Raw genomic sequence first — 144179 nt, forward strand, 5'->3', positions numbered from 1 at the left:
TTTTCTGGTCCAGTCTATTTGGAGTTCTGTAGGCTTCTTGTATGATCATGGGCATCTCTTTTTTTATGTTTGGGAAGTTTTCTTCTATTATTTTGTTGAAGATATTAGCTGGCCCTTTAAGTTGAAAATCTTCATTCTCATCAATTCCTATTATCCGTAGGTTTGGTCTTCTCATTGTGTCCTGGATTACCTGGATGTTTTGAGTTAGGATCCTTTTGCATTTTGTATTTTCTTTGACTGTTGTGTCGATGTTCTCTATGGAATCTTCTGCACCTGAGATTCTCTCTTCCATTTCTTGTATTCTGTTGCTGATACTCGCATCTATGGTTCCAGATCTCTTTCCTAGGGTTTCTATCTCCAGCGTTGCCTCGCTTTGGGTTTTCTTTATTGTGTCTACTTCCCCTTTTAGTTCTAGTATGGTTTTGTTCATTTCCATCACCTGTTTGGATGTGTTTTCCTGTTTTTCTTTAATGATTTCTACCTGTTTGGCTGTGTTTTCCTGCTTTTCTTTAAGGGCCTGTAACTCTTTAGCAGTGCTCTCCTGTAATTCTTTAAGTGACTTATGAAAGTCCTTCTTGATGTCCTCTATCATCATCATGAGAAATGTTTTTAAATCTGGGTCTAGATTTTCGGTTGTGTTGGGGTGCCCAGGACTAGGTGGGGTGGGAGTGCTGCGTTCTGATGATGGTGAGTGGTCTTGATTTCTGTTAGTAGGATTCTTACGTTTGCCTTTCGCCATCTGGTAATCTCTGAAGCTAGCTGTTTTAGTTGTCACTGTTAAGAGCTTGTTCTTCAGGTGACTCTGTTAGCCTCTATGAGCAGACCTGGAGGGTAGCACTCTCCTTAGTTTCAGTGGGCAGAGTATTCTCTGCAGGCAAGCTCTCTTCTTGCAGGGCAGGTACCCATATATCTGGTGTTCGAACCAGACTCCTGGCAGAAGTTGTGTTCCACTCACTAGAGGTCTTAGGATCCCGTGGGGAGTCCCGTGTGGGCCCTTGCGGGTGTTGGGCAAGACTCTGCTGGCAAGGTAGCCCGGGGCTCAAGTCGAGCGGAAGGGACTTGTGCCCCAGATCAGGCCCGGGTAGCCTGCTTCCCTATGTACCGCAGTCTCAGGTTCCGCGAGATTGGATTGGGGCAGGCGCTTTGTTCCACTCAGCAGAGGTCTTAGGATCCCGTGGGGAGTCCCGTGTGGGCCCTTGCAGGTGTTGGGCAAGACTCTGCTGGCAAGGTAGCCCGGGCTCGAGTCGAGCGGAAGGGGTCATATTTCTTTTGAATTTTCTTTGACCATTTTTTCTTTAAAATCTCTTCCTCTTCTGGGTATATGCCCAGAAGTGGTATTTCTGGATCTTCCAGTACAACCATGTCCAATTTTCTGAGGAACCACCAAACTGATTTTCAGAGTGGTTGTATTGGACATAATTCTACCAGAAGATCCAGCAATATCACTCCTGGACATATACCCAGAAGATGCTCCAACATCTAATAAGGACACATGTTTCACTATGTTCATAGCAACCTTATTTATAATATCCAGAAGCTAGAAAGAACCCAGATGTCCCTCAGTGGAGGAATGGGTACAGAAAATGTGGTACATTTATGCAATGGAATACTACTCAGCTATTAAAAAACAATGAATTTATGAAATTCAGAGAGAGAGAGAGATTGAGAGAGAGAGAGAGAGAGAAAGAGAGAGAAGAGACAGAGACAGAGACAGAGATACAGAGAGAGGATTTAAAAACATTAGTGGGATTTAAAACTAAAAATAATGCCAGAAATATGTTTTCAGTTATTTGGTTCTTAATCTGAGTTGCACAACACATTAGAAAAAAGTCAACACTGATGCTTCAATGTGTTTCAACACAAACTGCTTGTGAACAATTTAAATATTACTAATATTCAAAACAAAATTCAGATGTGACAGGAAAAAGAACCTGATTTTTTTCCTCTTACCTGATAAAATATTAAAGATGGTAAAATTCAAGTAGTGATTACTGTCAATAGAACATTATTTAACTAGAAAGGATGTAGGGAAATTATGAATTTTTCTGAGAGGCATATATGATCTTTCAGTTCTTAAAGTGTGCTCTATTGGATGGGCTTGTGATAGAATTCACAACCTTAACAAGAATTCCATTTGTTATTATTAAATTCAGTATGAAGTTAATTAAAATTTGCAAGGGCATCCACATTCATTAATGAAACTTTAGTAAAGCTCAAGCACACATTGCACCTCACACAATAATAGTGGGAGCCTTCAACACACCATTTTCACCAATGGACATATCATGGAAACAGAAACTAAACAGGGACACAGTAAAACTAACAGAAGTTATGAAACAAATGGACCTAACAGATATCTACAGAACATTTTATCCTAAAACAAAAGGATATACCTTCTTCTCAGTACCTCATGGTACCTCCTCCAAAATCGACCATATAATTGGTCACAAAACAGGCCTCAACAGATACAAAAATATTGAAATTATCCCATGCATCCTATCAGATCACCACAGACTAAGGCTGATCTTCAATAACAGCATAAGTAATAAAAAGCAAACATTCACGTGAAAACTGAACAACACTCTACTCAATGATACCTTGGTCAAGGAAGAAATAAAGAAAGAAATTAAAGACTTTTTGGAGTTTAGTGAAAATGAAGCCACAACATACCCAAACTTATGGGACACAATGAAAGCATTTCTAAGAGGGAAACTCATAGCTCTGAGTGCCTCCAAGAAGAAAACACAGACAGCGTACACTAGCAGCCTGACAGCACACCTAGAAGCTCTAGAATTAAAGGAAGCAAATTCCCCCAAGAGGAATAGACGGCAGGAAATTATCAAACTCGGCTGAAATCAACCAATTGCAAAAAAAGAGAACTGTTCAAAGAATCAACCAAACCAGGAGCTGGTTCTTTGAGAAAATCAACAAGATAGATAATCCCTTAGTCAGAATAACTAGAGGGAACAGGGAAAGTATCCTAATTAACAAAATCAAAAATGAAAAAGGAGACATAATAATAGAACCTGAGGAAATCCAAATCATCATCATCAGATCCTTCTACAAAAGGATATACTCAACAAAACTAGAAAACCTGGATGAAATGGACAACTTCCTAGACAGATACCAGGTACCAAAGTAAAATCAGGATCATATTAATGATATGCTTTTTTGTATTTTTGTATTTATTTTATTTTACTTTATTAGGTATTTTCTTCATTTATGTTTCAAATGCTATCCCCAAAGTCCCCCATACCCTCCCCTCCATTCCCTACCCACCTACTCCTACTTCTTGGCCCTGGCATTCCCCTGTACTGGGGCATATAAAGTTTGCAATATGGAACATGTAGAGACTGCCCCACCCAGGGATCCATCCCATAATCAGCCTCCAAATGCAGACACCATTGCATACACCAGCAAGATTTTTCTGAAAGGATCCTGATATAGCTGTCTCTTGTGAGGCAATGCCAGTGCCTCTCAAACATAGAAGTGGATGCTCACAGTCAGCTATTGGATGGAACACAGGGCCCCCAATGGAGGAGCTAGAGAAAGTACTCAAGGAGCTAAAGAGGTCTGCAACCCTATAGGTAGAACAACAATATAAACTAACCAGTATCCCCAGAGCTCATGTCTCTAGCTGCAGATGTAGCAGAAGATGGCCTAGTCAGCCATCTTTGGGAAGGCAGATTAATGATCTTAACAGTCCCATTTCCCCTAAAGAAATAGAAGCAGTCAGCAATAGTCTCCCAACCAAAAACAGCCCAGGACCAGATGGGTTTAGTGTAGAGTTCTATCAAACCTTCAAAGAAAACCTAATTCCAACTCTCCTCAAACTAGTCCAGAAAATAGAAACAGAAGGTACTCTACCCAATTCATTTTTTGAAGCCACAGTTACTCTGATACCTAAAAAACAAAGATCCAACAAAGAAAGAGAACTTCAGACCAATTTTCCTTATGAACATTGATGCAAAAATACTCTATAAAATCCTTGCACTCCAAATCCAAGAACACATCAAAATGATCATCCATCATGACCAAGTAGGCTTCATCCCAGAGATGCAAGGATGGTTTAATATATGGAAATCCATCAATGTAATCACTTTATAAACAAACTCAAAGACAAAAATCACGTAATCATCTCCTTAGATGCTGAGAAAGCATTTGACTAAATCCAACACCCATTCATGATAAAAGTCATGGAAAGATCAGGAATTCAAGGCCCATACCTAAACACAATAAAAGCAATGTACAGGAAACCAGTAGCCAACATCAAAGTAAATGGTGAGAAGCTGGAAGCAATCCCACTAAAATCAGGGACTAGACAAGGCTGCCCACTTTCTCCCTACATATTCATTATAGTACTTGAAATCCTAGTCAGAGCAATTTGATAACAAAAGGAGATCAAGGGCATACAAATTGGAAAGGAAGAAGTGAAAATATAACTATTTGCAGATGATATGATAGTATATATAAGTGACCCTAAAAATTCCACCAGAGAACTCCAAAACCTGATAAACAGCTTCAGCGCAGTAGCTGGATATAAAATTAACTCAAACAAGTTAATGGCCTTTCTCTACACAAAGGATTAACAGGATGAGAAAGAAATTAGGGAAACAATACCCTTATCAATAGTCACAAATAATATAAAATACTCTGGTGTGATTCTAACTAAAGAAGTGAAAGATCAGTATGACAAGAACTTCAAGTCACTGAGTTAGAAAGGGCAATTTGCAAATTCATCTGGAATAACAAAAAACCTAGGATAGCAAAAACTATTCTCAACAATAAAAGAACCTCTGGGGGAATCACCATGCCTGACCTCAAGTTGTACTACAGAGCAGTTGTAATAAAAACTGCATGGTACTGGTACAGCAACAGACAGATAGATCAATGGGATAGAATTGAAGACCCAGAAATGAACCCAAATACCTATGCTCACTTGATCTTTGACAAGGGAGCTAAAACCATCCAGTGGAAAAAAGACAGCCTTTTCAACAAATGGTGCTTGCACAACTGGCAGTTGTCATGTAGAAGAATGCGAATTGATCCATTCTTATCTCCTTGTACAAAGCTCAAGTCTAAGTGGACCAAGGAACTCCACATAAAACCAGAGACACTGAAATTTATAGAAGAGAAAGTGTGGAAAACCCTAGAAGATATAGGCATAGGGGAAAAATTCCTAAACAGAACATCAATGGCCTGAGCTGTAAGATCAAGAATTGACAAATGGGACTTCATAAAATTGCAAAGATTCTGTAAGGCAAAAGATACTGTCAATAAGACAAAAAGGCCACCAACAGATTGGGAAATATTTTTTACCATTCCTAAATCTGACAGGGGACTAATATCCAATATATACAAAGAGCTCAAGAACCTGAACTCCAAAAATTCAAATAACCACATTAAAAAATGGGGTACAGAGCTAAACAAATAATTCTCAACTGAGGAATACTGAACGCCTGAGAAGCACCTGAAAAAATGTTCAACATCCTTAATCATCAGAGAAATGCTAATCAAAACCATCCTGAGATTCTACCTCACACCAGTCAGAATGACTAGGATTAAAAATTGAGATGACAGCAGATACTGGTGAGGATGTGGAGAAAGAGGAACACTCCTCCATTGCTGGTGGGATTGCAAGCTGGTACAACCAGTCTGGAAATCAACCTGGCAGTTCCTCAGAAAACTGGACATAGTACTACTAGTAGATCTAGCAATACCTCTCCTAGGCATATATCCAGAAGATGTCCCAACTGGTATTAAGAACACATGCTCCACTATGTTCATAACAGCCCTATTTATAATAGCCAGAAGATTGAAAGAACCAGATGTCCCTCAACAGAGGAATGGATACAGAAAATGTGGTACATTTACACAATGGAGTACTACTCAGCTATTAAAAACAATGAATTTATGAAATTTTTGGCAAATGGATGTATCTGCAGAATATCATCCTGAGTGAGGTAACCCAATCACAAATAAGTCACTTGATATGCACTAACTGATAAGTGAATATTAGCCCAGAAACCTAGAATACCCAAGATACAACTTCCAAAACACAAGAAAATCAAGAAGGAAGACCAACATATGGATACTTCATTCCTCTCTAGAATAGGGAATAAAATATCCATGGAAGGAGTTGCAGAGACAAAGTTTGGAGCTAAGACGATAGGATGGACCATCCTGAGACTGCCCCACCCAGTGGTCCATCCCATAATCAGCCACAAAATGCAGACACTATTGCATATGCCAGCAAGATTTTACTGAAAGGACCCTGATATAGCTGTCTTCTGTGAGGTTTTGCCAGTGCCTGGCAAATACAGAAGTGGTTGTTCACAGTCATCTATAGGATGGAACACAGGACACCCCATGTAGGAGTGAGAGAAAGTACCCAAGAGCTAAAGGGGTCTGTAACCCTATAGGTGGAACATCTATATGAACTAATCAGTACCCCCAGAGCTCGTGTCTCTAGCTGCATATGTAGCAGAAGATGGCCTAATTGGCCATCATTGGGAAGAGAGGCCCCTTGGTCTACCAAACTTTATATGCTCCAATCCAGGGGAATGCCATGGCCAAGAAGTTGGAGTGAGTGGGTAGGGGAGTAGGGCAGGGGGAGGGTATAGGGGAATTTTCGGATAGCATTTGAAATGTAAATAAAGAAAATATCTAATAAAAAAATTTAAAAAAGGCTTCAGCAAATAAATCATAGAACAGAACCAAAAACAACAACAACAACAACAAAGTCAATTCTAAGAACTAGAAACATGACTACAGTTGAAACACATCATTCTTGATCACGTTCAACCTCTCTTATCTTCGTTTCATCTCAACATTGAACCTTTCTGTGGTACATAATCTCTCTCTCTTCATCTCTCTCTCTCTCTTGTAGATGTAGCGATCTGTATTAATGGTATTAAAGAGAGTTGGGCTCCCTAGGCCCCTCCTGTTTTTATAAGGGTCTGCGATGGAAACAGTGAGGTAGATATTCAGTACCAGGATCTGAATAGGTCTAGGGACCTCTCTTGTTCTCATATTCTTGCTAGCGTGAGTGGTCCAGGGCTGCTTCTTCCTTGGAGGCCATATAGATCATGAGATACTCCACCCTGTTTCTGCATCTATCGTCATTGGCATACCAGGAAATGAGTTATACAAAGTTGTCATTGAGAGCAATGCCAGTCCCAGTGTCAAAGGTGGAGGACTGAAGTCACTGTTAAAGCCAAAGCAGACAACCTAGTCCTCAATATAGCCTACAATGCCCTTTAGTGGGTCATCTAATATCTACTTCTCTACCTTCTAGATGTCATCATACTTGGCAGGTTTCTCCATTCAGCATGTCAGATTCATGATCTTGAGGATAAGAATGCAGAAGACTGTTCAGGTGAACTTCCCTTTCAGCTGTGGGATGGCCTTGCCCATAGCCTTGGCAGCACCAGTGGATGTAGGGATGATGCTCTGGGCATTCCACAGCCATCATACAATAGCTTTCCAGAGAAAGCATCCACATCTGAGTGGCAATGATGGCATGAACTGTGGTCATAAGTCTTTCCATAATGGCAAAATTGTCATGGATGACCTTAGCTAGGGGTGTCTGAGCAGTTGGTGGTGCAGGAAGCATTGCTGAAAATCTTGAGCAAGTTGTCATACATCTTATGATCTACACCCATAACAAACATGAGGGCATCATCCAAAGGGCAGAGATGATAAACCTTTTGGCCCCACCCTTCGAATGGGGCCTGTGCTTCTTTATGTTGAGGAAAACACTAGTAGATTCCACAAGATACTCAGCACCAGCATCACCGTATTTGGTGTTAGCAGAATCTTACTCCTGGAAGATTCTGATGCCCTTCTTGTTTCTGAAAAGCTTCCTATTCTCATCCTTGACTGTGCCATGGACATTGCCATGGGTAGTCATACTGGAACATGTAGACCATATAGCTGTAGCCAATAAAGAGGTCATTGATGGCAACAATCTCTACTTTGCCGGATGCAGATGAGATGGCGGCCTTGGTAACAATGCCCTCAATACAGCCAAATCTGTTCACTTTGACCTTCACCATCCTGTTTGCTTTAAACTTTTGTGACAGGGTTTATATTGCTATGACAAATACCCCATAGAACTGCTCTAAGAAGTCATTTGGTTTATGGTTCTAGAACTTTTAAGTCTGACACTAGAAGACTGTTGGAGAATATGATGGAGTAGAGCAGCTTACTTTCCCATTATCAGGAAGGACAGAGAATCACTGTATTAGTAGCCTTTCTTCATTTCCCATTTCATCTCATTCAAGTTCATAATCTTGAGGATGTTGTGGCTCACTTTCAGTGCTGATCTTTTCCCTGTGGTATAATCTTTGCTAGAAAAACTCTCATAGACCAGCTCAATGTATGGTTAAAAACCTGTCAGATTTATTTCAATCTAAGTAGGATTAAGATCAAGAATAACCATCATTAACCTACACTTTGTTAACTTGGTACCCAAGTACATATATTGAATCCATAACATTCTAGCTATGATCATCCAAAGGCTCATATATGTTTCATATTCAACAATAAATTTAATCCATCTCTAGGAGTTACCATAGTCTCATATAATTTCAAGACACATGGGTGCATAGTGAACATTTACATTTATAAAAGGAAGAACGTGTATGTAGAAAGGATAAATGATTCTCATGAAGTTGGGGGGAGGAATTATGATATGTGGAATAGTCAGAGGGTGAATGGATGGGGAAGGGGATAAAATCTTGACTATAAAAATATTAAATAAAAAAAATGAAAAAAGAAAGGAATAGGGACTCATTAAAACAGAGCAATGTAATTTCCTAAAAAAAAAATTGATAAATTGTGAAATTGAAATACAAGTGGCATGATGGGCCTGCTAAAGTCTTGATAAGACCCAATTTCATATTCTGTCTGGTTGTAAAACATGGTTCCTTTAATGAGCTCTCTCTAGAGCCTGCTTCTTTTGTTAACATATATCACACATTCCTAGCAATTTCAAAGTTCTGGAGTTTCTCCTGTACCTCTAGAAGTTAATATCACCCTTTCAAGGGCTACCCATAGAAACTCTAACTCTGTTATATATAACTTAGTCTCTCAGTCTTTTTTTTTTTTATCTTTTGAAAAACAAAATAGTTGGAAGCCTCCTTATGCCCAAACTATTGCATTTATAACGTATAAAGCCAAGCACCCTATAGATGATGGCCAATGTCAAGATTCATCTCTCTTTACCTTAGTCCCTTAAGACAGGGTCTCTTTGTAAGCCTCGGTGCTATCATTGCCTCTTCATGTACTTGCTGTCCGTGCCTGCACATGCTCAGCTTTTTCCCTATATGGTAAGACCTTGGAATCGCTTTGTCTTGCTCGACAGCAAGTGTATTTATAAGTGAAGTGTCCCAGTCTTTCCAACCATTTCTTAACTGCATTATCATGCAAAGTCTCAGTGATGATCCTATTTTCCTAATGCTAATTTTCCATGCTCTGTTCATTTTCTGTCACTTTAGAAAAGAGATCACAGATTATCAGTTCAGGGAGGAAAGATTTATTTACTTTCTTTAATGGAATCTGAATTTTGGTGGATTCAGTCCACCGTGGTGGGAAGTTTGAGGACAACAAAGCAGTTCATCTTTGGTAGACAGGAAGCAGAGGAAACATTCCTATGCTAGTGGATTTTGTCCTTTAATCTTCTATAAAAACTTTCTTTTTTTCCATTTTTATTAGGTATTTTCTTCATTTACATTTCCAATGCTATCCCAAAAGTCCCCTATACCCCCTCCCTGCTCCCCTACCCACCCACTCCCACTTCTTGGCCCTGATATTCACCTGTACTGGGGCATATCAAGTTTGCAATACCAAGGGGACTCTCTTCCCAATAATGGCCGACTGGGCCATCTTCTGCTACATATGCAGCTAGAGACACAAGCTCTGGGGTACTGATTAGTTCATATTGTTGTTCCACCTATAGGGTTGCAGACCCCTTCAGCTCCTTGGGTGCTTTCTCTAGCTTCTCCATTGGGGGCCCTGTGTTCCATTCTATAGATGACTGTGAACATCCACTTCTGTGTTTGCCAGGCACTGACATCACCTCATAAGAGACAGCTATATTAGGGTCCTTTCAGTAAAATCTTGCTGGTGTATGCAATAGTGTCTGCGTTTGGAGGCTAATTATGGCATGGACCCCCGGGTGTGGCAGTCTCTGGATGGTCCATCCTTTTGTCTCAGCTCCAAACTTTATCTCACTCACCCATAAGTGGATATTAGTTTATAAGTGGATATTAACTTAGAATACCCAAGATACAATTTGCAAAACACATGAAACTCAAGAAGAACGAAGACCAAAGTGTGGACACTTAGCCCCTTTTTAGAATTGGAAACAAAATACCCATGGAAAGAGTTATAGAAAAACTTTCAAATCAAGAGTATAGTAGTGCTATCCTAGTCTCTGAAACATTTCTCCATCAGCCAAGAATTATCAGCATGTTTAGTCATTTAAGTATGATAGATTAGAGTAATGCATTGTTTCAACTCACTTAAAAGCAAAAGCCATTATAATCTTATTTGAAAATTGCACCTAAGAGCTAAAGGATTAACTTACTTTATTCTTTATAGAGAAAGTGAAACCATAATGTTAAAAGGTTCAGGGAATTATTTGTAGGATATCAAAGCTTTCTATATATCTCAGATGCATGCAGATATTTCCATAGTATAAAGAATAATAGACCTAGATTCCATAGGTAGGGAATATTTGAATGAATTTGCAAACCAACTTTACTCTCTTTAAGTTCTAAATTTTATCTTCAAATGTGGAGCATATACTGTAAACATTGAAGTTTTAAGAGCAGGATCCATACATAGGGCATTAAACTTTCTGGATTCTGTTTCACAAGCCTGGTTTCCATTAAGAATGCTCTCTAACCACCCTGGGACTCTTGCCTTACCCCTCTATTCTCTAAGCAGAAGCGTGGAAGAATGCTTAACTTAAGTTTGGCAAGGATATTATACAATCAACAAATGTGTTACCTGGTTGGAAGAGAAGGGCCACTGGGAATGAAGAAAGGGAGGCGGTTTTATGGGCAATAAAATGAACATAGCCATGTATTTAAAAGACTCTCTCACTTCAACTCTGCTGAATAGAGTGGTTTAAAATTTTCGTTAGTTTCTGAGAGACCAAGTACATAACCCTTGGATCAATAGAACAGGGGAAACACAAAGGAAGATCCACAGGTAGAACAGAAATGCAATTAGAATTTGGAACTTGAATTCCCACATTCTGGACTAATAAAAGAGTCCCTTTGTAAATGGAGTCTTGTTGGACAGATGTTCATAGATTAGGTATGTGGCCATTTTTATGTAGGTAAGTGTGCATGTGTCTAGATGGCCCTTAGCCGAAAGAAAAGCATGAGGCTTAGGGAATGAGAGAATTTTTATATGTACACCTTAATAGCCATATGGAGACAGAGTGATACTTGGCCTTGTTGTATAATTTTAGAAAGGTCTGAGCAAAGTTTTAGCTCTGTGCCTTAAAGAGCTTAAATAGGTGATGGTATCGCAGTTTGTTCATTCAGTGAACACATGAGGGAAGACATTAGTATTCTTTCGATGGGATACCTTTGTGAAGGTTATTTTAATGCTAAAATACTTTTCTCCTCATGATCGCATATACCTCATGGGAAAAAATAACGAGCTATATCGAGAGTATAAAATGACCTTGTGAACAATTTATTTCATGTGCAGTTCTTGTTTATTTTATAATCCACTGGGGCATGACAATGCTTGACCTAAAAAGATTAATATTTGGAAATTGTTTCTGAATGATAAGATAAAAATTGTGAGAAAAAAATGTGTATTCTCTTCCTATCATTGATTCATACTTTTGGTTGACCATCGATAAAACGGTCCACCTCAGGTAGTTAAAATAATAAAATGTTTGTAGAAATAACTGAGTTTTCACTTGTTCAAGTTTTTATAAAGGTATTTAATATACATCCTTTTCTTCATGCCATAACTTATTCTTCTTAGAGTAAATGTTGAGTATGTTGATATCATGGTTGACATTTCCTGATAGGTTATGATTATTCTTTTATAAATACCTATCTGTAAACAATTTGTTTCTCAGAATTCTTCCTTCCACCCTGAACAGTAAGAGTGTGCTGTTGAATTTTCTCTAGGCACAGATCCTTGTAAAGACAGCTCTAAATCATGACTGGAAGAGTCAAAAGTCCATTTACATTGTCCTAATATACCACATTCCCAAGTAATTATTTTAGCTATCACAGTGTCATTCTTTTAATATTTCTTCTTAATGATAACATTGAAAGTAAATAGAAAAGCAGTATGTGAAGCTTTTGTGTTCCTTATGTACTCTATAATTTAATGAATATCTGAATAGAGCTCATAAACCTGAATGAACTATAGAAACTCTTTGCATATAACATTTCTCTTCTTATTTAATATTTGCATTGTGTGAAACTGGAGATGTTTCTCAGTGACTCGTTTATATGGCATATTTCTACACTTGTATTATATGATTCTATCTCCAAATACATTTTTTTGATGACTCTGATGAAGCCTCTTCAATATGACCCTGTTATGAATGTTCCAGGTCACTAACATTCTTTTATTTGTTACTCCTCCTTATGATATCACTAACTACATGGCTTACTGGATCAATAAGATAGAATAAATTAGGACAAAATAAATTACAACTGATTTTATTTTCTCTAAGCTAAAACAGCAAGGGTTGTTTTTGTACGTCCCGTTTGTTCATCATGGGTAACCAGGGAGGTGGCATTCCTTCTAGATATTGAGGGACATAGACTGAAGAAGGTTCCATTACAGCAGAAGGTTGGAAAACTGCAAAGTCAATGCAAGGGAAATGTGCCAAATGACCTCTTGCCTTTCACAATTTTTAACAATGATGTGAGGCAACATATGTCACTATCAGTTACATTATATTCTTGTTTCTAATCAAAGAAAGTCATACTTTTCCCCAGCAGAATAAGATCATCAAAATCTTCCATGGGGAAGGAAACTCAATAGGTTGACAGTGAGGTGACATTTCTGAAATCTTCTAATCCTGAGATATTGGCCTCTTTTTTTTTTCCCCGACTACTTTTGAATTGGAGTGGTGATAATAACCTTATCTACTCATGTATTACACATTTTTTTCCAGAGACCGTGTATTTTTCTCTGAAACTTGATTACTAATTTTTTTTGGATTGGTTTGGTTTGCTTTTTGTTGGTTTTAACTGTGATGGTTTTCTTTTTAAGAATCTACTGAAGAGACTTGACATCCATGTTTGAAGTCTTCTATTGCACAGTATACTTAGACTCTACACACTCCTTGAAAGTGTGCATATATGGACAAAAAGCTGAGTGATTAAATACATGTCTGTTTTATCATCTTAAACAAAATCCTTATTTATTAAACTTTATATACAACTCAATTTATTACTTTTTTTGAACATCTCTCATAATATTATTTTGAAACCATTTTCTATCACTTACTCAAGCCAGTTCTATTCTGAGAGCAATTAGGATGTTTTTGAGTGACATTCATCATATATGAAATTCTCTTTGAAGACAGAAATTCATTTATATCACAACCATAATATATGCAAAAGTAGTGAAAACTACAGTTTTAATATTATTAATATGAGAGTCAGGAAAATAAAGTGAGGCTTTTTATTTTATCCAATCATATATATTTTAAAATAGCTTTGAAATATAACAGGGAGTCTACAGAAAAACTTCAAAATGTATTCTTACCATACAGAATGAGTAAATACAATGTGAGGCATATACTCAAAAATAAGTGATTGTTCAAGTGATTGAAGTGCATAGTGAAGGTCTTATTCTGAAGAAAATGTACAGATTCTTAGTGTGTTTTATACCATTTCCATGTACCTAACACACACCCACAAATGTCCTACCATGTCTGTAATGTGAATAAATGATCCCTTAATACTGAGCTGATTCCCATTTGAGCCAACGTTCCTGACACTGACATCCTAGTGCACTAACCTGCTACACTTGCTTCTTTCTTTTCTTGAAACATTTACAATGGTATTGAAAACTGGACATGTACCAGTATCTTCTGGAGAACATTTCTAAGTTTGCGCCTGTGTGTGAGGCAATACAAAATAGTGCATAAAAATAACCAAATGGGAAAAAAATCTGGGATGAAAATTTAGTGAGAGTGTAGCATTTTAAACCCCTTAAAATATAATCAAAAATTCTTGTAAATAATGAGAGTTATGATCTTTCAGATTTTCTCCTTTATACTTTTCCATGGTCTATGAGTAAGAAAAGACCTTTAGTTGTGCAAACTTGAAGACATTTTACAGATAATATGTAGTACATACATTTTAGCATCATGACTAAACAGTGTGAGAAAAGTCTCCATAGTGGCAATTTATACTACTGAATAAATAGTAAAACATTTAAATAGATTATTTTTTGTGAAAGCACTCAGATTGCAATAAAAAAATTTAATTTTTGTTATTGCTAAAGACACATGAGCTCCAACGGTTAAATTCAGATCTCCCAATTCTTTTGGGATAAAGGGTATCAAATCATTACCTTAGTTTTTCCTATGAGTATTTTTACCTTCATCTACTTCTCTATAAATACTTGCTGCATTTATTAGGCAAAGTATATCAAAATGAATGAAGCATGCTGGTTCCTGATACGATTTTGAAGTGAGGCTTCCAATTTAGGGAGTGTGATGATAAAATCAGTAAGAAAAGCGTTTATTTTGCTGTATGACTTTGGGTATCTCAGTGCATGATTAGTTGCATTGTTGCTTTTATTTGATGAAGCAGAAGGGTAGAATAGGGAGGACCTATGCAGGACAAAACTTATTATATAACAGGAGAAAGGAACCAGAGAGATAGGACTGAGCAAAGGTTCCAATATGGCCTTTAAAGTCATGACCTGGTGAATTAACTCTCTCTCATCATTTGTTAAAAGGCTTCACAATAATGTCAACCTGAGAATCAAACCTTTTGACACATGTACATTTATGGTGATTCCAGACGCAAAACACTGAATTTTATTATTCCCTGCTGCCAAATATTATATCCAAGAACAAATTATGTATCCATGATACAAGGACTCTGAGTAAACCTCATTTAAGTAAGAAAAAAGAAAAAAAGAAGAAAAGGAGAAAGAAAAAGAAAGAAAAAAAAGAAAGAAAGGAAGCAAGTGAAAACCGAATAAATCATGGAAAAGAAAGAATGAAACCCACCAGAGAAAATATCAAACACCAAAACACCAAAACCAAAACAAAACAAAAAGAAAAAAGGAAAACAAAACAAATAAACAAAAAACCCACCGCTACCACCATCACCACCAACAACAAAAACAATATCTGCAGGCTCAGCATTTGGGGAACACAGTGTGTAAACACCAAGGAGTTTAATAGTTATTTCTGTCCCAATGACACATTAACCTAGGGCCTATATTGCTTCTCTTTGGGTGGCTCTGTAACCTGCCTGCAGCTTCATATTTTGGAGGTTATGATACTTCTTGCTCAGTCTCTTGTTTTGACAGCCTATTACATTTTCCTGTCAGGGACTCAAATTCTGATATATACTTGTTTGATTTTCAGGATTTCTTTAAAAATCTTAAAGGTCCCATCATGACCTCACAAATTTGAATTCTGCATTTCTGTCAAAGCATCAAGAACTGGAAGGTGTCTTTGCCCAGGACCACTTAAACCAAGACCTCAAAGTGGCCTCTTACTCTCATGGTATCAGGATATAGAGAAATTAATCTTGGGACACAAATCTCTGGACATCTGTTTGCAAGAAGGTTACTTTAGACAGCTCTTCTCAAACAAGGGTCTGAAACAGTGTTCATTTTTTTTTAACCCTGTGGAGATATGTGGTATCTTAGAAATTTCTAAAAAGCACTCTTGACATATATCTTGTTTCCTGGTGAAAGATGCTCTTAGTTCCTTTTTAATGTCTCTATTCTTGTTAGCAACAACACTCTTACAGGCTCCTGTGAAAGAGAGAGTCTATTCCCCTTTGCTCCAGATTTTTATTTAAAAAAAAAATGTTGAAAGCAGTGAGTGTTTCCAACTCTTTGCTACCCTGAAGTGGAATCTTACAGACAAACTGCTTCTACCACTTATTTGTTGGTCATAATATACTCTAGTTATTCCCTAAATTATTTTTTTAAAAGTAGCTTTAGTCTAATCTCCCCAAAAAAAACTCCCTTATTTTTCCACATGAAACCTGGTAAACATAATCTGCTTCGCTCCCATTTCTTGCACTCTTATGGTCACCTATGCCCTCAGCAGAATCCAGGAAGCCACACCCATGACGTTATGAAATACTCTCTAGCCTGCGTCTATAAACTTTTGAAACTTATCCTACAAGCCGATTCCAAATTAGTCTGAATCATGCTATCTGGTACATTCAGATCAATGATCTCATTTCTTTGTATCCATATTCTGTTAGTGTATATTGAGTTTTTATGTTAAAATACCTAAGATAATCACATTTGAAGGTGGAACATTGTTATAAGCTCGTGGTTTCAGATACTGTGTTCCATGTTCTCATAGTCTCATTGCCTTGCAACCTGTATTAAATCATCACGTAATTAGGGAAGGATCTTGGGGCAGAAAAAGCCACTCTAGTCATGTAGACCCAGAAAGAAAAATGAAAATAAAAACAAAACAAAACCAAAAACACCCCCAAAACTAAAACAACAACAAAAACTCACACAATATCTCACTCTAGAACCTGCATGAATGATTGACTTTCTCATATGAGGTCCCATGCTCCACTTCTTCCCAAAAGCACAAGCTCGGGTCTTTGGCTAACACATGGGCCCCTGGAGAGGCGGAGGAGGTGTCCCAGGTACCAGAAGTTCATTTCTATGTTGAGTCAATGTATATTTTAATGGTGATATCACAGAATTACTCTATATTCAAAATAATCAATAATAATAATAATAAACTTATGTAACACATCTTAGTTCACCAGAAGCATGGTTTCACCCCATACCCTCAATGGCCTGCTTATCTTATAGACTTCCAGACATTCAGCCATCAATGTTATGTTATATTCTGTTTTAAAAATTGAGTCCATTTGGAAAAAAATAGTTGACATTCGAAATTAGACAAGCCTTTGATGACTGCAGAACACAATATGTTAATGTATTATATTTCTTTCCAAAGTAAATTTATAGATAAATAACTGTCATATTTTTTTAATTGTTAGATCTTCATCTTGATGTTTATGTTATTAAATTTGTGCCTTTCTAACTTCAAGGATTTTCTATATTTCTTAATGTTGGTTACAGCCAGGTGAGTTTATTAACTGATGTGTCAGCCTTATTATATTTATTAGCTGTTTTTCTTCAATAGAGAAGATTGAGTTTTTATTAACCAATTACTGTAATTAGGCATTAAGTTGGCCAAAAATATTAATGATAGTATAAATACAGGATTCGATTATTTTGCAATTTGCTATGGTCTTCCAAATAGAGTGATCTCTTTTCTTGGACCAAGTAAATGCTAAAATTTGCAGATATTGGGAGCGCAAATTTTAATATCAAAGAAAAGAGACATTAAGCAATAAAGCCTATGCTACATTACTGATGGAGAACAGACTGGAGATGGGGAACAGAAAGGATATCCAGAGCCCAGTTTGAACTAGATAATGCCATCCAAACCAAGAGCTGCCATGTGGATCAACTCCTCCAACTACTCAGGAGGAAATCATGGGAACAGGCTAGAGCCTCACCACTCCCGCTCAGTCTAGAAAGCTGTTCTCCAGATCCAAGAGAGATGTTTTACCTCTGATGAAGTGACAAGATTGGATTCAGAACAACAAACTAAAGTTCTAAATGGCTGGCCAGGGACCTTGTATGGCAAGAGTTTGCTCTTTTTCACAGTTGAAGACTTTTACGGAAGCATAAGCAAAGCCAAGGTATTTTTTTTCTGCCATTAAAATAAAGACTTATTTAACTTAAAGATAGTTTTGATTTTCTCAAGATCCTATTTCAAATGTTCTTTTTTGACCTATATATGCTGGTGAGAAGTGATTAATTTATATTGTGTGTATTTATTTAAAATGTTGTGCCTATTAAAGTCTGGAACTTGATAATGTTTTAAAGCTATCAAGTAACACCACTCTCGAATGTCAATTAAATTGCAGTGAGCATTGGCATGCTTTCTCTAAGGGCATAAGTAATTAAGTAATACAGGTTTATAAAGAACCTAAACATTACAACTGGGATTAGAAAATTGGCCTTGGGAGGTAGTTCCATTCCTATAAATAATTTTTATGCACTTTCTTCATGAAAATATGTGGAAACCTAATTTTATCCTCATTTTTCTTCTGAGTGATCAAGATTGTGTATATTCACTACCCCCAAGATACAATTGTCAGTATAGACTTTGAGGTTGAAGGCATTTTGTGATCGCAGCACTCAACTATACAGGATTCAGTCGCACATTTAGCTAAAAAGCCAGATGGATATATTTTCCTTCAAGTGTGGAGACAGTTACTCTATTCATTTTCACTTCTGCTTCCACTGAAGACAGAGGAGGAGTGGGACAATACCAATCAGACAAAACAACCCCAACGCAGCAACTGTAGCAGGGTCAGAATGAACTGCTCTGCTGAAAGGAGTCAGTGCTTTATTAAAAAGAACTGTTCTTTTGTGAGATTCACTCATGTTTGCACTTGTGAAGTCCTGAGGACATGTGGGAAGCTAGTTATTTTCTCCAAGATAATTGTTTTGATTCATCTAATATGTCTGTCTCCTTAGATAGTTCTCAAATCTATATTTCAAAATATACTAGAAATGAATCTTCAATACCCAAATAGAAAAAGCAAGGGAACTAAAAAGTCTTCATTCTGTGTTATAAAACTATGGAAACTGAAGTGGTACTAAGTGCTCAGATGACCACTAGTGAATTATTGCATAATGACAGAAATAAAGGATAACCCCAAGTAGACAGGATTCCCAAAATATAAGCCTCATAAGGATGTTCTGCAAATTTTAACACTGATAAAAGTACTAACTGGTTTCAAAAGCCGACACAAATTGTTTACAGTGTACATGCATAAGATGCTCTTAAAAAAATCTTTGGGGTAACAATTGGCAATCTGTGTTTCAACAGCCTTTCCATATATGTTCAACTTCTTATACTGAAAATCACTCACACAGACAAACTAATTCTCTGTCCTCTGCAGAAGAATATTTAAGTAGCCACTAGGAGTGGAAAATAGGTGACAATTTTAGAGTATTATCATTAGTAACATTATGAAATAAAAGGATACAGGAGATAGTGGCTCTCTGTGATATATTCTTACACCTAGTCACATGAAAATAAAATTTAATGTAATTTATGAAATATACCATTTTTATAAAAGCAAGTTGGAAGACAACTCATTAGTTAAGGGCTGTTCTTTCACAAATCAGGAGTTCATTTCCTAGCATACACATCAGGCAGGTCACAATTGCCTTTAACTTCAGCTCCAGGGGAACCGACATCTCTGACCAACTCAAGCACCTGCACTTATATGCACATACTACAACCCCCCCATATATATATTATTATATATATATAGTTAATTAAAATAATAAATAGTTCTTAAAGTAGGGAAATTTCATTATTATTTCATCTGTAAGGGAGGGTTTTTTAAAATATGAGTCTTTCATTTAAATGGAAATTTCTAGTTGGATCAAAAGATTATCCTAATAAAGTGATAAGGTCCACAATGCATCATTTCTAATGCCAATATCACGTAATTCAAAAGCCAAAGATTCATTCTTATTAAAACAAGAACTTACTCTGATTTAAAAGTATCTGCCATCTGTTGTAGAAGTATCATTATACCTAGTGATTTAGTATGATATGATTTTTTTATTTAAACATGGCCCTCATGGCTTGCTTTTCTCTGTAATAGGATTATAATGTAATTACATTTCTTGAAATAATTTGGAAATGATTCAAAGATGTTACCATCTGCTGTAGTATTTACATTCTGGAGGAATATAATGCCTCAATGTGAGTTCATTTGCCTCTGGGCTTTCAACATTGGCCACAATATTCTTTTCTTTTATGTATAAAACTATACAGAAGCTTACATCACTCAATATTGTCAGTTTGCTATATTGAAGGGGGGAAATGTGTTCATTGATTAGAGAAATCTTCATAAGATCAGTGTTGTCTGCCTAGTAATCAGACTGCCTAACGGTTAGGACAAATAAGAGTGAGTGCATACTTTCTTTTGTGCCATTAATTGGCATAAGAAAAGCCCACTTATCCATCAAGTAGACCATAGGCAGCAAAGCTGTAGAACAAAACAGTTATGATGTTGTTTTTACCCTTATAAAGCATGAGTTTCTTTCAAAAGGGTGCTGGGTCAAAATGAAATACAAGGAATCCAGTAAGATGACAATAGTGAGGTCACTACTTTTTTCTTTGAAATCTAAAATAAAAACATATTGTGATTGTTATTAAAATTAATATACTGTTGAATGTAGCACAACACTCACTATCAATATGTACTTAATTAAGCCTAAATAAAATTGCCAATTTCTTTATGAAAATTATAAAACACAAAAGTGTGACATTATTTGAAATTATTTTCTTAAAATGAGCACAGGATTTAGGCATTGCTAATAACTTAGCTTTTATGTATTTGGGTAGTATATTGGCCTATGTGTTTATTTGAATTTGGAATGATAAGAAAAGTGGGAATTTGCAGTAATTTGGATAGTCAAACTGTAGTGGCAATGATTAGTCATTTAAATGTAAATTTGAAAATATTTACAACTTGTAAAAAGACACTAATATATCAAATTACAATTAAATGCACCTGTAATGGCCAAGTGTAGGAAAGCTTAATCTAAAAGGTTTCAGAAGGGAATGTATCCAACAAAGTGAAAGCTACTGGAACTACCATGCTTTTCTGCAATTTTCAAACTGATTTGGATTATTCTTTGTACCATGGAAAAAGGAATATAGCTTACACTCTTATTTACAATAAGAAGATAACTAGTGTATAGATATCAAATTAACATCAAGAATTTGTTTCTCTGTACCATTACCATGCATTTTTTTAATCACTATTTTTTTAAATCACTATGTAGTATAGCTTCAGGTCAGGGATGATGATTCCCCCAGAAGTTCTTTTATTGTTAAGAATTGTTTTTGAGCTGAGTGTGGTGGCACACACCTTTAATCCTAGCACTCAGGAGGCAGAGGCAGGTAGATTTCTGAGTTTGAAGCCAGCATGGTCTACAAAGTAAGTTCCAGGACAGCCAGAGCTACACAGAGAAACCCTGTCTTGAAAAACAAAAAGACAAAAAAAAAAAAAAAAGAAAAGAAAAGAAATGTTTTTGCTATCCTGCGTTTTCTGGTTTTCCATATGAAATTGAGAATTGCTCTTTGTGTGTCATTGAAGAATTGGGTTGGAATTTTGATGGGAATTGCAGCTATAGATTGCTTTTGGTAGGATGGACATATTTTACTATGTTAATCTTACCAATCTATGAGCAAGGGAGATCTCTCCACTTTCTGAGTTCTCCCTAGATTTCTTTCTTGAGAGAATTGAAGTTCTTGTCATAAAGATCTTTCACTTGTTTGGTTAGAGTTACCCCAAGATATTTTATACTGTTTGTGACTATTGTGAAGAGTGTCATTTCCCTATTTTCTTGCTCAACCCATTTTAAATATGTATAAAGGAAGGGCGCAGATTTGTTTGAGTTAATTTTATATTTGGCCACTTTGCTGAACTTGTTTCAAAGGAATAAAAGGGTAGACTCAAAAATAAAACCACACTCTTATGGACACTTGGTTTTTGACAAAGAAGCCAAAATATACAATGGAATATAAGAAAGTATCTTCAATAAATGGTGCTAGTATAACTGGCAGTAGGTATGTAAAAACAATGAAATTAGATCTATATTTATCACTTTGCACAAAGCTCAAGTCCAAGTGGATAAAGGACCTCAATATATACCCAGATAAACTGAATCTAATAGAAGAAAAAGGGGGGGGTTCCTAAAAAGAACTCAGAGACCTGGGAAATAAGAGACTCCCAGGAATCAAAGGGAGGGACCTTAGATGAACTGCCCAACAGTAGGGAGAGGGAACTTATAGAGTCCACCTCCAGCAGGAAGGCAGGGCATCAAATAAGGGAGGGGGTTGCCATCCCATTGTCAAAACTCTGACCTATAATTGTTCTTGTCTGAAAGAACTACAGGGATAGAAATGGAGATGAGCCTGAGGAAAAAAAAGGTTCAGAGACAGGCCCAAAGTGGAATCCAGCTCAAGTAGTAGTCCCAAGGCCTGATACTATTATTGAGGCTATGGAGTGCTCACAAAAGGACCTAGCAAGACCTCACTCCAGAAGACCCAACAAGCAGCTGAAAGAGTCAGGTGCACATATTTGCACCCAACCATTTGACAGAAGCAGCTGACCCCTGTGGTTGAATTAGGGAAATGCTGAAAGCAGCTGAGGAGAAAGGTGACCCTGTAGGAGGATCAGCAGTCTCAACTAATCTGGACCCCCAAGATCTCTCAAACACTGGACCACCAAACAGGCAGCACACATCAGCTAATATAAGGCTCCCAACACATATACAGCAGAGAACTGCAGATTGTGTGTTCAATCAGAGATGATGCACATAACCCTCAAGAGACTGGAGGCCAGTCTCTGGAGGAGTTTAGAGGTCAGGTGGGGTGAGGGTTGGTTGGGTTGGGACATCCTTGTGGAGACAGGGGTTTGGGGAGGAGGTATGGGATTTGGAACAGTTGGAGGGTGGACAGGGGTTGGGATAAAATCTGGGGTGTAAAAGAATAAATAAATAAAAATTTAAAAGTAAAAATAAAAAATAAATAAAATATAATTTTAAAATACAAAAAAAATCAAGAATTGATAAATGGGACCTAAACTGAAAAGCTTATGTTAAACAAAAGACACAGTCAATAGGACAAATTGACAATCTACAGATTGGGAAGATAACTTTACTAACTCCACAGCTGATACAGGACTAATATCCAAAAAAATATAAAGAACTCAAGAAGCTAAACTCCAAAAAACCAAACAACCTAATCAAAAAATGGGGTATAGAATTAAACAGTGAATTCACACCATAGGAATCTTAAGTGGCTCTGAAGCACTTAAAGAAATGTTCAAAGTCCTTAGTGGTCAGGAAAATGCAAATCAAAATGACCCTGAGATTCCACCTTTCACCAATCAGAATGGCTAAGATCAAAACCTCAGGCAACAGCACATGTTGACAAGAATGGGGAGAAAGAGGAACACTCCTCCACACTCCTTGCTTGTGTGATGGCAATCTGGTACAACCACTCTGGAAATCAATCTGGAGATTTCTCAGAAAATTGGAAATAGATCTACCTCAAGACCTAGCTAAACCACTTGTACTGGCTGTTTTTTGTTTTTTGTTTTGTGTGTGTGTGTGTGTGTGTGTGTGTGTGTGTGTGTGTGTGAACTTAACATAAGCTGGAGTTATCACTGAGAAAAGAGCCTCCCTTGAGAAAATGCCTCCATGAAATCCAGCTGGAAGGCTGTTTTTTTTCAATTAGTGATCAAAGGTGAGATAGCCCATTGTGTGTGTTGCAATCCCTGGACTAGTAGTCTTGGGTTTTATGAGAAAGCAAACTGAGCAAGCCAGGGGAATAATGCCAGTAACATCCCTTCATGGCCCCTGGATCAGTTCCTGCTTTCTGACTTCAGTTCCAGTTCTGAATTCCTTTGGTGATGAACAACAGTGTGGAAGTGTAAGCTGAGTAAACCCTTTCCTCCCCAATGTGCTTATTAGTCCTGATGTTTTGTTCAGGAGTAGAAACACTGACTAAGACAAACTGGTACTAGCACAGTGGGGTATTCCTGTGATAGCATGATCATGTTTTTGGGAGAAATGTGGAAGGAACTTTGTGGTAGAAGAGCCATTTGGATGTTAAGAATTCTGTGGAATGTTCTGTAGGAGCTTGGAAGATAATGTTGAGAACAGTGCAGAAAAAAGGTGGCCTGACTTGGAAAATTTTAGAGGGATGCTTATAGACTCTTATCAGGGCCATTGTTTTTGTTTGTTTGGTTGGTTGGTTTTTGGTTATATAGATTCTGTGGTTTTGGTTAGCTGGGGCTGAAGAATCAGTTGTGATTAACAAGATACCAGAACTACTAAAATGAAACCTTTGTGTTACAGGGACAATTGATGCTGGTTAGCTGGAGCTAAGATCTTAGCAGTGAAATCTGGGAAGTGTTTTCTGAGAGCACAAAGACACCGTGTTCCAGAGATAGCCAAGGTTGTTCCCCATGCTGCAGCAGGACTTGGTAAGGTATAAGACTCACCTAGGTGGTAGTGGTTTTGAAGGCATGAAGTGGTCATGAAGAGCAGCTGAGGCTTGGCATAGTGAGAGGTCATGGAAGGTCATTGATGAAGGTGTAGCCTCAGATCCAGTTGACAGCCCAGGACTGAAGGTTCATTCAAAGGATTTGAGACTTGGAACCATGAAGAGAACCTATGAATGGCTGTTAGTGAAGCCTAGTTGTAGCAGAAGACCCCAGGTTACTGGAGATACCAGTACCAAGGGATGATCACAAAGAACAGCAACATCAGTGGACTGGATCAACATGAGCTTAGAATGCTACAGAGGGCAGAGCTGGAGAAGTGATGGCAGCCCTTTTTGAGGAGCCAGAAGTTCATGAGTGGATCCCAGACATTGGATGGTTAGAGTTTAAATTTGCTTTTGATCATGACTGTGCCCTGATAATTTTCCCTCTTGAAAGAAGAAAGTATATTAGTGGAACCCACAGATAAGAGACTTTGAATTGTAAAAAGACTTTGACGTTTAAAAGATATTGAATATTTTAAAGAGATTGAAATTTTAATATGTAAGAATTTGTAAAGACTGGGACTTTTAAAATTATCTAGATCTTGGGGATGAATAAGGGTTGAGGTTTAATAGTGATGTGTTTGTGTTTCAAGTTGAAAAGTGATCAATTGTACTGGCTGGTTTTGTGTGTCAACTTGACCCCAGCTGGAGTTATCACAAAGTATCTTCCCTTGAAGAAAGGCCTACATGAGATCCAGCTGTAAGGCATTTTCTCAATTAGTGATCAAGGGTGGGAAGGACCATTGTGGATGGTGCCTTCCTAGGGCTGGTAGTCTAGGGTTAAGAAAGGAGGCTAAGCAAGCCAGGGGAAGCAAGCCATTAAGCAGCACAACTACATGACCTCTGCATCAGCTCCTGCTTTCTGACTTCCTTGAGTTCTACTCCCGACTTCCTTAGGTGATGAGCAGCAATGTGGAAATGTAAGTTGAATAACCCCTTTCCTCCCCAACTTGCTTCTTGGTCATGATTATGCATGAATAGAAACCCTGAGTAAGACAGAGACTGATTGCAGCTCTATGATGAGGCTCAGTTTCCATTTCATGTTATATCTGGCTTAAAGGAGGATTTGATTAATAACTTATTATAAAAGCTATCCTTCCAAGAATTTGGTTATAAGTATTTATTTAATAATTGAGAATAAGATAGTAATGTTGGCTACCAGTATTTATGTATGATGTCTATCCACCAGTACTAGGAAGTATAGACATAGCCTTACATTCAGAAGTAAAGAAATTGGATTAATACAAAATGAAAAAAAATTACCTTCCATATTATATAGCATTATATGATGCTCTCTGATTCTATAGTGTGTATATCACTTTAGTATTTTTTTTCAGGTAATTATATTATTCAAAATTACCAGCCTTGGAATGATATATACTATTTTTTTTTCGGATCTTATTTTTTTTCCTTTTTTTATTAGGTATTTAGCTCATTTACATTTCCAATGGTATACCAAAAGTCCCCCATACCCACCCACCCCCACTCCCCTACCCACCCACTCCTCCTTTTTGGCCCTGGCGTTCCCCTGTACTGGGGCATATAAAGTTTGCGTGTCCAATGGGCCTCTCTTTCCAGTGATGGCCGACTAGGCCATTTTTTTTTCCATTTTTTATTAGGTATTTAACTCATTTACATTTCCAATGCTATACCAAAAGTCCCCCATATCCACCCACCCCCACTCCCCTGCCCACCCACTCCCCCTTTTTGGCCCTGGTATTCCCCTGTACTGGGGCATATAAAGTTTGCAAGTCCAATGGGCCTCTCTTTCCAGTGATGGCCGACTAGGCCATCTTTTGATATATATGCAGCTAGAGTCAAGAGCTCCGGGGTACTGGTTAGTTCATAATGTTGTTCCACCTATAGGGCTGCAGATCCCTTTAGCTCCTTGGGTACTTTCTCTAGCTCCTCCATTGGGAGTCCTGTGATCCATCCATTAGCTGACTGTGAGCATCCACTTCTGTGTTTGCTAGGCCCCGGCCTAGTCTCACAAGAGACAGCTACATCTGGGTCCTTTCGATAAAATCTTGCTAGTGTATGCAATGGTGTCAGCGTTTGGATGCTGATTATGGGGTGGATCCCTGGATATGGCAGTCTCTACATGGTCCATCCTTTCATCTCAGCTCCAAACTTTGTCTCTGTAACTCCTTCCATGGGTGTTTTGTTCCCAATTCTAAGGAGGGGCATAGTGTCCACACTTCAGTCTTCATTCTTCTTGAGTTTCATGTGTTTAGCAAATTGTATCTTATATCTTGGGTATCCTAGGTTTGGGGCTAATATCCACTTATCAGTGAGTACATATTGTGTGAGTTCCTTTGTGAATGTGTTACCCCAGTCAGGATGATGCCCTCCAGGTCCATCCATTTGGCTAGGAATTTCATAAATTCATTCTTTTTAATAGCTGAGTAGTACTCCATTGTGTAGATGTACCACATTTTCTGTATCCATTCCTCTGTTGAGGGGCATCTGGGTTCTTTCCAGCTTCTGGCTATTATAAATAAGGCTGCTATGAACATAGTGGAGCATGTGTCCTTCTTACTGGTTGGGACATCTTCTGGATATATGCCCAGGAGAGGTATTGCTGGATCCTCCGGTAGTACTATGTCCAATTTTCTGAGGAACCACCTGACTGATTTCCAGAGTGGTTGTACAAGCCTGCAATCCCATCAACAATGGAGGAGTGTTCCTCTTTCTCCACATCCATGCCAGCATCTGCTGTCACCTGAATTTTTGATCTTTAGCCATTCTGACTGGTGTGAGGTGGAATCTCAGGGTTGTTTTGATTTGCATTTCCCTGATGATTAAGGATGTTGAACATTTTTTCAGGTGCTTCTCTGCCATTCGGTATTCCTCAGGTGAGAATTCTTTGTTCAGTTCTGAGCCCCATTTTTTAATGGGGTTATTTGATTTTCTGAAGTCCACCTTCTTGAGTTCTTTATATATGTTGGATATTAGTCCCCCATCTGATTTAGGATAGGTAAAGATCCTTTCCCAATCTGTTGGTGGTCTTTTTGTCTTATTGTCGGTGTCTTTTGCCTTGCAGATACTTTGGAGTTTCATTAGGTCCCATTTGTCAATTCTTGATCTTACAGCACAAGCCATTGCTGTTCTGTTCAGGAATTTCCCCCCTGTGCCCATATCTTCAAGGCTTTCCCCACTTTCTCCTCTATAAGTTTCAGTGTCTCTGGTTTTATGTGAAGTTCCTTGATCCACTTAGATTTGACCTTAGTACAAGGAGATAAGTATGGATCGATTTGCATTCTTCTACATGATAACAACCAGTTGTGCCAGCAGTATTTGGTTTCTAAGTAACTATTTTAAATTCCTCTTCTTCTATATTTATCATACTCACAGGGACTGAAGTCTCTATCATAGAGCTTATATGCATCTGTACTAGATTCTCTGAAAATACCTTGTGGTTTTGGAAGTTTTTTTTTCATTTGACAATATTATTTAAATGACTTAAATTTGTAATCTCTCCATCTAAGCTTGTGTCTTACTTCATGTTCCATGTTGATAGAATTTGGGGAAGTAGATTTTTTTTTCCTTCATTTTTCACTCTTGAAATTAGAGTGTCAATGGCTAATTTTAACTTCTCCAGGGTATTCCAGTTAACATATTCAAGTTAAAATTATATTTATGATATAAGTACATATGAAATTAAAACAAATCCAAATGGATATGACTAAAATAAAAGTAGTTTATTAATACAACTGAAAATGTTTATATAAGAGATAGCATTCACATATGCTTATTAAAATTGATGCACAGTTTCTATGTGTATGCTTGATTTTGTTCTTTGTTGTTTACTGTCCAAAAAATAAAATAATTTTTATTATATTTATGACAATATGGTGATTCGAATGAGAATGCTTCTCATAGACTCATGTGTTTAAATATTTGGTTTCAACTCTGTAGAACTATTTGGGAGGGAATAAGAGCTGTTGCTTTGTTAGTGGGTGTGTCTAGGTATCAAAGGACTCTTGGCATCCTTAGTGTCTCTCCATCCCTCCTACTCATGTATGAGATGTGAGTTGTCAGCTATAACTGTCTCTATGACTTTACTCAGCTATCATAGACTCTAGCCCTTTAAAACAATAACCCAAATGAAATCCTTATTTTTAAATATCCCCTTGGTCATGGTAGTTTGTCATAGTAGTAGAACTGCAAATAAGGCAGGCAGAATTCTGATTTTGCATGAAACTGAATCATTTTTTCTTGTAGTGGCCCAACAGTCTAAGACAACAAAACTAGAGAGAACTAACTCATAAGGTTTTCTGAGCAAAGACATCAGAATCCCACAAGAACAATGAAAGTGACATGTTTAGTACTCCAGAAAGTGAAGAGTCACATAGACAGAAGCTGAGAACAGATGCTTTCCCTCTGATGCCATTTGTTATTTGTAGACCCTGGAAGAAGTTGATTTAGTGTTTCCACATGAATGGATTATTCTGAGGGCCAAGAGAAATGTGCAGAAATTGCATCTGTGACATGGAGTAAGCTTCTTTTCTAGACAGTTTTTGTCAGTTTGTGAAGCTGTGTGGGACAGAGGTTAGAGATCTGGTAAGAAGTGAAGTTTGTACCAGTCTTGTGGAACTAAAGGTGACAAGAGTGACAGACAACACTCATTATCCAAAAGTAGGGAAAACTGTCACTTGACAGGAAAAGAAAGAAATAAAAATAATTCCCTACTTCTGAAAGCACCAGGCACATTGGACAAAAAAAAAAAAAAAAAAAAAAAAAAAAAAAAAAAAAAAAAAGAGGATGATTCATGCTGGATTTGATCCCTAAACCTCCTCCTTCTTGAGAACTAGTTTGTAGTCCTGGACATTGATGTGCAAGCTTCCAAGGGAGAAGAATCCATATATATGTGATAATGATGGGCCCCAACAGAGATGGGCATTATTGTGCAGCACTTTCCTTATCCTTGTGACAGGTATTTGGCTATGCTGGTAGTGAGAAACCCCCAGAGACACCTGTGTTTCAGCCTTGTCCTTGCTGGAGTTTCAGGTGAGCACGTGATCATGCCCAGCCTTTACTTGGGTGCTGAGATGTGATTTCCAGTTCTCACGCTGGTAAGTGTTCGCTAGCTCTTACTTTCTCTCTAGCTCCTGCTAACTTTTTATATTTTGTTTAATGGAACAGAATCAATGTTGGACCCAGTTGACCTATTTGTAAATAAATAGATACATGAAACTCTGGTGGAAAGAGATTCTTTTTCTATATGGTTATTATTAATTTTTAAACCATACCTCTTGAATAAGTCTATCAATTCAGGGTTGTGATTTTTGACACAAATTCTGAATTCTTAAGAAAATCTGAGCATTTGCAGATCATAGGAGAATATCAATAATTTTGTTTGTTTGATTGTTTCAGAGAATTATAATCAATATACATTTAGTCATCAAACTGTGTTTTAGGAGCGCTTTCTATCCAAGAAACTGACCTGGAAATGTGGTCTCATGGGAAATAGTGCAATGAATTAAAATGGTGACAAATGAGATTTCATGCATTTACAAATGCTGGCCAGTGAGCACTAAACTTACTGAATGACAGGAAGAACCATTTTACATCCATGTTTGTTCCTTTCCTTAAGGTATGACTAGCTCGTCTCAAAAGTTAATGTTTATCATTTGTAGACCTCATTTCCTTGGTCAGAGTTAAATTCATAAAATAAGCTAAAATTGTTTAAAGAAGTATATAGTTTTACAAATTTCTTCAAGAACTACTTGGGTAAGAATGGTTGAAAACACATGCTCTAATAACTTTGGCATTACTCAAGTAAATAGAAAAGACCCAATTCTTAATATTTCCTTAGAATTTTGTATTTATTTTATTTAATTGGATTTTGTGAGCAGTGCATAACCTTGAGACTTGCAAATACTATTTAAATTACTTGGAGTTTGCCTTTTCATGAAGGTTTGGTGACAGGAATAAGACTTTTTGCCTTGTAGACCCTAATTTGAATTTAATTTAATAACAATATCAAGCTTTTCAGTGGAAGAATATTATCTATTTCCACTCAGTTCTATTTCGTTTTCTCTTTGCTAGCAGCATGATAGTATTTAGACTAAACAGACAGTCAAATAGAAGATTTTTTTTTTTATTACCGAGCTTACCCAATACAATTAGTTGCATTTGAAGAAATAAAGGGTACTACTTAATATAGGTGAAACTTTCCTTTGAATTTCTAAATGAAATTTTAATATAAAAAGTTTTGTTGACCTTTTTCAGTTCAAAACTGATAAAGTCAAAGTTCATGCCACATAATAGTGGTAAAGTAGGTAAGTGCTTCATAAATATTAAGAATAATTTTGAAAACTAATAGGGTTTTTGAAGAGGGAATGCTAACCCTTAGCATGCCAGCCTCCCAGAGAATCATGTAGCTCCTGTCCAAGCTACATGAAACCCAGCACCAACCAATCAGATGCTTATAAGGTAATCAAGTATGGTTTACTACAGTGATTGAATGCCAGTATCTCTTGGCATTCATTGTACCAGGACAAGTGATCTCTTTTCATATACCTTTCTTAGAAGTCACAAAGCCTTAGTTTTGGGACATTAAACACCTTACTTTTACTTCTGCTGGTTGTAGGCTTAGATTAAAAAAAACAAAAACAAAAACCCTACTTTAATAAGGATTCTCAAACACTTCAATCCCCCTTCTAGCCCACTGTGCACAGGTAGAAGAGAAAACATGGTAAATAGGACAAAGGGATGTGGACCTGTTGAGAGGTAGTTTTGTTTTGTTTTTTTTTCCCCTATTTATTTATTTATTTATTTATTTATTTATTTATTTATTTATTTAAAACCCCAGATTTTATTCCCCTGCCAGTCTACCCTCTGACTGTTCTACATCCCATAACTCCTCCCCACATCCCTGTCTCCACGAGCTCCCTTTGTCAGGATGCCAGCAGTCCAGTTCAAAGGTGTCACCAAAGAGGAGTCAGCAGCATGATCAGGCAGTGACTGACAGGCCTCAGCACAAGTTAGCAGGAGTGACCAGGACCAGCCAGACTGCCAAGTGTTCTCATCCATGTCTTGTTCAATGAAGTGAAGATCAGAGAAGATGGTAGAGCAATGAAGAGATGCACAGCTAGCTATACAAGTGTTCCATTACTGTCTGTTGAGTCTTATTTATACCCTTACCAAACACTACATTTGCCTCACTGTCTGTTGAGTCTTATTTATATTATTTCCAAACACCATGTTTGCCTCAGCAAAACACCACATGAGTCTGCCTGAGCACCACAGCACTTGAGTCTGCATCACATGACACAACCAGAAATTTCTACTTTATCTCAGTCTATGGGCTTCATGGGGGTTGGCACATAAAATATGGCTTTTTGATAATCTCTGGCCAATGCTCTTCCATTTGGTTCACTGTGGGCCTAAGGCCAGCCCTTATTTACTCATTCCCTGAGTGCAGGTCATGTGCCATAGGTCCATATGCATAGAAGCTGAAACCAAAATCTAGACCAAGAACATTGTTTAATGTCTAAATTATACTGATGATATCAGCAGTATATGACTCTTTAATATTTCAGCATTAGGATACACTTGTAAAATGTCACTTTCTAGATTTCTTTCAGGATTTCACAATACAATTCTATAAGGTAACCCCAAATGACCAGTGTTAATTATTTATTAATTTATATATTCAGATAGGTACCCATTTTATGCCAGAAAAATTTATATATTGTATATGTATTTATATCTACCATATATAAAATTATGTATGTATTCCATATATTGTTATATATAGTATGTGCTATATATTAAATCATGAATAATAATTATCATTTTAATTATAGAGCTTTGTATATATATTTTCCTCTGTTGTAATATATTTGTATATTTATATCTTAAAACAAATACATTTCACACAAAAAATAGATATATACAAAAGTATATGGATGTTGTGGATGGACCTGGTGGTGTTCTTGTGAACCAATCCCCCATTGAATAAAGGAGCCCATCACTGGGTGAGTAGGAGGGACTTCCAGGTTGGATGGATGAAGAGAGGAAGCAGGAGAGACTTGGGTCCTTTTGGACAGGGATGGCGTGAGGACAAAATGTTATTACAAGTGTCTCCCAGTTTCAATGTCCGATCCATCAGGATTCTCCACCATAGGATTTAGATTTAATAAGGCTTGCTGTTAGGGTTTTAGTTGTTGCGCCCAGTGATTGAGTTACCTTTGTTTCTGAACTAAGTTTGTGTTGCGTTTTCCTACACATAGAGGCTCGTCTGGGTTCAAGAGAGAAAGGTGTAACAGCAAAGCATGGTGTACCTGTGGTGCACCGCAAAGTTCATGGTTGTTTTGAAGCATGGGGCTGGCATGATAATGACCTGCCAGTGGGAACTTAGTGAGCAGGGTGGAGAGATTATGGAGCTCTGAGTCAGAATCTCCATTAGATAAAAACAGGTCAGCCATTGCCCACCAGCACATGGCCAGCCAGGCTGCAGGGGCAGAGAGTAGAGCACAAGTGAGGGAATGTGCCAGTTATTTATTTATTTATTTATTTATTTATTTATTTATTTATTTTAGTATTTCCTGCAAAAAAATATATATATGTATATATATATATATATATATATATATATATAATTTTGTGTTACAGTTCACTTAAAACTCTGTGTGAACAGTTTATTAATATGTGTATATTAAAGTCGGTTTAAATCTTCATTCACAGCATAAAGAGTTGCTTAATATTTAACCTTCTTAGTGAGGCTAGATCACAGATAATTTGACTGTTGTTTCTATCCTGAATACAGATAATATTATTAACTTTATAATGTTATTTAATGTTTATTATGTTATATGAAGTAGGTCTCAGTTGGAAATTCTGGTCCCTGTCTTATACACTGGCTCTAGTGTATCCTTTTGTATCTACAGATATCTTATACATGACTTTCTTTTTTCTTTTTTTCTGGCAAATATAAACCCAATGGGTCCATTGAAACTTGTAGCAGTGAATCTTTGTTGGCCTAATAAAACTCAAAATGAAGATTGTTGTTATTATTTCATTCAGAATGAAAATTTGATATCACTGTCATCTTAGCGAATATGCTTCTACATACTTTGTTTTTCATGTAGCAAGTGTAAGACAATGGGTTGTGTGACATGGTGTAAGGCTCCAAAGACAATTGGGAATTAGTGGTAGCTTTGCTTGGTTCCATGAATTTGGAGTTTTTACAAAATAAACAATATTTATCAAGAAATTACACAATAAAAGTGGAATCGTACTTAAAGAAAACTCAGTTAATGGATGTATAAATAAGAATAAATGTCGTGATTATATTAAGTTATGTAATTATAAAATAAACAAGTAATTTTTACATTTTAAAAGTAAAATTTACATTTACAATTTACAAGTAAATTTCACATTTCTGTATAATAACACCTTCAAGCTCTGACTGTAGTTCAAAGGCATACTTTTGCTTTATGTCGAAAACAAATTTAGCTTATTTCAAATGGTTTATTTTCTATAAAATATATTAATATAGACTTTAATAAAACAAATCAAATATATACCCAAGTTTGTATTAGTTGATGTTATGGGTAACTATTATTCACAAGACATTCAATTAATTAGCTAAATAACTACATTGAACAGAAAGATTTACTGCTGTTTTATGGTGAAATGTATATATGGCTGGGCAATTTCTGTACAAAAATCAAAGCTGTGATGCAAATTTCCATATCTACTTATCATTTACCTTTACACAAATGGTAAGTAGCTAACAATATTTACTAAACACATGAGTTAAAGGATGGAAAATAACACTAGTCACAAACCTGTACCATTTAAAACCCATTTAGTTTATCAATATTTTATAAGGAATTGGGAAGGCATGTATGATGTTCTACCTGTCTTTCAGGGATTATTGGAGATTAAATGTTATTGGGGGAGTGAATTCAATTTCTCGCCATGTTTTAGCTATTAGTAAACTGCTTTTACTTCATTAAAAATCCTTCAACCCACACCTGGACAAGAAAGTGATTAACTAGCATCGAGTATACATAAAATTGACATGGGATAGGAAGGGAGACTTAATGAGAAGAGGGTTCCAAAAGAGAGGGAAGGATACAACAGAGGAAAAACAGGGAAAGAAATGAGTATGGTTTATTATAGAAATGCATGAAAATGTCAAAAATAACGTTAGGGAAAAGAGTGCAAGTACAAAATGGATGGCATTGAAATGTCAGTTGTTCTTGTAGAGGAATAGGCTTTACTTCAGAGTACCTATCCCAGGCAATTGAACAGCTACTTGGAACAAGATCTGATACCTTCTAGCTTCTGAGTATACCTGCATGCATGTGCAAACATGCACACATACATATATAAATAAAAAACAAAATACAGTCTAAAACTAAAACTGTGAGTTTCAGTATTTTAATTTAAATTACTAGCATGCTTATGTAGAGGAAAGAATTCCTTACTCTTACTAACCAAAGAGCAAGCTCTGATATTATAATAAAATAGCGATTATTTTTTATTGCAGTGTTTTTTTTTTTTCTACTTTGCCTCCTAAAATTCCTCTTCCTAACTACCCTCTTTCTATTGTCATGCCTTTTAAAAAATTTTTGACACACAGAGTTTCTTTATGGTTGTTTATGGGAGCATTGGAAAATGTTTGTAGTTACACAGGCACACTGGCAATGGCTGCTTCATTGAGTGGAATGCTTCTTTCCCTCATCCATACTGGTACTGTATTGTGATGTTTAGCTCATTAAAGAAAGGACATTTGTATAAAAGTAGTACAATTAAAGTTTAATGATAAGAAACTTGGAGTAAAGAGCAGGATCTTCTCAGCTTCTTCATGGTCTTCAGCTTCACCTCCAGACGCTTCTGGATGGGAGACTTACTGACTGACTTTAGGAAAGCCACCGGCTTAGAACAGTAGATGTAGCTACAGGGACTATCGCCATGCCTGCAATTGGGACTATCGTGTTCCAAGTACTACTATTTCAGAAGTAGCTGTGAATTTGAGCAGTCAGTAAAGTACAGGTGAATTAGAATTGCTGGGGTTAAAAAAAAAGAATATCACAAGTCCCTTCCGCTCGACTCGAGCCCCGGGCTACCTTGCCAGCAGAGTCTTGCCCAACAACCGCAAGGGCCCACACGGGACTCCCCACGGGATCCTAAGACCTCTGGTGAGTGGAACACAGCGCCTGCCCCAATCCAATCGCGCGGCGGAACCTGAGACTGCAGTACATAGGGAAGCAGGCTACCCGGGCTTGATCTGGGGCACAAGTCCCTTCCGCTCCACTCGAGCCCCGGGCTACCTTGCCAGCAGAGTCGCCTGACACCCGCAAGGGCCCACACGGGATTCCACACGAGATCCTAAGACCTCTAGTGAGTGGAACACAACTTCTGCCAGGAGTCTGGTTCGAACACCAGATATCTGGGTACCTGCCCTGCAAGAAGAGAGCTTGCCTGCAGAGAATACTCTGCCCACTGAAACTAAGGAGAGTGCTACCCTCCAGGTCTGCTTATAGAGGCTAACAGAGTCAACTGAAGAACAAGCTCTTAACAGTGACAACTAAAACAGCTAGCTTCAGAGATTACCAGATGGCGAAAGGCAAACGTAAGAATCCTACTAACAGAAATCAAGACCACTCACCATCATCAGAACGCAGCACTCCCACCCCACCTAGTCCTGGGCACCCCAACACAACCGAAAATCTAGACACAGATTTAAAAACATTTCTCATGATGATGATAGAGGACATCAAGAAGGACTTTCATAAGTCACTTAAAGAATTACAGGAGAGCACTGCTAAAGAGTTACAGGCATTTAAAGAAAAGCAGGAAAACACAGCCAAACAGGTAGAAATCATTAAAGAAAAACAGGAAAACACATCCAAACAGGTGATGGAAATGAACAAAACCATACTAGAACTAAAAGGGGAAGTAGACACAATAAAGAAAACCCAAAGCGAGGCAACGCTGGAGATAGAAACCCTAGGAAAGAGATCTGGAACCATAGATGCGAGCATCAGCAACAGAATACAAGAGATGGAAGAGAGAATCTCAGGTGCAGAAGATTCCATAGAGAACATCGACACAACAGTCAAAGAAAATACAAAATGCAAAAGGATCCTAACTCAAAACATCCAGGTAATCCAGGACACAATGAGAAGACCAAACCTACGGATAATAGGAATTGATGAGAATGAAGATTTTCAACTTAAAGGGCCAGCTAATATCTTCAACAAAATAATAGAAGAAAACTTCCCAAACATAAAAAAAGAGATGCCCATGATCATACAAGAAGCCTACAGAACTCCAAATAGACTGGACCAGAAAAGAAATTCCTCCCGACACATAATAATCAGAACAACAAATGCACTAAATAAAGATAGAATATTAAAAGCAGTAAGGGAGAAAGGTCAAGTAACATATAAAGGAAGGCCTATCAGAATTACACCAGACTTTTCACCAGAGACTATGAAAGCCAGAAGAGCCTGGACAGATGTTATACAGACACTAAGAGAACACAAATGCCAGCCCAGGCTACTATACCGAGCTAAACTCTCAATTACCATAGATGGAGAAACCAAAGTATTCCACGACAAAAACAAATTCACACAATATCTTTCCACGAATCCAGCCCTTCAAAGGATAATAACAGAAAAGAAGCAATACAAGGACGGAAATCACGCCCTAGAACAACCAAGAAAGTAATCATTTAACAAACCAAAAAGAAGACAGCCACAAGAACAGAATGCCAACTCTAACAACAAAAATAAAAGGAAGCAACAATTACTTTTCCTTAATATCTCTTAATATCAATGGACTCAATTCCCCAATAAAAAGACATAGACTAACAGACTGGCTACACAAACAGGACCCAACATTCTGCTGCTTACAGGAAACCCATCTCAGGGAAAAAGACAGACACTATCTCAGAGTGAAAGGCTGGAAAACAATTTTCCAAGCAAATGGACTGAAGAAACAAGCCTGAGTAGCCATTTTAATATCAGATAAAATCGACTTCCAACCTAAAGTTATCAAAAAAGACAAGGAGGGACACTTCATACTCATCAAAGGTAAAATCCTCCAAGAGGAACTCTCAATTCTGAATATCTACGCACCAAATGCAAGGGCAGCCACATTCATTAGAGACACTTTAGTAAAGATCAAAGCATACATTGCACCTCACACAATAATAGTGGGAGACTTCAACACACCACTTTCTTTAAAGGACAGATCGTGGAAACCGAAACTAAACAGGGACACAGTGAAACTAACAGAAGTTATGAAACAAATGGACCTGACAGATATCTACAGAATATTTTATCCTAAAACAAAAGGATATACCTTCTTCTCAGCACCTCACGGGACCTTCTCCAAAATTGACCATATAATTGGTCACAAAACAGGCCTCAATAGATACAAAAATATTGAAATTGTCCCATGTATCCTATCAGACCACCATGGCCTAAGACTGATCTTCAATAACAACATAAATAATGGAAAGCCAACATTCACGTGGAAACTGAATAACACTCTTCTCAATGATACCTTGGTCAAGGAAGGAATAAAGAAAGAAATTAAAGACTTTTTAGAGTTTAATGAAAATGAAGCCACAACATACCCAAACCTATGCGACACAATGAAAGCATTTCTAAGAGGGAAACTCATAGCTCTGAGTGCCTCCAAGAAGAAACGGGAGACAGCACATACTAGCAGCTTGACAACACATCTAAAAGCCCTAGAAAAAAAGGAAGCAAATTCACCCAAGAGGAGTAGACGGCAGGAAATAATCAAACTCAGGGGTGAAATCAACCAAGTGGAAACAAGAAGAACTATTCAAAGAATTAACCAAACGAGGAGTTGGTTCTTTGAGAAAATCAACAAGATCCATCCATTAGCTGACTGTGGGCATCCACCCACAATCAGCTAATGGATGGATCACAGGGCTCCCAATGGAGGAGCTAGAGAAAGTACCCAAGGAGCTAAAGGGATCTGCAACCCTATAGGTGGATCAACATTATGAACTAACCAATACCCCGGAGCTCTTGACTCTAGCTGCATGTGTATCAAAAGATGGCCTAGTCGGCCATCACTGGAAAGAGAGGCCCATTGGACAAACAAACTTTATATGCCCCAGAACAGGGGAATGCCAGGGCCAAAAAGGGGGAGTGGGCGGGTAGGGGAGTGGGGGTGGGTGGGTATGGGGGACTTTTGGTATAGCATTGGAAATGTAAATGAGCTAAATACCTAATAAAAAATAAATAAAAATAAAAAAAAGAGAAAATCAACAAGATAGATAAACCATTAGCTAGACTCACTAAAGGGCACAGGGACAAAATCCTAATTAACAAAATCAGAAATGAAAAGGGAGACATAACAACAGATCCTGAAGAAATCCAAAACACCATCAGATCCTTCTACAAAAGGCTATACTCAACAAAACTGGAAAACCTGGACGAAATGGACAAATTTCTGGACAGATACCAGGTACCAAAGTTGAATCAGGATCAAGTTGATCATCTAAACAGTCCCATATCACCTAAAGAAATAGAAGCAGTTATTAATAGTCTCCCAACAAAAAAAAGCCCAGGACCAGATGGGTTTAGTGCAGAGTTCTATCAGACCTTCAAAGACGATCTAATTCCAGTTCTGCACAAATATTTCACAAAATAGAAGTAGAAGGTACTCTACCCAACTCATTTTATGAAGCCACTATTACTCTGATACCTAAACCACAGAAAGACCCAACAAAGATAGAGAACTTAAGACCAATTTCTCTTATGAATATCAATGCAAAAATCCTCAATAAAATTCTCGCTAACCGAATCCAAGAACACATTAAAGCAATCATCCGTCCTGACCAAGTAGGTTTTATTCCAGGGATGCAGGGATGGTTTAATATACGAAAATCCATCAATGTAATCCATTATATAAACAATCTCAAAGACAAAAACCACATGATCATCTCGTTAGGTGCAGAAAAAGCATTTGACAAGATCCAACACCCATTCATGATAAAAGTTTTGGAAAGATCAGGAATTCAAGGCCCATACCTAAACATGATAAAAGCAATCTACAGAAAACCAGTAGCCAACATCAAAGTAAATGGAGAAAAGCTGGAAGCAATCCCACTAAAATCAGGGACTAGACAACGCTGCCCAATTTCTCCCTACCTTTTCAACATAGTACTTGAAGTATTAGCCAGAGCAATTCGACAACAAAAGGAGATCAAGGGGATACAAATTGGAAAACAGGAAGTCAAAATATCACTTTTTGCAGATGATATGATAGTATATATAAGTGACCCTAAAAATTCTACCAGAGAACTCCTAAACCTGATAAACAGCTTAGGTGAAGTAGCTGGATATAAAATAAACTCAAACAAGTCAATGGCCTTTCTGTATACAAAGAATAAACAGGCTGAGAAAGAAATTAGGGAAACAACACCCTTCTCAATAGTCACAAATAATATAAAATATCTTGGCGTGACTCTAACTAAGGAAGTGAAAGATCTGTATGATAAAAACTTCAAATCTCTGAAGAAAGAAATTAAGGAAGATCTCAGAAGATGGAAAGATCTTCCATGCTCATGGATTGGCAGGATCAACATTGTAAAAATGGCTATCTTGCCAAAAACAATCTACAGATTCAATGCAATCCCCATCAAAATTCCAACTCAATTCTTCAACGAATTGGAAGGAGCAATTTGCAAATTTGTCTGGAATAACAAAAAACCTAGGATAGCAAAAACTCTTCTCAAGGATAAAAGAACTTCTGGCGGAATCACCATGCCAGACCTAAAGCTTTACTACAGAACAATTGTGATAAAAACTGCATGGTACTGGTATAGAGACAGACAAGTAGACCAATGGAATAGAATTGAAGACCCAGAAATGAACCCATACACCTATGGTCACTTGATCTTCGACAAGGGAGCTAAAACCATCCAGTGGAAGAAAGACAGCATTTTCAACAATTGGTGCTGGCACAACTGGTTGTTATCGTGTAGAAGAATGCGAATCGATCCATACATATCTCCTTGTACTTAGGTCAAATCTAAGTGGATCAAGGAACTTCACATAAAACCAGAGACACTGAAACTTATAGAGGAGAAAGTGGGGAAAAGCCTTGAAGATATGGGCACAGGGGAAAAATTCCTGAACAGAACAGCAATGGCTTGTGCTGTAAGATCGAGAATTGACAAATGGGACCTAATGAAACTCCAAAGTTTCTGCAAGGCAAAAGACACAGTCAATAAGACAAAAAGACCACCAACAGATTGGGAAAGGATCTTTACCTATCCTAAATCAGATAGGGGACTAATATCCAACATATATAAAGAACTCAAGAAGGTGGACTTCAGAAATTCAAATAACCCCATTAAAAAATGGGGCTCAGAACTGAACAAAGAATTCTCACCTGATGAATACCGAATGGCAGAGAAGCACCTGAAAAAATGTTCAACATCCTTAATCATCAGGGAAATGCAAATCAAAACAACCCTGAGATTCCACCTCACACCAGTCAGAATGGCTAAGATAAAAAATTCAGGTGACAGCAGATGCTGGCATGGATGTGGAGAAAGAGGAACACTCCTCCATTGTTGGTGGGATTGCAGGCTTGTACAACCACTCTGGAAATCAGTCTGGCGGTTCCTCAGAAAATTGGACATATTACTACCTGAGGATCCAGCAATACCTCTCCTGGGCATATATCCAGAACATGCCCCAACTGGTAAGAAGGACACATGCTCCACTATGTTCATAGGAGCCTTATTTATAATAGCCAGAAGCTGGAAAGAACCTAGATGCCCCTCAACAGAGGAATGGATACAGAAAATGTGGTACATCTACACAATGGAGTACTACTCAGCTATTAAAAAGATTGAATTTATGAAATTCCTAGCCAAATGGATGGACCTGGAGGGCATCATCCTGAGTGAGGTAACACATTCACAAAGAAACTCACACAATATGTACTCACTGATAAGTGGATATTAGCCCCAAACCTAGGATACCCAAGATATAAGATATAATTTGCTAAACTCAGGAAACTCAAGAAGAATGAAGACTGAAGTGTGGACACTATGCCCCTCCTTAGATTTGGGAACAAATCACCCATGGAAGGAGTTACAGAGACAAAGTTTGGAGCTGAGATGAAAGGATGGACCACGTAGAGACTGCCATATCCAGGGATCCACCCCATAATCAGCATCCAAACACTGACACCATTGCATACACTAGAAAGGTTTTATCGAAAGGACCCAGATGTAGCTGTCTCTTGTGAGACTATGCCGGGGCCTAGCAAACACAGAAGTGGATGCTCACAGTCAGCTAATGGATGGATCATAGGGCTCCCAATGGAGGAGCTAGAGAAAGTAGCCAAGGAGCTAAAGGGATCTGCAACCCTATAGGTGGAACAACATTATGAACTAACCAGTACCCCGGAGCTCTTGACTCTAGCTGCATATATATCAAAAGATGGCCTAGTCGGCCATCACTGGAAAGAGAGGCCCATTGGACTTGCAAACTTTATATGCCCCAGTACAGGGGAACACCAGGGCCAAAAAGGGGGAGTGGGTGGGCAGGGGAGTGGGGGTGGGTGGATATGGGGGACTTTTGGTATAGCTTTGGAAATGTAAATGAGCTAAATACCTAATAAAAAATGGAAAAAAAAAATATATGACTACCCAAAGTCATGTTCAACTCAATCTTTATATGTAAAACAGTTGTGACATCATAAGCTTTTATTTTTAAACTGTTGCCAAATATAGGAGTGCTATTCTTTTTCAAAAGTTCACAATCATGATTGTACAACACATTCAGTTCCCCTAATTTCACTTTGCTTTAGAACTAACTGGCAAGGTTTGCCTATTCTGGATATTGTGAGTAGTCTAAGAACTAAGCATTTCAGGGAAAAAAAAGATACTGTATTTACTTTTATGATCCATTAGGTCAATGATCAAAGAGCCTCTGAATGACCTCAGGAAATTACCATCCAGGACTAACAATTTCTTTTCCCCAAATGTCCCATAAATTGAGGCTTTAAGATTTTAAATAAATAAAGAGGAGTCTTAATTTAATTTTAATGGGCAGTTTGAATTTATCTCAAATGAGATGTTTGTTATAATAGAGTACCATTAGCTTGGACTTAGCACACAAAATACCATGTTGTATACTATAGCTAAATGTAATCAGACAGTTAAAACCCACAAGAAACATGCTGGAAACTGAGTAACTGGCAAAGCTTTCTACTATTCATACAAAAAGGAAGAATAAATAGAACTAGTAATAGAAATTATAGTAATATTCCTCCTTCTATAAAATTATTTACACTCTTCCCCCATGCAAAGTTTACTCGTTTTTTTTTTTTTTAAGGAAATAATTTTGAAACCCTTTTCAATTGGTTCTATTTGAATCCCAAGATTTTATGACAATCTCTGCATCACATTAGATGTGGGAATCTTACATCAGATTTCAGGTAAGTGAACCAAACCCATATAATTAGTATCTTTCTCAGGTCTGTTTTTTCCAGAGGAAGTTGGTCACAATGAATGCAATAAGGACTTCCATAAAGATAGCAATTGGAGTGAGCAGCACACAGTAGGTGAGTTGCCCATTTCCAAGTTTGAAATTCTATTCTGAACAGTCATGAAGCTGTCTCCATCTCCTGAAGGGAAGATCATATTCTCAGAGTACTGTTTAATTCAGTTTTGGGGGAGTGATTTCGTCATGGCATTTAGATTCTTTCTCTGTCAAGTGTTTTATTAAGTATATCTGGAAAACCAACAGAGTTTCTTATCTTTGGGAGACCTGTAGCATTCTCAGATTTATTCTTATGTCAATATTTGGAATTATAACGATAATGTTATATTTCTTAACCATTCTCTTGGACTTTTTGATTGTACAGTTCTAAAGTTGTCACTTACGTATGGGTATTCATATGCATAATTTGCTAGAGGATGACATTGCCATCTACATTGAATGTAATAATAAAAAAACATGCGTTACCTTTGTCTAATGGTCAAGGAAACCTCACACCATAAGAGAATATTTATGGCCTGAAATTAATTTCCACTGTTGCTAGGTATTTAATATTCTGCTTTGGAAAACGATGATTCTTCCTGATACCTCTACTAGGGCTATACCACTGCTACAGTTGACAAGGAAGGAAGAAGCATAACATTAATATTGTCCATGCTTGCTTTACTCACACCTAAGTACATATGGAATGACATTCTTTTTTTTTCCATTTTTTATTAGGTATTTAGCTCATTTACATTTCCAATGCTATAACAAAAGTCCCCCATACCCACCCACCCCTAATCTCCTACCCACCCACTCCCCCTTTTTGACCCTGGCGTTCCCCTGTACTGGGGCATATAAAGTTTGCGTGTCCAATGGGCCTCTCTTTCCAGTGATGGCCGACTAGGCCATCTTTTGATACATATGCAGCTAGAGTCAAGAGCTCCGGGGTACTGGTTAGTTCATAATGTTGTTCCGCCTATAGGGTTGCAGATCCCTTTAGCTCCTTGGCTACTTTCTCTAGCTCCTCCATTGGGAGCCCTGTGATCCATCCATTAGCTTTGTGCAATTATGGCATTAGTTTGCACTATGATTGGGGAAATAAGCGTGGGCCTAGGGTATTTAGAATATATAGAAACATAAAGGGTATTGAAAAGACACTGTTGGAGTTGGTCCTATAAGTTCCCTCTCTCTACTGTCAGACATTTCATCTAAGGAACCTCTCTTTGATTCCTGAGAATCTCTCACCTCCCAGGACTCTAGTGCATTCTTCAGGGTTCCCCCAACTTCCTACCTACTAGGTTGCCTGTTTCCATTCTTTCTGCCAGCCCTCATGCGTTCAGAACTTTTCCCTCACAAAATACCAGATCAGGTTCTCATTTCCCTCCCACTAACATCTCCTGTCCACTTTCCCTCCTAGGTCCAACCTTCTCTCCCCATTTATGATTACTTTCTTCTCCTATTGAGAAGAAGAAAGTAGGATTGAGGCATCCTCACTTTGGCATTTCAGCTTATTGAACGTTTTGAGTTCTGTGGAATGTATCTTGGGTATTCTGCTCTTCCTTTTGGCTAATATCCAGTTATTAGTGAGTATATACCATGCATGTTCAGAGGCCTGACACTATTACTGAGGATATGATTCATTCAAAACAAGGGACCAAACATGACCACACTCCAGAAGACCCAATAAGCAGCTGAAAAGTGTCAGATGCAGATATTTGCACCCAACCAATGAACAGAAGCAGCTGACCCCTGTTGTTAAAATAGGGAAGGCTGAAAGAAGCTGAGGAAAAGGGTGACCCTGTAGGAGGACCAGCAGTCTCAATTAATTTGGATACCCAAGATCTCTCAGATACTGGAACACCAATCAGGCAGCATACAGCAGCTGATATGAGGCCCCCAACACATATACAGCAGAGGACCACCAGGTCTGTGTTCATTCAAAGATGATGCACCTAACCCTTAAGAGACTGGAGGCTCCAGGGAGTTTAGAGGTCAGGTAGGGTAGGGGGTAGGGACATCCATGTGGAGACAGGGGAGTGGGAATAGGTATGGGATGTGAAACAGTTAGAGGGTGGAAGGGGGTGATAAATATGGAGTGTAAAAAAAAAAGAATCAATTTTAAAAAATCAAAAAAAAAGAAAAGAAAAGACATTGTTGATACAATTGATACAATTGTGTCCTACACATTGATAAGACTTGTAATACAAAATAAAATCACAAAGAAATAGAGAATCTTTTAGATATAATTTGGTCTAAAATTGACTACATTTACTTAAGATTTATCTCAGACTTGCTTGCTCCTTCGGTTTGAAAAAACTATTTATGGAATGTCATTTTTGTGACTTCAAAGATTCTTCCTTGAACAAGCGCCAACTGCTATTCTAATTTCTGTCATCCTCTCATTCCCCCAAAATCTAATTCTACCACAAAGTGACAGTATGTTAACTAAATGTGACAGAAAATAGGGTTTAGTGACTTTAAAACGATAACACCTCTTTTCCTATTTTTGTTAACAGTTAAAGAACACCCCCATGTCAAATCATTTTGTATATAGTAATTAAGTGAAAGATGACCTTGCCCAGTCATTCTAGAACCTGCATATATTACATTCATTTACTGTCAGTGTAGCAATCATATTGTATGATAAAAGACTGATGTATATTTTGTCGAAATTTTCTTGGTATTCTTGGTATTTTCAACATGTAAATACCAGGAGATACACAACAAAATATTACTGAATACATACTGAATTTTACACATGAAAAAAAAAAAGAAATTGAGGGGCTAAAAAAATGGCTCATCCATTAATAGCATTTGCTGTTCTTACAAAGGAGCTGTGTTTGATACTAAGCATACATAAAGCAACTTGCAGTACTCCATAACTTTATTTCTAAGAAATCCACATCCACCCCTAGTCTGTATGGGTATAGACACTCACATGGTGTACAAATATACAGGCAAGTAAACACTAACACACACAAGATGAAATAAATAAGTTTAAAAAGTGAAATTGGATTAAATGTTACATACCTAATATAACTGCATAGATGTGTTTATTCAATAATAAGACAAGGCTATTTACTAGTACACAAAGGTCCAATTTAATTAATGTGATATAGAGAAAAATTCTATCATGGTTTGTTTCTCAATCAACTACTAATGCATGATTCTAAACTTAGCATGAGTGGAAACAATAGGTGAATCAGAGAGTAAGTTCTTAGAATTGCATTTCTAAGAAGGAATTAGTACTTTCGAGTCAGAACATGATTCACATAGTGAAGCATTTTGGTATAAATAATTGTTCACTGGATTTCAGAGAGCTATAGAAAAGGTTGTTTGACAGAGAAGCACCTAAAAAAATGTTCAACATCCTTAATCATCAGGGAAATGCAAATCAAAACAACCCTGATATTCCACCTCACACCAGTCAGAATGGCTAAGATCAAAAATTCAGGTGACAGCAGATGCTGGCAAGGATGTGGAGAGATAGGAACACTCCTCCATTGTTGATGGGATTGCAAGCTTGTACATCCACTCTGGAAATCAGTTTGGCAGTTCCTCAGAAAATTGGACATAATACTACCGGAGGATCCAGCAATACCTCTCCTGGGCATATATCCAGAAGATGTTCCAACTGGTAAGAAGGACACATGCTCCACTATGTTCATAGCAGCCTTATTTATAATAGCCAGAAGCTGGAAAGAACCCAGATGCCCTTCAACAGAGGAATGGATACAGAAAATGTGGTACATTTACACAATGGAGTACTACTCAGCTATTAAAAGGAATGAATTTATGAAATTCCTAGGCATATGGACGGACCTGGAGGGCATCATCCTGAGTGAGGTAACACAATCACAAAAGAACTCACACAATATGTACTCACTGATAAGTGGATCTTAGCCCAAAAACTTAGGATACCCAAGATATAAGATACAATTTGTTAAACACATGAAACTCAAGAAGAACAAAAACCAAAGTGTGGACACTGTGCCCCTTCTTAGAATTGGGAACAAAACACCCATGGAAAGAGTTACAGAGATAAAGTTTGGAGCTGTGAAGAAAGGATGGACCATCTAAAGACTGCCAGACTGCCATATCCAGGGATCCATCCCATAATCAGCTTCCAAACGCTGACACCATTGCATACACTAGCAAGATTTTGCTGAAAGGACCCAGATATAGCTGTCTCTTGTGAGACAATGCCGGGGCCTAGCAAACACAGAAGTGGATGCTCACAGTCAGCTATTGGATGGATCACAGGGCCCCCAATGGAGGAGCTAGAGAAAGTACCCAAGGAGCTAAAGGGATCTGCAACCCTATAGGTGGAACAACATTATGAACTAACCAGTACCCCAGAGCTCTTGACTCTAGCTGCATATGTATCAAAAGATGGCCTAGTCGGCCATCACTGGAAAGAGAGGCCCATTGGACTTGCAAACTTTATATGCCCCAGTACAGGAGAATGCCAGGGCCAAAAAGGGGGAGTGGGTGGGTAGGGGAGTCGGGGGGGGGAGTGTATTGGGGACTTTTTGGATAGCATTGGAAATGTAAATGATGAAAATACCTAATAAAAAATTAATTCTAAAAAAAAATAAAAAAGAAAAGGTTGTTTGAAAATATAACACTATATGCTTGGACCAATAGTCTGAAACATTGAAAAAGTAGTGATTACTTCTACACATTGTTTTTCAACTTGAAAAGTTTATAAGATTGAAAGAAGATTAAAATTTACACAAAGCTGGAAAGATCTCCATGTACTACTGAAATGTTTATAAACATTTCATCTTACTTAAATGGTGGAATCAGGAATCTTTGGGTATACATTCTTTGCAAGGAAGTTGAAGACTTAGAGATTTATATTCAGCCTTCTCATTGCATTGGGATATTGATTTAACTTCTTTTGTGTTGAAGAAGAAGAAGAAGAAGAAGAAGAAGAAGAAGAAGAAGAAGAAGAAGAAGGAGGAGGAGGAGGAGGAGGAGGAGGAGGAGGAGGAGGAGGAGGAGGAGGAGGAGGAGGAGGAGGAGGAGGAGGAGGAGGAGGAGAAGGAGGAGGAGGAGGAGAAGGAGGAGGAGGAGGAGGAGGAGGAGGAGGAGGGGAGGAGGGGGAGGAGGGGGAGGAGGGGGAGGAGGGAGAGGAGGGGGAGGGAGAGGAGGGGGAGGGAGAGGAGGGAGTGAGAGAAGGGAGGGAGAGAAGGGAGGGAGAGAAGGGAGGGAGAGAAGGGAGGGAGAGAAGGGAGGGAGAGAAGGGAGGGTGAGAAGGAAGAGAAGGGAGAGTAGGGAGAGAGGGGAGAGTAGGGAGAGAAGGTAGAGAAGGGAGAGAAGGGAGAGTAGGGAGAGTAGGGAGAGTAGGGAGAGAAGGGAGAGAAGGGAGAGTAGGGAGAGAAGGGAGAGAAGGGAGAGAAGGAGAGAAAGGAGAGGAGGAGGAGGAGGAGGAGGAGGAGGAGGAGGAGGAGGAGGAGGAGGAGGAGGAGGAGGAGATGATCAAAGGATGAATACTGCAATGCCCTTGGCTGATAACAGAGGCCCTGATTTCAGGGATAAAATCCCCAGAAGCTTTTCTGTTCCAATTACTCTTTCTTGCCAACTACAGAGGCCAAAAGGCTTCCTGTTATGGCAGAAGTGGGGTTTTAATAATAGAATGCTAGTATAGTCTGCCCCAAGGTTATGCAGACCTTATCAAAATTCATTGAAGAAACTTATTTTATTAATTGTCTAGTCCCTTTTAATGCCAGTAGATGTGATGTGAATAGTCTTCGGATAATATTAATAATTAAAAATTTGATGGATATTCTGGTGAGTTAGCAATGGCTCATTGTGTATTTTTTTGAAATACTGAAAACAACGTTCTAAAACTTTATTCTAAATGAGTGTTTTATAATTTTTCTCGAGTCTATATTAACATAAGGAGTAAAGATGTGTTTATAAGAAACTGAAAGCAGAAAATCAGTATAAAACCAGTCAATGCTTTTAAAAGACCACTTCTGACACTTTAATATTTAAAATAAATAATGAAAAAAGTTGAATATGTACACATATACACACAGATATACTCTCACATGTTTATCCCTTTCATCTTATTTATTTGGAAGATAATGGCTTTTTATACTTTTATATTTCTTGAGAATTTTATGTAATATATTTTGAACACATCCTTTTGTTTCTTCCATTTTCTCTTGGATCATTCCCTGCTCCATATCCATCGAAATTTATGGTTTTTCTACCCCTTAGAAAATGAGACACAAAAGGAAAGCTTTCTCTCTCTCTCTCTCTCTCTCTCTCTCTCTCTCTCTCACACACACACACACACACACACACACACTCACATATACACACACTCTACCACCACCACCACCTCCCTCCAGCACTACTTCCTCCTCCTCTTCCTCTACCACCACCACCACCACCATGAAGACCAATTTGTGTGTCAAAATAGCTAGTGACACTCACTGAATAAACTGTTATTTCCCCTCCTGGAAACTATGGGCTTCAAATATGTTTTTGTCTAGGTGGAGAGCTTTCTCCCCACTTCCCCTTTTATAGGCTGGTACCTTGATGAGAGCTTGTACAGATCTAATACCTGCTGTCACCATCTCTATGAGTATGTGTATCATATGTGTATCAGCAGTGATGTGGAAAATACCATTTTCTTGGGGTCATCTGCTACTTCTGTCTTTTACATTCTTTCTGCCTCTTCTATGTACAGATCTTTGCATCTTAGGGGAAAGGGTGTGGTAAAGAAATCCTACTTTGTGATGAGTGTGGCAAGGTCTCTGACTTTACATTTCCATGCTATATTAGTTACTGTCTACTGTGGGACTGGTGAGCTGTGCACAGAGCCTGGTCCCCGGTTGAGCACAGGCCTTGAACCCCAGTGACCTGGTAGGTGTTGACTTCCACCTACATGGGATGGCAGGTGTTTGGTCAAGCCCCATGGGCCCCTGGCACCTGTCACAGCTACAGCCTCCCACAGCCTCTCCTTACCACTCACCACTCTCCCTTTGCAGAGAGGTATGTGGCCATCAGTCACATAGGCAATGCCCTAAGCTCTTGGTATTCTGTCTGGACTTCACCCCCACAGTTACCTGGCAATAGCTAGGTGGGGCCAGCCCAATATAAAAGGGGATGCTTGCCCCTCTTCTCTCTCTCTCTCTCTCTCTCTCTCTCTCTCTCTCTCTCTCTCTCTCTCTCTCTCTCTCCTTCTCTTCCTCTTCCTCCCTTACTCCTCCTCTCTCTGCCTTCCCTTTCCCCTCCTCCACGTTACCATGGCCAGCCTCTACTTCCCTACTTTCTCCCCCTCTCTGCCTTTCTACAATAAACTTCTTATTACCATGTATTGCCTCTTCTCAATGGGATCAATCATGCTAGAGCAATGGAGCAGGTCTTCCTCTCAAGAGCCACACGTTTAACCTCCTGCCAGGAACCCTCCCTGAGATCCCAGCTGCTTCCACTGCCACAAAGCCGCCCATCAGGTAAGACAAGGATTCTTGTCCATGTGGTAACCGGCCAGAGCTCTCTCCTACCCTTTTCCCCTCATCCCTGGATCAGAGTCTGCCTGTGAGTCCTTACTCTGTTCTCAGCTCTTCCTCAACATCAAGAGGTGTCTGAGGTGTCCACGACTGAGAATCTAATGTCCCTGACTTCCATGCAACCCAGGGACCCCAGAACTGGATCTTCTGTGGCAGCCAGCTGCTTCGGTGGTGCCAGAGAGTCTGAGCCTGACTCCAGCAGGTCTGTGGGAACCCAGACTGTGCCTTCTTCACCCTGGAGTGGGATCCTGTGGATTCACACAGCCAGCTGGTCCAGTGGTGCCATGGGGATGCACACAGTCAAACTTACCACATCTGCCTTGCTCAGTGACCAGAGCCCCAAGTGGACAGATGCAGAACATCATTTATAATCCACAGTCTACTAGAAGTAGAAGCTTCTCTGATGAGGGTTCAGAGATGCACTGACGTGTATGTATAGCAATAAATCAATAGTTATTATTTTATTGCTGGACTTATTTACCATATTAATATATTAGGGCTCGTGACCTAGGCTCAGGTTCTTGACCTCATTAATACTGTTGGTTATGGATTCTGTCTCACAGAGTGGGCCTTCAATCAAGACAAAAAGTGGTTGATTATACCCTTACAAGTTGGGCCACTATTTCACCAGTGGGCACATCTTACATGTAATTTATTGTTGTAGGTCACAGGATTCATAGATGGGTGAGATTGGTGGTTATCATGTCTTCCAGTGGTGTGTAAAATACCTTCCAACTATAATGCTAGAAGTAAAATGTCCAGTTGAGAAACACCATGGTCTTATTTATCCATGTGCAATGATATAAGATGTGTGTTTTCAGCAGTCAGTTGTTACTGAAAAAATTTGCAGGCTAATAAATAGCATTGGAAATAATCTCAAATATTTGGAGTGTCCATAGGAACTTTTTGGTGAAGAACTCAAATAGACATAACCAATTCTTGGTGCTGGGAATTTTATTTGATGGTGTATAATGTCTTAGTCAACGTGTTGTCGTACCCCCCCCCCCCAGTTGTATGATAAATCATTTAAACTCATTTTATATATTTATATTTTAAGATGTTTCTATGGTAGTAGATTTCTATGTAACTTTTCAAAATACCTTTAATGTTGATTATGTCAGCCCATATTCTCTTTCATAACCTGATCTCCTGATCTCTCCCTGCCCGACTCACTCAAAGTAACGTTGACGGCTTACTGTTGAAAAAAATCTCCTGTTGTAGTTCTTTATGAAATCTAGGTGGCTGTTGAGCTCAGCTGTTCTGGCTCAAACTCATTTCCTTGTGGAAAATTTCATTCTGTACTCCACCAGCATCTCATTGAATTGCCCTGCTTGGCAATTCTCTGGTTTGTTCTGTCTTCACCTGTGTCTAGCTTGTTCTCTCTGAAACCTGTCTATAAAGCTATCCCAGTAAAATTCATTTTCTCTCTCTCTCTCTCTCTCTCTCTCTCTCTCTCTCTCTCTCTCTCTCTCTCTCTCTCTCTCTCTCTCTCTCTCTCTCTCTCTCTCTCTCTCTCTCTCCCCCCTCTCTCTGTATTGCTCTCTTAAGTAACCTCTATTTACTGTGCTGTTCTCTTCACAGTTTGGTGTATTCTATTTCTGACTCACTCTGTCAAATCTTTCCCTAGTCCATCACTTTGCTCCTCAATTAGGAATCACTTTCAAAAATGACTGCTTCCTCTTACAAATTAATTAACATTACCAACATTGTTTGGGATTATTTGGGATTACAGGTGTGCATAAAATTGTCAATCTTGAAGGCTTACTGTTGAATAAAACCACCTGTTATAATTTTTTTGAACTCTGGATGGCTGTTCAACTCAGGTGTTTTGCCTCAAACACTTCTCCAGCCAAAGGGATTCAAGGTGTATCATTTCCACCAGATTACACAGACCTACAAGGTCTTTGGATGTGATTCCTTCCTAGAGCAGCCATGTTGCTGGATTAAAATTCCTCTGTCACTCAGTATTCTAATTTCCTGTTAGTCATTTTAAACACTGTATTCTATTGAAAATTCACTGTAAACTCACTGTGCTTGGTGGAAATAATATGAACAGAAAGAATGATGTGCAGACCCTGACAACATAGCAAATGTTAATCTCATCTTTCACTCATGTACTCATTGGTGTAGGTCCTTAGCCAGTTTTCTCTGAGAATACATTGAGAGATTTCTATTCACCACACATCCAAGTAGACTTGTACCCTAAATACAAAGAAATGGGATGTACTCGCTTGGAGACTCTGGTACTGTATCAAAACATTTTCTACCCCTTGAAGAATCTCTTTGGACCTTAAGTATTATGAACCCCATGGTTTGATTCTAAGGTCACTGTGAGTGGCTGGTGAACACACAATTTTTTTTTATCATCTAAAATGGGGAAAATTCATCTCTCAAAAATGTTTTTTATTATACCTATTTCTTCAATTTACATCTCAATACCAGCCTCCCATCTCTTCCTAGTACCCCTCTCACAAAGATACTCCCCACATTTCACCCTCCCCTTCTCCTTTGAGAAAGGGAAGCTCCCCACTAGGTGTTAGCTCCACCCACTATCTCCCACCCCTACCCATCAAGCCACTGCAGGACAAGGCACATCCTCTACCACAGAGGCCAGAACAGGTAGACCAGTTCAGGGAACCAGATTCACATGCAGGCAGGCAACAGACTGAGGAACATCCTGTTCCAGAAATTGGGCAACCCACATGAAGACCAAGCTACTCATATACTACAGACGGGCCAGGGGCTTTGATCTAGTCTATGCTTCCTCTGGTTGGTGATTAAGGTTCTGGAAACACCCAATGGTTCAGTTTAGTTGCCTATGTTGGCTTTCCTATAGAGTTCCTGTTCTCTTTGGGTCTCTCTGTCCTTCTCCCACTGCTTCCATAAAATTCCCTAAGTTCCATCTAATGTTTTGCTGTGGATCTCTTAATCTCTTCACATTGGCTGCTGGGTGGAGCCTCTTAGAGGACAGTTATGCTAGATTCTTGAAAGCATAGCAGAGTATCATTACTGATGTCAAGGATTGGTTCTTGCCCATTGCATAGGTCTCAATTTGGGGCAGTCATTGGTAAGCCATACCTTCCTTCTATATTCTATCTTTGTTCTTTCACTTCTTTCTTGTAGACAGGACATAAATACTATCATATCATTTTAAAGTAACAATAGTTTGACTTCTTCCTTTTTAATATGTATCTGATTGATCTCCTTTAAATGTCTTATTCCTCTAGGTAAAACATTAAGTACTATAATGAAGAGGTAGGGAGAGAGTTGACAGCTTTGTCCTGTACTCAATTTTAGTAGAACTGCTTTAAGTTTCTCTCAGTTTAATTTGATGTTGGCTGTTGGCTGTTGGCTGTTGGCTTGCTCTATATTGCCTTTCTTGTGTTTAGGTATGTGGCATGTGTCCCTAACCTCTCCAAGACTTCTAAGATAAAAGAGTGTTGGATCACTCATCATGTGCATTTTTCTTTCAATTTGCTTATATGGTGGACAATGTTGATGTATTTTCATATATTGAACTACCACTGCATCACTTGGATGAGGCCTACTTGATTATGATGGAGGACATCTTTGATGTATTCTTTGATTTTCTTGAGTTTAGTTGACCTCATTGAGTTTGAGTTTTATTTCTAGTAGGCAATGTAGGACTGGATTAGTGTAAAGGCATTGTGTAAATTTGGTTTTGTCATGGAATATATTGGTTGGTTACTCTATGGTGATTGAAAGTTTTGCTGGGTATAGTAGTCTAGGCTGATATCTGTGGCCTCTAGGCTCTGCAAGACATCTGTTCAGTCCCTTCTAGCTTTTAGAGTCTCAGTTGAGAAATCAAGTGTAATTCTGATAGGTCTGCCTTTATCTGTTACTGGACCTTTTCCCCTTTCAGCTTTTAAAATTCATTTTTTCTTTATATTTAGTATTTGGATTGTTATGTTGGAGGAGGACTTTATTTTCTGGTTCAATCTGTTTGGTCTCCTGTAAACTTCTTGCACATTTATAGGCATCTCTCTTTCTTCAGGTTAGGGAAATTTTCTTCCAAGATTTTGTTGAAGTTGTTTTCAAGGCCTTTGAGGTAGAAATCTTCTCCTTCTTTTCCTTTTATTCTTAGGCTTGGGCTTTTCATGATATCCCAAATTTCTTGAATGTCTTATTTCATAAACTTTTAAGATTTTTCATTGTCTTTGATTGATATATTGGTTTCTTCTGTTGTATCATCTATGCCTGAGATTCTCTTTTCCATCTCCTATATTTTGTTAGCCATGTTTATGTCTGTAGTTTCTGTACTCTTCACTAGTTTTCTGTCTCCAGGATTCCTTAGTTTGTATTCTTTATTTTTTTTTTATTTTTGTTTTGTATTTTTTTTTTTTTTTTAGACAGGGTTTCTCTTTATAGCCCTGGCTGTCCTGGAACTCACTCTGTAGACCAGGCTGGCTTTGAACTCAGAGATCTGCCTGCCTCTGCCTGTCTGCCTTTGCCTCCGAAGTGCTGGGATTAAAGGTGTGCACCAACACTGCTCAGCATTCTTTATTGCTTTTATTTTCATTTTTAGGACTTGGTCAGTTTTATTCATTTCCTTTACCTGTTTGGTTGTATTTTCCCGTTTTTTGTTTATTTGTTGCAATTGTATTTAATTCCTCTTTCTTTTTTTTTTAATTAGGTATTTTCCTCATTTACATTTTCAATGCTATCCCAAAGGTCCCCCATACCCATCCCCCCAATCCCCTACCCACCCACTCCCCCTTTTTGGCCCTGGCGTTCCCCTGTACTGGGGCATATAAAGTTTGCAAGTCCAATGGGCCTCTCTTTGCAGTGATGGCCGACTAGGCCATCTTTTGATACATATGCAGCTAAAGACAAGAGCTCCCAGGTACTGGTTAGTTCATATTGTTGTTCCACCTATAGGGTTGCAGTTCCCTTTAGCTCCTTGGGTAATTTCTCTAGCTCCTCCATTGGGGGCCCTGTGATTCATTCAATAGCTGACTGTGAGCATCCACTTCTGTGTTTGCTAGGCCCTGGCATAGTCTCACAAGAGACAGCTATATCTGGGTCCTTTCAGCAAAATCTTGCTAGTGTATGCAATGGTGTCAGCATTTGGAAGCTGATTATGGGATGGATCCCTGCATATGGCAATCACTAGATGGTCCATCCTTTCGTCACAGCTCCAAATTTTGTCTCTGTAACTCCTTCCATGGGTGCTTCCTGGTGAGAGCACAGGGGTCTGCCCGGCCCGAGAGGTTTCTGCCTCAGGCTCCAGCGGGAGCCACCTTGGTTCCGAGCTTAATTCCTCTTTCAATCACTCTACTTGTTTGGATATATTGTCCTGTATTCATTTCCTCTCTAAAAGTCTCTATCATCCTTATAACATTGGATTTAAGATCATTTTCTTGTAATTCTTTTTCATTAGGACATGCAGAATTTGCTATAACAGAATAGCTTAACTTTGGTGGTAACATATTGCTCTAGAGTCTTGATGGTTGTGCTCTTGCGCTGTCCTTTAGACATCTGGTTTTCCCTGGTGTTACCTGGATGATCTTGATTGCAGTAGAACTTCTTGGGAAGGTGGGAGAGCTGTGGGCCAGAAAAATGGAACTAAGACCAACTGCCAAAAGCTTGTTGGGACAATGTTTGAAGCTGGTAGTTCTTGGGGTCTCCACAGGCCCACACAATGAATCAGGATGCTTTGGGGGGACCATAAGAACCCTCATGGCAGAAGACGTTTTCTAGGGGGTAGGCAATGGATTTCAGGGGACTATGAGTAACTCACTTCTGCAGAGTGTGTCTTTGGGCAGATTCATCTAGGAAGGGATTGATAGGTGAGGTTTCCAAGATGCTTAGTTTTTGAGACACCATAATTCTTCCATGGCATAGCAGGACTCTCATGAGGTTCCACAAGGCTACTCAGGATCAAAGTGTGAGCCTAGCTAGACAATGAATTTCAGAGGACTATGCACAACTCTCCTCTGCAGGTTGTGTCTTGGGTGAATCCAGTGGGGAAGCTTTTTTTTTTTCCCTAAAAGATGCTTTTAAACAGATTTTTCCATGGACTTCATCCTATTATATGTATTTCAATGGTTGTGTTTGAAAATAAACATGACTCTTGTTGTCTCCATAGAACTCTGAGGAACTACTCAAGCAGCTACCATTTACCCTGGCTCTTGTCTATCATGTACCTGAAGTTGAAGAAACCATTTGGGAAGTGTCTGCTCTTCACTTACATCAAGTACCCCCACTCAGTGAGTGTTCTATGGATTTTCTTTTTTTTTTCCATTTTTTATTAGGTACTTAGCTCATTTACATTTCCAATGCTATACCAAAAGTCCCCCATACCCACCCACCCCCACTCCCCTACCCGCCCACTCCCCCTTTTTGGCCCTGGCGTTCCCCTGTTCTGGGGCATATAAAGTTTGTGTGTCCAATGGGCCTCTCTTTCCAGTGATGGCCGACTAGGCCATCTTTTGATACACCTGCAGCTAGAGTCAAGAGCTCCGGGGTACTGGTTAGTCCATAATGTTGATCCACCTATAGGGTTGCAGATCCCTTTAGCTCCTTGGGTACTTTCTCTAGCTCCTCCATTGGGAGCCCTGTGATCCATCCATTAGCTGACTGTGGGCATCCACTTCTGTGTTTGCTAGGCCCCGGCATAGTCTCACAAGAGACAGCTACATCTGGGTCCTTTCGATAAAATCTTGCTAGTGTATGCAATGGTGTCAGCGTTTGGATGCTGATTATGGGGTGGATCCCTGGATAAGGCAGTCTCTACATGGTCCATCCTTTCATCTCAGCTCCAAACTTTGTCTCTGTAACTCCTTCCAAGGGTGTTTTGTTCCCACTTCTAAGGAGGGGCATAGTGTCCACACTTCAGTCTTCATTTTTCTTGAGTTTCATGTGTTTAGGAAATTGTATCTTATATCTTGGGTATCCTAGGTTTTGGGCTAATATCCACTTATCAGTGAGTACATATTGTGTGAGTTCCTTTGTGAATGTGTTACCTCACTCAGAATGATGCCCTCCAGGTCCATCCATTTGCCTAGGAATTTCATAAATTCATTCTTTTTAATAGCTGAGTAGTACTCCATTGTGTAGATGTACCACATTTTCTGTATCCATTCCTCTGTTGAGGGGCATCTGGGTTCTTTCCAGCTTCTGGCTATTATAAATAAGGCTGCTATGAACATAGTGGAGCATGTGTCCTTCTTACCAGTTGGGGCATCTTCTGGATATATGCCCAGGAGAGGTATTGCTGGATCCTCCGGTAGTTCTATGTCCAATTTTCTGAGGAACCGCCAGACGGATTTCCAGAGTGGTTGTACAAGCCTGCAATCCCACCAACAATGGAGGAGTGTTCCTCTTTCTCCACATCCTCGCCAGCATCTGCTGTCACCTGAATTTTTGATCTTAGACATTCTGACTGATGTGAGGTGGAATCTCAGGGTTGTTTTGATTTGCATTTCCCTGATGATTAAGGATGTTGAACATTTTTTCAGGTGCTTCTCTGCCATTCGGTATTCCTCAGGTGAGAATTCTTTGTTCAGTTCTGAGCCCCATTTTTTAATGGGGTTATTTGATTTTCTGAAGTCCACCTTCTTGAATTCTTTATATGTGTTGGATATTAGTCCCCTATCTGTTTTAGGATAGGTAAAGATCCTTTCCCAGTCTGTTGGTGGTCTCTTTGTCTTATTGACGGTGTCTTTTGCCTTGCAGAAACTTTGGAGTTTCATTAGGTCCCATTTGTCAATTCTCGATCTTACAGCACAAGCCATTGCTGTTCTGTTCAGGAATTTTTCCCCTGTGCCCATATCTTCAAGGCTTTTCCCCACTTTCTCCTCTATAAGTTTCAGTGTCTCTGGTTTTATGTGAAGTTCTTTGATCCATTTAGATTTGACCTTAGTACAAGGAGATAAGTATGGATCGATTCGCATTCTTCTTTTTTTTTTTTTTTTTTTTTTTTTTGTGTGTGCAAATATTATATTATACAAGCCATTCCTCTTATTCTCCGGGCAGATTTAGGTAGTAAGTTCTTGAGTGTGACTTGATGTGAGTATTTTTTAGTGAATTTATTCTGTAATCCTAGGAATGAGTGGCAGATAATGTGGGATGTTTTTTTTTTTTTTTTTTTTTTTTTTTTTTTTTTTGCTGTTTACTTTTTTTTTTTCCATTTTTTATTAGGTATTTAACTCATTTACATTTCCAATGCTATACCAAAAGTCCCCCATATCCACCCACCCCCACTCCCCTGCCCACCCACTCCCCCTTTTTGGCCCTGGTGTTCCCCTGTACTGGGGCATATAAAGTTTGCAATTTCAATGGGCCTCTCTTTCCAGTGATGGCCGACTAGGCCATCTTTTGATATATATGCAGCTAGAGTCAAGAGCTCCGGGGTACTGGTTAGTTCATAATGTTGTTCCACCTATAGGGTTGCAGATCCCTTTAGCTCCGTGGCTACTTTCTCTAGCTCCTCCATTGGGAGCCCTATGATCCATCCATTAGCTGACTGTGAGCATCCACTTCTGTGTTTGCTAGGCCCCGGCATAGTCTCACAAGAGACAGCTACATCTGGGTCCTTTCAATAAAATCTTGCTAGTGTATGCAATGGTGTCAGCGTTTGGATGCTGATTATGGGGTGGATCCCTGGATATGGCAGTCTCTACATGGTCCATCCTTTCATCTCAGCTCCAAACTTTCTCTCTGTAACTCCTTCCATGGGTGTTTTGTTCCCAAATCTAAGGAGGGGCATAGTGTCCACACTTCAGTCTTCATTCTTCTTGAGTTTCATGTGTTTAGCAAATTATATCTTATATCTTGGGTATCCTAGGTTTGGGGCTAATATCCACTTATCAGTGAATACATATTGTGTGAGTTTCTTTGTGAATGTGTTACCTCACTCAGGATGATGCCCTCCAGGTCCATCCATTTGGCTAGGAATTTCATAAATTCATTCTTTTTAATAGCAGAGTAGTACTCCATTGTGTAGATGTACCACATTTTCTGTATCCATTCCTCTGTTGAGGGGCATCTAGATTCTTTCCAGCTTCTGGCTATTATAAATAAGGCTGCTATGAACATAGTGGAGCATGTGTCCTTCTTACCTGTTGGGGCATCTTCTGGATATATGCCCAGGAGAGGTATTGCTGGATCCTCCGGTAGTACTATGTCCAGTTTTCTGAGGAACCGCCAGACTGATTTCCAGAGTGGTTGTACAAGCCTGCACTCCCACCAACAATGGAGGAGTGTTCCTCTTTCTCCACATCCATGCCAGCATCTGCTGTCACCTGAATTTTTGATCTTAGCCATTCTGACTGGTGTGAGGTGGAATCTCAGGGTTGTTTTGTTTTGCATTTCCCTGATGATTAAAGATGTTGAACATTTTTTCAAGTGCTTCTCTGCCATTCGGTATTCCTCAGGTGAGAATTCTTTGTTCAGTTCTGAGCCCCATTTTTTAATGGGGTTATTTGATTTTCTGAAGTCCACCTTCTTGAGTTCTTTATATGTGTTGGATATTAGTCCCCTATCTGATTTAGGATAGGTAAAGATCCTTTCCCAATCTGTTGGTGGTCTTTTTGTATTATTGACGGTGTCTTTTGCCTTGCAGAAACTTTGGAGTTTCATTAGGTCCCATTTGTCAATTCTCGATCTTACAGCACAAGCCATTGCTGTTCTGTTCAGGAATTTTTCCCCTGTGCCCATATCTTCAAGGCTTTTCCCCACTTTCTCCTCTATAAGTTTCAGTGTCTCTGGTTTTATGTGAAGTTCTTTGATCCATTTAGATTTGACCTTAGTACAAGGAGATAAGTATGGATCGATTCGCATTCTTCTTTTTTTTTTTTTTTTTTTTTTTTGTGTGTGCAAATATTATATTATACAAGCCATTCCTCTTATTCTCCGGGCAGATTTAGGTAGTAAGTTCTTGAGTGTGACTTGATGTGAGTATTTTTTAGTGAATTTATTCTGTAATCCTAGGAATGAGTGGCAGATAATGTGGGATGTTTTTTTTTTTTTTTTTTTAGCTGTTTACTTTTTTTTTTTTCCATTTTTTATTAGGTATTTAACTCATTTACATTTCCAATGCTATACCAAAAGTCCCCCATATCCACCCACCCCCACTCCCCTGCCCACCCACTCCCCCTTTTTGGCCCTGGTGTTCCCCTGTACTGGGGCATATAAAGTTTGCAATTTCAATGGGCCTCTCTTTCCAGTGATGGCCGACTAGGCCATCTTTTGATATATATGCAGCTAGAATCAAGAGCTCCGGGGTACTGGTTAGTTCATAATGTTGTTCCACCTATAGGGTTGCAGATCCCTTTAGCTCCGTGGCTACTTTCTCTAGCTCCTCCATTGGGAGCCCTATGATCCATCCATTAGCTGACAGTGAGCATCCACTTCTGTGTTTGCTAGGCGCCGGCATAGTCTCACAAGAGACAGCTACATCTGGGTCCTTTCAATAAAATCTTGCTAGTGTATGCAATGGTGTCAGCGTTTGGATGCTGATTATGGGGTGGATCCCTGGATATGGCAGTCTCTACATGGTCCATCCTTTCATCTCAGCTCCAAACTTTCTCTCTGTAACTCCTTCCATGGGTATTTTGTTCCCACTTCTAAGGAGGGGCATAGTGTCCACACTTCAGTCTTCATTCTTCTTGAGTTTCATGTGTTTAGCAAATTATATCTTATATCTTGGGTATCCTAGGTTTGGGGCTAATATCCACTTATCAGTGAATACATATTGTGTGAGTTTCTTTGTGAATGTCTTACCTCACTCAGGATGATGCCCTCCAGGTCCATCCATTTGGCTAGGAATTTCATAAATTCATTCTTTTTAATAGCAGAGTAGTACTCCATTGTGTAGATGTACCACATTTTCTGTATCCATTCCTCTGTTGAGGGGCATCTAGGTTCTTTCCAGCTTCTGGCTATTATAAATAAGGCTGCTATGAACATAGTGGAGCATGTGTCCTTCTTACCTGTTGGGGCATCTTCTGGATATATGCCCAGGAGAGGTATTGCTGGATCCTCCGGTAGTACTATGTCCAGTTTTCTGAGGAACCGCCAGACTGATTTCCAGAGTGGTTGTACAAGCCTGCACTCCCACCAACAATGGAGGAGTGTTCCTCTTTCTCCACATCCATGCCAGCATCTGCTGTCACCTGAATTTTTGATCTTAGCCATTCTGACTGGTGTGAGGTGGAATCTCAGGGTTGTTTTGTTTTGCATTTCCCTGATGATTAAAGATGTTGAACATTTTTTCAAGTGCTTCTCTGCCATTCGGTATTCCTCAGGTGAGAATTCTTTGTTCAGTTCTGAGCCCCATTTTTTAATGGGGTTATTTGATTTTCTGAAGTCCACCTTCTTGAGTTCTTTATATATGTTGGATATTAGTCCCCTATCTGATTTAGGATAGGTAAAGATCCTTTCCCAATCTGTTGGTGGTCTTTTTGTATTATTGACGGTGTCTTTTGCCTTGCAGAAACTTTGGAGTTTCATTAGGTCCCATTTGTCAATTCTCGATCTTACAGCACAAGCCATTGCTGTTCTGTTCAGGAATTTTTCCCCTGTGCCCATATCTTCAAGGCTTTTCCCCACTTTCTCCTCTATAAGTTTCAGTGTCTCTGGTTTTATGTGAAGTTCCTTGATCCACTTAGATTTGACCTTAGTACAAGGAGATAAGTATGGATCGATTCGCATTCTTCTACACGATAACAACCAGTTGTGCCAGCACCAATTGTTGAAAATGCTGTCTTTCTTCCACTGGATGGTTTTAGCTCCCTTGTCGAAGATCAAGTGACCATAGGTGTGTGGGTTCATTTCTGGGTCTTCAATTCTATTCCATTGGTCTACTTGTCTGTCTGTATACCAGTACCATGCAGTTTTTACCACAATTGCTCTGTAGTAAAGCTTTAGGTCAGGTATGGTGATTCCACCAGAGGTTCTTTTATCCTTGAGAAGAGTTTTTGCTATCCTAGGTTTTTTGTTATTCCAGATGAATTTGCAAATTGCTCCTTCTAATTCGTTGAAGAATTGAGTTGGAATTTTGATGGGGATTGCATTGAATCTGTAGATTGCTTTTGGCAAGATAGCCATTTTTACAATGTTGATCCTGCCAATCCATGAGCATGGGAGATCTTTCCATCTTCTGAGATCTTCTTTAATTTCTTTCTTCAGAGACTTGAAGTTTTTATCATACAGATCTTTCACTTCCTTAGTTAGAGTCACGCCGAGATATTTTATATTATTTGTGACTATTGAGAAGGGTGTTGTTTCCCTAATTTCTTTCTCAGCCTGTTTATTCTTTGTGTAGAGAAAGGCCATTGACTTGTTTGAGTTAATTTTATATCCAGCTACTTCACCGAAGCTGTTTATCAGGTTTAGGAGTTCTCTGTTGGAATTTTTAGGGTCACTTATATATACTATCATATCATCTGCAAAAAGTGATATTTTGACTTCCTCCTTTCCAATTTGTATCCCCTTGATCTCCTTTTGTTGTCGAATTGCTCTGGCTAATACTTCAAGTACTCTGTTGAAAAGGTAGGGAGAAAGTGGGCAGCGTTGTCTAGTCCCTGATTTTAGTGGGATTGCTTCCAGCTTTTCTCCATTTACTTTGATGTTGGCTACTGGTTTTCTGTAGATTGCTTTTATCATGTTTAGGTATGGGCCTTGAATTCCTGATCTTTCCAAAACTTTTATCATGAATGGGTGTTGGATCTTGTCAAATGCTCTTTCTGCATCTAACGAGATGATCATGTGGTTTTTGTCTTTGAGTTTGTTTATATAGTGGATTACATTGATGGATTTTCGTATATTAAACCATCCCTGCATCCCTGGAATAAAACCTACTTGGTCAGGATGGATGATTGCTTTAATGTGTTCTTGGATTCGGTTAGCGAGAATTTTATTGAGGATTTTTGCATCGATATTCATAAGAGAAATTGGTCTGAAGTTCTCTATCTTTGTTGGATCTTTCTGTGGTTTAGGTATCAGAGTAATAGTGGCTTCATAAAATGAGTTGGGTAGAGTACTTTCTACTTCTATCTTGTGAAAAAGTTTGTGCAGAACTGGAATTAGATCTTCTTTGAAGGTCTGATAGAACTCTGCACTAAACCCTTCTGGTCCTGGGCTTTTTTTTGGCTGGGAGACTATTTATAACTGCTTCTATTTCTTTAGGGTATATGGGACTGTTTAGAAGGTCAACTTGATCCTGATTCAACTTTGGTACCTGGTATCTGTCCAGAAATTTGTCCATTTCGTCGAGGTTTTCCAGTTTTGTTGAGTATAGCCTTTTGTAGAAGGATCTGATGGTGTTTTGGGTTTCTTCAGGATCTGTTGTTATGTCTCCCTTTTCAGTTCTGATTTTGTTAATTAGGATTTTGTCTCTGTGCCCTCTAGTGAGTCTAGCTAAGGGTTTATCTATCTTGTTGATTTTCTCAAAGAACCAATTCCTCATTTGGTTAATTCTTTGAATAGTTCTTGTTTCCACTTGGTTGATTTCACCCCTGAGTTTGATTATTTCCTGCCGTCTACTCCTCTTGGGTGAATTTGCTTCCTTTTTTTCTAGAGCTTTTAGATGTGTTGTCAAGCTGCTAGTATGTGCTCTCTCCTGTTTCTTCATGGAGGCACTCAGAGCTATGAGTTTCCCTCTTAGAAATGCTTTCATTGTGTCCCATAGGTTTGGGTACGTTGTGGCTTCATTTTCATTAAACTCTAAAAGGTCTTTAATTTCTTTCTTTATTCCTTCCTTGACCAAGGTATCATTGAGAAGAGTGTTGTTCAGTTTCCACGTGAGTGTTGGCTTTCTGTTATTTTTTTTGTTATTGAAGATCAGCCTTAGTGCATGGTGATCTGATAGGATACATGGGACAATTTCAATATTTTTGAATCTGTTGAGGCCTGTTTTGTGACCTATTATGTGGTCAATTTTGGAGAAGGTACCATGAGGTGCTGAGAAGAAGGTATATCCTTTTGTTTTAGGATAAAATATTCTGTAGATATCTGTCAGATCCATTTGTTTCATCACTTCTGTTAGTTTCAGTGTGTCCCTGTTTAGTTTCTGTTTCCATGATCTGTCCATTGGTGAAAGTGGTGTGTTGAAGTCTCCCACTATTATTGTGTGAGGTGCAATGTGTGCTTTGAGCTTTACTAAAGTTTCTTTAATGAATGTTGCTGCCCTTGTATTTGGAGCATAGATATTCAGAATTGAGAGTTCCTCTTGGAGGATTTTACCTTTGATGAGAATGAAGTGCCCCTCCTTGTCTTTTTTGATGACTTTGGGTTGGAAGTCAATCTTATCAGATATTAGGATGGCTACTCCAGCTTGTTTCTTCATACCATTTGCTTGGAAAATTGTTTTCCAGCCTTTTATTCTGAGGTAGTGTCTATCTTTTTCTCTGAGATGTGTCTCCTGTAAACAGCAAAATGTTGGGTCTTGTTTGTGTAGCCAGTTTGTTAGTCTATGTCTTTTTATTGGGGAGTTGAGACCATTGATGTTAAGAGATATTAAGGAAAAGTAATTGTTGCTTCCTGTTATTTTTGTTGTTAAAGTTGGCATTCTGTTCTTGTGGCTGTCTTCTTTTAGGTTTGTTGAGGGATTACTTTCTCGTTTTTTCTAGGGCATTGTTCCCGTTCTTGTATTGGTTTTTTTCTGTTATTAACCTTTGAAGGGCTGGATTCGTGGAGAGATAATGTATGAATTTGGTTTTGTCGTGGAATACTTTGGTTTCTCCATCTATGGTAATTGAGAATTTGGCTGGGTATAGTAGCCTGGGCTGGAATTTGTGTTCTCTTAGTGTCTGTATAACATCTGTCCAGGCTCTTCTGGCTTTCATAGTCTCTGGTGAAAAATCTGGTGTAATTCTGATAGGCTTGCCTTTGTATGTTACTTGACCTTTTTCCCTTACCGCTTTTAGTATTCTATCTTTATTTAGTGCATTTGTTGTTCTGATTATTATGTGTCGGGAGGAATTTCTTTTCTGGTCCAGTCTATTTGGAGTTCTGTAGGCTTCTTGTATGTTCATAGGTATCTCTTTCTTTATATTTGGGAAGTTTTCTTCAATAATTTTGTTGAAGATGTTTGCTGGTCCTTTGAGTTGAAAATCTTCATTCTCATCCACTCCTATTATCCGTAGGTTTGGTCTTCTCATTGTGTCCTGGATTTCCTGGATGTTTTGAGTTAGGATCTTTTTGCATTTTCCATTTTCTTTGATTGTTGTGCCGATGTTCTCTATGGAATCTTCTGCACCTGAGATTCTCTCTTCCATCTCTTGTATTCTGTTGCTGATGCTCAAATATATGGTTCCAGATTTCTTTCCTAGGGTTTCTATCTCCAGTGTTGCCTCACTTTGAGTTTTCTTTATTGTTTCTACTTCCCTTTTTAGGTCTAGTATGGTTTTGTTCATTCCCATCACCTGTTTGTATGTTTTTTCCTCTTTTTCTGTAAGGACTTCTACCTGTTTGATTGTGTTTTCCTGTTTTTCTTTAAGGACTTGTAACTCTTTAGCAGTGTTCTCCTGTATTTCTTTAAGTGATTTATTAAAGTCCTTCTTGATGTCCTCTACCATCATCATGAGATATGCTTTTAAATCTAGGTCTAGGTTTTCGGGTGTGTTGGGGTGACCTGGACTGGGCGAAGTGGGAGTGCTGGGTTCTGATGATGGTGAGTGGTCTTGGTTCCTGTTAGTAGGATTCCTACGTTTACCTTTCGCTATCTGGTAATCTCTGGAGTTAGTAGTTATAGTTGACTCTGTTTAAAGATTGTTCTTCTGGTGATTCTGTTACTGTCTCTCAGCAGACCTGGGAGACAGATTCTCTCCTCTGACTTTCAGTGCTCAGAGCACTCTCTGCTGGCAAGCTCTCTTACAGGGAAGGTGCGCAGATATCTTGTTTTTGGACCTCCTCCTGGTCGAAGAAGAAGGCCCAAAACAGGGCCTCTCTCAGAAGCTGTGTTGCTTTGGCAGTTCCCAGAAGCTGTCAGCTTCTGTGGTGCAGACTCTCACCTGTGCAGACTAAATTCCTAAGTTCCAGGGAGTCCTGGAACCAAGATGGCGACCGCTGCTCCTGAGGCTGAGGCAGCCTCCCAAGCCAGGCGGACACCTGTCCTCTGGTCCGGACGGTGGCCGGCTGTCTGCAGCCTGCAAAGGGTACTGCCTCAGCGGCTCTGTGCTTCTGCCTGTCCCAGAAGCTGTCCGGTTCTCTGGCGCACCCTCTAACCTGTTCAGAGTAATTTCCTAGGTCCCGCGGAGTCCTGGAACCCAGATGGCAACTGCTGCTGCTGAGGTTGAGGCCGCCTCCCAAGCCAGGCGGACACCTGTCCTCTGGTCAGGACGGTGGCCGGCTGTCTGTGGCCTGCCAAGGGTGCTGCCTCAGCGGCTCTGTGCTTCTGCCCATCCCAGAAGCTGTCCGGTTCTCTGGCGCACCCTCTAACCTGTTCAGACTAATTTCCTAAGTTCTGCTGAGTCCCGGAACCCTGTTCTATGGATTTTCAAGCTCACTGAAGTACTTCCTTCCCCCATGAACAGTGTTTAGAAGGGGTTTAACAAATCACTCAGTGTTCAGATTGGATTCCTTTGCAGTGAAATCATTAAAGAGCAAAGTTCAGATCTTTGAAGGATTTCCTTCTTTCATGAGCAGTGTACAGGAGGGGCCTTTTTTTGCAGTGGATGCAATAAAAAGCAACGTTTAGATGTTCAGATCTGTAATACCAAAGAAGGAAGACCAGACCAGCAGCTGAGGTCTATAAACCTGGCACTAAGATGATAAGAGAGAAAAAAATCTCTAAAGATAATTGGCTAATTAGCCTAACAAAACCTATAAGTTCCTTTGTTTAGTAGGAGACACTATACTTTACAAATTACAATAAAGTAGAAAATGAAAGACATAGTTGAGAAAAATTCTGAATTCATATTCTATGCACAAGTTCACATATGAGCACACTTGAGTGTACACACACACACAGATACACACACACACACACACACACACACACACACACACACACACACACATACACACACACACAGAGTTGTGGTATATGTTTACAAGGGCTTAATGATTTATTATAATCGTTCTATGCCCAGTTCCAGCTAACAGTATAATTATGATCTTACCATTATTAACACACCAACAAGCTGGGACACATTTGCTGCAATGTGTAATGTATATGTAAATTTTATATGCTGTTTGAGCTCATTGAAATTTTGTTTCTAGAAGCAAGTGTTAATCTACCACCACTTCAGGCCAAACACACTATGTCAAGTGTCCTCCAAAACCACTTATCTTGAAATAATGCTGTTCCACAAATTCTAGGACTGGAAGAAAAGAAACTGCATATATTAAGACTTCTTGCTTTTGAGACAAGCTAGAAGGTAAACTGTCTAAAATAGATAGAAGTAATATTAATTAATTAATTAATAGAAGGTAAATTGTTTTCAACTGAGATTGTTCAAATTTTGTTTTATAGATAGAAAATAACCTAGAGTGGGAAGGATAATCTGGAGGTTCAGCCATTGGAAGGTTGGATATGGAGTGAATCTAAATTTGGAATTCATGTGACCCCCAATACTTTCCAAATGAGTTCGTGCTGTAAGTTGAGCATCAAATTCTATGATGCTAAATTTATCTTTTACTCTTTGATCTTTTACTTGTAAGTCACATCAAATACGGGACTCCTTATGCATCTTGGGTACTATTGAAAACAAGGTAATTGCTTTAATGGGGCTTTTCAGTTGGTTTCTATGTTAGAGAATTGACAAAATATAAACAAAACAGAAACAGCACCAAGAGATTGAATTACTGAATAAGACATTATCCTTGAAAGCATGAGGACAAAAGTTGGGATGCTAGCATGTCCCATAAATGTCACATTGCCCAAACACATTAGTGTTTCAGAGACATACACAAGGGATCCCCATATCAAACTGGCTAGTTGAATCAGTGAGCTTTGGGTAACAGATTGAGGCCTGGCCTCATTATATGAAGTAAGGATGATAAAAGATGTCTGATTTCAATCTCTGGCTTCCACATATATGCATACATATATGTCCATATACATATACACAGATACGTGCATAATACAACATGTATACTTACAGAACTAAGAAAAAATGTACAATATTACAAAAAATCGATATCTTACAATGACAAGCTTTTGTTTTTTCTTTGTTTCTTTAGATATTTTCCCCATTTACATTTCAAATGCTATCCCCCAAAGCCCTCTATACCCTCCCCCCTCCCTGCTCCCCAACCCACAAGCTTTCTTAACAAAAAGAGCTAAAAAAATGAGAAACTAGTTCCTATAACTGTGAATAAACCCAATGAGAATCTAATAAAGCTGAGAAAAAGTTAAAACCACCTGGATAAATACACATATCTACACATACATATGCCATTGTATGTATATGTTCAGATAAACATGTGTAAACACATATTTCTATATATTAATATATAGTATATATAAGCTACTTGTTTTTAGTTGATAAATGATTTAGAATAATCAGAACTGAAGTAACAGCAAACCAATCAATGAAGATGTTTTGGGCAACCTGTTGGTCCTTTCATTTTATATAATACTATTTAAATATTAAACATGACATAGATTATGGTAATGATTATGATAAAATATCATAAATTTAATAAAATCCTCAAAAGCAACAGCACAGCTAGGTATGTATCTCAGTAGTAGAGTATTAATCTACAAGTTACATATTAAAACAATGAGAATAATAAAAGTTTTAGATGCACCATTAATTTATATTAATGATGCAGGTCTTATGCTGTAATTAAGTGAAAATTTTTGAAAGAAGACTGTCTTTGACACCTTTGGCTTCAGGCCAAACAGCATTCTATAAGATTTTTGTGCAGTGTGTCATATGTATAGAGTTAAATCATAGGCACTCTCCTTTAAATTCTGTTTATTAAAAATGGCATTAAAAATATAAACATGGAAATGTTGGCTAGACAAAACTAATTGCTCAATTCTTCACTATCACATATTCACAAAACTAAAACATATTCACAAAACTGAGTTTCAGATTATAGTATATTTAATTGTTCTGCTCCTAGTGTATGCACATGTTTCTTCCTATTTTATTGCCGTTTCTTCCTCTCTCCCTTGCCTGCTTATTGATGATTGGTCTTGGGATTATATACTTTATCAAGCTTTAGATAGTCTTTAGAACTAATGATGCATATTCAATGTAGCATTCAGAGTTTTCTAGTTCTTGACTTTTCTGAATCAAATACCTATCAAAAAGACAAATATTTGAAAAACTGAAGTCACATTTTAGAGTTTATAGAACATTAATGATGCCACAAGAGTGTATGTTTAAATGTAAAGTTTGTATGAAATTTTGTGACAGTGTGGGATGTTAAAAAGAAAACCAATGACAAAGAAATGGAGACATTTTTGCCTTATGACCAAATATCTTATTTTTAAGTCAAATAATGAAAATCCATTTCATCAAATGCATGTTATTTCCTGGCTTTGAGATTGCAATTCCATTCCGAGAGCTTTGAATGGAAAATGAAGACTATAGAGAACCATGAGCCCGTTATGAGAAAGCTAAAGCCATTGTTGCATTACTCAATTATCCCCCCAAAAGCTCTAGAGGGATTGCCATGGGTGATGGGAATGAATGAAACTGATCTAATCTTGCCATATGAAAAGAATTTTTTGGAGTGGAACACTTATTTCCTAAAGGATACTTTAGGGAAATAACTGGCAAAACCACCCGTTTTTCATGGAAAGAAAATTATTAACATGATATCTAAGAGAGAAAACATGGATATTTTCTCCTTAAAGCCAGACTTGTCTATTTCTCACCACAATACTAGCTTCAGGATGTTTTGCAAGGCTTCTTGAATAAGTAAATGCCATTGCCTTTGTTGGTAGATCTATTATTCCTAAGCAATTTTGTAGCTCTTCATGGGAAGTAATGTAAAATTTATTTTGTACTTTGTGAGATATAGGCTTCAAGATGTTAATCTATTTGAAGATTGACATTAATAAATGAAATAGTGATGTCATTCATAGAATAAGAATATTATGTGGAGTCTTGTGGTATTAGACACTGCAATGGTGCATTTCTCTAGGATATATTTATGTGTCTGTACGTATATATCATTTTAATGATTTTAGCAACTATAATACATTTAAAAGTAATTTGTCACCTGCTTCATTATGATACCAGTTAAATAGATATACAGGAAAATATTTTAAAAGAAATCCAAAGAAATGTGTTTTCTGGTCTCAAATTAAATTCATAGCCTAGAATCTCAATTCTCTCCTACCACCTCCAGACTATCTTACTACATTTATTTAATGATGGCACACTCTTAAATTTTTGCATAACTCTTTCACGCATCCTTTTTCTCTTTATCATTATTTTGGTTCTGATGTACTAAAATATTTATTCAGAAGAAAATTTATTTTAAAATCCTATCAACAAATCCACCCCTCTGTGTTAACAACAATTGAATATGATCATTTACTGAGATTGCTTTCAATAGATTTAGTTCTTTTTCTTCTATTATAAAATTTGTCCTCTGACAGTTGCATGAATTATAAAATGCGTTCTGACTATTGGCGACTTCCTGCTCTTTCTGAAACCTCTAAATATCTTTGGCACACTCTCATCCTACCAGTCTTTTTTTTTCCACTTATGTCTTTTTGTTTTATTTTGTGACCTATAGAATTTAAACATGGGTTTGCAACTATCCACAGGGTTGTGTTGGAAACATCTGCTAGTATAGCAATTAAAGAAAATGTCGTCCCTTCCCCTCAGTACTGTGGTGAACCATTAGTACTGTGTAGTTTACCAAGAAGTTATACTGTTTCAACAAATCCTGTTGATTTCTGAAGAACATCTCATCTCTAACATGAGCAAGACATTATTGCACTAACCGTCACCATTGGACTTTCATCTATTTTGCTTTTTACATGCCTTTCTCTCTTTTATTTTCTTTCTTTTTATTATTAATCATTCCATTCATTTACACCTCAAATGATGTCCCACATCCCAGTTACTTCTCTACCAACACTACATCCCATGATGTCCCACTTACTGGTTCCCTCTCCACCAACTCCCCATCCCACATCTGCCCTCCCCCTTCCCCTTTGCCTGTTTGAGGGTGCTCCTCCACCCACATGTTCCTGCCCCATTGCTCCAGTATCCTCCTATCCTAGAGCATCAAACCTCCCTGGAACCAAGGGCCTCCCCTACCATTATTTTCAAAATACCTAATGCATTATGCAAAATAATGAAAATACATCAGGTCATTTCTGTGGTCGGAAGGCTAGGAATGCAGCCTTTTAACTAGGTAAACTAATAGTGGAGCTGATATTCTAGAATAAGCTCTCATCCTCAGCCTTGATTTTGTTGACTAGTTTTATAAGTACCAACAACTCTCCAATCTTGGAAGACTTCTTGCACTATGCTTATTGGACCCTTCACTTTTCAAAAAGCTCTGCTGAGATTTTTCTCTTTGATTTTATTTTTAGAGCTATTTCTGATGAGTCTATTAAAAATAGCTATGTTTGTATAGTACTTTATTGAATCTCTGGTGTCACATTGTGCATACATATAAATATATAATGCATATATATCTATACATACATATAGGTGCATATGTATATATGTGTGTACATATGTATACATGTACCCTTGCTTTTTTCTCCCCAATGCTGGTATTATTACCAAATGTGGTCTTTTCTTGTCTAGTTTAAATTATGATGTACATCCAGAAATGTTTAACAATTATTTGCTAATTGATATTATAGTTTTATGCACATATATGTATATTTGTGCAAAATGTGACACCAGAGATACATACATGTATGTATGTACATACATATATATGTATATACACAGATATCATTGTCAATATAAATATATAATGCAAGAACTTTTGCCTCCTTTTGTGTGTGTGTATACATATATATACATATGCGTGTGTGTGTGTGTATGTGCTCATGTGTTTGTGGGTGCGTGTAAATGTGGAAATTTACATGGACATCTGAGGGCATATCTATAGAGGTCAGAGGACAACCTAAGAAATTGGTTTATAAACATTTTTCAATATCTATTTTGTTGTTGTTAAGTCATTGACCTGGAACTTACAGAGTAGAATAGCCACTGAACTACAGACAGAAAGGAAAAGAAGACCTTTCCAAAAGGGAAAGAGACCCTTGCTTCTTTCTCCTCAGTGCTGGTATTGCCAAACCTGGTCTTTTTTGTCTAGTTTAAATTACAATGTACGTTGAGAGATGTTTAACAAGTATTTGCTAACTAAGTTAATATTATAGTTTTGTGTACATTTTCTTGGTTTTGTATCATTAACCACTTATCACTAGAAGTAGACAATATTTTCCACATAAAATTAGGCTTTACTTCTTGCTTGAGTTGTATCCTAGTACTTACCAGTATTTGCCCCATAGTTAGTTGTGATTAACATATCCAAAAAATCGACCATTCAAAAATATTAAGCATTTATACTTAGAAACTAATAAATTGTTCAAATCTCCACTTATGTAAGTTAAACTAGACAATGTGAGAATACAGGTCATTATTTAGAATCTGGCTTCAATTTACATGTTCACATCATGATCAACCAAAAAACTTTCTGTATCTGTATGCAATTTATAGTTCAGCAAACCACATAAAGTATTATTTTCTAATCATAACAGAAAAATTTGCACCTATTTTGTAGATTACCACTTCTGACTCAGATGACCTGACTTTTCTGAATTTTTTTTGTGAGATTAGACTTTATATTTCAGAATAAAAAAGAAATAATTAAACTTTCAGAAAATAAAGAGTCAATGTATTTGTCATTATGAGACACATTTTCTTTAGGCTGCACGAAACTAGCTCTGAATATATGTCTATTCTGGATCCTTACAAACTGAGGGTAAAGAGCATCTACTACTTACCTTTTGTTCATGAGCCACAATGGCTTCCAAATATTTATGATTGAGATAACATCTTGTTTTTATTAGATATTTTCTTTATTTACATTTCAAATGTTATCTCCTTTCTCAGTTTCCAGTCTGAAATCCCCCTATCTCCTCACCCCCACTCCCACCCCACCCTGCTCACCAACTTACCCATTCCTGCTTCCTATGCCTGGTATTCCCCTGTCCTGGAACAAAGAACCTTCACAGGACCAAGGGCCTCTCCTCCCATTGATGACCAACTAGGTTGTCCTCTGCTGCATGTGCAACTAGAGCCATGAGTCCCACCATGTGTTTTCTTTGCTTAGTGGTTTAGTCCCAGGGAGCTATGGGGGTACTGGTTAGTTCATATTGTTGTTCCTCCTATGGGGCTGCAAACCCCTTCAGCTCCTTGGGTACTTTATCTAGCTCATTCATTGGGGAACATATTCTCCGTCCAATGGATGGCTGTGAGCATCCACTTCTGTGTTAGTCAGGCACTGGCAGAGCCTCTCTGCAGACAGCTGTATCAGGCTCCTGTCAGCAAGCTCTTGCTGGCATCCACTATTGTGGATAGTTTTGGCGGTTGTTTATGGGATAGATCTCCAGGTGGGGTAGTCTCTGGATAGTCATTCCTTCAGTCTCTGCTTCACACTTTGTCTCTGTAATTCCTTCCCTGGGTATTTTGTTCCCCCTTCTAAGAAAGATTGAAATATCCACACTTTGGTCTTCCTCCTTCTTGAGTTTCAAGTGTTTTGCAAATTGTATCTTGGGTATTCCAAGCTTCTGGGCTAATATGCACTGATTACTGACTCTATATCATGTGTTTTCTTATGTGATTGGGTTACCTCGCTCAGGACGAAATCCTCCAGATCAGTCCATTTTTCTCAGAATTTCATAAATTCATATTTTTTAATAGTTGTATAGTATTTCATTGTTTAAACGTACCACATTTTTTTTTTTGTATCCATCCCTCTGTTTTATCTCACAAAGACAAATTCACATGTGAAGCTCTATGGAACCCTTGCAGAATTCCATATGCAGAACTAATTGCTCTCTTTTCTGGGATTTCTCTATTCGATTATATATACATTAAACGATTATTTATTGAAATTTTCACTCAGCCTACTAGACTCTGAAGAGAAAAAAATGTGTCTTAGTAATATTTATTTATGTATTTATTTTTATCTATTTTATTTATTTATTTATTTTTGTTTTTCTTTTTTTCAAACCAGATACAATTCAGAATTTTATTTTCTTTTTAAATAAAAAAACAAAACAAAACAAAACAAAATCAAATTTTTTATGTATGAGTACACTGTCTCTGTCTTCAGACATACTAGAGGAGGGCATGCGATTCCATTACATATGGTTGTGAGCCACCATGTGGTTGCTGGGAATTGAACTCAGGACCTCCTGAAGAGCAGTCAATGCTCTTAACCACTGAACGATCTCTCCAGCCTGAATTTTATTTTCTTAAACAAACATAAAGCCCCAAATCCTTTTTAATGTATACGGGTCTTTCCCTGCATGTATGTCTGCACATCACCTACATATCTGGAACCCAGACGACAGGAGAGGACATCAGATATCTTGGAATTTAGAGGCCAGAAGAGAACATCAAATGCCCTGAAACTGGAGTTACAGACAGTTGTGAGCTGCCACGTGAGTGCTGAGAATCGAATCTGGGTCCTCTGGAGAGAAGCAAGTGCTCTTAACTATTGATTCATTTGGTTTTTCGAGACAGGGTTTCTCTGTGTCGCCCTGGCTGTCCTGGAACTCACTTTGTAGACCAGGCTGGCCTCAAATTCAGAAATCTGCCTGCCTTTGCCTCCCAAGAGCTGGAATTAAAGGCATGTGCCACCACGCCCAGCTTGTGATTTTTTTTTTAATTTGTAAAAATTTTACATGTGCAAATTTACATGGATGTTCCTCTCCCTCCTATTGTGTATATGTATGTACAGATACAAAATCTGGTAAGTCTGTTTAATATTGCTTATATTATATGTTTTATGGATAACCCTGCGGTAGTGGAAAACAAAAGGAAAAGAAATTCTCCCCCTCTCAGTATCATCCATTACTCATAGCTCTTCATCTATGGGTGGAACCTTGTTGGATCCCCCATCCAACAGGCCATGCCAACTGGTGGTGTTATTTTTTTTTTTTTTTAGATCTTTTGGTGCAGCTTCCATGTCATAAATAAACGATACAATCTTGTAGCTAATGTTTTTCATATCTGGGTCTTAAATTTTTTTCTCCTCTTTGTTCCGCCTTTGTCCCAAAGCCTTAGGTAAAAGGATTGTGTTGCAGATATGTCAATTGAAATGAGGCACCCCACTGTCAGCTGTTCTCTGTACTTTGTCCAGTTGTGGCTTTCTATAATGCTCTCCATCTGCTGCAAGTACGAGTTTCTTGTATTAGTGGTGAGATCTACTTATCTGTGGGTATAAGAATAAACATTAAGAATGCCACTAGAGATTGAACTGGTTTTGTAAAGTGGCATTAGTAGCCAAAAGTTCTCTAAATAGATTTTATAAGGTTTTAGTAGAGTTACATGTTCTGAACTCTCTCTCTCTCTCTCTCTCTCTCTCTGTGTGTGTGTGTGTGTGTGTGTGTGACCAAAATTTTTTGTGAACTAAACCCATAAGTCATTCTATTTGTGGTTCCTGTGGTTCTGAATAATGTTTGGTATGTAGCAGAGTCAAAGAATGTTTGGTGAAATTAAATTAAAATGTCCATTCATTTTATGTCTGCATGCCAAAGCTTCCAGATTTTCTGCTATATGCATTATTCTTGGTTAGGAAGTATAGCTAATCTGGCCACCCTCAAATCAAGTGGAGCACCATTTCAATAAATTTTATGCTGTCTGATCTCCACTTTTTATTCTTATAGACATTGGCTTTCCCTTCAGCTAAATACTTCCACAGTGATTCCTGTCTAAGTCATGTGTCCACTGTTTCTCAACTAAAGATTGTGCATACTTACATCGTTGACATGTTTATTCACTTACTTTACAGGACTTTTCTTTTCTCCTAGCAACAAGAAGTGTTGAGTTGTTCAGAATGAATTGTGAAGTACTACTATTAGAGTCCTCTTGAAAGCAACTCACACTTGCTTTTTGACTATTTATTTAGGATGATCTATGTAAGTCTTCAGAGTATGTCAAGATTTCCAGTCCCTTCTTTGAGGTGTACAATTTTTCTAACAATACTGCTTTAGTGCAATTTTCTCAGGAAGTAAATGTGGGTTTATACTCTATCCTCTCTGCAGAACCTGTCTTCAGAACAACCCTTCTGAAAGATACTGATTGTTTCAGTACTTGCTCAATGAATCTAGCTGCCGTTCACATTTCTTGTTTCTATTATTTTCAGTTATGGGTGATTATCTTGCTGTTCTTAGCTTATAATTTCATGAAAAGCAACCACTCTCAATGTCTAATGGTTATAACAGATAATTTGAGATACCTTAAGGCTTATTGTCTTTAGATTTCATTAACGTAATTTTAATCACAAACTTTATTTTATTTTTAATTCTTTAATCCATTTTTACAGTCTAGTATACATCCCCCTCCTGGTTCACCCTCCCCATGACTGCTCTCCATCTCATTTCTCCCCCTATAGGCTCCAAGAGGATGACCCCACCCCTCCACTCCTACCCCCTGGGCTTCTACACTCTCTGGGGTCTCAAGTCTCTTGAGGGTTAGGCGCATCTTTTCTCATTGTGGCCAGACCAGGCAGTCCTCTGCTGTATAAATGCTGGGGCCCTCATATCAGCTGCTGTATGCTGCCTGTTTGGTGGCTCATAAATCTCAGGGGTCCAGGTCAGCTGAGGCTGCTGGTCTTCCCATGAGGCTGCCCTCCTCCTCAGCTTCTTCCACCTTTCCCCCAATTCAATCACAGGGGTCCCGAACTTCTATCCATTGGTTGGGTGTAAGTATCTGCCTCTGACTTTTTTAGCTGCTTGTTGGGCTTCTCAGGGGACAGCGATGCTAGGCTCCTCTCTGTAAGCACACCATAGTATGAGTAATAGTGTCAGCCCTTGGAGCCTCCCTTTGAGTGGGATCCCAATTTAGGCCTGACACTGGACCTTCTTTCTCTCATTCTCTTTTCCATTTTGTCCCTGCAGTATCTTCAGACAGGAACAATTCTGGACCAGAGCTTTTGAATATGAGATGGCAATCCCATCCCTCCACTTGATGTCCTGTCTTTCCACTGGAAGCCCCCTCTCTCCATTGTAGAATACTTCACTCAAAGTCCCTTTATTAAGTCCTGAGAGTCTCTGACCTTCCATGTCTCCAATATATTCTGGGGGGATCCCCCACCTCCTACCTACTAAGGTTGCCTGTTTCCATTCTTTTTGCTGGCCCTCAGGGATTCAGTCCTGTTCTTGCCCCCAGTACCTAAACATTTTACCCTATTCCCTTCCCTGTTCCCTCTCTATCACCCAGGTCTCTCCTTCCCTCTGGCCCCCATGATTGCTTCTTGAACATATGAGCAACATCACTTTCAGTGTTGTAACATTAAAATACAAAATTAAAATTTTACTTTAGAAACAGGTTGAAGCTTGCTAACTTTGATTCTTTACAGAAGCAACTGTTCATCAGTGACAGATATTGCATTTGATAATACTAGATATAGACAATCATTACCTAAAAGTGCATTCTTATAAAAATAAATGTTAATGTCATAATATATATTTATATATACACACATATACATATAGGTGTATACATGTATATGTATGTATGTGTGTGTATGAGTATTGTCTATATGTTTCTTGAGAATTTCACATAGTTTTTGATATTATTCACCCATATCTTGAACATTTCCCAAATACACCAACCCTTCTCTACCTGCCAAACTTAATGTCATTTTTTTAATCCTTGAAGACCAATCGGAACCAAACAAATACTTGATGTGTGATCTTCTACTGGAGAGTGGTTGATTAAAAAGATGTTACACTCTCAGAAAAAAACTGTCTCTGTGTCTTCCAGAAGCCAACAATGGCAAATAGCTTCTAGGTAAAGCACTTTGTGCCCAACTCCTCTCCATGCCAGGATTATACCTGACTTGGCTTTACCCTATATTTAATATCGCCCCAAACTCTGTGAATTCATTTGTTCAACTTCTCTGGTGTGTCCATAAGATACTATTTTCTTCTGGCCATTCACTGCCTTTGAATCTTACAGTAATTCTCCTGAAATGATTCCTGACCCTTTCAGTAAAGTGCTATAATACTTATGTTACCTTTGAAGCTGGGAATTCTCCCATTTCTTATTCTTATATTACCTTCTATTGTTACTACTGATTAACAGGGTTAATCAGTATCTGTTACAAGCAGAAGGCTCTCTGGTAAATTTTGAGAAATGCTCTGATCAATGGGAGTAAAATAAATTATTAGGAGTTGGTTTAATACTGTATCATTTTGTCATTATAATAGTAATATTATGACCTATAACTTATTCGACCATAGGTTCTTAATCTGATCATGGTGTTAGGTATTGGGTTCATTGTTTGAGGGAGGAGTTACATATAACCCAAAAGTGATTGGTTACTCCCAAGATGTCTACACTACTATGTACCAGTGGCCATGTACTGGCAGGCAAGTCATCATGAAACCCTGCAGAATCCACTTTTCCCTTAACTGTGAAAATGTGTCAGTAGGAATAGAGCTTTCAGGTGTATACCAGTTTAATTTTGCCATGTTATATGACCAGAGTATGTGCTGTCTTCAGTAACAGGGTCTTACTGCCACATTCTGGGATGATATCCAACCATACTGAAATTTCCTTGTGCGACTCAAGTTCTGTGAGATATTATTGTCGAAAACCTTCAAACTAAGTAGTAATGCCTTTTTAACAAAATTGTGCGTGTCTGTGCATATATATATATATATATATATGATATATAGATCTCTTTTATCTTTAAACCCATATAGTTGAATGAAATGTATTAGAAAATACATTTTTGCTTTACATCATGAATCTTTAATTTGTTTTCAAATGATCAATTTCAGTATTTTATACAGCAAGCTTCTCTTTATAAATAAAAAGTGAACATGTTATTTAGAGAAAACTAGTTAACGTGGAGTTTCGTGTTAGGAAAGTAGTTTTAGGTACGTTATTCTTGTAAAGTTACTTATTATCCTATACCTATATTACTTCAGCTGAAGGGAAAGTGAAAATGGAAAATGGATTATTTCTGGTATTTGTCAGATACTTAGTTCTTTATCTTTTAAAAGAAAAGAAAGTAAATTGAGAAAGAAGAAAAAACGCCCAGTGGTTATTGTAATGCAAATGTTGAAGTTTTATAACTTGATGTGCCAGAAAGTATAGATACAAAATCAATCCTAGGTAGACAAATAGTTTGTTGAAAAATTATTTTGGAAAGCTCATACATAGTTTAAACTGTCAAAGAAAAGAATTAGTCATGGTGACGCTGAATTAAGTACTTAAAATTTTCTGAGGAACATCCAGATTGATTTCCAGAGTGGTAATTTCAAAGATTAATTTTAAATACAAGTTTACTACTTTTATGATTGAAATTCAAGATTAAGACAATGTTTTCATTTATGTACCAACATGTATATTTTATTATTTTTAGATGAATAGTATTTTTCCTTTATGTATTAAATGCTTCTATGTTGATTTTTATTTTTAGCATTTAATTTCAGATCAAAGAGGCACTATAAAGACGACCTGTATATTTGTCAACCTATGGCCAAGTTATCCATTGAGTACCTACTATGATGCAGGTCTTTTTCTAGATATTATAACATAGTACCGAACAACAGAAGGAAAACATCCAGTTGGAATGTGTTAGGTAAAATTCAGTAATTTAACCAAGACATGTGTAAATTATCCTCCTTTAGTCTACACTGAAAAATTATTTTGCATCTCCTATGTAGATTCTTTTGATTGACTGTACCATTTCCATATCTTAGAATATTTATGCAATACAAACCTAGTATTTCCAATAATAAAAGACAACTTCTAAATGTTGTAAAGAATAAATCTTTTTCAAATATTTTTTTCAGGTAAAACTTTCATTTGATTTTCACAAAATCCTTCTGAGGAGGAAAGTATGGCTGTTGTGATAAAAAAAATGTTATAAATTTAAAAATAAAAATATTCACCTAGTAAAAAAATCAGCAGCCATACATTCAAGACCAGAAAATAATATGTAGAGACCCGATAATCTTCAAGAGATGCTGCAGTTATCACAAACATCTCTAAATATTGTCAAGCATCAATTGGGAAACAATGCTCTGCCCCCATGGAAATATCAAGTCCCAAAATGTCACAGTTCATTCATTCCATAAATGGTTATTTTGAGCACCTGTTAGTAAAGGCTTTCTTCTGCAATAATAACGCAGGCAATCTTCTTGGGCCTCCAGAAATACATTTTTTTTTTTTGTTTTTATTTATTTATTTATTTAATTATTTTTCCATTTTTTATTAGGTATTTAGCTCATTTACATTTCCAATGCTATACCAAAAGTCCCCCTTACCCACCCACCCCCACTCCCCTACCCACCCACTCCCCCCCTTTGGCCCTGGCGTCCCCCTGTACCGGGGCACACAAAGTCTGCGTGTCCAATGGGCCTCTCTTTCCAGTGATGGCCGACTAGGCCATCTTTTGATACATATGCAGCTAGAGTCAAGAGCTCAGGGGTACTGGTTAGTTCATAATGTTGTTCCACCTATAGGGTTGAAGATCCCTTTAGCTCCTTGGGTACTTTCTCTAGCTCCTCCATTGGGAGCCCTGTGATCCATCCAATAGCTGACTGTGAGCATCCACTTCTGTGTTTGCTAGGCCCCGGCATAGTCTCACAAGAGACAGCTACATCAGGGTCCTTTCAGTAAAATCTTGCTAGTGTATGCAATGGTGTCAGCATTTGGAAGCTGATTATGGGGTGGATCCCTGGATATGGCAGTCTCTACATGGTCCATCCTTTCATCTCAGCTCCATACTTTGTTTCTGTAACTCCTTCCATGGGTGTTTTGTTCCCACTTCTAAGGAGGGGCATAGTGTCCACACTTCAGTCTTCATTTTTCTTGAGTTTCATGTGTTTAGGAAATTGTATCTTATATCGTGGGTATCCTAGGTTTTGGGCTAGTATCCACTTATCAGTGAGTACATATTGTGTGAGTTCCTTTGTGATTGTGTTACCTCACTCAGGATGATGCTCTCCAGGTCCATCCATTTGGCTAGGAATTTCATAAATTCATTCTTTTTAATAGCTGAGTAGTACTCCATTGTGTAGATGTACCACATTTTCTGTATCCATTCCTCTGTTGAGGGGCATCTGGGTTCTTTCCAGTTTCTGGCTATTATAAATAAGGCTGCTATGAAGATAGTGGAGCATGTGTCCTTCTTACCAGTTGGGGCTTCTTCTGGATATATGCCCAGGAGAGGTATTGCTGGATCCTCCGGTAGTACTATGTCCAATTTTCTGAGGAACCGCCAGACTGATTTCCAGAGTGGTTGTACAAGCCTGCAATCCCACCAACAATGGAGGAGTGTTCCTCTTTCTCCACATCCTCGCCAGCATCTGCTGTCACCTGAATTTTTGATCTTAGCCATTCTGACTGGTGTGAGGTGGAATCTCAGGGTTGTTTTGATTTGCATTTCCCTGATGATTAAGGATGTTGAACATTTTTTCAGGTGCTTCTCTGCCATTCGGTATTCCTCAGGTGAGAATTCTTTGTTCAGTTCTGAGCCCCATTTTTTAAGGGGGTTATTTGATTTTCTGAGGTCCACCTTCTTGAGTTCTTTATATATGTTGGATATTAGTCCCCTATCTGATTTAGGATAGGTAAAGATCCTTTCCCAGTCTGTTGGTGGTCTTTTTGTCTTATAGACAGTGTCTTTTGCCTTGCAGAAACTTTGGAGTTTCATTAGGTCCCATTTGTCAATTCTCGATCTTACAGCACAAGCCATTGCTGTTCTGTTCAGGAATTTTTCCCCTGTGCCCATATCTTCAAGGCTTTTCCCCACTTTCTCCTCTATAAGTTTCAGTGTCTCTGGTTTTATGTGAAGTTCCTTGATCCACTTAGATTTGACCTTAGTACAAGGAGATAAGTATGGATCGATTCCCATTCTTCTACATGATAACAACCAGTTGTGCCAGCACCAATTGTTGAAAATGCTGTCTTTCTTCCACTGGATGGTTTTGGCTCCCTTGTCGAAGATCAAGTGACCATAGGTGTGTGGGTTCATTTCTGGGTCTTCAATTCTATTCCATTGGTCCACTTGTCTGTCTCTATACCAGTACCATGCAGTTTTTATCACAATTGCTCTGTAGTAAAGCTTTAGGTCAGGCATGGTGATTCCACCAGAGGGTCTTTTATCCTTGAGAAGAGTTTTTGCTATCCTCGGTTTTTTGTTATTCCAGATGAATTTGCAAATTGCTCCTTCTAATTCGTTGAAGAATTGAGTTGGAATTTTAATGGGGATTGCATTGACTCTGTAGATTGCTTTTGGCAAGATAGCCATTTTTACAATGTTGGTCCTGCCAATCCATGAGCATGGGAGATCTTTCCATCTTCTGAGATCTTCTTTAATTTCTTTCTTCAGGGACTTGAAGTTTTTATCATACAGATCTTTCACTTCCTTCGTTAGAGTCACGCCGAGATATTTTATATTATTTGTGGCTATTGAGAAGGGTGTTGTTTCCCTAATTTCTTTCTCAGCCTGTTTATTCTTTGTGTAGAGAAAGGCCATTGACTTGTTTGAGTTAATTTTATATCCAGCTACTTCACCGAAGCTGTTTATCAGGTTTAGGAGTTCTCTGTTGGAATTTTTAGGGTCACTTATATATACTATCATATCATCTGCAAAAAGTGATATTTTGACTTCCTCTTTTCCAATTTGTATCCCCTTGATCTCCTTTTGTTGTCGAATTGCTCTGGCTAATACTTCAAGTACTATGTTGAAAAGGTAGGGAGAAAGTGGGCAGCCTTGTCTAGTCCCTGATTTTAGTGGGATTGCTTCCAGCTTCTCTCCATTTACTTTGATGTTGGCTACTGGTTTGCTGTAGATTGCTTTTATCATGTTTAGGTATTGGCCTTGAATTCCTGATCTTTCCAGAACTTTTATCATGAATGGGTGTTGGATCTTGTCAAATGCTTTTTCTGCATCTAACGAGATGATCATGTGGTTTTTGTCTTTGAGTTTGTTTATATAATGGATTACATTGATGGATTTTCGTATATTAAACCATCCCTGCATCCCTGGAATAAAACCTACTTGGTCAGGATGGATGATTGCTTTAATGTGTTCTTGGATTCGGTTAGCGAGAATTTTATTAAGGATTTTTGCATCGATGTTCATAAGAGAAATTGGTCTGAAGTTCTCTATCTTTGTTGGATCTTTCTGTGGTTTAGGTATCAGAGTAATAGTGGCTTCATAAAATGAGTTGGGTAGAATACCTTCTACTTCTATCTTGTGAAAAAGTTTGTGCAGAACTGGAGTTAGATCTTCTTTGAAGGTCTGATAGAACTCTGCACTAAACCCATCTGGTCCTGGGCTTTTTTTGGCTGGGAGACTATTAATAACTGCTTCTATTTCTTTAGGGGATATGGGACTGTTTAGAAGGTCAACTTGATCCTGATTCAACTTTGGTACCTGGTATCTGTCCAGAAATTTGTCCATTTCGTCCAGGTTTTCCAGTTTTGTTGAGTATAGCCTTTTGTAGAAGGATCTGATGGTGTTTTGGATTTCTTCAGGATCTGTTGTTATGTCTCCCTTTTCATTTCTGATTTTGTTAATTAGGATTTTGTCCCTGTGCCCTTTAGTGAGTCTAGCTAAGGGTTTATCTATCTTGTTGATTTTCTCAAAGAACCAACTCCTCGTTTGGTTAATTCTTTGAATAGTTCTTCTTGTTTCCACTTGGTTGATTTCACCCCTGAGTTTGATTATTTCCTGCCGTCTACTCCTCTTGGGTGAATTTGCTTCCTTTTTTTCTAGAGCTTTTAGATGTGTTGTCAAGCTGCTAGTATGTGCTCTCTCCTGTTTCTTCATGGAGGCACTCATAGCTATGAGTTTCCCTCTTAGAAATGCTTTCATTGTGTCCCAAAGGTTTGGGTACGTTGTGGCTTCATTTTCATTAAACTCTAAAAAGTCTTTAATTTCTTTCTTTATTCCTTCCTTGACCAAGGTATCATTGAGAAGAGTGTTGTTCAGTTTCCATGTGAATGTTGGCTTTCTGTTATTTATTTTGTTATTGAAGATCAGCCTTAGTGCATGGTGATCTGATAGGATACATGGGACAATTTCAATATTTTTGAATCTGTTGAGGCCTGATTTGTGACCTATTATGTGGTCAATTTTGGAGAAGGTACCATGAGGTGCTGAGAAGAAGGTATATCCTTTTGTTTTAGGATAAAATGTTCTGTAGATATCTGTCAGATCCATTTGTTTCATCACTTCTGTTAGTTTCAGTGTGTCCCTGTTTAGTTTCTGTTTCCATGATCTGTCCATTGGTGAAAGTGGTGTGTTGAAGTCTCCCACTATTATTGTGTGAGGCGCAATGTGTGCTTTGAGCTTTACTAAAGTTTCTTTAGTGAATGTGGCTGCTCTTGTATTTGGAGCATAGATATTCAGAATTGAGAGTTCCTCTTGGAGGATTTTACCTTTGATGAGAATGAAGTGTCCCTCCTTGTCTTTTTTGATGACTTTGGGTTGGAAGTCAATCTTATCAGATATTAGGATGGCTACTCCTGCTTGTTTCTTCATACCATTTGCTTGGAAAATTGTTTTCCAGCCTTTCATTCTGAGGTAGTGTCTATCTTTTTCTCTGAGATGAGTTTCCTGTAAGCAGCAAAATGTTGGGTCTTGTTTGTGTAGCCAGTTTGTTAGTCTATGTCTTTTTATTGGCGAGTTGAGACCATTGATGTTAAGAGATATTAAGGAAAAGTAATTGTTGCTTCCTGTTATTTTAGTTGTTAAAGGTGGCATTCTGTTCTTGTGGCTGTCTTCTTTTAGTTTTGTTGAGGGATTACCTTCTTGTTTTTTCTAGGGCGTTGTTCCCGTTCTTGTATTGGTTTTTTTCTGTTATTATCCTTTGAAGGGCTGGATTCGTGGAGAGATAATGCGTGAATTTGGATTTGTCGTGGAATACTTTGGTTTCTCCCTCTATGATAATTGAGAGTTTGGCTGGGTATAGTAGCCTGGGCTGCAGTTTGTGTTCTCTTAGTGTCTGTATAACATCTGTCCAGGCTCTTCTGGCTTTCATAGTCTCTGGTGAAAAATCTGGTGTAATTCTGATAGGCTTGCCTTTATATGTTACTTGACCTTTTTCCCTTACTGCTTTTAGTATTCTATCTTTATTTAGTGCATTTGATGTTCTGATTATTATGTGTCGGGAGGAATTTCTTTTCTGGTCCAGTCTATTTGGAGTTCTGTAGGCTTCTTGTATGTTCATATGCATCTCATTCTTTAGATTTGGGAAGTTTTCTTCAATAATTTTGTTGAAGATGTTTGCTGGACCTTTGAGTTGAAAATCTTCATTCTCATCCACTCCTATTATCCGTACGTTTGGTCTTCTTATTGTGTCCTGGATTTCCTGGATATTTTGAGTTAGGATCTTTTTGCATTTTCCATTTTCTTTGATTGTTGTGCCGATGTTCTCTATGGAATCTTCTGCACCTGAGATTCTCTCTTCCATCTCTTGTATTCTGTTGCTGATGCTCAAATCTATGGTTCCAGATTTCTTTCCTAGGGTTTCTATCTCTAGTGTTGCCTCGCTTTGAGTTTTCTTTATTGTGTCTACTTCCCTTTTTAGGTCTAGTATGGTTTTGTTCATTTCCATCACCTGTTTGTATGTTTTTTCCTCTTTTTCTGTAAGGACTTCTACCTGTTTGATTGTGTTTTCCTGTTTTTCTTTAAGGACTTGTAACTCTTTAGCAGTGTTCTCCTGTATTTCTTTAAGTGATTTATTAAAGTCCTTCTTGATGTCCTCTACCATCATCATGAGATATGCTTTTAAATCTAGGTCTAGGTTCTCAGGTGTGTTGGGGTTCCCTGGACTGGGCGAAGTGGGTGTGCTGGGTTCTGGTGATGGTGAGTGGTCTTGGTTCCTGTTAGTAAGATTCCTCCGTTTACCTTTCGCCATCTGGTAATCTCTGGAGTTAGTAGTTATAGTTGACTCTGTTTAGAGATTGTTCTTCTGGTGATTCTGTTACCGTCTCTCAGCAGACCTGGGAGACAGATTCTCTCCTCTGAGTTTCAGTGCTCAGAGCACTCTCTGCTGGCAAGCTCTCTTACAGGGAAGGTGCGCAGATATCTTGTATTTGGACCTCCTCCTGGCCGAAGAAGAAGGCCCAAAACAGGACCTTTCTCAGACACTGTGTTGCTTTGGCAGTTCCCAGGTGGTACAGACTCTCACCTAAGCAGACTAAATTCCTAAGTTCCTTGGAGTCCCGGGACCAAGATGGCGACCGCTGCTGCTGTGGCTTAGGCCGCCTCCCCAGCCGGGTGGGCACCTGTCCTCCGGTCCGGAAGGTGGCCGCTGTCCCCGGCCCACACAGGGTGCTGCCTCGGCGCCTCTGTGCTTCTGCCTGTTCCAGAAGCTGTCAGGTTCTCTGGCGCACCCTCTCACCTGTTCAGACTAATTTCCTAAGTTCGGCGGGTCCCGGACCAAGATGGCGACCGCTGCTGCTGTGGCTTAGGTCGCCTCCCCAGCCGGGCGGGCACCTGTCCTCCGGTCCGGAAGGTGGCCGGCTGTCCCCGGCCCACACAGGGTGCTGCCTCAGCCCCTCTGTGCTTCTGCCTGTTCCAGAGGCTGTCAGGTTCTCTGGCGCACCCTCTCACCTGTTCAGACTAATTTCCTAAGTTCGGCGGGTCCCGGACCAAGTTGGCGAACGCTGCTGCTGTGGCTTAGGCCGCCTCCCCAGTCGGGCGGGCACCTGTCCTCTGGTCCGGAAGGTGGCCGGCTGTCCCCGGCCCACACAGGGTGCTGCCTCAGCGCCTCTGTGCTTCTGCCTGTTCCAGAAGCTGTCAGGTTCTCTGGCGCACCCTCTCACCTGTTCAGACTATTTTCCTAAGTTCGGCGGGTCTCGGACCAAGATGGCGACCGCTGCTGCTGTGGCTTAGGTCCCAGAAATACATTTTTAAAAGGAAACTAAAAATAAATATACGGTATCATTTCACAGTAGGTATTGCATCATAACATAATTTTGCTGGTCTTGATAGTCCTGTATCATGCTCTCTAAATCTTTAGAATGATCAACTGATTCGGATGTCTGATCCATTCTCCCACAGCATGATTATTTATTTCTAACAAAAATGAGACACCAAAGTTTTGGAGAAGCTACAGGTTTGGTAACGCACATTGATGCTGGGGATCCGTGAATCCTGCTGACTCTGATGGAATATGGAGATAGTTGGTTTGCAATTCAAATCCCCACATATCCTGTCCTGTGTCTTCCTGTGGCTGATTCATATTTGTACCCCCTTTCTCTGCAATAACCTAATGTACTGTATAACATTTCACTTAGTTTCATCCCTTTTCTACTACATTTTTATTGTCCTACATTAAGAAATAATTGGAGCTTCCAAAATAGAAACCAGCTCATCTGAATAGAGAGCCCCTAAACTTAAAGCCAATGTTTGTGATGGCAGTCTGTGGGAAGCCACATGTGTCGTTGCAGAGTGGCACTGACTACTGCTGGCCACCACGCATAAGTTTGGACAAACAACCAATGTGTACATATGCAGTAAAGTTTTTGCAAAGACACTGCCTGGCCCAGGCATGATAATGAGGCTTTGAGAATATAACCAATCAGATGTGAGACATGCAAATGAGGTATGATAATGAGGCTCTGTGAGGTACAGAGAGAGAGAGTAGCCAATCAGATGAGGAACATGCAAATGAGGCGTAGTGCATAACCAATCCGGGTGTGAGACACGCCTCTCCTAGGCCTATATAAGCAGCACCAGTTCTGGGCTCGGGGTCTTTTTGCCTCTGCAATCAAGCTCTCCCAATAAACGTGTGCAGAAGGATCCTGTTGCAGCGTCGTTCTTGCTGGTCGAGTCCAGCGCGCGCAAGAGCAGTCTTACAATATAAACTGTGCTTTTAATCTTTGAAGGCAGCATAACCTTGGGGATTGAATTTCAGAAGTCCTTTTAGAAAGTTTTCTGACAAAAATTAAACATAATATAAATAAAGTATCTGAGAGTTGGTATATAGAACAATACATTTCAAAAGATAGTATACTCAGAGTTAAACATAGAGTAAAAGTCAAAGTGTCAGAAAAATCCAGAAATACATAATCTAGACTTGGGAAGTCCAGGTAAGAGAAAGCAGTAACTTCAATGCCATAAAATTTCTTGGGAGTGGGGAACATGGTGGTGAGTGGAGAAACTAGTTGAGAATACTGGGGGAATAGCAAAGGAGGAGATTAAATAGAAGAATAATACATTATAGATCACTAAAGAATTGTGTTTCACAGCACAGCAAGAGCCTTTTTCTGTTTATAAAATCCACTTTTTTAATTCTATGAGGTCATGGATTGATTTTCCCAGTAGCTTTGGCACAGGGAAGGAGATTATGATTAAATTTACCTAAGGGAAAGAAAGTAACGGGGATGTCTATGCTTTCCCTTAAAACACTCTTCTTTTGGTAGACCTGATTACATCTATTGGCAATTAGTGACTGCTGGGAGACAAAGAGTTAATGTTCTTCTGACATGTGGTCTCAAGAGGCTATCTGTGAAGCCGGGCGTGGTGGCCCACGCCTTTAATCCCAGCACTCGGGAGGCAGAGGCAGGTGGATCTCTGAGTTCGAGGCCAGCCTGGTCTACAAAGTGAGTTCCAGGACAGCCAGGGCTATACAGAGAAACCCTGTCTCAAAAAAAAAAAAAAAAAAAGAGGTTAACTGTGCTACAACAGATGATCCTACACCCATGCTTATGCTAGGGTTGCCAACTAGAATCTATAGGCTTACAAAAGCATGAACCCGAGAAAGATTATGGTGGGATATTTAGGATGAACAGGAGTAAAAAGAATATGAATGATGAATGAGTTTGAGAATATATATCCTATAGCTTCTGAAAATTTTTCAAATGATTTCCTTAGAAGAAAGTAAACACTTAAGGGATATTATATCTCAAATGTTGAAAAGAACAGATTTCTGAAATATATAGAACACTGTTTTGATCCTGCAAGAAACAACCATAATGAACATAACAAGAAAACAATTTTCCATTTTTAAAGTGACTATACACTTAAGAAACTATGCCATCACAGAACCAAATTGCTGCTTACTCAATGCTAATAAGTGTGGTAGGTTTTTACAAATGATTTTATGCTAGAAGACTTTAGGTAAGAAACGATTTAATACCAGGTATTGAGAACATGACATTCTTAATCCTCCAATTTAAAAGGAATTACTAAGCCATAAATTTTAATAAGTGTTATGAATCACTGCCAATAACAGAATAATTGGGCTATGAGAGCAATGGGCAATAGGACCAGAAAATAAGATCTAATCTGTGAGCCAGGTTTTGATCAAAGATAGAATAAAGAAGGAGTGTGGGAACTTTGGCAATTGATGTTAGTGATGCTAAAATACTGTCAGCTTGTTATTCTTGGCTTTGAGTTGTTGAGTATTTTTTTTTTAAATGTATTACACATGGTAGGCTTAGTTAAGGCATAGATTTCTGAAAGACAACAATAATCACTCTGAATTACTCAATACCAAATGTGATTCGGTTGCTGACTTTTGTAGCATGCTACTTAAAATTTTATTTGTCCAAAATGCACAGTAACTATGGTGAACAAAGACAGGAATTTGGAAAGACTCATTAATACACTGTCTTAAGGGTGTTCCGCAATTTCATATCAGGACAGAGATGTGAATTTAATTAAATCAATCTCAGTGACTTTGTTACATAGCAACTACTTTCTAACACACAAATTGCTTAGGAATAACAGCTAGTGAGTGGTGGATCAGACAACTCCATCTGGATGACTTAGATCTTGAATCTTGCAGTATCAATATCTTTGCAAATGAAAATATAATAGTTATGGTTGCAATTTCCTATTTGAAAATTTTTAAACTTATTTATTTTAAATTTAATTAATTAAAGTTTCACTAATGGAAAAGTTGAAGTTTATAGCCCTGTAACTTTTGGTATGTACTTAATCTTTTATTTCCTACTATTTAAATAGTTATTTATTTACATCCCAAATTTTGTCCCCATTCCTGTTCTCCGGTCATAGAGTCCTTCCCCTTCACCTCTCAGTCAGTGCCCCCAGGCAATCCTGTTCCAAGAGGCATCAAGCCTTTTCAGGATTAGGTATAATCTCTCCCACTGAGGTTAGACAAGGCAGTCCTCTGTTTTAGGGGCTTCAGATCAACCCATATATGCTCTTTCTTGGTGGCTTACTCTGTGGGAGCTCCCATTTGTCCACTTTAGTTGAGGCTGTGGGTCTTCGTATGGGATTGCTATCTCCTTGAGTTCCTTCAATCCTCCCTCAGCACTTCCAATCCAATGCTTGATGGTCAGTATCTGCATCTGCCTCAGTCAGCAGCTAGTAGAGCTTCTCAGATTATAGTCATGCTAGGATGTTTTCTGCAAGCACAAAATAATATCAGTTAGTATCAGCGTTTGGTGCCTATCCATGGGATAGATCCCAATTTGGACTAGTTAGTGGTCAGCCATTTCTTCAGTCTCTACTTCAATTTTATCCCTGAATTTCATTTCTTTTCTTTTCTTTTCTTTTCTTTTCTTTTCTTTTCTTTTCTTTTCTTTTCTTTTCTTCTTCCCTCCCTCCCTCTCTCTCTCTCTTTCTTTCTTGTTTTTTGGAGCACAGGCCTTTTTTGTTGTTTTCCTTTTTCAATTTCTTTATTAGGTATTTATTTCATTTACATTTCCAATGCTATCCCAAAAGTGCCCCACATGCTCCCCCACCCATTCCCTGACACACCCACTCCCACATCTTGGCAATGGCTTTCCTCTGTACTGGGGCATATAATGTTTGCATGACCAATGGGCCTCTTTTTCCACTGATGGCCAACTAGGCCATCTTCTGATACATATGCAGCTAGAGACACAAGCTCCGGGGGGTACTGGTTAGTTCATATTGTTGTTCCACCTATAGGGTTGCAGATCCCTTTAGATCCTTGGGTACTTTCACTAGCTCCTCCATTGAGGGCCCTGTGATCCATCCAATAGCTGACTGTAAGCATCCACTTCTGTGTTTGTTAGGTCCCAGCATAGTCTCACAAGAGACAGCTATATCTGGTCCTTTCAGCAAAATTTTGCTAGTGTGTGCAATGGTGTCAGCGTTTGAAAGCTGATTATGGGATGGATCCCTGGATATGGCAGTCTCTAGATGGTCCATCCTTTTGACTCAGCTCTATACTGTGTCTCTGTATCTCCTTCCTTGGGTGTTTTGTTCCCAATTCTAAGAAGGGGCAAAGTGTCCACACTTTGGTCGTTGTTCTTCTTGAGTTTCATGTGTTTAGCAAATTGTATCTTATATCTTGTGTATCCTAAGTTTTGGGCTAATACCCACTTATCAGTGAGTACATATTGTGTGAGTTCTTTTGTGATTGGGTTACCTAACTCAGGATGATGCCCTCCAGGTCCATCCATTTGCCTAGGAATTTCATAAATTCATTGTTTTTAATAGCTGAGTAGTACTCCATTGTGTAAATGCACCACATTTTCTGTATCCATTCCTCTGTTGAGGGGCATCAGGATTTTTTCCAGCATCCGGCTATTATAAATAAGGCTGCTATGAACATAGGGGAGCATGTGTCCTTCCTACCGGTTGGAACATCTTCTGGATATATGCCCAGGAGAGGTATTGCTGGATCCTCCGGTAGTACTATGACCAATTTTCTGAGGAACTGCCAGGCTGATTTCAAGAATGGTTGTACCAGCTTGCAATCCCACCAACAATGGAGGAGTATTCCTCTTTCTCCACATCCTCACCAGCATCTACTGTCACCTGAGTTTTTAATCTTAGCCATTCTGACTGGTGTGAGGTAAAAATCTCAGGGTTGCTTTGATTCACATTTCCCTGATGATTAAGGATGTTGAACATTTTTTCAGGTGCTTCACAGCCATTTGCTATTCCGCAGGTGAGAATTCTTTGTTTAGCCCTGAGCCCCATGTTTAATGGGGTTATTTGATTTTCTGGAGTCCACCTTCTTGAGTTCTTTATATATATATATTAGATATTAGTCCCCTCTCTGATTTAGGATAGGTAAAGATCCTTTCCCAATGGGTTGATGGCCTTTTTGTCTTATTGATGGTGTATTTTGCCCTATAGAAGCTTTGCAATTTTATGAGGTCCCATTTATCTATTCTCAATCTTATAGCACAAGCCATTACTGTTCTATTCAGGAATTCTTCCCCTGTATCCATATCTTCGAGGCTTTTCCCTACTTTCTCCTCTATAAGTTTCAGTGTCTCTGGTTTTATGTGGAGTTCCTTAATCCACTTAGATTTGACCTTAGTAAAATTAACTCAAACAAGTCAATGGCCTTTCTGTACACAAAGGATAAGTAGGCTGAGAAAGAAATCTAAGAAAAAACACTCTTCTCAATAGTCACAAATAATATAAAATACCTTGGCATGACTCTAACTAAGGAAGTGAAAGATCTGTATGATAAGAACTTCAAGTCTCTGAAGAAAGAAATCAAAGAAGATCTCAGAAGATGGAAATATCTCCCATGCTCATGGATTGGCAGGATCAATATAGTAAAAATGGCTATCTTGCCAAAAACAATCTACAGATTCAATGCAATCCCCATCAAAATTCCAAATCAATTCTTCAAAGAATTAGAAAGGGCAATCTGTAAATTCGTCTGGAATAACAAAAAACCTATGATTGCACAAACTCTGCTCAGGGATAAAAAGAACTCTGGTGGAATCAACATGCCTGACCTAAAGCTGTACTACAGAGCAATTGTGAGAAAATCTGCATGGTAATGGTATAGTGACAGATAAGTAGACCAATGGAACTGAATTGAAGACCCAGAAATGAACCCACACATCTATGGTCACTTGATCTTTGACAAGGTAGCAAAAACCATCCAGTGGAAAAAAGACAGCATTTTCAACAAATGGTGCTGGCACAACTGGCAGTTATCATGTAGAAGAATGTGAATAGATCCATTCCTATCCCCCTGAATTTCTTTTAGACAGGAACAATTCTGGGTCGAAAATTTTGAAGGTGGATTTGTGTCCACATATGTCTGCCTCAGGTCCTATCTAGTGGAGATGGTCTCTGTAGGTTCTCCCTCCTCTCTGTTGAAAATTTCAGATAAGGCCAGTCATATTGAGTCCTGTGAGCCTCCCCCATTCCAGGTCTCTGGAACTTTCTAGAGGTTTTGTCCCACCCCCAATGGCAGCTGCATATATCCATTCTCCTCATTCTCTGGGATTCTTTTGTGTCTCCCCCCCCCCCCCATGCTTGATGTTGCCTGACTTTGCCCTGTCCATCCCTTCTTTCATTCAAGTCCTTCCTTCTCTCTGCCTCTCATGATTATTTTGTCGTCCCCCCCCCTTCTAAGTGGAATTGGAGATACGACAACAAAAACTAAAGAAATTAAGAAAAAACACCAGATCCTACTACAAATGCCTATAGTTAACAAATTAGGAAAATCTATACAAAATGGATGATTTTCTAGACAGATACCACATATCAAAGTTAAATCAAGATCAGATAAACTATCTAAACTTTCCCATAATCCCCAATATAACAAATAGAAGCAGTCATTAAAAACCTCCCAACCCAAACAACTGAAAATAAAAATAAAAAAAAGCCCATGTCCAATGGTTTTAGGCCAGAATTCTACCAGGCTTTCAAAGAAGAGCTAAAACTAATAATCCCCAAACTATTCTACAGAAATACAAACAGAGAGAACACTATCTAATTCATTCTATGAGGCCACAGATACTCTGAAACCTAAACCTCCAAAGACCCAACAAAGAAAGAGAACTTCAGACCAATTTTTGCCTGTAAACATCAACACAAATATACTTAATAAAATTCTTGAAAACCCAATCCAAGAACACATAAAAAACATTATACACCACAATCAAGTAGACCTTACCACAGGGATTCAGGGATGGTCTAATATATGAAAATGTATCAATGTAAACAAACATATATAAACAAAGCCAAAGAAAAAACTCACATGATCATCTTAGGTGCTGAAAAAGCCTTTGCCAACATCCAATACTCTTTCATGTTAAAAGTCTTGAAGAGATCAAGAATTTGAGGCACATAACTAAATACAATAAAGACAATATAGAGTAAACCAGGAGCCAACATCATATTAAATAGAGCGATACTCAGTAATCATAACAAAAGCCACATTAATAGGACAACAGACATTCTCTGACAGTATGCATGTTCTTTATATTGCTATAGTGGATCAAGTCATAAACTTCAAAACTAAAATATAACAAAGATAAATCAGGTTATTATGTAAGAACATATTAATTTTAGAATATGGTTATTTGTTGGTTTGTGTAATAGAGTGGTGTGATGATAGCTTTAATTGTCAACGTGACACAATTACACACCTGAGAAAAGAGCGTCAATGAAAGGACTGGCTATATTTGCTTGGCCTGTGGGTATGTCTTATGTAAGTTGATTGATGTATGAAGACGTAGGATACTCAGGGTGGCACTCGTGTCATGGCTGAGATTCTAAAGTGAATAGAGAATCAAGTGTAGCACAGACAAACGGGCAAATGAGTATCGGTGTGGTGTGAGCAGATGTTTCTAGCTACTGCAACTTTGATCCCATGCAATATCGGCCTAGGATGTGAACCTGCAGGAAAAACAAAGCACTTCTTCTTTCATTTTTCTTTGTTTGGGGAAGCAACAGAAATAATGAAACAAGAATATATCCATGACAATATGTATTTCCTCAGATACTTTAGTAGCACAAATAGTAAGTAGGATATCTGAGTTAAATCCTCAGAGGCCATGGAAAGATGAATGGAGAGAACTTAATGCAAACAGATGTTTTCTGACCTCCATGTATGTGCTGTGGGATGTATTGCAAGGATTACAGGAAGGACAGGCTCCAGTCATATATAGCAAGGGCAGGTAGCACTAGAGATAATCATCAGATGGCTGGAGGGAAGCATAAGAATAGAAGCAACAGAAACCAAGGTCTCTTGGTATAATCAGAACCCAATTCTCTCACCATAGCAAGTTCTGGATATGTACCATCATGCCAGAAAAGAAAATTAAGATCAAAAATCACTTCTCATGATGATGATAGAGGACATTAAGAAGGACATAAATAACTCCCTTAAAGAAATATAGGAGAACACAAGTAAACAGGTAGAAGCCCTTAAAGAGGAAACACAAAAATACCTTAAAGAATTACTGGAAAACAATCAAACAGGCAAAAGGAATGAATAAAACCATCAAGATCTAAAGAGGGAAAAAGAAACAATGAAGAAATCACAAAGGGAGACAACTCTGGTGTTAGAAAACCTAGGAAAGAGATCAGGAGTCATAGATGCAAGAAATAGAAGAGAGAATCTCAGGTACAGAAAATACCATAGAAAACATTGACACAACAGTCAAAGAAAATGAAAAATGCAAAAAGGTCCTAACTGAAAACATCCAGGAAAACCAGGACACAACCAAACCTAAGGATAATAGGAATAGAAGAGAACAAAGATTACCAACTTAAAGAGCCAGTAACTATCTTCAACAAAATTATAGAAAGCTTCCCTAACCTAAAGAAAGAGATGCCTATGAACATACAAGAAGCCTACAGAACTCCAAATAAACTGAACCAGAAAAGAAATTCCTCCTATCACATAATAATCAAAACATCAAGTGCACTAAACAAAGAATTTTAAAAGCAGTAAGGGAAAAATATCAAGTAACATATAAAGGCAGACCTATCAGAATTAGATCAGCCTTCTCACCAGAAACTATGAAAGCAGAAGATCCTGGGAAAATGTCATACAGACCCTAAGAGAACATAAATCCCAGCCCAGACTACTATACCCAACAAAACTCTCAATTACTATAGATGAAGAAAGCAAGATATTTCATGACAAAACCAAATTTACACAATATTTTCCCTCAAATCTGCCCTTCAAAGGATAATAGAGGAAAAACACCAAAACAACGAGTGAAACTACACCATAGAAAAAGAAAGAAAATAATCTGTCAGCAAACCCAAAAGAAGATAGCCACATAACCATAATTACACCTTTAATAACAAATAGAACAGGGAGTAACAATCACTTTTCCTTAATATCTCTTAACATGAATGGACTCAATTTCCCAATGAAAAGATATAGACCAACAGACTTGATACATAAACAGGACTCAGCAGTTTGCTGCATACAGGAAACACACCCCAGTGACAAATACAGATATGACCTCAGAGTAAAGGGCTAGACAACAATTTTACAAGCAAATGGTCACAAGAAACAAGCTAGAGTAGCCATTCTAATATCAAATGAAATTGACTTTCAACAAAAAGTTATCAAAAAGGAAAAGGAAGGAAACTTCATACTGGTCATATGAAAAATCTACCAAGATCAACTCTCAATTCTGAACATCTATGCTCCAAATGCAAGAGTATCCACATTCAAAAAAAAAAAAAAAACTTTGCTAAAGCTCAAAGCACACATCAAACCCCCACACAATAATACTGGGCGACTTCAACACCCCACTCTCACTAATGGACAGATCATGGAAACAGAAACTAAATAGAGACAAAGTGAAACTAACAGAAGTTATGAACCAAATGGATCTAACATATTTATAGAAAATTTCATCCTAAAGCAAAAGAATATATCTTCTTCTCATCACTTCATGGTACCTTCTCCAAAATGGACCATATAATTGGTCATAAAAGAGGCCTCAACAGATACAAGAAGATTGCAAAAATTCCATACACCCTATCAGGTCACCAAGGACTAAGGTTGGTATTAAAATCCAACAAAAACTATGGAAAACACATATATACATGGAAGCTGAACAATGCTCTACTTAATGATAATTTGATCAAGGAAGAAATAAAGAAATTTAAGACATTTAGAATTTAATGAAAGTGAAGACACATCATACCAAAACTTATGGGACACAATAAAAGCAGTCATAAGGGTAATCTCATATGCCTCAGTGCCTCAAAAAAGAAACTGGAGAAAACATACACTAGCAGCTTGACAACACACCTGAAAGCTCTAGAACAAAAAGAAGCAAATACACCTAAGAGCAATAGATGGCAGGAAATAATCAAACTCAGGGCTGAAATCAACCAAGAAGAAACAAAAAGAACTATTCAAAGAATCAACAAAACCAGGAGCTTGTTCTTTGAGAAAATCTACAAGATAGATAAATTTTTAGCCAGACTAATCACAGGGCACAGAGACAGTATACAAATTAATAAAATCAGAAATGAAAAGGGAGACATAATAACAGAAACTGTGGAAATTAAAAAAAAAATCATAGCTGGGCATGATGGCACATGCCTTTAATCCCAGCTCTTGGGAGGCAGAGGCAGACATATTTCTGAGTTCGGGGCCAGCCTGGTCTACAAAGTGAGTTCCAGGACAGCCAGGGCTATACAGAGAAAGCCTGTCTTGAAATACCTAAAAAAGCAAAAGCAAAAGTAAAACAAAACAAAACAAAAAGAAAACAAAAATCATCAGATCCTACCTCAAAAGTTTGTACTCAAGTAAATTGCAAAATCTGTATGAAATGGACAATTTTCTACACACATACAAGGTACCAAAGCTAAAACGGGATCAAATAAACCACTTAAACTGTCCTATAACCCCTAAAGAAATAAAAGGAGTCATTGATAATCTCCCAACCAAAAAACCCAGGACCATTTGGGTTTAGTGCAGAATTCTATCAGATCTTTAAAGAAAATCTAATGCCAATACTCTTCAAACTATTGCACAAAATAGAAACAGAAGGTACTCTACCCAATTCATTTTATGAAGCCACAATTAGGCTTATAACTAAACCATGCAAAGACCAAACAAAGAAAGAGAACTTCAGACCAATTTCCCTTATGTATATTGATGCCAAAATACTCAATAAAATTCTTACAAACAGAATCTAAGAATATATCAAAATGATCATCCATCATGATAAAGTAGGCTTCATTCCAGAGATGCAGGGATGGTTCAATATATGGAAATCATTCAATGTAATCCACTATATAAACAAACTCAAAGGAAAAACAAAAAACAAAAACATGATCCTCTCATTAGATGTTGAGAAAGCATTTGACAAAATCCAACACCCATTCATGATAAAAGTTTTAGAAAGATCAGTAATTCAAGGCCCATACCTAAACATAGTAAAAAGCAATATACAGCAAACCAGTAGTCAACATCAAACTAAATGGAGAGAAACTTGAAGCAATCTCACTAATACCAGGGACTAGACAAGGCTGCCCACTCTTCCCTGTCTATTCAACACAGTACTGAAAGTTCTAGCTAGGGCAATTAGACAGCAAAAGTAGGTCAAAAGGATATAAAGTGGAAAGGAAGAAGTAAAAATATCGTTATTTGCAGATGATATGATTGTATACTTAGGTGACACCAAAAATTCGACCGGAAAACTCTTAAAGCTGAAAAACAACTGCAACAATGTGGCTGGGTATAAAATTAACTCAAACAAATCAATAGCTGTCCTCTACTCAGTGAATAAACAGGTTGAGAAAGAAATTAGGGAAATGTCACAAATAATATTACATATCTTGGTGTTACTTTAACCAAGGACATGAAATATCTGTATGACAAGAACTTCAAGTCTCTGAAGAAAGAAATCAAAGAAGATCTCAGAAGATGGAAAGATCTTCCATGCTCATGGATTGGCAGGGTTAATAGAGTAAAAATGGTCATATTTCTGAAAGCAATCTACAGATTCAATGCAATTCCCATCAAAATTCCAACTCCTTCATAGACTTAGAAAGAGCAATTCTCAAATTCATCTGGAATAACAAAAAATGCAGGATAGTCAAAACTATTCTCAATAATAAAACAACTTCTTGGGGAATCTGGTTCCCAGACATCAAGCTGTACTACAGAGCAATAGTGATTAAAAACTGCATAGAATTCATAGGCAGACATGTAGGGAGATCCATGGAATAGAATTGAAGACCCAAAAATGAACCCACATATTTATGGTTATTTGATCTTTGACAAAGGAGCTAAAACCATCCAGTGGAAAAATGACAGTTTATTTAACAAATGGTCCTGGTTCAACTGGCAGTGAACGTGTAGAAAAAATAGCTATCGAACCATTCTTATCTCTTTGTACAAAGTTCAAGTCCAAGTCGATCAAGGACCTACATGCAAAACCAGATACACTGAAACTTCTAGAGGAAAAAGTGGGGAAGTGCCTCAGACCCATGGGCACAGAAGAAAAATTCCTGAACAAAACACAGATGGCTTATGCTGTAAGATCAAGAATCAACAAATGGGACCTCATAAAACTGCAAACCTTCTGTAAGGCAAAGGGCACTGTCAATAGGACAAAAATGGCAATCAACAATTTAGGAAAAGATCTTTATCAATCCTACATCCAATAGAGGGCTAATATTCAATATATAGAGAGAACTAAAGAAGTTAGTCTCAGGAGAATCAAATAACCCTATTAAAAATGTGCCCCCCTCCCCCAGAGCTCATGTCTCTAGCTGCATATGTAGCAGAAGATGGCCTGGTCGGCCATCATTGGGAAGAGAGGCTCCTTGGTCTTGCAAACTTTATATGCCCCAGTACAGGGGAACACCAGGGCCAAGAAGTGGGAGTGGGTGGGTAGGGGAGCAGGGCCAGGGGAGGGTATAGGGAAATTTTGGGATAGCATTTGAAATGTAAATAAAGAAAGTACCTAATAAAAAAACAATTAAGTAAAAAAAAATGGGGTATAGAGCTAAACAAATAATTTTCAACTGAGGAATATCAAAATGCCAAGAAGAACCTAAAGAAATGATCAACATCCTTAGTCATCAGAGAAATGCAAATCAAAACAACCCTGACATTTCTCTTCACTCCAGTCACAATGGCTAAGATAAAAAACTCAAGTGACAGCAGATGCGGGCAAGGATGTGGAGAAAGAGGGGCACTCCTCCATTGCTGTGGGATTGCAAGCTGGTACAACCACTCTGGAAATCAGTTTGATGGTTCCTCAGAAAATTGTACATAGTACTACCTGAGGACACAGCTATACCACTAATGGGTATATACCCAGAAGATGCTCCGACATGAAATAATAATACATGCTCCACTATGTTCATAGCACCCTTATTTATAATAGCCAGGAGCCTGAAAAAACCCAGATGTCTTTCAACAAAGAAATGGATACAGAAAATGTTGCACATGTACATAATGGATTACTACTCAGTTATTTAAAATGATGAATTCATGAAATTCTCAGGCAAATGAATAGAACTAGAAAATATCATCTTGAGAGGAGAACTCAATCACCAAAGGACACACATGGTGTGCACTCACTGATAAATGGATATTAGCCCAAAAGCTCCAAATAACCAGGATACAATTCACAGACTACATGAAGCTCAATAAGAAGGAAGAACAATTTGTGGGTGATTTGGTCCTTTTTAGGAGGAAAGCAATATACAGGAGAAAATATGGAGTTAAAATATAGAGCAGAGACTGAAGGAAAGGCCACCCAGAGACTATCCCACGTGGGGATTTATACCATATACAGTGTCCAAACACAGACACTATTGTGGATGCCCCGAAGTGCATACTGAAAGGAGCCTTATATGACTGTCTCCTCAGAGGCCCAGCCAGAGTGTTACAAATTCAGAGGCAGATGCTCACAACCAACTGTTGGAGTGAGCACAGGGTCCCCAATAGAGGAGTTATAGAAAGTACTGAAGGAGTTGAAGGCGTTTTCAACCCCTTAGGAAGAACAACAATATCAACCGACCAACTTCTCCCACCTCCAGCTACAAGGGACTAAGCCATCAACAAAGGAGTACACATGGCTCCAGCTGCATATGTAGCAGATGATGACCTTGTCATGCATCAATGGGAGGAGAGGTTTTTGGTCCTATGAAAGCTCGATAGATGACCCAGTGTAGGAGAATGAACGGTAGGGAGGTGGGAGTGGGTGGAGGAATACCCTCATAGAAGCAGGAGGAGGGATGATGTGGTAGAGTTTTTTTTGGGAGGGTGGGAAACCAGGAAAGGTGATAATATAGGAAATGAAAATAAAGAAAATATCAATAAAAAGAAAAAAGAGAAAAAGAATCGCTGGTAGAGATTTCCTCCATTGTTGGTAGAGTGTAAAGTGGTATAACCACTGAAGAAGTCAGCATCTCCAGTCTCTTAAAACATGAAACCTATAAGTACAATATCACCTAGTGATTCCATTTCTTGACATATATCCTCAGGTCACAAAATCTCTGACAGATGTGTTTTTACATTGATGTTCATCATTGCTGTATTCATAATAGCAGGGGAACTGAATAAGCCATTGCATGAACAAGCCATTGCATGAATGCATAAAGAAACAATGATGTGCATTGTAAAACTATATTCAGCCATGAAGAAAACCAAAACCATTATGTTTTACAAGCATAGGTATGAATCTGGAAGCTATTAGACTAACTTAATCTGAGAAAGATAAATAGTGCACATTAGTTATCCTCCTTCCTCTGTGTGTGTGTGTGTGTGTGTGTGTGTGAGAGAGAGAGAGAGAGAGAGAGAGAGAGAGAGAGAGAGAGAGAGAGAGAGAGAGAGAGAGAGAGAGAATGTAGGTCCAAGTTGTAATAGTAAAAAGAAGCAAATGAGAGGGTATTTATAAAAAGAGGGAACAGGGAAAGCTATATAATACACCAATATGAAACTATAAAATACAACTAATGGAAGTGGAAGGGTACAAAGATTGGGCAGGTGCTGTGCATGCCAGTGTGTCATAGTGAACCTATGAACTTGTGTGTAAATAAAAAAATAAACAAATGCAACAAGGGAGAGTAGAACATATCTTGCATGAAGCGCAAAAGGTTGAATAATGGAATGGGAGGGGATAAATTGATCAGGGAAGGAGTGCACTTGTCAGTTTTTTTGTTTTGTGGTTATTGTTGTTTGTTTTGATGTTTTTTTTTTAAAAAATGTTGTTGTTGTTGTGTAGGTCAAATTGACACAAGATATGGTTATTTTGGAAGAAGGCATCTCAATAGAGAAAATGTTTCAAAATGCTTCAGCCATCCTGATTGTAGGGATGTCTGTAGAGCTTTGTGGTATTGTTAATGATTATGGTAGAAGTTCCCAGCCTGAATTGGGTAAATGTTCCTGGGTGATATAAGAAGTCAGACTGGGCAAACCATGTGGAACAATCTAGTTAACAGCATCCTTCTCTTTAGCCCTTTAGTGTTCCTACCCCAGGTTCCTGCCTTGACTTTCTGCCTTGGCTTCTCTCAATGAACTGTGGTTCAATGAACTTCTCTCAATGAACACACACACACACACACACACACACACACACACACACACACACACACCATATATGTTAAATAATACTTGTCTCTACAAATTGGTTGTACTCATTCTCATCACAATATAATCTTAATTAAGACAAGGAGGAAGTACTAGAAAATATAATTTACAGAAAAGACATTAGAATATGCCCCTGGAAATCTTCTGCTGCAGAAACTTTCTAAAATATGTACATTCATATATATCTTTATCTATATCATCTATCTATATATTTAAACCATAAACTTCTTCTCAAAATATTGGTCAGTGAGTTTCTATTGACACAGTCCAATCACAGAGTATTGAGGTTGGTCTTGGTTATCCTCGAGACAAAAACATAAAAACCTTATTGCTGAGGAACCCACATAACCTGGATCACAGCACACGGAGAAATCAAGCTGGAACCAACCTGGACACATCATTCCTTCTGGCTAGCACTCACAGTGAGGGAAATGAAACTCATCAGTCTTACCAAGTTTGGAACTATGTAGTTTCTACTCTGATAAGATATGAACACTGGGGTGATAGTCCCATAAATAGTATGAAAATCACTCACTTTCTGATGGATTTGAAGCCTTATAAAATCAAAACTATGCCTGTTATTTTTAATTGAGTCAAAACTGGTGTCTGTTTTTGCAGCATCACCTATGGGAGATGTCTAATATTAGTCTCTCTTAGCCCTCGTCGATATTCAGAGAATCTTAGACTGTGGCATGCTCTACCTGAAATGGACACTCTGTTTCTCATCCATCTCCTAGGCTCATGGACCATTACAGAATAGGGATTCAAGAAAGAGAGAGGGAGAGAGAGAGAGATAGAGAGAGAGAGAGAGAGAGAGAGAGAGAGAGAGAGAGAGAGAGAGAGAGAGAGAAGAAAAAGAAAAAAAAAATCTGAGAATCAGAGGGTATGGTTGACTGTACCAAAACAATATATGCTGAACTTGACAGTAAGCACAGGAAATTGCAATGGCTGGAAACACATGCATAGGACATCACAAAATCCAACTAGCCAACATCCCACCATGAATGAGAGAATGCCTCAGGAAGTCCCATCAGATTATGAAGTGCTATTGGCAATGTGTGATTATTGTGAGTGGAAAAGGTTTTTTTTTTTTTTCCAGATTTTCTACTCTGACATAAGCTTCTCATTCTTTAATAAACGCATCCACACCCACGTATCCACAGGCAATAGTAAATGGACTCTGTGGGTATTAAGTTAAAAGAGAGACACATAGACCATGAAGTTGGGATGGAAATGGTGGGGTAGAGAACTAATTACAAAATAGACATGGAGGGAGGGTAAATAGAAATCACATTATATCCATTTGTGCATTATAAGGAAATACCTTAAAAGCTTGGATTTACAATAGCACATTTCTATATTGTATGGCATCAGTAAATATTCCTTGTTATATTTAATCATTTACCAATTGCTGTACTCTAAATATAACAGATATTTTACTGTATAGTAATCTTTTATTTTATTTTATTTTATTTTCCATTTTTATTAGGTATTTAGCTCATTTACATTTCCAATGCTATACCAAAAGTCCCCCATACCCACCCACCCCCAATCCCCTACCCACCCACTCCCCCTTTTTGGCCCTGGCGTTCCCCTGTACTGGGACATATAAAGTTTGTGTGTCCAATGGGCCTCTCTTTCCAGTGATGGCCGACTAGGCCATCTTTTGATACATATGCAGCTAGAGTCAAGAGCTCCGGGGTACTGGTTAGTTCATAATGTTGTTCGGCCTATAGGGTTGCAGATCCCTTTAGATCCTTGGGTTCTTTCTCTAGCTCCTCCATTGGGAGCCCTGTGATCCATCCATTAGCTGACTGTGAGCATCCACTTCTGTGTTTGCTAGGCCCCGGCATAGTCTCACAAGAGACAGCTACATCTGGGTCCTTTTGATAAAATCTTGCTAGTGTATGCAATGGTGTCAGCGTTTGGATGCTGATTATGGGGTGGATCCCTGGATATGGAAGTCTTTACATGGACCATCCTTTCATCTCAGCTCCAAACTTTGTCTCTGTAACTCCTTCCAAGGGTGTTTTGTTCCCACTTCTAAGGAGGGGCATAGTGTCCACACTTCAGTCTTCATTTTTCTTGAGTTTCATGTGTTTAGGAAATTGTATCTTATATCTTGGGTATCCTAGGTTTTGGGCTAATATCCACTTATCAGTGAGTACATATTGTGTGAGTTCCATTGTGAATGTGTTACCTCACTCAGGATGATGCCCTCCAGGTCCATCCATTTGCCCAGGAATTTCATAAATTCATTGTTTTTAATAGCTGAGTAGTACTCCATTGTGTAGATGTACCACATTTTCTGTATCCATTCCTCTGTTGAGGGGCATCTGGGTTCTTTCCAGCTTCTGGCTATTATAAATAAGGCTGCTATGAACATAGTGGAGCATGTGTCCTTCTTACCAGATGGGGCATCTTCTGGATATATGCCCAGGAGAGGTATTGCTGGATCCTCCGGTAGTACTATGTCCAATTTTCTGAGGAACCGCCAGACTGATTTCCAGAGTGGTTGTACAAGCCTGCAAGCCCACCAACAATGGAGGAGTGTTCCTCTTTCTCCATATCCACGCCAGCATCTGCTGTCACCTGAATTTTTGATCTTAGCCATTCTGACTGGTGTGAGGTGGAATCTCAGGGTTGTTTTGATTTGCATTTCCCTGATGATTAAGGATGTTGAACATTTTTTCAGGTGCTTCTCTGCCATTTGGTATTCCTCAGGTGAGAATTCTTTGTTCAGTTCTGAGCCCCATTTTTTAATGGGGTTATTTGATTTTCTGAAGTCCACCTTCTTGAGTTCTTTATATATGTTGGATATTAGTCCCCTATCTGATTTAGGATAGGTAAAGATCCTTTCCCAATCTGTTGGTGGTCTTTTTGTCTTATTGACAGTGTCTTTTGCCTTGCAGAAACTTTGGAGTTTCATTAGGTCCCATTTGTCAATTCTCGATCTTACAGCATAAGCCATTGCTGTTCTGTTCAGGAATTTTTCCCTGTGCCCATATCTTCAAGGCTTTTCCCCACTTTCTCCTCTATAAGTTTCAGTGTCTCTGGTTTTATGTGAAGTTCCTTGATCCACTTAGATTTGACCTTAGTACAAGGAGATAAGTATGGATCGATTCGCATTCTTCTACATGATAACAACCAGTTGTGCCAGCACCAATTGTTGAAAATGCTGTCTTTCTTCCACTGGATGGTTTTAGCTCCCTTGTCGAAGATCAAGTGACCATAGGTGTGTGGGTTCATTTCTGGGTCTTCAATTCTATTCCATTGGTCTACTGGTCTGTCTCTATACCAGTACCATGCAGTTTTTATCACAATTGCTCTGTAGTAAAGCTTTAGGTCAGGCATGGTGATTCCACCAGAGGTTCTTTTACCCTTGAGAAGACTTTTTGCTATCCTAGGTTTTTTGTTATTCCAGATGAATTTGCAAATTGCTCCTTCTAATTCGTTGAAGAATAGAGTTGGAATTTTGATGGGGATTGCATTGAATCTGTAGATTGCTTTTGGCAAGATAGCCATTTTTACAATGTTGATCCTGCCAATCCATGAGCATAGGAGATCTTTCCATCTTCTGAGATCTTCTTTAATTTCTTTCTTCAGAGATTTGAAGTTTTTATCATATAGATCTTTCACTTCCTTAGTTAGAGTCACGCCGAGATATTTTATATTATTTGTGACTATTGAGAAGGGTGTTGTTTCCCTAATTTCTTTCTCAGCCTGTTTATTCTTTGTATAGAGAAAGGCCATTGACTTGTTTGAGTTTATTTTATATCCAGCTATTTCACCGAAGCTGTTTATCAGGTTTACAAGTTCTCTGGTAGAATTTTTAGGGTCACTTATATATACGATCATATCATCTGCAAAGAGTGATATTTTGACTTCCTCTTTTCCAATTTGTATCCCCTTGATCTCCTTTTGTTGTCGAATTGCTCTGGCTAATACTTCAAGTACTATGTTGAAAAGGTAGGGAGAAAGTGGGCAGCCTTGTCTAGTCCCTGATTTTAGTGGGATTGCTTCCAGCTTCTCTCCATTTACTTTGATGTTGGCTACTGATTTGCTGTAGATTGCTTTTATCATGTTTAGGTATGGGCCTTGAATTCCTGATCTTTCCAACACTTTTATCATGAATGGGTGTTGGATCTTGTCAAATGCTCTTTCTGCATCTAACGAGATGATCATGTGGTTTTTGTCTTTGAGTTTGTTTATATAATGGATTACATTGATGGATTTTCATATATTAAACCATCCCTGCATCACTGGAATAAAACCTACTTGGTCAGGATGGATGATTGCTTTAATGTGTTCTTGGATTCGGTTAGCGAGAATTTTATTGAGGATTTTTGCATCGATATTCATAAGAGAAATTGGTCTGAAGTTCTCTATCTTTGTTGGGTCTTTCTGTGGTTTAGGTATCAGAGTAATAGTGGCTTCATAAAATGAGTTGGGTAGAGTACCTTCTACTTCTATTTTGTGAAATAGTTTGTGCAGAACTGGAATTAGATCTTCTTTGAAGGTCTGATAGAACTCTGCACTAAACACGTCTGGTCCTGGGCTTTTTTTGGCTGGGAGACTATTTATAACTGCTTCTATTTCTTTAGGTGATATGGGACTGTTTAGATAGTCAACTTGATCCTGATTCAACTTTGGTACCTGGTATCTGTCCAGAAATTTGTCCATTTCGTCCAGGTTTTCCAGTTTTGTTGAGTATAGCCTTTTGTAGAAGGATCTGATGGTGTTTTGGATTTCTTCAGGATCTGTTGTTATGTCTCCCTTTTCATTTCTGATTTTGTTAATTAGGATTTTGTCCCTGTGCCCTTTAGTGAGTCTAGCTAAGGGTTTATCTATCTTGTTGTTTTTTTCAAAGAACCAACTCCTCTTTTGGTTAATTCTTTGAATAGTTCTACTTGTTTCCACTTGGTTGATTTCACCCCTGAGTTTGATTATTTCCTGCTGTCTACTCCTCTTGGTTGAATTTGCTTCCTTGTTTCTAGAGCTTTTAGATGTGTTGTCAAACTGCTAGTATATGCTCTCTCCCGTTTCTTCTTGGAGGCACTCAGAGCTATGAGTTTCCCTCTTGGAAATGCTTTCATTGTGTCCCATAGGTTTGGGTACGTTGTGGCTTCATTTTCATTAAACTCTAAAAAGTCTTTAATTTCTTTCTTTATTCCTTCCTTGACAAAGGTATCATTGAGAAGAGTGTTGTTCAGTTTCCATGTGAATGTTGGCTTTCCATTATTTATGTTGTTATTGAAGATCAGTCTTAGGCCATGGTCTGATAGGATACATGGGACAATTTCAATATTTTTGTATCTGTTGAGGCCTGTTTTGTGACCAATTATATGGTCAATTTTGGAGAAGGTCCCGTGAGGTGCTGAGAAGAAGGTATATCCTTTTGTTTTAGGATAAAATGTTCTGTAGATATCTGTCAAGTCCATTTGTTTCATAACTTCTGTTAGTTTCACTGTGTCCCTGTTTAGTTTCTGTTTCCATGATCTGTCCATTGATGAAAGTGGTGTGTTGAAGTCTCCCACTATTATTGTGTGAGGTGCAACATGTGCTTTGAGCTTTACTAAAGTGTCCTTAATGAATGTGGCTGCCCTTGCTTTTGGAGCGTAGATATTCAGAATTGAGAGTTCCTCTTGGAGGATTTTACCTTTGATGAGTATGAAGTGTCCCTCCTTGTCTTTTTTAATAACTTTGGGTTGGAAGTCGATTTTATCCGATATTAAAATGGCTACTCCAGCTTGTTTCTTCAGACCATTTGCTTGGAAAATTGTTTTCCAGCCTTTCACTCTGAGGTAGTGTCTGTCTTTTTCCCTGAGATGGGTTTCCTGTAAGCAGCAGAATGTTGGGTCCTGTTTGTGTAGCCAGTCTGTTAGTCTATGTCTTCTTATTGGGGAGTTGAGACCATTGATATTAAGAGATATTAAGGAAAAGTAATTGTTGCTTCCTGTTGTTTTTGTTGTTAAAGTTGGCATTCTGTTCTTGTGGCTGTCTTCTTTTAGTTTTGTTGAGGGATTATCTTCTTGTTTTTTCTAGGGTGTGGTTCCCGTCCTTGTATTGTTTTTTTTCTGTTATTATCCTTTGAAGGGCTGGATTCGTGGAGAGATAATGGGTGAATTTAGTTTTGTCGTGGAATACTTTGGTTTCTCCATCTATGGTAATTGAGAATTTGGCTGGGTATAGTAGCCTGGACTGGAATTTGTGTTCTCTTAGTGTCTGTATAACATCTGTCCAGGCTCTTCTGGCTTTCATAGTCTCTGGTGAAAAATCTGGTGTAATTCTGATAGGCTTGCCTTTATATGTTACTTGACCTTTTTCCCTTACTGCTTTTAGTATTCTATCTTTATTTAGTGCATTTGTTGTTCTGATTATTATGTGTCGGGAGGAATTTCTTTTCTGGTCCAGTCTATTTGGCGTTCTGTAGGCTTCTTGTATGTTCATGGGTATCTCTTTCTTTAGATTTGGGAAGTTTTCTTCAATAATCTTGTTGAAGATGTTTGCTGGTCCTTTGAGTTGAAAATCTTCATTCTCATCCACTCCTATTATCCGTAGGTTCGGTCTTCTCATTGTGTCCTGGATTTCCTGGATGTTTTGAGTTAGGATCTTTTTGCATTTTCCATTTTCTTTGATTGTTGTGCTGATGTTCTCTATGGAATCTTCTGCACCTGAGATTCTCTCTTCCATTCTTGTATTCTGTTGCTGATGCTCGCATCTATGGTTCCAGATTTCTTTCCTAGGGTTTCTATCTCCAGCGTTGCCTCACTTTGAGTTTTCTTTATTGTGTCTACTTCCCTTTTTAGGTCTAGTATGGTTTTGTTCAATTCCATCACCTGTTTGGTTGTGTTTTCCTGCAATTCTTTAAGGGATTTTTGTGTTTCCTCTTTAATGTCTTCTACTTGTTTAGCAGTGTTCTCCTGTATTTCTTTAAGTGAGTTATTTAAGTCCTTCTTGATGTCCTCTACCATCATCATGAGATATGCTTTTAAATCCAGGTCTAGCTTTTCAGGTGTGTTGGGGTGCCCTGGACTGGGCAAAGTGGGAGTGCTGGGTTCTGATGATGGTGAGTAGTCCTGGTTTCTGTTAGTAAGATTCTTACGTTTACCTTTTGCCATCTGGTAATCTCTGGAGTTAGTTGTTATAGTTGTCTCTGTTTAGAGATTGTTCCTCTGGTGATTTTGTTACACTATACCAGCAGACCAGGGAGACTAGCTCTCTTCCCTGAGTTTCAGTGGTCAGAGCAGTCTCTGCAGGCAAGCTCTCCTTTTTCAGGGGAGGTGCACAGTTATCTGGTGTTTGGACCTCCTCCTGGCCGAAGATGAAGGCCCAAAACAGGATCTTTCCCAGAAGCTGTGTTGCTTTGGCCTGCAGACTGCCCGCTTCGGAGTCCCAGAATCAAGGTGGCCCCCGCGGAACGTGAGGCAGAAGCCTCACGGGCTGTGCAGACACCTGTGCTCTGACCAGGAAGGTGGCAGGTTGTCTGTAGCAGGAAATGGCGCTGCCTCAGAGGCTCTGTGGCTCTCGCCTGGTCCAGAAGCTGCTGGCCTCTGTGTTCCACACTCTCACCCGCAGACCGCCGGCTGCGGGGTCCTGGAACCAAGGTGACCCCCGCGGAATGTGAGGCAGAAGCCTCCGGGCTGTGCGGACACCTGTGCTCTCACCAGGAAGGTGGCAGGTTGTCTGTAGCTGAAAATGGCGCCGCCTCAGAGGCTCTGTGACTCTTGCCCGTTCCAGAAGCTGCTGGCCTCTGTGTTCCACACTCTCACCCACAGACCGCCCGCCACGGAGTCCTGGAACCAAGGTGGCCCCCAAGGAACGTGAGGCTGAAGCCTCTCGGGCCGGGTGGACCCCTGTGCTCTCACCAGGAAGGTGGCCGGTTGTCTCTACAGTAATCTTAAAATAATTAATATAGACACATTTTTGTCATCTTATAGAGTTTACCTTTCACATATAAGAGTGAAAAATTGTGACTGAGGGGCTGAGGAGATAGCGGCTCCATGGGTAAACGTGTTTGCATGAAGAACTGAAATCATATCCCCCAAATCTATGAAGAGGAGAAGGACTAGCCATATATGCACTTGTCAAATCAGGACTCGGGGAGGAGTTGCAAAAGAGCCACTGAACTTTACTGGCCACAGAGGTCATGAGTAAAAACAGTGAGCTCCAGGTTCAGTGAGAGATCCCATCTCAAGAGCATATATGGAACATGATAGCAAAGGATATTTAATGGCCTCCACATGAGCACACATGGGCACAGTCACATACATGCAAACATGCACTCACATATACATACACACACACAAAGGGAGCAAGTTTATGTTATATTTAAATTCTAAATAAACTAATACCAAGTTTTGCTTAAGTTCTGCTGAGATGGACATTTTTGTTTTCTATAATTGGTTTTAAAATTACATGTTTATTAATTATATTAAAATATCAGTTTATCACACTTACAGGCTTAGTTCAACTTATAGTAATTTACTTTATCAATTTGCAGATAGTACACACACACACACATACATACACACACACATATACATATACATATACATATACATATACATATACATATACATATACATATACAACAGTAAAGGAAGCAGAGCATGCAACAATGTTCTTTGAAGTACAAAAAGGGCTGCTTTACAAATTCCACTAAAATTATTTGGTTATTGAAAGAATTCCTGGCATTACTATCTGTGCATGGCAGCAGCTTTTTCATGTGGGCATCTCTGATTTCCTTCACATCTGCAGATGTAACAGCTTTGCTGTCTGGGCTACATTAAGTATTTTGAAATTCTACTAACAGCACATGAAAAACAGGATAACTCCTGTAAGATGAAGAAGATATTGCATCAAAAATTCTGAGCTGAATCTTTGGGAGGGAATCTGAATCGGCTTGAAACAGTTGAAAATGGCCCCCAGGAATGTGGTTTGTGTGGGATTAACTGAAGTCACTTCAGCTTGGAAATTGCAGCTTCTAAAGGACAGCTCATCCCAATACCCACAGTTCTTAACCTATGCTTGTTTTACAGAACCCAAACCAGATGCAAACAATTTAATGGCATTTAACAAAATCGTTGTGTGGAAACCCACAGTGGAATGGTGCCCACAGATCATTATTCAGACTTTCTTGGAATTCTATTTATTTAAAAAGTGTTGCTAAGTATAGAAAAGACAGTAATCAATATACTACACTCATAGTTCTCCAACTTATATTGCTCTCCCTGTCTCTCGGTCTCTCTGTGTCTCTGCCTCTCCTCTCCTCTCCTCTCCTCTCCTCTCCTCTCCTCTCCTCTCCTCTCCTCTCCTCTCCTCTCCTCCCCCTCTCCTCTCCCCCCTCCCCCTCCCCCCTCTCCCCTTTCCCCTTTCCCCTTTCCTCTCTCCCCTTTTCTTTTCTCTTTCCTATTTCCTATTTCCTCTTTCTCTCCCCATCCATACAACTTTGTGTTGTCTCTAAGGTTTGTGTGCTGATCGTCCTACATTGGATGGGGTGGTTTGAATGAGAATGGCCCGCATAGGCTCCAAGGTTTGAATATTTGGTCACCAAGGAGTAGCACTATTTGAAATGATTAGGGAAAGGCCATCCAGAGATTGCCCCGTCTGGGGATACATCCCATACACAGACACCAAACCCAGACACTATTGCGGATGCCAAGAAGTTCATGCAGACAGGATCCTGATAGGCTCCTGAGAGACTCTGCCAGAGCCTGACAAATACAGAGGTGGACACTCACGGTCAACCATTGGACCAAGTGTGGGGTACACAATGGAAGAGTTAGAGAAAGGACTGAAGGAGCTGAAGAGATTTGCAACCCCATAGAAAGAACAACAGTACCACCCAACCAGACACCCCAGAGCTCCCAGGAACTAAAACACCAACCAAAGAGTATACATAGAGTGACACATGGCTCCAGCTGTATAAGTAGCAAAGGATGGCTTTGTCTGGCATAAATGGGAGGAGAGGCCTTTGGTCCTGTGGAGGCTCAATGCCCAAGTGTAGGGGAATGTCAGGGCAGTGAGGTAGGAGTGGATGGGCGGGTAGGGGAGCACCCTCATAGAAGCAGGAGGAGGGGAATGGGATAGAAGGTTTTGTGGAGGTGAAACCAGGAAAGGAAATAACATTTGAAATGTAAATAAAATATCAAATTAAAAAAAAAAAAAGAAAAAGTAGCATTCAGGGGGAAATATTAAAACCACAGTATTACCTTTTTGTAGGAGGGTGTGCATTCGTAAGTTTTTCAGGTTGTTACCACCTACAGGTGTAAATGTAAATGTCACTTTTTTTCCCCTCAGAGGAAGGGATGAGATGAGAGCCATAACCAGGCTTTACAAACAACTTGGGCTGAGTTCAGAGCATCTCTTTCTCTGGTCCAGCTATCCCTAGGCCTAGGTCTGGAAGCTTCTAGCCTCCATACAGTCTAATCTTCAGCAAGCCCCAAAGGCTTCAGTTTGCAGCCTAGAATGTTTCAGCCTCTGAGACTTACTGCTGAATAAACTTAGTCTTTTTAGGTCTTTCTGAAGTCTGGCTCTTTGGTTCAACTCAGCTGTTTTCTGATTCCGCACTTTGTTGTCCCTTCAGTTAGCTGTCATTGTCTGGGACCTGTACTTTTCATATGTATCTAACTAAGCATAAGAAACAAGACATTAAAAAAAAATCACAGAGCACAGGAGACAAAGAAAACAATTTCTGAGTGTGTGTAGCAACCTCTGAATCCTAAAAAGACTAATGATTAGTAGGGAAACTCTGAAATCCAAAAGAATGCATCATATCATTTCTTAGTTTTAATAAATTTTGGGGTTATACAAGATAACACAAGGGGAAACAAAGGGACTTTACCATCATTAATTTTTTTGTAAATTGTATATTTAAAATTTTTGCTTAATTTGTGTGTGTATAGGTATGTGTGTGTGTGTGTGTGTGTGTGTGTAATTAAACAAAAAAAAAGGATTAGGATCTGTGTCATTGTCAGGAAATATGTGTCACTGTGGTGGTCTTGAGGTTTCAAAAATCCTACTCAAAGCTCAGAGTATCTCTCTTCCTACTCCCTGCAGGAGCAAGATATAAAACTCTCAGCTACTCCTCCAGTACCATATCTATCTGCATGCCACCACGTTCCCTGCCATGATGACAATGAACTAAACCTATGAAACTGTAAGTAATTTCCATGGAAATGTTTTCCTTCCTAAGAGTCACCATGATTATGGTATCACTTCACAGCAATAGAACACTGGCTACAGTATAGTTGTTACTAGAGGTGGGATTTTGCTATGACAGGCCTGACTTTCCAACTGGTAGAATGTACAAGCATGAAAGACAGTGTTTTGAGTGATTAGAACAGTGGGGAATCCAATTCAAGAAATTTCCAAGGAGAAGAATATGAGTGAATGGCCTAGACACCGTTCTTGTGATATTTTGGCAAAGACTGTCACATCTTTCTGCCCTTGTCAAAAAAATCTGCCTGAGATATTTTAGATTAATGATATGGGCAGAGGAGATTTCAACTCAGCCTAGTATTGACTCTGTCATGTTGTTATTAGTGGTCACTCTTAGGCAGATCTGTAATTAAAAGGACCAAACTTGTCAAGGAAATAATATAAAACATACAGTTTGTGGAGAAAAGGAGCACTGGACAGTTTGATGGTGCTATGTCAAATGCTCAAGCAAATTTAAACTCTAAGAAAAAGCCTGATGCTTGATAGAAAAAGGGAATGGTGAACTCAGGGCAAGACTCCACCCAGCTAAGCTTCTAACTTGTGAGAAGGAATTAAAGAAAAACTTGAGCAGTGTAGGAAAACATCAAAAGCAGAAAGCTGATGAAAATGTAACTGAAGGAGGGTCAAGTTTCAATCCCTAAAAGTAGAACTTGGCATCCTGGGCGATGTGGCTCTGGATCCTGTCTTTAGGTTAAAAGAAGAGGGTTGTAGAATCTCCCTCCGTAGCTAAGAAAAGTTACTGACGACAGGTTTGTGCCAAGAGTGTTTCTGCATGGACTCTGAGGCAGGTCATATCCTGAAGCTATGAATAGGAAGCTTGTATTTCTTTGGAGACCCCAAGATGTTGGAGTGGCTAGGATATTTGTTGAGGAAAGCTTAAGATCTCATGTGGAACCAGCTCAAAAGAGAAAAGTATGTTGAAGGCAATGAAGATGAATGAAGTTGGTCATCTGAAGACTTCTTTGACATCAGCTATGGAGATGCAAAGTTTGGAAATATCCCTGCTTGTTTCCCGTCTTCCTTTGGATGAGGACTTTCTCACAGTGCTCCTCCCCCTCCCTTTGGGAACAGTAATATATATCCTATGCCACTGTATATTGGAAATACGTGTTCCTCTTTTTTCATTTCTATTTTACAATTATTAGCATTAAGAGACTGCCTTGTAGTCTTAGAAGAAAATTTGAATATTAGAATTTTAAACTGTGAGATACATTATGGAGGCTTTTGAAATTTCACTAAAACACTTTTGTTATGATATGGCTACAAGCCTGTGGGTGTCAAGAAGTGAAATGTGGTAGATTAAAAAAAAAATTGTTACCATAGGCTCATAGATTTGAATACTTAGTTGGTCAATAGGGAGTGGCATTTTTTTTAACGGATCAGGAGGTGTGGCCTTGCTAGTGAGAGTGCATCATTGGGAGTGGTTTTATGAAGCTTTGAACTTTCATAAAGCCAATTCCAGGACTAGAGTCTCTCTCTTCCTGTTACCTGTAGATGACAATACAGCAAACCCCTTTACCAGTGTTGCTATGGTCATTGTGTCCTTTCACAGCAATTGTACACTGGCTAACATTTAAGTGATCCTTAAAGAAAACTGCCTCTTCTACTCCTGTCCATTAAGAAATGCTATTAGCTCCTGTCTAGAGATGAAGTTTCTTGCCCACCTTTTTCCCCCTCCATGTTCAGTTTTCTTTGGCTTGAGCTTGTGTAGGTCCTATGTATACTGTCATATTTCCTGTGAGTTCATATACAAAACTGCCATGAATTGTACAGAAGACAGTTTTATCATAGTCATCTCTGCTTTGGCTCCTGTGTTATTTCTGCTCCCTCCTCTAAGAGACCCCTGAGCCTTGAGAGAAGGGATGTGATGCAGATGTCACATCTATTGCTGAGCACTCCTTGGTCTTTCCTCCTTTGCACAATGATCAGGTGTGGGTATCTGTATTAATTGTAACCTATATGGGAAACAGATATCCTGAGGAATGTTTTACCATGTGATAGTCAATGATATAGCAATAATTAATCACTGGTTGGTTTAATACTATGCCAATTTAGCATAATAATAGTAGAAGAGTCTTCCCTGGACACTGTGACCTACATAGCCATGAGTTCTTGGTCCAATTAATGGTGCCAAGAATAGGTTCTATCACACAGAGTGGGTCTTAGATCCAATCCAAAAGTAGTTGATTACTAACATAACAAAGTCTTTTAAACTATGCAGCATATATTTTTGAATTTAAATTTTTTATTTATGTTTGTGTGTCTATTTGTATTGTAAAAACAAAGTTTAGGTGCCCAGTCATTCTGGAAGAAGGCAATGGGCACCCTGGAGCTAGAGGTACATCTGGTTGAGTTACCTGTTGGTGCTGGAAACCAAAGTCAGGTAGTCTGTAATAACAATAATTGCTCTTAATCATTGGACCATGTCTCTAGTCCCAAGGCTGCATATGTTAAAGTATGCATTATTCATAGAAACCAACAGTCTGCTTTAAATAATTTTATGCTTTCTCAAAAAAAAAAATGTGAGAATATGTGTCTGACTGACACACCTCACCATGGTTCCTTCTCAAGCAGTGTGGGCTTTATTATGCAGATGCTCCCAAACTAGGAATAGTTTCAAAGTTTAGCAATATCCTTGCTATCACTGTGAGGGATGTTATTGCCATTTAATAAAACAAAACAAAACAAAACAAAACACAAAAAAACTAAAACAAAACAACACAGGCTGCACATGGATTGAGCAGGACATCCCCTAGAAGACACCTGTATCTGGTACAAATGTCAGTGGTTCCAAGGTTGAGAAAGCCTGAATAAGGAAAAGGTGAGCTTGTTTTGCCTATCATCAGTCAATTGAGTTCTGCAGTGCCTAGCTTTAGCATAATAGCTAACAACAGCAGTGTGCCATATGTTTTATATTTACATCAACTATTGCTGAAATGCAATTATAGAAATGAGGGCAGAGTGGTTAAGCAAGTTTCCTGAACATATTAGTTAGGGAATTTTATGAGTCTATTACTTGTTTTTCCTTCTCTAAGTGATTTTGCTTCCTCATCTAACTTTGCTTTATTATCAGAGAACTCTCCCATCACAGGAAAAGATTACATTTCTTATTAGAATGCCAAGTTTCTCCCTTACATGAGTTCATACATATTTGACCATAATCATTTTTTACATTTTCAGACTTTTAAAAAAAATGCATAAAAGAATATTCACAAACTTTTTTTGATGGGATGAGTTTATTTTATAAGACAGTGTCATCCTTTGTTATGAACAAAAAAATCTGTACACATGCTGTTTGTCATATATGTAGTATCCTTCTGATTTGTGTTAGATTAAATTGTAATAAAATTTTGTGAGCACATAGGAGGAATATTTAAAGTATGGTGAATAAGATATGTAAGAAAATATTAGGGAACGTGGAAGAGGTCATCAGATGCAATTCTGTCTGCAGACTCTTATGATGTTAGATCCAAGGTCACCCCAAAACATACCGACATTATAAATGACAAAATTCTAGTGATTTATTTATCAATTTACTAAAATATATTTATTACAATGTCTTTTTCTAACATAACCATTGCTTCGTGATGCTCTGTATCAACAGATTGCATATGAGGTGGCTACTTACTACTGCTGGTCCAAAATATTCCAGAAAGTCAAACTGATTTAAGAAATGATGTGTTTGGTTCAATAATATATTATTTTAACAAAAATCCGTGAAAACAAGTGTCTAGTAAAAATTCATTGAGTAAACAAATTAATGTATATATAGAATATTACAGATCTTCAGTAGATGCAATGTTCTCTCTTAGATACACTAACTGGCCAGAAGGGATTTTGTGATGATAGAGCTTTAGACTTTAGCTTAAAAGTAAAAAAGGAAGAGAGAGAGAGAGAGAGAGAGAGAGAGAGAGAGAGAGAGAAGAGTTAGTGAGTTATCCCAGTGAAGAAGACAAAACAACAGACCTGCTTTTCATGTAGTTGAGTTTTTATGCCATACAGCATTTGTGATGGAACGATTGTGCTATGAGAAAAACAGGCAACAATGAGATGGAAGTTGCTGGTAGCATTGGCAGCAGCCTAATCAGGGAAAATTACCCTAGGGATGAGTGAAAGAAGAAAAGTAAGAAGAGGAAGCAGGAGGGTGTGGAAGGATAAAGAAATATTCAAAACATACAAGGATTGCTCATTTCTAGTGTGGTGCGGATTCTTGGCACTCAAGAGAACAGTGATTTTTAAGGAGCACTTAGCGGTTCATAGTGACAAAGTATGAAACAAAGCCTGAGAAGAAAAGGAGACTTTGGAAAAGCTACTGACGTTTTCATCAGGGAGTTCAGCTCTTCAGTCTCCTAGTCCAGGTAAGAAATGGAGTAGGGGTAAAAAGAATTTCACAAAAGAGATATATAAAGCAGATTCCTGTTTCCACCACCAAGTTCCTGGTCCACTACTTCAGTGTGTTTTATTTGGGCCACAGCCATAGCCCCCAAATGGCCCTTCTCTGGCACAATGCCTCTTAGGCACAGCTGCAAAATGAATTATGTCAAAGTAAACCTTCAAACATATTCCTCCCCAGCTTCAAGGGCATCATGGACTCATAATCATTTATAACTCCAATTTGTTATTCTGGCTTGCAAAACCCGTTCTTATCTGCTATTAGAAGGTTGCACTATCATATTCTTTTGTGTTATGGAATTTGAATAATTACATAACAGGTGATTATCTAAGTTTATTCCATTATTTATCGTCTCAACATTTTGTTTCTTGTGTCTTTATGTCACCAACTGGCCAGTTCTCTTGTCAATCTTTTATTTGTCTTTCATGTTGTGGATTAAATTAGACATGTTTAATTAAGCTCACTGTGGTCCAGTCACCTGCAAATGTTTTTATCTTGTTCACTCCCCTAGAGTGTGCTTGGAGCTCTCTCTTGTGACATGCACATTTTTCTCTCGTTAGCACATCTATTTACTTTAGTAGATAGGTAATTTGCCTGCTCTGCATTCACTATGCTTTCCTGTGTTAATGGCAGCCTAATTTAACTAAGATAACTTCCCAGCTATGCATTTCAAGCAGGACTTCATTTACTTCCCAAACTATAGTGTGTTGCCATTGTGATCTAAGTGATCCAGATAAACGCAGTGGATACACGGAAAGATGCACTGCCTTTATGGGGACTTTCAAATGCCCAAGTTGATGTCTGAAGTTGCTGAATTAGTGAAGTTGACCTGTTTGAGAATCAGATCAACATAGACAAAAACAAAATTGGAGAGAGGAGATACTAAACACTTCAAATTCTCATATATTTTAGTATGATGAATTCAGTTAGGGCTGCCGAGACTGTCCAGGCCATAGTTACTCTCTTGTGTTCTGCATCAATGAGGTTCTGAAATTCTGTGATGTGTCAGCCTAGTTCTTCATATATGTAATGAATAAGCTTCCATTTTTGAAGTGATATAATGTTATTGAGCTCTTGGAATTGTCACTGTAAGTGCCAGTTTTAAGGTTAAGGCAGTGATATATTCCTTAAGAGTCAGATGCAGATATTTGCACCCAACCAATGGACAGAAGCTGCTGAGCCCTGAAGTTGAATTAGGGAGATGCTAGAAGAAGCTGAGGGGGGGGGGCAATCCTGTAGAAGGACCAGCAGTCTCAATTAACCTGAACCACTGAGATCTCTCAGACACTGGATCATCAACCAGGCAGCACACACCAGCTGATATTAGGCCCTCACACATATACAGTAGAAGACTGCTGGGTCTGGGTTTAGTCAGAGAAAATGCACCTAACTCTCAAGAGGCTGGATGCCCCAGGGAGTTTGGAGGTCTGGTAGGGTAGGGGTTGGGGATGGGGACATCCTCCTGGAGACAGGGGGACAGGGAGGAGGTATGGGATGTAGAACAATCAGAGGGTAGACGGAACCGGGAGGGGAATAAAATCTGGAGTATAGCTATATATATATAGAGAGAGTATATCTCTCTCTATATATATATAGATATATAGATATAGATATAGATATAGATATAGATATAGATATAGATATAGATATAGATATAGATATAGATATAGATATAGATATAGATATAGATATAGATAGATAGAGATAGACAGAGATAGATAGAGAAAGAAAGATAAAGAAAAAAACCTCTTCATCAGAGACCAAGTAACTTAATGTAGCAGATGATTATTATCAATTTTTATTTTGGTGTGCATATACATAAGCTCACTTGAGCACACCTCTGTGTGTGTGAAGACAGATGTGTGTATTGTGTATGTGTGTGTGGCTTTCCTCATTTAGAGGTCAGAGGACAACCTCTGACATGTTTTTTGTCTCCTGTCTTGCTTAAGACATAGTGTTTTTGTTTCCCCACTGTGTGTGCCAGACTGGTTTGCACTCAAGCCTCTGTGGGGAAATCTGTTGTCTCTGCATTCCTTCTTCCCACAGGAGTATTGCTGTTATAGATGAATATGGCTGAATGATGAATATGGCTGAATCTGGCTCTATGTTACTTCTAACAATTTTGTGGAAAATGCTTATTTATTTTAAATTACATTAATTCTGTATTCAATGTTTTTACTAAATGGGTTTATTTAGGTTCATTGTACTTTTCTAAGTTTGAGAGCTTTAAGCTTGGTAAATGAGTGTGAATGGAGAGAAATTTAGGGAAATATTAACCAAGGAGAAAGAATATGTGTGTGGAATATCTGGTTACTAGCTATGATAAGGCACCAGCTTCATTTAAGTGCTGGACTATGTAATTAAATACACAAAATGTATGTCATAATATTTCTGTTGTTTGGATTTATAGATCATTTTACCACATTGCTTATTTTATTATATTATTAGTTACTCTTTATTTGTATAACTGAACTGTGAGCTAAACCATGGACTTCTGATAGATTTACCTCAATAACCGTGTCTGTACAAAAGTGTCTATTAGTCTTTCTCAGTTAATGAGCAAGTAAATTAGTTGAATAATTGTATTGGAAAAATTTTACGTCAACTTGCCATATTGATGAGGAGGGATCTGTCTTTGTGCATGATGTCACCTCGGGGCTGGTGGCTCTGGGTTCTGTAAGAAAGCATGGTGAGCCAGCCATGTGGAGGAAGTCAGGCAGAAGCACCACCCCACAGTCTCTACATCAGTTCCTATGTCCCCTGTGAGTACCTGACTTTGCTGCATTTGATGACAAAGTGATAAATGGAACTGTGAGAAAATCCTTTCCTCCCCAGGTTGTTGTTAGTCATGGTGTTTTGTCCTAGCAATAGTAACACCAACTAAGACAGCACAAATGCACCATTCTGAAAATGCCATAACAGTGAAAGGCATTATGTCTCTTTGCAGTAAGAAATCTGGAGATACCTGCCAGGACTTGACCTTCTTCCCAGATTTGCTTCCCACCATTTTAAAATTATGCAATCCAGGCCTCATATCAGTTCAGACCAGGCCTTTTTTTTTTTTTTTTCATGTGTGTTTGAAACATTCTAGTAAACATGACTAAATGACTTCCACAACCTGTCTAGGAGCTTGAAGAATATCTTACTGTTTTCAATAAAGTGGTGAAAATACCAAGTTTGGGGAATATAAAGGCCAAACAAGAATTCATTTATCAGGTTCCCTGAATTTGAAAAGAGTATTCATAGCATTGAGACTGCTCAAATAAATGTTTCCAAAACAGAAAAAAAAAAAAAAAGTAACGTTAAAATACGAAGGAATGCCTTTTTTGTAAGTGTCTGGGATACTTAAGAGAACAGTTATGCCCATGTGTGAAATCATTTTCTCTGACATCATCACGAAAAGTCAAAACATTCCTCTTCGTGGGCTCCTTCCAGGATGATTACATCTGGAGATGTGAGGTGGGACCAGATGATTTTGTGGAAAAGCTTCCTTTGATTTATACCTGTAAGGGTGACTATTTGTAGACCGGAATACACATGTACTCAATTTGAAAAAGAGCAGTGTGCTCCAGAATGTGAGGGCAATACAGATGCATGCTCCCAGGTGAAACCAGTGGAAAAATCTACAGACAAAAACATGTAATGGAAATTCCAAGGTTACTTCAACTTTTACATACATTATCTATTTATGTCACTTTAATGAAAGTTGTTGAATCTAGTCTTTTCTATTTTTTTTTTTGCTTCTTTTTCCATTAGATATTTTCTTTATATACATTTCAAATGCTATCCCAAAAGTTCCCTATACCCTCCCTCCCCCCACCCCACCCCCGCCCTGCTCCCCTACCCACCCACTCCCACTTCTTGGCCCTGGCATTCCCTAGTACTGGGGCATAAAGTTTGCAATACCAAGGGGCATAACTTTGCTGTATAAACCGTTCTGTAAAGTAGTCCCCATGTACAGAAAAGTGCCCACCAGTTTAAATAATATAGTGTAAATTAATTGCATTAGAAATAAACCAGTAAATTACATTTCTATGATTACCGACCAATGAAAATGCTACACGTTTTCTTTCTAGGCAGTTTTCATTCAGGAGTATATTGCGTGTAACAATTCTAATATATTTTAAAATGAAAAACGTGTAGTATATTACATAAGAGAGAAAATCTGAGTCGCACTTTGAAATAAGCTTACTAACTAGTGATTTTCCACAAGGCTTTTACACACATTGATAGATTTGCCACATCCACCCCATGCCTTATTCTTTCTTGTGTCTACCTTCCCCTACCTAATACTTTAACTCCCAGTGTTATCCTATCTTCCTTTCTTTCACTTGTATTGTACTGTCTCTTCAATTATTTTAATTGTGTTGAGTCAGGAGCCTTCATTTACCTTTTCATATATTCTTCCACAAGCTTAGCCCTCAGTTCTAACCTCTTGCCCTCATTGTACTCTTGTAACTCTCCCTTTTAAAACCATTTTGTGCCAACGTTACAACTCTCTGCTTTCATTTTACACATAGCATTCTACCCTCCCTAGCTTAACCTGTCACCCTCCTCAGAAAAGACCCCTTTCGAGTTTCTGCCTTCCACCAAAGTTACACACTTAAAGCTCCAAGTTTCCAACTTCCACAAATGTTAAACACACACAGCTTTCTAGTTTCTGCTTTCCACTAAAGTTAAACACATGAAGCACACACAAAGTATTTGGAGCTAGAATCTTCATATGAGGGAGACCACAAAGCCTTTGCAGTCTCTGCCAAAGCTAACTTACTCTACATTCTTTTCCACTTTCATCCATTCACCTGCATATTTCCCATGTCTTTTCTCTGTAGAGTCTTACAATTTTTCATTAGGTATATGTACCACATTTTCTTAACCATTCATCTGTTGATGGATGTTTCAGTTGACTCCATTTTCTAGATTTCATGTAAATAACAGAAACAAATGTGTGAACCTGTACAGTAGAAACAATACAATAGAAATAAAGCCTTTGGCTATTTTCCCAGGAGTGAGATAGGTAGGTAATGTGAAAGATTTATTTCTAATATTTTCCAAAACTTCTGGATTAATTTTTGTTTAATTTCTGGATTACGTTTCTGTTTATACAACGACCAGCCATGTTTGAGTTACACTTTTACTGCATCCACAGGAGCATTTATTACTTAGATTGATTGGCATTATGACTATGATGCACTGGAATCTCAAATAAGTCGTAGTCGGAGTTTTCCAGATGGATAAGAATGTTTAGCAATTAGCACTAATGAAAGTGTTTTCTAACCATTTTACTTCCCCTTCTTCTGCCTTTGTGTTCATTTCCGTAGCCCTTTTTTTATGTGTAATTTTTTCTTAAGGTTTAGTTTCTTGAGTTGTTTGTATATTTTAGACACTAACTTGCTTTTATTAGTAGCTAGTAAATACCTTTTCCCCTTCTGAGGGTGGCCTGTTAATTCTCCTCAGGTTATGTTTCGACAGGAGAGTTTACCATCATGTGATTACATTTGCTGACTGCTGGTGATATCACTAAGCAACTCTAGTCTTTATTTTAAAGTCCGTACCTCTGTGATGAACTGTACTTTAGCAGTTTCAGAGTATCAGGTCTATGTTAAGGACTTTTGATCCTTTTGAAGTTGAGTTTTGTGTGGGTTAGGAGATAAGGATATGGTTTCATTTTTCTCTATGCTGAAATTAAGTTTTCCCTACATGTTTTGTTGAATGTGTTTTATTTTGGCATCTTCATCAAAATATAGGTAACTATAGTTGAATGAACTATAACTTACATCTTGGTCCACAACTGTATCCTTTCAATCCATGTGACTGTTTTCATACCAATACCATGCTGTGTTTTATTACTTTAACTTAGTAGTATAACTTGAAATCAGATATGTTGTATCTCACAGCCTTCTTGTTTTGGATTGATTTGACTATCTTGGGTCTTTTCACCTCCTTATAAATATTCATAATTTTGTCTGTGTCTTTGAGAAATGACACTTGAACTTTTATTGGAATTGTATTGTACCTGTAGATTGCCTTTGGCATGACTGTCATTTTGACCATTTTAATTCTTCCAATCTATGAGGATGGGATGCCTGCCCATTTTGTATGGTCTTCATCAATTTTGCTATTAGTTATTGGTAGTGGGTTGGGGGCAGAAATCTCAAAAAAAAAAAAGGATAGACTATTGTTAATGTATCTGATTATCCATAACAACTACATAGTAAACCTCACTGGAAAACTCATACACACACATAGTCCAAAGGACACAGAGAAATCAATTGCATCTGACCAGGAAATTCCAATTCTCTAGACCACTTTCACAGTGTTAGGAGACATGCAAGCTATGAGGAAGAAAAGACAACAATGTTTTCACTAAGACATATATCCTGAATGCTGCAATACTGTCCTCCTTTTAGGTAAGTTATGCATATGTGTTATGTTGATGGTTACAGGGTCCCTGAGAGCCTTCTGTTTGGATGCAATGTGTCCTTGACAAGAAGGGACTCTTTATCTTTTGCTGCAATCGTGACGAACAGGCTATAGCTGATGTTCTGATTACTTTTGTTTGTCAATCTTGAAACAGGCTAGACTTATCTGTAAGAGGAGCAACATCTGTGAAAATGCCTCCATGAGACTGGATTGGAGGTAAGTCTGTGTCATTGATGATTAATCGTTCATATGGGTTAGTATAGCTCACTTTAGGTAGGCTCCCCCGAGCAGGTAGTTCAGGGTCATAAATATGCATACAATACAAACACACACACACACACACACACACACACACACACACGCAAGCAGAACAAATCATGAGAAAATGAGAATGAAGTCAGTAGACAGAATTTTTCCATGTTCTCAGTTTTAGTGACTTCCTCCAGGCTCTTGTCCTGTTTGAGTTTCTGACGTGTTCTCTTCCTTGATGAGCTATTAGGAGTGTCAGACAAATAAACATGTGCGACTCAACTAGCTTTTGCTTATGTTTTACCACTGAATTCTTCTTCAGATTAAGAAAGTCGAGGGTCAAAGGCTTAGGGCAGAAACTTCTATAATTATTTTACTGAACATTCAAAACTGTCAAATTGCTGTCTAAATATTTATGTTTATATTTGTGATATAGTATGCTCACATTCTTGTCAGAAAAAAAAAATCTTTTTACCGTGGTTATCAGTCAAATGGAGAGACGAACAAGAAGCTGAATGCTCATCACTATACAGGTCATCTATATCAGCCTACCCCCATCTACTCACCAGGTCTAGGGAACATAATTGAAGGGGGGAATAGAAAAGACAAAGGAAAATTAGAGGAATAATACAATGTTGTCTTCTGTACCTAACATGACTAAGAGAGTCCTGAACTCACAGAAACTGCAGTTACTTTCATTTAGTTCTATCTTGGCTAATAGTCCCTGTTGCAAACATAATTATTATGACTTGGGATTGTGTAAGCATGCTTGAATTCATTATCATGTTGGGTTTTCATTACTGACCATTGCTTTTTACATAAACATTTTTGGTTCTTTGAACTAGTTTCCATTGGTTAATCTGAAAAGTTCTTTTGTCAAGGTTCTATGATTTGTGCCATCTGAATTTGTCTTGAGCTAATTTAAAAAATATGTTACCATTTTAAAGGAGCAGTTTTAGATAATTGTAGGGTCATTGTATTATAGGCATTCCTCTTGCACATATTTCAGGCTTTCCTTCTCATCCTTCACTCAGGGAAATCAGGAAATGGAAAACTGTAGTTAGAATTGGCAAATTTCTTCAGGACAGCTGGGAGCTTTAATGATTGAGAGTCTCTTAAAATGAAGTTTTCTTGTAGTTTTATTGCCTAGGATTTTCCAATTTCTATAGCCAATATGGCTATAAATTTAAGGGGAATAATTTTTAAAATACCTTCAACAATATTTTTTTAAAAATTTTATGTGTATGAGTATTTTGCCAGCATTAATGGTTGTGCACTACTTGCATACCTAATGCCCACAGAGGTCAAAAGTAGGCATCTAATGACCTGGAACTGGAGTTAAAAACAGTTGTGAGCCATCATGTCTGTTCTTGGAATCAAACTTCGCTTCTCTAAAAGTGTAGCCAATGCCCTTAAACTCTGTGCCATCTCTATAGTCCTGTTTTTAGAATTTTAAAATTTTCAATAAGAGAAGTCTATTAACTTATCCTTCTTAGTATATTTTCAGTAAAATAAATATCAATATATAATCAGGACATTGAATCTGATAGATAAATTGAACTATTCTACAACAATTGCATATAATTTGTCCATATCAGAAGCTTCTAATGTTACATTGTTTAAATTAAATAATTTTTGTTCCAAATTTTTACTGTGAGTAATTGTCTGTATTTAGGAAAATGGGATTAAAATAATGAGATCACACAGATTAAGGTGATTTTGCATTCAATGGTGCTAGCATCTTCATCAAAGGAGAAAACATGGCATCATGTGCACACAGTAAACATGCTATATGAAATTGAAGACACACTTTAGAATAAAATCTTTTTAACTTAAGAAAGCCAGAAGTTGTTTTCTAAACAGCAGAAGTTAGCGATAAAGTATGGAATATATTTTCTCTTACATCTTCCACGAGATTCTGTCATTAAACTCCGACTTTAACTTTTAAACTTCAGAGAAAAATAAGATGCTTTTAGTCAAATACATTTCTGCGAATTTTGACCAAAACCTTAGAATCCAGTGCATAATTACATGAGATCTCTTGACATTTTCTAATATCGTAATAACTCACACTGATCATGAGCATTACTGTACAATAGTAACTCCATACATATACAGAAACATGTTGCAGGTCAACATTTAAACATTCAGAAAAAATTAATTTGGTGGTTTTAATAGAGTAGTACATTCATTGAATGTTTATTACACGAGTCTAAACAGAGTAAAACCACATATATATTTACCAAGAGTTGATTTCAATACCTGATGTTAACCAATAAAGTAGAAAAATCCATATGATAATCTTTGTTTAAAAAAATGGAACATATTATAAAATAACCCTACTAGAAGATTTCCAGATGTAAAGTTCCAGGGGAATTTCCAACATGTTTTAATGGCTAGCAAACCTTTGGCAAGTATATACTATACTGATATATGAGGTCATAGATGCAGGTTATATTGGTTTCTTGCTTGAAGGAGTACTAGCATGTATTGTTGCTCAAGGTAAATATTGACTTTTGAATTTGAACGCTCAGTATTTGCCTCATTTATCAACATTGTTTGAGAATCTCTCCAACATTTATATTTCTTTAGTGATAGATGAAGTGACAGAAACAAAAGATATTTATCATTGTTTTGCCTCTGGAAGATGTTATAGAGGATTTATTTGGAATAAAATCTAAGGTACTCTAAACTAATATGATGTATTTTAAGAGCAACCTTTTGTTCAAGAATGTACATGGATGTGTGCATGTCCTTTTGTGTGTGTATGTGTGTATGTTTTTGCACATGTGCATGCATACATGGGCCTGTGTACATGTGCATTTGTGTGTTTGTGTGTGTGTGTGCATGCCTATACTAGCAACACAAAATAGATGGAACCATAATGTAGAGTTTTACCAAAGTGTAAGCCTAAGAATGAGGGAAAGTCACATAACTGTGATATGAAGACAAATGTTCTCATCATTATTTTCTTAAATGCAAACTTCATTTTTTATTTAGTTTCAAAGTAGCTGTTTTGTTATTTCATAAATGAATTCCTTATATTACTCCCATACATTATATATGGTTTGCATTCCGTACATTACTTTTATGGATATATAGGGTTTGCATATTTATCTGCAAATACATTTGTTTACAGTATTACTTTTCTGAATTAATATATATACATATATATATATATTTATATATATATATTTATATATATATAAAACATACTTGTATATGCTGATGGTAGAAGCATACCAAATCCTAGAGTAAAAAAATGTTATTAGTCAATTGTTATTTAAACTAGATACCTACATGGTTATTTGTATTCAAATTTTAATTTTATTATGTAGTTCTGTCTTAGAATAGTGTCCAATCTTCCTCTACAACATCAAAAAATTGAAAACATATCAATTTTGCTCATTATCAGTCCAGAGTTACTATGTAATAAAGACCAAATAATAAAAGCAAGTCATGGAAATCTCTACTTTGCCATATGGTCTTCCTGCTTATATATGTTGTCTCTTCATTTCCAGTTATACATTCATCATATTTTGATTTTTCGCTCAAACAGCTGAGAATCAACAAAAAGCTACAAATGTGGGTTGACCTCTTCACTTTAATTAAATTGGTACAAACTATAATCTGAACACTCAATAGTACAGAATTGTGTTATGTGTTCAATATATTTTTAGTCATGTAATGAGCAAAATTAATCCTTGTTTTCAAAATCCTTTTCTGCAACCTAAACAGATCCAGGTGTCTTGAGGTCTGGAATTGTGGTCATTCCAACTCTGTTCCTTTTCCTAAAGATTTTTTGACTACTTGAAATCTCTCATGAGTCCATGGGAATTTTAGGATAGTTTTTTTGAAATTTATTTCTATGAAGAATGAGATAAGTATTTTGATTGGTATCACATTTAATCTCTAAATTCCTTTTAGTAAAATGGCCCTTTTTACATTATTAATTCTACCAAGTCATGCTATTCCATGACACACTATTCCATGTTCCACTGTTTTTCTCTCTCTCTTTCATTAGATATTTCCTGATTTTATGGTTTCTGACCTCGTTGGCTAATTTTACTCCAAGACATTTTATTTCTTTCAAGGGATGGGAATATGTTTATTATCTTCTCTCAATATCGTTATTAGCATGTATAAAAGCTATTGAATTGTACAAGGTGATTCTGTAGCTTTTCATGTTGGTAAATCTGTTCAAAATTTCCAGGAGCTCTTTAGTAGGAATTTGGAGATCTCTCAGTTATACTATTATGCCACCTGAAAACAGAACTAATTTTACTTCTTTCCATATTTTCATCCCTTAGTTTGCTTTTCTTGTCTTATCACTCTAACTAGTGCTTTGGCTACTATATTGAAAGTATTGGGGATTTGGGACATTCCTGTATCATTCCTGATTGCATTGAGGTTGCTTCAACTATTCCTCTATTTAGAGAGATGTCTTTAGTAAGATTTTTGTTTGTTTGCTTTCGTTTTTGTTTTTCGAGACAGGGTTTCTCTGTAGCCCTGGCTGTCCTGGAACTCACGTTGTAGATCAGGCTGGCCTAGAACTCAGAAATCTGCCTGCCTCAGCCTCCCAAGTGCTGGGATTAAAGGTGTGCGCCACCACGCCTAGCCATTGGTAAATTTCTTATATATGGCTTTTATTATGTTGAGGTATGTTCCCTCTAGATCTACATTTTCTTGGATATTAATACATGGTGGATTTTGCCAAAATCTTTTTCTTCATATATTTATGTGTTCTTGCAATTTTTGTCTTTAAGCCCATTTTTGTTGCTTAATAATTTGTTGGCAGGCGTATGTTGATCATTTCTGCACCTCTGTGGTAAAGCAAACTTGGTAATAGTGGACAGTGTTGTTATAGGTATGTATTCAGTTTGCAAATATTGAGATTTTTTTCTTTTTTTTTATTACGTATTTTCTTCAATTACATTTCCAATGCTATCCCAAAAGTCCCCCACCCCTCCCTCCCCCACTCCCCTACCCACCCATTCCCATTTTTTGGCCCTGGAGTTCCCCTGTACTGGGGCATATAACGTTTGCCTAACCAATGGGCCTCTCTTTCCAGTGATGGCCGATTAGGTCATCTTTTGATACATATGCAGCTAGAGTCAAGAGCTCTGGGGTACTGGTTAGTTCATAATGTTGTTCCTCTGATAGGGTTGCAGATCTCTTTAGCTCCTTGGATACTTTCTCTAGCTCCTCCATTGGGGGCCCTGTGATCCATCCAATAGTTGACTGTGAGCATCCACTTCTGTGTTTGCTAGGCCCCGGCCTAGTCCCACAAGGGACAGCTATATCACGGTCCTTGCAACAAACGCTTGCTAGTGTATGCAATGGTGTCATCGCTTGGAGGCTAATTATGGGATGGATCCCTGGATATGGCAGTCTCAGCTCCTTTTGTCTCAGCTCCAAACTTTGTCTCTGTAACTCCTTCCATGGGTGATTGTTTCCAATTCTAAGAATGAGCAAAGTGTCCACACTTTGGTCTTCGTTCTTCTTCAGTTTCATATGTTTTATATATTGTACCTTATATCTCGCTATACTAAGTTTCTGGGTTAATATCCACTTATCAGTGAGTACATTTCATTTGAGTTATTTTGTGATTGGGTTACCTCATTCAGGATGATGCCCTCCAGGTCCAACCATTTGCCTAGGAATTTCGTAAATTCATTCTTTTTAATAGCTGAGTAGTACTCCATTGTGTAAATGTACCACATTTTTTGTATCCATTCCTCTGTTGAGGGACATCTGGGTTCTTTCCAGCTTCTGGCTATTACAAATAAGGCTGCTATGAACATAGTGGAGCATGTGTCCTTCTTACCGGTTGGGACATCTTCTGGATATATGCCCAGGAGAGGTATTGCTGGATCCTACAGTAGTACTATGTCCAATTTTCGGAGGAACCGCCAGACTGATTTCCAGAGTGGTTGTACAAGCTTGCAATCCCACCAACAATGGAGGAGTGTTCCTCTTTCTCCACATCCTTGCCAGCATCTGCTGTCACCTGAATTTTTGATCTTAGACATTCTGACTGGTGTGAGATGGAATCTCAGGGTTGTTTTGATTTGCATTTCTCTGATGATTAAGGATGTTGAATATTTTTTCAGGTGTTCCTCAGCCTTTCGGTATTCCTCGGGTGAGAATTCTTTTTTCAGCTCTGAGCCCCATCTTTTAAGGGGGATATTTGATTTTCTGGAGTCCACCCTCTTGAGTTCTTTATATATATTGGATATTAGTCCCCTATCTGATTTAAGAGAGGTAAAGATCCTTTCCCAATCTGTTGGTGGTCTTTTTGTCTTATTGACAGTGTCTTTTGCCTTGCAGAAGCCTTGCAGTTTCATGAGGTCCCATTTGTCAATAATTGATCTTAAAGCACAAGCCATTGTTGTTCTATTCACAGTGCCCATATCTTTGAGACTTTTCCCCACTTTCTCCTCTATAAGTTTCAGTGTCTCTGGTTTTATGTGAAGTTCCTTGATCCACTTAGATTTGACCTTAATACAAGGAGAGAAGAATGGGTCGATTCACATTCTTCTACATGATAACAACCAGTTGTGCCAGCACCATTTGTTGAAAATGCTGTCTTTTTTCCACTGGATGGTTTTAGCTCCCTTGTCGAAGATCAAGTGACCATAGGTGTGTGGGTTCATTTCTGGGTCTTCAATTCTGTTCCATTGGTCTACTTGTCTGTCACTATACCAGTACCATGCAGATTTTATCAAAATTGCTCTGTAGTAAAGCTTTAGGTCAGGCATGGTGATTCCACCAGAGGTACTTTTATCCTTGAGAAGAGCTTTTGCTATCCTAGGTTTTTTGTTATTCCAGATGAATTTGCAGATTGCTCTTTCTAATTTGTTGAAGAATTGAGTTGGAATTTTGATGGGGATTGCATTGAATCTGTAGATTGCTTTAGGCAAGATAGCCATTTTTACAATGTTGATCCTGCCAATCCATGAGCATGGGAGATCTTTCCATCTTCTGAGATCTTCTTTAATTTCTTTCTTCAGGGACTTGACGTTTTTATCATACAGATCTTTCACTTCCTTAGTTAGAGTCACGCCAAGATATTTTATGTTATTTGTGACTATTGAGAAGGGTGTTGTTTCCCTAATTTCTTTCTCAGCCTGTTTATTCTTTGTGTAGAGAAAGGCCATTGACTTGTTTGAGTTAATTTTATATCCAGCTACTTCACCGAAGCTGTTTATCAGGTTTACAAGTTCTCTGGTGGAATTTTTAGGGTCACTTATATATGCTATCATATTATCTGCAAAAAGTGATATTGTGACTTCCTCTTTTCCAATTTGTATCCACTTGATCTCCTTTTGTTGTCGAATTGCTCTGGCTAGGACTTCAAGTACTATGTTGAAGAGGTAGGGAGAAAGTAGGCAGCCTTTTCTAGTCCCTGATTTTAGTGGGATTGCTTCCAGCTTCTCACCATTTACTTTGATGTTGGCTACTGGTTTGCTGTAGATTGCTTTTATCATGTTTAGGTATGGGCCTTGAATTCCTGATCATTCCAAGACTTTTATCATGAATGGGTGTTGTATCTTGTCGAATGCTTTTTCCGCATCTAATGAGATGATCATGTGGTTTTTGTCTTTGAGTTTGTTTATATAATGGATTACATTGATGGATTTTCTTATATTAAACCATCCCTGCATCCCTGGAATAAAACCTACTTGGTCAGGATGGATGATTGCTTTAATGTGTTCTTGGATTCGGTTAGCAAGAATTTTATTGAGGATTTTTGCATTGATATTCATAAGGGAAATTGGTCTAAAGTTCTCTATCTTTGTTGGATCTTTCTGTGGTGGTTTAGGTATCAGAGTAATTGTGGCTTCATAGAATGAATTGGGTAGAGTTTCCTCTACTTCTATTTTGTGGAATAGTTTGTGCAGAACTGGGATTAGATCTTCTTTGAAGGTCTGGTAGAACTCTGCACTAAACCCATCTGGTCCTGGGATTTTTTTGGTTGGGAGACTATTAATGACTGCTTCTATTTCCTTAGGGGATATGGGACTGTTTAGATCATTAACTTGATCGTGATTTAACTTTGGTACCTGGTATCTGTCCAGAAATTTGTCCATTTCATCCAGGTTTTCCAGTTTTGTTGAGTATAGCCTTTTGTAGAAGGATCTGATGGTGTTTTGGATTTCTTCAGGATCTGTTGTTATGTCTCCCTTTTCATTTCTGATTTTGTTAATTAGGATTTTGTCCCTGTGCCCTCTAGTGAGTCTCGCTACGGGTTTATCTATCTTGTTGATTTTCTCAAAGAACCAACTCCTCGTTTGGTTAATTCTTTGAATAGTTCTACTTGTTTCCACTTGGTTGATTTCACCCCTGAGTTTCATTATTTCCTGCCGTCTACTCCTCTTGGGTGAATTTGCTTCCTTTTTTTCTAGAGCTTTTAGATGTGTTGTCAAGCTGCTAGTATGTGCTCTCTCCCGTTTCTTCTTGGAGGCACTCAGAGCTATGAGTTTCCCTCTTAGAAATGCTTACATTGTGTCCCATAGGTTTGGGTATGTTGTGGCTTCATTTTCATTAAACTCTAAAAAGTCTTTAATTTCTTTCTTTATTCCTTCCTTGACCAAGGTATCATTGAGAAGAGTGTTGTTCAGTTTCCACGTGAATGTTGGCTTTCCATTATTTATGTTGTTATTGAAAATCAGTCTTAGTCAATGGTGGTCTGATAGGATGCATGGGACAATTTCAATATTTTTGTATCTCTTGAAGCCTGTTTTGTGACCAATTATATGGTCAATTTTGGAGAAGGTCCCCTGAGGTGCTGAGAAGGTATATCCTTTTGTTTTAGGATAAAATGTTCTGTAGATATCTGTCAGGTCCATTTGTTTCATAACTTCTGTTAGTTTCACTGTGTCCCTGTTTAGTTTCTGTTTCCATGATCTGTCCATTGATGAAAGTGGTGTGTTGAAGTCTCCAACCATTATTGTGTGAGGTGCAATGTGTGTTTTGTCCTTTATTAAAGTGTCTTTAATGAATGTGACTGCCCTTGCATTTGGATCGTAGATATTCAGAATTGAGAGTTCCTCTTGGAGGATTTTACCTTTGATGAGTATGAAGTGTCCCTCCTTGTCTTTTTTGATAACTTTGTGTTGGAAGTCGATTTTATCCGATATTAGAATGGCTACTCCAGCTTGTTTCTTCAGACCATTTGCTTGGAAAATTGTTTTCCAGCCTTTCACTCTGAGGTAGTGTCTGTCTTTTCCCCTGAGATGGGTTTCCTGTAAGCAGCAGAATATTGGGTCCTGTTTGTATAGCTAGTCCGTTAGTCTATGTCTTTTTATTGGGGAATTGAGTCCATTGATATTAAGAGCTATTAAGGAAAAGTAATTGTTACTTCCTTTTATTTTTGTTGTTAGAGTTGGCATTCTGTTCTTGTGGCTGTCTTCTTTTTGGTTTGTTGAGGGATTACTTTCTTGTTTGTTCTAGGGCGTGATTTCCGTCCTTGTATTGCTTCTTTTCTGTTATTATCCTTTGAAGGGCTGGATTCGTGGACAGATAATGTGTGAATTTGGTTTTGTCATGGAATATTTTGGTTTCTCCATCTATGGTAATTGAGAGTTTGGCCGGGTATAGTAGCCTGGGCTGGCATTTGTGTTCTCTTAGTGTCTGTATAACATCTGTCCAGGTTCTTCTGGCTTTCATAGTCTCTGGTGAAAAGTCTGGTGTAATTCTGATAGTTCTGCCTTTATATGTTACTTGACCTTTCTCCCTTACTGCTTTTAATATTCTCTCTTTATTTAGTGCATTTGTTGTTCTGATTGTTATGTATCGGGAGGAATTTCTTTTCTGGTCCAGTCTATTTGGAGTTCTGTAGGCTTCTTTTATGTTCATGGGCATGTCATTCTTTAGGTTTGGGAAGTTTTCTTCTATAATTTTGTTGAAGATATTTGCCGGCCCTTTAAGTTAAAAATCTTCATTCTCATCAACTCCTAATATCTGTAGGTTTGGTCTTCTCATTGTGTCCTGGATTTCCTGGATGTTTTGAGTTAGGATCTTTTTGTGTTTTGTATTATCTTTGATTGTTGTGCCGATGTTCTCTATGGAATCTTCTGCACCTGAGATCCTCTCTTCCATCTCCTGTATTCTGTTGCTGATGCTCGAGTCTATGGTTCCAGATTTCTTTCCTAGGGTTTCTATCTCCAGCGTTGCCTCACTTTGGGTTTTCTTTATTGTGTCTACTTCCCTTTTGAGGTCTAGTATGGTTTTGTTCATTTCCATCACCTGTTTGGATGTGTTTTCCTGTTTTTCTATAAGGTCTTCTACCTGTTTGGTTGTGTTTTCCCGTTTTTCTTTAAGGACTTGTAACTCTTTAGGAGTGTTCTCCTGTATTTCTTTAAGTGAGTTATTAAAGTTCTTCGTGATGTCCTCTACCATCATCATGAGATATGCTTTTAAATCCGGGTCTAGCTTTTCGGTTGTGTTGGGGTGCCCAGGAGTAGGTGGTGTGGGAGTGCTGTGTTCTGATGATGGTGAGTGGTCTTGATTTCTGTTAGTAGGATTCTTATGTTTGCCTTTCGCCATCTGGTATTCTCTGGAGCTGTGCAGGATACACTTGGCGGGGTCCTGGAACCAAGATGTCTGTGCAGGGTACACTCGGCAGAGTCCTGGAATTAAGATGTCTGCTGCCAATGCTCAGGCAAAGAGCTCCTGTGCCAGGCAGGTCCCTATCCTCTGGCTGGGAAAATGGCTAGCTGTCTGTGCAGGATACACTTGGCAGGGGTCCCGAAACCAAGATGTCTGCTGCTGATGCTCAGGCAAAGTGCTCCGGAGCCGGGCAGATCCCAATCCTCAGAATTCTTAAGATCGCGTTGCTGGTGTTGTGGGTATCTGGTGGTAGTCAGCTGACTGTGCGCCCTAGCTACCCCGATGCTGCTCGGACTGGAAGGGGCTTCTGCCCTTACTCAGACCAGGTTTTCTGCTTCCCTGACTAATGCAGTCTTAGGTCTCGCACGATTGGATTGGAGCAGATGCTGTGTTCCACTCACCAGAAGTCTTAAGATTGCTTGGCGGGTGTTGTGGGTAGCTGGTGGTAGTCAGAAGACTGTGCGCCCTAGCTACCCTGGTGCTGCTCAGACCTTAAGGGGCTTGTGCCCCTACTCAGACAGGTTTTTGCTTCCCTGACTAATGTAGTCTCAAGTCCTGCGCAATTGGATTGGAGCAGATGCTGTGTTCCATTTACCAGAAGTCTTAAGCATATTGAGAATTTTTGAATCTATGTTCAACAAGAATAAGTCTATGGTTTTCTTCTCTCTCTCTCTCTCTCTCTCTCTCTCTCTCTCTCTCTCTCTCTCCCTCTATAAGTGCATGTGTGTGTGTGTGTGTGTGTGTGTGTGTGTGTGTGTGCATATGTTTACCTGGTACTGGTATTAGAATAGCATATAGAAGGAATTTGTGCATGCTCCTTATTTCTATTTTAAAAAATAGTTTAAAAATGTGGGATAGTATGAAAAAACTAATCAAATAATAATAGAGATAGAGGAAGAAATAAAATATAGGTCAAACTTAAATCTAAGAAATATTTTCACCAATTTATTTAAGAGAAATATACTAATCTAAAAGAAGAAGAAACGCTTATCAAATTAAAGGAAGAATAAAGAACACCAAATAGACTAAACCAGAAAAGAAAGTTCTATGCATGCATAATAATAAAAATGGTTAATATATAGAACAAACAAAGAATATTAAAGCTGCAAAGAATAAAGTACATAAAAAGGCAGATGTATTAGAATTAAATCTTGAATTATATATAGATACTTTTTTTTATTATTAGGTATTTTCCTCGTTTACATTTTCAATGCTATCCCAAAGGTCCCCCATACACACCCCCCCAATCCCCTACCCACCCACTCCCACTTTTTGGCCCTGGCGTTCCCCTGTACTGGGGCATATAAAGTTTGCGAGTCCAATGGGCCTCTCTTTGCAGTGATGGCCGACTAGGCCATCTTTTGATACATATGCAGCTAGAGTTAAGAGCTCCGGGGTACTGCTTAGTTCATAATGTTGTTCCACCTATAGGGTTGCAGATCCCTTTAGCTCCTTGAGTACTTTCTCTAGCTCCTCCATTGGGGGTCCTGTGATCCATCCAATAGCTGACTGTGAGCATCCACTTCTGTGTTTGCTAGGCCCTGGCACAGTCTCACAAGAGAGAGCTATATCTGGGTCCTTTCAGCAAAATATTGTTAGTGTATGCAATGGTGTCAGCATTTGGAAGCTGATTATGGGATGGATCCCTGCATATGGCAATCACTAGATGGTCCATCCTTTCGTCACAGCTCCAAATTTTGTCTCTGTAACTCCTTCCATGGGTGTTTTGTTCCCATTTCTAAGAAAGGGTAAAGTGCCCACACTTTGGTCTTCGTTCTTCTTGAATTTCATGCGTTTGGCAAGTTGTATCTTATATCTTGGGTATCCTAAGTTTCTGGGCTAATATCCACTTATCAGTGAGTACATATTGTGCGAGTTACTTTGTGATTGGGTTACTTCACTCAGGATGATACCCTCCAGGTCCATCCATTTGCCTAGGAATTTCATAAATTCATTTTTTAATACCAGAGTAGTATTCCATATTGTAAATGAATTGTATATTCATTATACATATTGAATTATATAGAGATACTTTTTAAATTTGGTTTTATCATAGAGTATCTCAATTTCTCCATCTATTGTGATTGGTAGTTTTGTTGGGTATATTATTCTGGATGGCTTCTGTGGTCTCTTCGTGTCTACAAGACACCTGTGCAGGGCACTCTGCCTTTAAGAATCTCCATTGAAATGTTGTCCTACCAAAAGTGTTAGAGGAAAAACTCCAATCAAAATAGGGTAACCATGCCAAAGAAAACATGGGGAAAATATTCCCAGATCAGCAAATTAAAGTAGGAAACACACACACACACACACACACACACACACACACACACACACACACACACACAAAATCACAGCAGCCAAAGAACAAGAATCAACAGAGAGGTTATTGACATCTCCCAGCATCAATGGTCTCAATTTCCTAATAAAAAGACACAGACTAACAATAATTTAAAAACAGGATATACTAAATCTAATAGAAGAGAAAGTGAGGAATAGCCTTGAATATATTGCTACAGGAGACAGCTTTCTGAACATAACACTCATAGCTCGGGCACTAAGATCAACAATTAGTAAATGGGACCTTATGAAACTCAAAAGTTTCTGTAAGCAGTAGGGCAAAATGGCAGCCTACAGATTTGGAAAAGGTCTTCACCAACCCTACATCTGTATACACACACACACACACACACACACACACACACACACACACACACACTTACACACACACACACACACACACACACACACACACATGCACGCATGTATATATATATATATATATATATATATATATATATATGTATATATACATTCATATATATACATACTCAAAAAGTTAGGCACCAACAAACCAAATAACCCAATTTAAAATTTGAGTACAGAGCTAAAAAGAGAATTCTCAACAGAAGAGTTTAGAACAGCTGAGAACCACTTAAATAAATGTTCAATATCATTAGTCATAAGGGAAATGCAAATCAAAATATCTCTGAGATTCAATCTTATACTCATCAGAGTAGTTAAGGTAAAAAGCTTAAGTGACAGCACCTACAGGTGAGGATATGGAGCAAGGAGAACACTCCTTCGTTGCTGCTGGGAATACAAACGTGTACTTTCAAAATTGGTTTGACAGTGCCTCAGAAAATTGGGAATAGTTCTAACCCAGGACCCAGTTATACCACTCCTGGGCATATATCTAAAAGATGACCCAGGATGCAACCGAGATACTTGCTCAACTATGTACACAGAAGCTTTATTCATAATAGACAAAAAACTGGAAACAATGTAGATGCCCTTCAACTACAGATAAAGAAACCATGGTCTATCTACAGAACACAATACTATTTAACTATTAAAAACAAAAAAGTTATGAAATTTATAGGCAAATGGATGAAACTTGAAATATCATATTAAGTGGGGTAAGATAGACCCAGAGCCGGGCATGGTGGTGCACGCCTTTAATCCCAGCACTCGGGAGGCAGAGGCAGGTGGATTTCTGAGTTCAAGGCCATCCTGATCTTGAGTTCCAGGACAGCCAGGGCTACACAGAGAAACCCTGTCTAAAAGAAAAAAAAAAAAAAAAAGAAAAAAGAAAAAAGAAAAAAGAAAGAAAAACAAAAAGATCCAGAAAGACATGTATGGTATGTACTCACTTATAGTGGACACTAGCCATAAAATGAAGGATAACCACAGACCCAAAAAAACTGTATACAGTTTTAGAGGGCCTAAGGGAAGATGCATGAGTCTCCTTCAGAAGGGGAAACATATAGTTATCAGAGGTGGATAATGAGAGGGGTTTAGGTAGGAAAAGGGTTTGGGGGGGAATAGGGATGGCAGCTGCATGGAGGGGAGCAGAAGAGAGCTTGGAGTGAAAATGAAAATCCATGGGGGACATCTCTGGGAAAAACTGCAGGTCCAGGACAGGGAAAGTTATGGAGAGTTTATGGGAATGACCCTAGCTGAGATTCCTACCAGTGGAGACATAGAGAATGAAGTGGCAACTTCCTTTAGTCAGACAGGATTTCCAGTGGAGGAAGTGGGGATATCAATCTAACCACAAAACCTTCAACCTAAAATTTATCCTGCCTACAAGATGTGCAGGGATAAATATGGAATCGAGACTGAGGAAACAGCCAACCAATGACTGCCCCAACTTGAGACCCATATCATGTGATAAAGCCAACCTGTGACACAACTGATGATACTCTGATGTGCTTGCAAAACAGAAGCCTAGCTTAACTCTCCTGGGAGGCTTCATCCAAACAGCAGAAGGAAACATTAAGAAACCCACAGCCAAGTATCAGGTGGTACTCACAGAGTCTTGCTGAAGAGTAAAGTATAGAATAGAGCGAGTAGGAGGGTTCAAAGACCCTTCCACAAGAACTCACAGAAACTAAACTAACAATCAAAGTGCATGCAGACATAGGCAACATACCTACACATTTGTAGAAGATGTACATCTTGGTCTATATGTTGGTCCCCTAACATTTGTAGTTTATGCTGTCTCTGACTAACTTGCCTGCCAATGTATCCCCTTCCTCTACCTGGACTGCCTGATTGGGTCTCAACATTAGAAGATGGGTCTAGTCATAATGGGACTAGAAGTCCCAGGGTAGGGCAGTACTCAAAGGGGGCGTCCCCTTCTCTGAGGAGAAGGGGAGAAGGTAATTGGGAGATGGTTCTACAATGTGGTTTATAAGGAAGTCTTATTTCTGACATCTCTTCAGGAAACCATTAAGTTACTACAAGATGGTAACTTCTAAAATACAGAATTATCACTAGATTTTAAAGATATTTTTTCTTGGCACCCAAGATAAACTTGAGTCAAGCACAAAGAATACCTAATACTTTCAGAGTTTAGACAGAGTTTAGATAGTTGCATGATTATATGAGGGATACACATATGGCAGCCATGGATAGGAGACAGACACAAAATGAAGGGAAAATAGAGATGCCAAATTTTTAATTTCTTATTAAGATTCATTTGTGTAACATTAATAATTAAAGAAAAATGAGGCCATGTATGAGAGATAGTACATCAATGAACTAGAAAAGGCCAGATCATGAATGGTTAATCAAAAAAGATTGAGTATTTGGAACAAACATGGAAGAAAGGATACTCCACATGGGAATAACTATTCCTAGAAATAAAGTATGACTCATTTGTAGAACTGCAAACAAAATGCCAGTATATTCAAGCACTGTGGGCAGTACCATAGGAAACTGGGAGCAGTGTTTACAACAGGAGTACTCGATTTACGATTGGAACATTAGTCTATAAAATCATAAAAAGAAGTATCAGAAGAAGACATAACTTTTGAAAACCAGCTTGACTCTCTTAATAAACTTGAACTTATAGGCTTGTAAAGTGAATAGAGAAATCCCATTGTAGCATTTTAAATGCCAGGCAAGGGTGAACTACTAAGGAAAGAAAGCAGTGGGTGGATGTGAGAACGTTTTATGGGGGTGAATCAGCTGGGTTTTGGTGATTAAATGGGTGTTATGGCTAAGGATAAAAGAATCATGATGTAAGCAACAGAGCAGATGGTAGTATTTTGTTTCTAGTGTTAGGATCACTACTCAGACTAGTGGGTCTTACAGGACATAAATATATTTCTATGACAGAATAGTTCATACCTTTTACAATAGATGACATTTTAAACTCTCCTTAATCATTTGGTTCATTCATTATAGAATGAATTCATTGTCAAGTTCAGTTTAACAAAGGATGGCGAATTTGGGAACTTGCAAGTCTATTTATTTTTCACTCTTGGTTAAGTGTTTGCTGTTTCCTTAGGACTTTTCAGTCCAGTTAAAAGGCTGACACCAAGAATTCAACTAGCCCCCACCCCACTTTTTCCTCTGAAGGCTCCAATTCAGAAACCCCTACTTTTATTGCACTTAGTTACAGTTGGCAGAATTCATTTTCTAATGGGCTTTGAGTCAAAGCTCTTCTTAATACTTCACTGGCTATTCTGGAGAACTCCCTCAATTTCTTGTATCAGTAGACATTCCATGTAGAATTTGGCTTAATCAAAAGCATCCCAAATTGCTCCTGGGCCAGAAAACAGAGACACTCATTACCTAATCATGGAAGTGACTTCTTCTCTGCATCTTTCTCTTGGTGACAAGTCACACTGGGAGGATATCAACTAAGGTTATTATTGAAAAGATTTTGGTATCATTATGAAGAACTACAGGCAACTAAGGAATGTGGAAAGCAGAAGAAATCATCTCCTCCAGAGAATGTTCATTAACTTATTATGCAATATCAAAGGTAAACTATGAAAATATACATACAATTAACATACAAACTGAGCATCATGTACTTATGTGTGTGTGCATGTATGTGTGTGTGTGTGTGTGTTTGTGTGTGAAGGTGTATGTTTCTGAGACACATTGAAAAAACAAAGTTCATCTGTTTGCAAGCTAGGAAGGATGGGTACATGGGAAGGTTTGGGGAAGGGAGGTCATGGAAGCAGAAATCAGGTACTTGTAATCTGAAAAAAAAAAGAAATATAAAGATGGTCTAATACAGTCTTGTATTATACCAAGACTGTAGTTGGCAATAATATAAACATACTATAAATGTACTGGGATATTAAAATACATGTTTTAGTTAAAATAAATCATTCTTAGGAATAAATTCACATAGATTTTGGAAGGCAATATTTATCGCAAACAGGAAAATATACATTAGATATATCATGTAGTTTGAGTAGAAAAGACAAATCTGTGAAATGTTTTCTTACTTTTCCAGGTATCTACAGTGTGGGACATGGCTGTGAGGGGGAATCGAATGGTAAGTAATAGGAACTAGAAACAGAAACACACTAACTCTATTAAATGTATGTCTGCCTATAGAACTTCTTTCAAGAAATCAGGACCTTCAGCATAATAAAGTTTTGTATATGGTTTAGAACTGAAATTGAAAGGTTTAAATCACATAAGCAAAATCTCTAAATTCTTAAGAATAAAATATAATATTTTGTTTGCCCATTTTAAGGAACTTTAAATAAGAACTGATGTTTAAATTATTAAGAAATTTGTCTGTGATAAAAGCCACAAATGTGTACAAATTGACTTTTCTCTGTCCCCCTCCCTCCCTCCATCTCATGCCTATCCCTCCCTCCCTTCTTCCCTTCCTTTCTCCCTCTATCTCTCCTTCCCTCCCTTGTTTCCCTCTTTCCTTCATTTCTTACTTTCTCGTGCTATCTTCCCTACAACTAGGAATATTTTATATATTATAAAACTTGAGATACTTTATCTTCCTTAATGTGATATCTTTATATGATCTTAATTTGTTTATTAGTGCTGGAAGAAAACTCAACTTGAAACTTTTCATTAACATTTTCCTGCCATATCTCATGCTTTTGGGTGAGAATTATAAAGCTTTTTCTCTCATTCCAAGCTCCCATTTTAAATCTCTAACAATATCTCAGTTCTTGCTCATAATTTATTTTGGACAGAATTTTCCACATAAATACTCTAAGAAAGGGCTATTCTTTCTAAATATCAGTTTTCTATGTTTGCTATTATTCCTGAATGTCAGGTCAGCTTTGTCAACATTATGATTTAATTATTTGATCCATGATGTCAGGAATATTATAAATAATGAACATCACTTCCTTTCAACTAGAGTAGATATTATTCAGATGGAAATTGGCCAATTTGGAATTTAACAAAAAGGGAAGTGAGAAGATTTATCAGATTCTACTGGATCTTCATTCATGTCCAAAAGTGTGCCATGTATACCATCAGTACCATCTGCTGTAAGTCAGGAAGAGCCAGGTCTCAGATTGCCAGGCCTTGTTTATTCCCATCTTGAAATTTCCTTTTCCTAAGACAATCATTTTTTTTTCATTTACTTTTCTGTGATGCAAGATATTTGTAAATGAAACCCACATGCAAAACAACTTGCTAGTGCTTAATTATATTTAATTGTATCTTATTTAATGTAACAAGGGGAAAAGAAAAAGTTAATGTAGCAAGGAAAAAGGTCTACATTACAACCATTTTAACCTGCTATATAAAACTGTAGAATTTCTAAGTGCTTTGTACAAGAACATTTTTCTGAACCTTAGTTTCTCATCAGGAAAAAAAAAAGCAAAGATGAAGAGAAAGAATCTTGCAGAAAAGTAAAAGAAACCCTTGTATAATGTTTTTAATAGGAACGGACCCAAAAGACATGTGTTTGAATGCTTGTTCACCAGTGATTGACACCATTACAAGGTGTGGCATGGTTGGAGTAAGTGTGGTAAGTGTGGCTTTGTGGGGGCAACTGTGTCCCTGGGAATGGGACTTGAGATTTCCAATGTTCAATCCAGGCCCAGTCATAATTTCTTCTAGTTGTCTCCTGATCCAGAGGTAGAAATCTCTACTCATTCTCCAGCACCATGCCTGCCTGCATCCTGCCTTGCTTCCAGCCATGATGATAATGTACTAA

The sequence above is a fragment of the Mus musculus genome, chromosome 10, assembly GCF_000001635.26.
Source record: "Mus musculus strain C57BL/6J chromosome 10, GRCm38.p6 C57BL/6J".
NCBI classification, from domain to species: domain Eukaryota; kingdom Metazoa; phylum Chordata; class Mammalia; order Rodentia; family Muridae; genus Mus; species Mus musculus.